The following is a 144179-nucleotide window of genomic DNA, read 5'->3' on the forward strand; positions in this document are numbered from 1 at the left end:
GACAGGGACAGAGACACACAGAAAGAAACAAGAGAGACAGAGGTAGGGATAGAAAGAGACAGAGACAAAAAGAGAGAGACAGAGACAGACAAAGAGACTGAGACAGAGAGAAGTGACAGGGGGTGAGAAGTAGCCTCTTGTAATAGTCCAAGCAAAAAGTGACAAGGGGCTAAAGGAGGCTGCTGATCATGTGAATATAAAGAAGGGAGGGGTGGAAGATATACTGTGAGGTAGAATTTTTAAGACTTGACAATGGATTCAATATGTTAGAGGGGGATGAGGGAAAACGAAGAATCATGTCTGAAACTGGTTGTAAACTTGGATGACTGGAAAGATGGTGAAGCCCTGAAAAAAATAGGACAATTTAGAGGAAGGGATGGTTTAGAGGGGTGTTTTGACAGGATGACCTTGAGGACCTATGGAATATCCAATTGGACTATCCAGTTGTAGGCTATTGAATCAAACATTTAGTGCTGGAAAAGGGACACTAAATGGTTAGCTAGTCCAGTGATGTCACACTCAAACAGAAACAGGGGCCACCATTCTCTATATAGGGATTCCTGTGGACAGCATATTGACTTTATTTCCAAATATAATATTATCTTTGTTTTATTGTATTTTGATTTATTTTGTTTCATATTTCCTAATCACATTTTCTTCTGATTCTGGTTGCACTGAGAAGGGATTCTAGTACATGCTGACTCTTATCTAGTCTCACATCTTCTTTTTAAAGATGAGGAAATGGAGGCTCAGAGACCCTCAGAGAGGTTTAGTAACTTGCCCCACGCTCCCCCCAAAAAGTAAATGCTAAAAGGTCTTCCAACTCCAGCTCAAGCACTCTCTCCATGGCATTTGCTCCCTCTGGTGGACAGATCAGGATGTGATCATGGAGTTCAGGAGAGAGATTAGAGACACACATATTTTATATATTTTATTTTATTTTATATATTAAATGATTTTAAATTTCAGTTTATAATTTTTATTCAGGATTTGGGCTATTATTCAGTGTTGATGCAATATATCCAAAGCCACTGGCAAATAAAATATTCAACAACCATTTTGAGTCAGATCAGTTATTTTGTTTAAGCCATTAAGACATAGATCAAGGATGATCTTATATTTTAAATGTCTTAAATCTATGTCTTAAATTATATAACTTTAGGGATCACAAACCTGGGGTTCATGAACTTGTATTTTAATTTTAAATTTTTTTCTCAATAGTATTTTATTTTTCCAAATACACATAATAATTTATATTAATTTTTGTAAGATTTTGTGTTCTAAATTTTCCTCCCTCTCTCCTTTCCTGCCCCTGCCAAAGATAGCAAGCAATTTTATATAGACTACACATGTGCAATCCTTTTAAACAAATTTCAATATTTTTCATGTTTCATGAAAGAGGAAAAAAAACATGAGAAAGAAAAGGCAAATATATAAACAACAATAAAAGGTGAAAATATTTTGTTTTGATCCACATCCAGTCTCCATAATTCTCTCTTTTTGGATGCAGATGGTATTTGCCATCCTAAGTCTATTGGAATTCTCTTGAATCAGTGCATTGCTAGGAAGAACGGAGTCAATCATAATTGATTATCACATAATCTTGCTATCCCTGTGTACAATGTTCTCTTGTTCTACTCATTTCACTCAGCATCAGATGATTTTTTTTGATAACTGCTTTTCAATATAACTGGTTTCCTTTGTATTCCTAATATTTTGTTTTGTGCACTTAAATGCAGTATCATGAGAAAAGGTCTCAACAGATTTCATTGCATTGACAAAGAGATTCATGGCCGGCATGGGCACCAATCATCCCCAACACACACACACACACAAAATGAAGAACTTCTGAATTGGAGAAGATGTCACTTAAGCAGAGTTCAGAAGGAAACAAGAGAGTCTAAGAGATGGGGTTCAGGAAGAAGAGCATTTCATATATGGGAGATAGCCAGTGCAAAGTCATGGAGATGGAAGATGCAGAATTATGTGTGAAGAACAGCAAGAAGGTCAATTTGGCCAGGTTAGAAAGCGATTAAAAAACAAAGAGGAGATCCGACATGAAAGGCAATTTATTCACAGTAAAATGAAGTTCCAGAGTCACAGTGGAAAAATCAGAACCACAGATGGAAGGGGCCCATGAGTATGGAAGGAGCATGGAGTGATGGTCAGAGAAATAATCCTCAGCCTAACCTGAGTCACAGAATCAAAGATAATGTTGATTTAATGATCAATCCTGAGCATGAATGGTGAATAGGGAAGGGAAAAAGGTATATACAATGGAAGGGTGGGGTGATGTAAAAGGGGAATATGGCATTCTTTTGAAAAGCATAAATATGAGCACAGAGTTTTTTAAGGTAAGTTTGATGTAACCTCAATTGAAATCTGAATCATGGGATTTTCTGAAGAGCTGGCAATCTATTTTGAAAAGACTACCATGATTTGCTTTGACATTTGTGTGTTTAAATTGGAGGAAGAATTATGAATGCTAGAGTTTGACCTATTTCTTGCTTGGATTGCTAGAATTTCATAGCGCAGATCTGACCAACAAAAGAGTATGAACAGCAAAATAGAATTGCAAAAGAATGGGGAATTTAAAATTAGTCACAAAATCCATCCTAACCAAGTGACTTAAACTCGTGGTGCCTCAGTTTCCTCATCTGTAATATAAAGGGGTTGAATTGATGATCTCCAAGTTCACTTTCAGCTCTAAATCCATAATCCTACTGATATTTTGAACAGAAGGTAAGAGACTAATGAAGAAGGATGCCTACTCACCTTAGAAAAGAGATTTAGGAAGAGAAAATCACACACATATTTTGTAATCTATTTCCCATTTGAGAATCCAGTAGCTAAGTTGTTTGGGAAGAGCTTTGAAAGTCTTAAATCACTGTAGAAAAGTGCTTTCTTATATGTCTACTTCTGCTAGATAACAGCACATTTGCTAATATTGATGCAAGCATGGAAATAGTTAACCAGCTCTAGGATATTGCTTCAGAGTTTGTTTCAGATTCTGTTTTCATCTTGGTCCCATAAGGTGGATTGAACACTTCTATTCTGGTGAACTTTTAAAAATTATAATACAAAGCTCTTAAGAAAGTGGTGGGCATGTTGATGAATCAGCAGCTCACAGAAGAGGTGGTTAATGGACTACTGTGAATGAATGGCTTCCATGTAGCATATATAACTGAAGAACTGGTGTACTGTGGTTATGTAGGAGCAGTGAGCTAAATTAGAAAAATGGCCTCCTACAGTTGATGGCTGAACTTTTCTGGAGATTTTTCCATGTTTTCCTTCTTTAGAAGGGGTAATTCCTGCCTGATTGACCAAGTCTGTCTGCTATGCCTAAAAATCCTATGTGTTTTTTTTTCTTTTTGACTTCTTTTGAATTCTTTCCCCAGGCTGTCTCTGCTCTGGAGCTGGCCCTCTATCTTACCTAATACTTGTGCCTCTCTGTCTGAAAACATCCATATTACATAACAGAAATTTCTCTACTAACACAAGGTTTTGCAAAGGTCAATGATGAAAAAATTATTCATGCATATGTTTTGAAAATAAAAAGCTTTAATAAAAAAATAAAAATAAATTCTTAAAAAAAGAAACTTCCCTATTTAGGGCATTCCCATAATATCTACCTAACTCTGACATCAGAAATGAAAAATCTTTCAGATGAATTTGATTAAGAATAGGATGCTGTGATAGAAACAATAATTCTAACCCTTCTTCACTAAACTGAATTGATTCAAGAGTTTTAGATGCCTATTTTTGTTGAATGTCCTTTCCTGTCTTTGGCTAAGTCCATCACTTTTTGTTAACTACTTGACAAAGATCTTCTATTATTCCAACATTGAAGCTAAACAATTAGGAGAATGATTTGAGTCAAGCCCAGCTCCAAACATACCCCCTTCCCATAAAATTCATCTTTTTCACCTGCATCAGCAGATTGACTTGATATGGCAAAAACCAAGGACCTATGTACCTCTTACATCAAGAGGAGATGAGAACTTGGCAGAATCTAGATGTACCATGTCCAATGGCAGCCTCCCACTAGACCATTGCTGACCTCTTCCTGTTCTCCCTACCATAGTCAGAAGATCATCATAATCAAGATTTTATTTTAAATTTTCCTATTATTCTCCTCACTTGTGCTCTCCCTGTCTCCCAGTATCCAGACATTTCATTTTGCTCTCTGGACATTCCTTTATATGAGTTAAATATGTCATCATAAAGGTCTGCTGCTTCACACTTTATGTAAGCCTTTAAATCCCAAAAATGCCATATAATGGACAAGGGCAGATGTCAATATGGAAAACATTTGTGTGGGATGTTGATCAAAATCTTATATATGTGTGTGTGTGTGTGTGTGTGTGTGTGTGAATACACATACATATATAAGACATATATATATAAGATTTAAAATATATATATTATATTCTAGGGCTTTTAGGGAAAAAAAGGAATACTGCTGAGAAATCACTATGTGAATACCAACTTGGATCACATGAAATGAAAAAAAAGAATTCTTTTGCATATTATTTGAGACAATAACATCAGGCTATTTATATAATAGCTCACATTTGTCTAGCTCTTTAGGATTTACAAAGCATTACGGTCCAAAAAATCCTATGAAATATGCCGCACCAAAGACTACACATAATAAATCTATATGTATGGATCATTAGAATGTAATCAAATACAATTTAAAGTAGTTCAGCAGCTAGGTATCTCTGCATGCCAGGCTTTGTGGAACTGAGTACAAGTTCTATTTGAGGACATTATATTCAGCTTCTGATGTGCCTACTGAAAGAACTGCTGCATGACGTTCAGGGAGAAAACCAAAAGAGAAGGAAAAAGGAAGTCGATTGCCAAATTGTTCCAAGTATTCTGTGCTTTAAAATTAAGTTGTTCTAGGTACTCTTCCATAGAGGGCTGAGTGGATCAATGGATCGATCAATCATCTCCACCCAAATTGAACTCACAAGATGCTGTGACCTGATTATTGCTGTTGTTTGTCCTTTGTTTTCCAAGGATCAGTGAGATTGCAGGGTGATATCTTCACGTGAATGGGATTTAAGTGAAGCAGAATTAGGCAGTCTTTAGCCTCACTCTTTCCTCTAGAGTCATCAAATTCCAGTGGCAAGACAAAAATCAAGATAAACTGCCAACAGCCCCGGATGTAGTGGATTACCTTGGCATCTTTCATGTCTCACTGAATTCTAAGTGTTCTACAGTGCCTGTTTCTGCTCCCTTAGTGGCTGCTGGGACAAATTCCCAACAACCCATTCCACTGAGGAAAGTCTTCATGTGCTTGGGTAGACTTTGCCTAAACTTACCAACTGATTTGAGGTCTGTTGGTTACCCTGCGTTGGCCCACCTGCCAACACAGTTTATTGGGCCACTGTACATGCTAGTTTCTTGGGGCAACAGGTGATATTTGAATAAGAAGCACACAGAAAAAGTAAATGAGCAATCCTGAGAAAGGCTCAGCAAACTAGAGAAGCCAGTCCTTCTGGACACCCCATATACCCCTGACACCAGTATCTATCTATATGAACACCTGCCCAATGGCTTAATCAGTCAATGAAGGGAATTCGAATAAATGCAAAGTCTGATCATTTTGGAAAGAGTGAAAGCCATTGGAATGAAATGGCATGGATATGATCTAGATTGGCTAAAGAGACTTGTTATATTCTATGGGTCTTGTAAAAAATGGCAGACCTGAGGAAAAATAACATTTTCTTACCTGGCCAGCCAAAGAGATAAGGTAGTGCAGCCAAGACCCTGAGAAGGAATCATCTGGGGAAGAGAAGTTTTGTCTACTCTTCCCTACTTCTTGACCACAGGATGACTGTGTGAACTTCAAAATGTCAGGAGATTTTGGACTTTTTATTGCTTCTAAGCACTCTGCCACTGTGGCACTAGATGTATTAGACACTAACAATAAATTAAGTTCCTGGAGAAAAGTGGCTTCAGTGTTCTACCAGGCAATGCTGCACCATATCTAGGGAGAACTTGACAAAGCCCTTACAAAGGGAGAAAAAGACTTTCAGGGGCTACGTTACCCCCTTTTGCCACATCATAAGCTTTAATTTTGAACATGCTTTTTTACTGAACTTATTGCATATATATGGAGAGTTTGTCCCGAATTTGGAGGGATATTTTATATCAATTGTTTTTGCCATATAACTGAATAAATACTGACTTTTAAAACCAAACTAAGACTGGGTGAATAAGTGTTATCAATTGAAATCAATGGGAGAAACACAGTAGAGGGAGATCATGAGTTTTTGTACTAAAAACTACACTCCCTTCCCTAGGGTCTTCTAGAACTCAGAGAGTAGAAGTACCAACTAATGTCCCAGGACATAAGGAAAAGAGTACGACTCAAATCTCTAATACGGCAGAATAGAGCTATAAATTTAAAATATAGAAACTAGGAAAAATAGAATGATTCTCTAAAACTTAAGTATGTGGTCATTATGCTAATGGATATGACAAAATATTTTTGGTTTAAAAAATCTTGATATCAATCACAGCTTCTTTGTTCAATGACAGCTGACTAAACATTTCAGAGAACAAACTGCAAGTTGAACTATTGGAAATTAATCTTCAGGTTGTGATTTAAATGCTTTTCTTGTTTTAAGATAAAATACACATAAAATGTATTTTCCAATTTTTTTTATTCTAGGTTATTTTCTGGGGAAAATTTTTTTCCTAAAAAGTTCTTCTAGAGTTTGGTTCATGGAACATCAAGGCCCCCTCGGATGAAATCTCATCATCATATTGTTTGACTCAGTTTTTGGATTCTCAACATCTTCTCACTCCCTCTGGCTTCTCCACTCCCCCTACTTTCTTTTTGGTTTTCTTTTGTGTGTTGTCTTCCCCTACTAAATTATAAGCTCCTTGAGGGCATTCTAATGCTAAGCATAGTGCCCAGCACATTGGTGCTCCATAAATGTTTACAGGATTGAACTATGGAGTTTTTTCCCCTTACAATTTGACCTCAAACATCAAGTAAAATGAGAACTTCCATATACATAAAGAAGGTTGTATATGAAACTGCAAATGTCTATTATGTGCAATGTAGATTTTCTCAGGATGAAAAAAACTGTCTGAAAATCTTTATGTATATGATATGCATATATATGCATATGTATATATATATATATATACATATATATATGTATATATATATAATGTATCTTGTAAACAAGTAACCCAATAACATCACACATTGGGACAGTCATCTGTATAAAACATTAAAAGACAGTTTAATAAGTAAAATGATAGCACCTTTGATCACCAACTTGTTTTAAAAGAGAATAATTGGGAAAAAAAGCTTCTGAAATACCAACATCTCTACTACATTGAAGGATTTTGAAAGACGTTCTATAAAATGAAACAAATAATTCTGGAAAATAAGATTACATCTTTTGATTGTAAATGTAAACAATATAGTATGTTGAAAGCCAAACTTTAATCCATGATTCTAGGATTCCCCCCACCGGAGTCATGATAATCTCTCTAAAGTAGCTCAAACAGTTGACCATTATGAGAAGGGATCCATATCAACCAAAACCTTAGGAGAGTCATCTTAAAAATTAAAATATTTTTCAAAAAAATTTATCTAATATATAAAAATTACAGCTATTGATATGAAGAAGAATTTGAGATAAGATGAGAAAGATCTTTTATTTAGTTAGTTAGTTATTTGTTGCAATTGGGGTTAAGCGACTTGCCCAGGGTCAGTGTTAAGTATCTGAGACCACATTTGAACTCAGGTCCTTCTGATTTCAGGACTGGTGCTCTATTCACTGCGCTACCTAGCTGCCCCAAAAAGCTCTTTTTTAAGAGGATTCAGTCATGAACCTTTGTATGCAAAAGACCTTGTTATAAAATGTTTTTTTCCTTAAAATTTGTATTGTGGGACAGACACTGAAAACAGAATTATAACAAGGTTTTATCATGGAAATATGTACTTACTTTTATTTTTTTTTTCCTAACTCCTTTAACTCCAGAGAAACAGGAGAAAAAACTATTGGACAAATAAGTACAAAGCTTACTTTGGGGGTAAGTGTGGCTATCCAAACAAACAAATATTTTTTTCACAAACTGATACCAACAGCTTAAACACATTATTATGATAGCATTCCCCTAAAACCAGAATTAGGGATATGTACAGGGTCGGCAGCTACCTGGAAAGGCAATATGAGTGGTAAAAAAAAAGGGGGGGGGAGAAACTTATCAATATTGTATTTTAAACCCACATATTTTTCAATTGCAGAGATCTGCAGGTAAGCATTTATTTCATGATCCTTCCAAGTCATATGAATTAAAGCCAATGCCTAAAGCCTCCAGTGAACAGAAATATCCAGTGGGTGCTATTTTCAAATTCAGGTAGTTCAAAGTGTCAAACCTTGCCTAAAGCACACAAATGCCTTATATTCTTCACTATAAGCAATTCAATGACCACTTGTCATTTTTGTTAACTTTATAATTTTATAGGACAGAATCTTCCTTGCAGCCAGGAAGACCTGGATTTTTCAGTTAATTTCTCAGTACCCAGGTACCTCTCTAAGACTAAAAGTGTCAAAGTAGTTGCAAACATTCAATAATAATGGTAATTGATAATCTTCATCAGGAGCTCCCCAGACACACAAAAAAAGTTCTACTGCAGAAAACAGTATATTTCCCGCCTGTGCCACCACGGATCATATACTTTATTTCATAGCTGGACAAATTGAGTTAGAGAAATATCAATACATCATTAAAGAAATTATGATCTTGGATTTACTTTACTTGACAAATGTCATTTGAATGGCACTCATTCCCACTTCTATAATATTAAGTCACTAAACTAATTTATTAACATTGATTTTAAAAGACTAAAGCATTTTTCAAGGCAAACACATTACTAAGATTATTGAAGATTTTTTTTAAAGTAACATTTCTATTTGATGCATATCTAATTAACTCCTAATGACTTCTGATACCTATTAGTATTTAATAATAAAAATCCATTTAACATTTTATGGTTGATATTTGCATAGAACTTATTGCCTCTAAAATAACATGGCATAATTTGAGGTAAAAAAAAAAGATAAATGTGAAATTTCAAGTTAACATTTAGGAAATAATACAATCCAGGTTATTTCAAGATGTTTATTCTTGTTATTAAACTTGTATGATGAGGAGGATCAAGGAGTTTTTGTGAATTCCTCATTCTGAAAAAGCACCTTCCTCACAGGGATACTCAATCATCTTTTTCCACAATCACCTCTCCATGAAGCACCTTTCTCCTTTGCCGCAGCATGTGAAAATATAATTGTGGGAACACTTGATTGAAAAGAAAGAAAACAAGTAAAAATCTGATTGATACTGCTTCAAGTTGATCATACTATAATTATGTAAACAGCAACCTATTGAAAAGAACAAAGACTGAGAGCAAATGAACATTTACATATACATATTTATGTATATATCTCATGTACACACAGAATATGCATACAGATATATATATATATATATTTACACTTAATGTATCATAATTGATATAGCATTTTAAGTTTTGCAAAACACTTTACAGTATTATGTTATCTTAATTTCATAACAATCCTGGAAGGTGAGCTGTTATTATTATTTCTATTTTATAGATGAGGAAACTGAGAGAGACAGAGATGGATATGTTAAACACCTATTATATGTCAGATACTGTGCTTGGTACTAGGAAAAGAAACACAAAGAATATACATATAGAAATAGAGATACACATATATACATATACACAAGTACACATATACATGCATATCAATATAAATATTTGTATATATCAGAATAAAACAGTGAATGTTAATGTGCCTGATTATTTTACAGATGAGGAGATTTAGGTAATTTGTCTAAAGTGGGACAGCTAAGTGTCAGAGCTGAGATTTGAACTCAGATCTACTGTTTCTATATTCAGAACTCAATGCACCACCTTGAAAATGTTAGCTCAAGAGGAACTAAAAGTTTCAAGTTCTTTGAGTACAGAAAAGATGGATAGGTTCTTTTGGTATATATAATATACAGACTTCTATGTAGAAATCTTAATATATACGGTCCATAAACATTTGATGCTAAAAGAGCATCTACTAGGTTTGTGCCCCAAAAAGATCATAAAAAAGGGAAAAAGACCCACATGTACAAAAATGTTTGTGGCAGCCCTGTTTGTAGTGGCAAAGAATTGGAAATTGAGGAGATGCCTATTAATTGGGGAATGGCTGAACAAGTTGTGGTGTATGAATGTAATAGAATATTAGTGTACTCTAAGAAATCATGGGTAAGTAACCAGAAAAAAACTTGGAAAGGCTTACATGAATTGATGCTGAGTGAAGTGAGTAGAACCCAGGAGAATACTGGACATAGTAACAGCAACATTATGTGATAATCAACTATGAGAGACAGTTCTTCTCAGTAATACAGTGGTCTAAGAAAATCCACATCCAGAGAAAGAATTGTGGAGTCTGAATGCAGATCAAAGCATATGATTTTCACTTTTTGCCTTTCTCATGGTTTTTCTCTTTTGTTCTGATTCTTCTTTTACAACAAGACTAATATAGAAATATATTTAATACGGTTGTACATGTATAGCCTGTATCAGATTGCTTGCAGTTTTGAGGAAGAGGGAGGGAAGGAGGAAAAAATTTGGAATTCAAAATCCTACAAAAATGACTCTTTACCTATAATTAGAAAAAATACTATTAAATGGAAAAAATGTATATAAGTACTCCAAGTACTACTTTATACTAAAATGTAGTACTACCCTAGTTAAGTTGATTCTCATTTAACTGAAGATCTTCCATAACAGGTGCCATAGTCATGAAAAAAACTTAAGACTTTCCAGAGTCCCAAAGTTGCCTTCTTTTAGAAAAAATAAAAATATTTCATAAACTACGTAAAATGTTGGAAAAAGTCCCTACTTCTCTCTCTCTGCATTAACATGTAATCTTCTTAAGGATTTTCTTTTCTTGCCTCATTGAAGGTGCCAGGAAAGGATTTGGCACCTTTTTTGAGTTGGGATGTTTGCCTAGCAGCCACTAAGGTAAACCCACTAAAGGGTATCAACAAGTTCTGCTATTTTGTTGATGGAGAAAAAAGATCTTGAATAATTTCACCTTTGTTTCAGTTCTTTCCCATTTTGATATAACTCAACAGTGCCAGGGTATGGTTATAGAAAATAAGGAAGACCCTTTCTAAATACACAATGCCAATTTTGAATAACCTTTGTTATCTGAAAAGTTTTTAATATTTTGGAATTCAAATTCAAAATAGGCCTATGTTACATTTTCATCTTCTGATGAAAAAAACGTAGATGTTACAGTGGATTGGTTATTGATTTTGGAATAGGGAAGACACGAATTGAAATCTTTCCTCAGACTAGCTATGTGAGTCAGGTCAAATTAGATATTGTCTTGATATTTTTTTAAAGGAGAGATGATGGAAACTGTAAATTATAAGCCAAAAAGCTTCAATTTGGTTCCTGGATAAATTCTAAAATTCATTATTAAGGGGATGTTAATGAGCAACAAAAAAGGTAATAGTGATCATAAAAATATAGAATGGCTTCATCAAGAATAGACCATGCACGACTAACTTCATTTTCTCAATGGGGCCAATCTCATTATCTCAGTTCTCCATAGGTCAGTTCTCTATATCACCAGAGTTGATACATCAGAAGAATGTAATTAGACATCATTTCCCTAACAAACAATTTTTAAAGCAAATTTAAAGAAAAGATGACAAAGCTTCTCAGGTTCTTCTTGTGGAAAAAATGGGGAGATGTAGGTTATTTGATAATGTACTAATTTGGAATGAAAGTAGTTACACCCAAATTCTAATTATAAAAGGTTCAATGTTAATTAGAAAAGAGTCTCTAGTGGAATATCCCAAGGATCTATGCTTAGCCCTGTGGTGTTGAATATTTTTATCAATAATGTCTTGACAATAAAAGCTTCCAAGCATGTTTATCAAGATGTTTTTAAAAGGGGAAGAAACAAAGAAGGTTTGCCTGATATTTAAGTCAATGAAAATAATCATATCTAATTAAATACAATAAATATGAGGGACTTTTCTGGGTCACGTAAGCAACAAAATGGCAGATGGGACATTTTCTCTAATCTCCACTACCTCTCAAACCTCTCCAAAGCAGAAATTATTTACATAAAATATATTTATACATAGTGAATATATATATATATATATATATATATATATATATATATATATATAAACCCAAAACAATTTCAATTGTCTTCATGGTTTGGGACAAGGCTTCTTAAACTTTTTCCACTCATGATCCCTTTTTGCTCAAGAAATCTTTACATGAAATTGTTAGCACTAATATCTGTCTGCCCAGGTTACATGTACCTTCGGAATCTAAAGTTTATTGTGCAACAAGAAAATGATATTCACACACATGTATTGTATCTAGACTATATTGTAACACATGTAAAATGTATGGGATTGCCTGTCATCGGGGGGAGGGAATAGAGGGAGGGGGGGATAATTTGGAAAAATGAATACAAGGGATAACATTATAAAAAATAAAAAAAAATAAAAAAAAAGAAATCTTTACATGACCACTTAAGTGTATAGGCTATAAATTAGATATCCAAACCAAATATTTATTGATGGTATATAGATCATAATTTCATGACCCCCATATTCAGTGACAATGTCCCCATATAGGGTCACAAACCTCAAGGACACTAAGAATGTAAGAGAAGGTTAAAAAAACAAACCCCAAACAAATAAAAAGGAAACCACCATCCAAAATTAAATGAATGAAATATTTGGTCTAAATATTGCCTCCATTTCCCCTCCATACCTGGAAAAAAAAATCCTGTTTTTGGACTTTAACTAATGTTCTTTTTTTTGGAGCATAATTTGTATACAGAGTTTGTCCTTTCAAAGAAATCTCATTTCAGACAAATTATTTTCATACACACATATTACAATATATGAAACAGAAAGAGAGAGAAACAGAAAGGGTGAGACAGAGAGATGGAAACTCAGAGACAGAAAGAGATAGAAAGAGACACAAAGACTGAGAAAGAGAGAGAGACAGAGAGAAAGAGAAAGAGACAGAGAGGGAAAGACACAGAGAGAGAGACAGACACAGAGAAAGAGAGAGAGAAGAAAGAGAGAAACAGAGAGGAAGGAACAGAAAGAGAGAGAGAGAGAGAGAGAGAGAGAGAGAGAGAGAGAGAGAGAGAGAGAGAGAGAGAGAGAGAGAGAGAGAGAAATAGAGAGAGAAACAGAGAGACAGAGAGAAACAGAGAGAAAGATAGGTAGAAAGAGAGGAAGAGAGACAGAAAGAGAGAGAAGGAAGGAGGGAGGGAGAGAGGGAGAGAAGGAAGAAAAGGAGGGGGGAGAGGGAAATACTTTTTCTTTTTTTTTTCTTTTTTTTTGCTTGTTTTCTTTTACAGCACAACTAACATGGATATATGTTTTATATGATGACATATGGAGAATATATTAATGTTACTTGTCTTCTCATTGGAAGGGGAAGGAAAAGGGGAGGGAGAGATTTTGGAACTCAAAAAAATTTTTAAACTAATTTTAAAATTGTTTTTGCATGTAATTTCATATTCGGAATGAGAAAGGGAGGATAGGAAGGAGGGAGGGAAAAACAGAGAGAGAGACAGAGACAGAGACACAGGAAAGGGGTAGGAGAAGAGACAGAGAGACAAATACAGAGACAGAGACAGAGACAGACAGAAACAGAGTCAGAGACACGCAGAGAGGGTAGGAGAAGAAACAATGAGAGACAGAGAGACAGAGTAGGGGAAGAGAGACACCTAGAATAAGGAAATGAGAAAAGGGAAAGACGAGTTCAGAAGGACCTAGTTCAATCCTGCCTCTTCGCGCTTGTCCCCTGTGTTGCCCAAATGCACATTTCCTTCTTTATAGAATAATGTAACAGTAAATGTCAGTCTTGCTTAGTCTCTGCTCAGCATCATAAAACCAAGAATTAGTGATTAGTGAAAATCCAGTGGTCAAGTCAATCAGTAAATGTTGTTCCTCCTTAGTTCTCAGAGTGGATGACATTGTGAGGATGGTGTCTTGACTTGCCAGTGAATTGGTTTAAGGGAAGCAGAGCTTTGGAAGGTCATCAGGCTCACCATCTTATCCAGCCAGCTGAACCTAGTGCTAAGACCACTGGTGACGGCCCAGGATGCAGTGAGAGATCCTGAGCTAAGGTCTTTTTCAGACCAAATGCTTCTCAGTTTGTATGAGGTAATAATGCCCATTAGGTGATTAAGGGATAAGTAAGAATTGAGAGAAAAGATGGCCCAATTTTCATCCCCAAAGCATCACTCTGGGAGTGGAAGACCTTCAGAGTTTCTGAGCATAACAGAAACAATTCCTATTGATCCCCACTTGGAGCCATCAGAATCCCAAAGATCAAATGGAACTTGGGCTGGAATCTATTACTGGCCAATCAATGAAAGGCAGAGTGATATGGTTTTTAAAGGCAGAGTCAAGGAGCTTGATTTGAATTACAATGAGCTTTTTCAAAGTCTGTTTTTCCAGAGCTACATTTTAAGAAACCATAAATTAAAGCTACTTGATTCAGTCACTCAATAAACATTTATGAAGTGCCTGTTACATACCAGGCAGGGGCAGCTAGGTGGTGCAGTAAATAGAGCACTGTGCTTGGAATCAAGAAAATCTCTCTTCCTAAGTTCAAATCCAGCTTCACATACACATTAGCTGTGTGACCCTGGTCAAGTCACTTAATCCTGTTTGCCTCAGTTTCCTTACTATAAATTAAGCTGGACAGGAAAATGGCAAATCATTCTAGGAATTTTGGCAAGAAAATCCCAAATGGAAAAACAGTATGTGCCGGTCACTGCGCTAAGCGCTAGGAGTACAAATAAAGACCAAAAAACCACAAAAAACCAAAACTAAACAAACTAGGCTCTGCTCTGGAGGAGCTCATAGTTTAATGAGGGAGACAACATATAAAAACCAAGGTACAAGCATGCCATATTCACAGTTTAAAAAAAGAAAGAAGTTTTTTTAAAAAAATATATTTAGTTGTATCTACTTTATCCCTTTCCCAACTGAACCAGATTATTATAACTGCCCAAAATTAAACCATTATAAAAAAGAATCCCCAATCCTAAATGAAAGTAGAAGTGAATACATACTTACATGGTATGTAGGAGGCCATAGTTATAAGAAGAAAATAATAATAGTCAAAGGAAACATTGTACTTGTTAGGAAGTCTTAGTGAAAACATTCCTGTCTTCTTTACATAGGGTAAGGCTGCATAAATAGTAAGAAGTTCACCAACAACTCCAACAGGATACAAGATGATAAAAAAATTGTACCTGCAGGGGGGAAAAAGACCAGAGAATTATTTTCTAACAAATAACTTAAATCTAATTTCTGTGATTTCTTGTAGATGTGGAACTATTTAAAACATCTCTCCCTCCACCATCTTATCACAAATTACAAATATATCTTAGAACAGATTTCTAGCTAATAAGTCACGGTCTTCTAAAAGGATAATAATACTTCAAATTTACATAGTGCTTTTGGATTTGGGCTCTTTTCTAACAACAGTTTTGTAAGCTAGGTAATTCAAACTTTTCTATCACTATTTTTTAAATGAGGAAACTTTAAGACTTAGAGAATTATGCAATTTAGACTTCCTTACATTATAAACAAGTATGTGTAGAGCAGAAGAAAAGGAGGATTTGATCGGATTCCAAATTTATCCAGTACTTTTTCCTCGGTTTTGGCATAATTAGTACTATTAGTATAATTGATTCTTCCTCATTTACATTATTCAAATGATTTAAAAAACAAAAACTACCCTACCACTGCTACCACAAAGGCCAGTCAGAGTTTCTACATGCAATTTAGTCTTTGAACTTGGTGCTAAGTAGAACATGTCTTACTTATGACCCTAGTAGTATATTTTTGTATTTGTATGCTTATATTAATAATTGTACAATAATAGTAAGGTACATAGGATGTTGTGGAATCATATTTGAATCTTTGTGAGCCCATTTGGGGTTTTCTTGGCAAAGATTCTGGTGTGATTTGACTCTTCCTTCTCTAGCTCATTTTACAGATAAGGAAACTGAGGCATAAATAGGATTCAATGGCTTTCCCAGGGTCAAACAGGTACAAAGTGTCTGAGGCCAGATTTGAATTCAGGAAGATATGTGTTACTGACTCATGCTTGGAATTTTATCCACTGTGCCATCTACCTGCCCACATATAAACCTTGAAATCTCTAAAGTTATAAAAAGTTTTTATTTAAATAGAGAATTTCAAAAAACAACCTTTGTTACTTATGCACTTATTTGCTGACTTGTTTTTTGCAAAAATGGATTTTGCTATTTAAAGGGATAGCAATGGAAATTATTAAATGGAAACCAGAAAATGAATCTATGTGGTATTTCCAGGAATAATACAATAATGGCACAGCCAATCTGACTGCTTAAACTAGGGTAAGGAAAAAGTACTATTTTCTTCCTGATGTCTATTAGGTGTCTCTTCCCTTTCTACCAAAGCCTAGGGAAAAATTTTTAAAATGATCTTTTTCTTTAGCAGGGATATCTTTAAAGGCTGTAAGCTCGAATAAAAATCATTTTTCTATGATTCAATCTCTATTTGTTACTGATAGGAACACAATTAAGTCTAGCATCCTAGCAGAAGAGAGAACAAATAAATCCATCTCTTTTTAGATTCAATTTTATAAAGGAAAACAATGACCAAAATCAGATATTAATTAAGGAAAGTTGAAAAGGTAAAAAAGGATTTCCTGACTTCTGGCAAGTTTCTGACTTAAAAATCCATTTTATTTGAAACTCAAGTAAAATTGTTCCTAAAAAAAGAAAGTGTTAAATATGAAAACACTCCTCCTCTTCACAATTAGCATAGCTGGCTGTCTGGCAAAGTCAAAAAATTATAGAGAAAACAAATTATTAAAAAAACAGAAAGTCTAAATAGAATAAATTTGGAAGCTCAGAAAATATGTGAAGGTCAGATACAAATTGAGAATTAGGTAGACACTTTGAAAGCACATGAAAGAAAGAATATAGATCAATCAGTAGGATTACTTGAGCAAAAGTACACTCAGGTCAAAGATACATAAAAAAGTATATTTTAGGAATTCAAAAAGTATAAAATTAGTATTCAGCAGGAGAGGGGCAAGTGGTAAGGTTGTACAGAAGAGTACATTAAAGTGAATTGATCAGGATAGGATTATGGGGAAAGAGGCCAAGATTGGATGGAAGATTTTGGCCTTGATGTCTATCTCCTCCTTCATTCCTCTGAATTTAAGCCCATAAGTATACAAATGATATTTTCATAGATGACTTTTCCTTTTTTGTCTTAAAAATCTCTTTTTTCTTTAAAATGATATAATGTAGAATGGAAATATACATGTATTGGTATATCCCTAAAATGAGATCTTTTTGAAAGGAATCTATATGTAGGATAATATTAATATACACATATATAATTATTTTTACTTGTATTTATATACAAAGATGATTTTTATATATCACTGATCTTCAGTAGAATAAAAGTTTCCTTCCCTTAGTTGTTGTTCAGTTGATTTAGATACCACTCCATTTGGTGTTTTTTTGGCAAGGATACTGGAGTGCTTTGCCATTTTCTTCTCCAGTGGATCAAGTGGATCCATTCTGTCAGGCAATCAGAGATTAACTGATTGCCCAGAGTCACAGAGCTAGAAAGTACCTAACTCTGGATTCTATCTATTGAGCCATCCAATACTTCCCTACATCCCTTAAGAGTCAGTAAGCATTCCAAATAAGATGAGAATAAACTTGCATTTTTAAAGGAATGTGTAGGATGACTACATTTGATAAACTTCTTATAGGGCCTCAATAGGAAAATTAATTGATCATTGTCCAGACTTGCACTGAAAAAGGCATAATGTTTCCTGACGGTGTGAGAATTCTTAAGTATGATTACTATTATGTGTTGAGATCCAATTTTTTTTTAAGAGGAAACACATATTTGAAAATAAAATGGAAGCCAGAGGGAAAATGTGATTCATTATGCAAACATTTACTCTACTTACTACTTATTCATAACAGTAACTAATAGACAAAATTAAGTTATGTAAATAATATCAAAGCAGTCCTTATGTTTTATGCATAGGAAATATTTATGAACTTAAGAGATTTCAAAGCAAAGTATTGTTAATAGGAAGGTTCAATATTTTGAATAGATATAAACTTAAATATAACTTCAGCTTATTTATAAGAATGACAAATGTATTTAGAAATGACTGCAAATCTTAATGCCCACCAACAATCAATGCATGTAACATCATCTGTGATATTCTCAGGCTTGATTAAACAAACAGACACAAATAACAAGAAGTAGATGAAATGAACACATGTAGTTTGAAAGAGTGTAAACCCAAAACATATCATTTAATATCAAGGCAAACAAGGCAAAATGCTTTTTTTTAAATATCACATCCAACATGCAATTTTTAAAACGAAAATTAAATAACACCACTGTTTTGAAAACATTTTCAGAAACTTAGTCAAGGCATGCAGAAGCAATTAATTACTCATTAAAAAGCACTTTGGCAAAGCAATGAAAACTAGTGCAAAGGCCTAAAAGAAATGTACAATGAACATTCCTTAACCTATCCAGATGATTTGTTCTTTAAGGTAGCATTGAAATGGAAATTTTTTAATGAACAAATAGGTAAATGAAGGTAAAATAGTTTCTCAAACTTGAAAAAGAGTTGATTATATAAATGATATTCATGAATGATGATAATTTTGAAAATAAGATTGATAACATAACTACTAATGAAACCTAATTGCATTTTTAAAAAACAGCCCACTGTAAACAAACAGATTGATCATTTGAAAGACTCAATAGTTGCAAGCAAATGTTAAAAGTGTTTGATAGTGAAATCTTCAAATGAAATAATACCTTTGTATTAAAATCTTGGGATCAAGGTATAAAACTTTAGAAGTGCATTTGTATTCAATCTGTGAATATCTAATTTTTTCCCTACAATTCAACTAGTTGTATTGTTTTCATTGCACACAGTAGGCATTTAATAAACATATGTTCAGATGAATTTATTCCTATCTCAGATAGGCTAATTGATTGTTTAAATCTCAGTATTTTTCAACTATTTAATTACTTAAAAGGATAAGCTCAAAGTACATTTGGCTCTATATATGCCCAATTCAATCAAAGAATGATCCCAAGACCAAAGTTTAGGAATATCATGAGAATGTGAAACATAAGAAGAGATCATAAACATCTTATTTTATTTTGGAAATAATATAAGAACCAGAAATGTATAAAGTAAAAACCCCTCTGAGCTATTTGACTCAATTATTCTTAAGTAATGAGTAAATAATAATAGAAAAATCTTCTCTATATATGATTTAATCTCAAAAGTGCAATAAAACATATAGCTTATTTATCCTTTGTTTTACATAGCAAATTTATGATACATTAAAATAGTAAAATAATTTAGCTATAGGAAGATTGTGAGGACTGAGAAGTGCCCCTGCAATCTAGAAAATCCACATAAAATTTTTTCATCTTCCCTTCATACCAGAAAAGAAATCTGAATTTTTTCCTTTTTTATGGGTATTTACAGTACATTATTATAAAATTTGGGTTGATATTATGTTATGCTATATTTTATGCATTTCTGAGTTTCTAAACTTTTTTCAGCATCATCTGCTGGCCTGCCATCTATAGCTTCCATAAAATTTCCCCAAAAATTTCCATTTAGTTTTTTTTATGCCAATTCACAATATATTGAAATTGTGACAGGAAAAGTCACAATGCAGAACAGATAAATGTATAGCATGACTAAATTTAGTTGAAATGTAAAAATAATTTACACTATTAAATTAAGTTGCGCAGTTTTTAGAATGCAAATTGTAACATTTCCAAAATCCAGAATGACAGTATCCTGACATGTGGCCAACATTCAAAATCTGTTCTTTGATGTTAGCTCAGCATTCATGAAATAAACATGCACAAAACTGCAAGACATCTCCACCTGGCCCATTTAATGAAGTATGGCAAGTGGTTCAGAAGATTGAATGTGTAGAAGGAATATCGAGTAATTTCTGTCACAGTCCACGCCACCAGAAAAAGTACCACACTGTCCTCATTCTGGATCTGCAGAATTATAAAGAATCAATAGCATCTTTTGTGGAAAACTTCATTTTTAGTTTAAAGTTATTAATTCATAGAAATTTTGAAAAGATATGAATTTAATGCCTTCTTGGAAAAAGATGTTCTTCATACAAATAAATACTGGCTAATAAACATGTTACCTACATACTAGCCAATTGCATAGTCTATTCTTTTTGACCCCCGTCTCATCCATCAATTCACCCTAGACAACCACTAAGCTGTCATGGAACAATGGCACCACCTTTTGGTCAGTATAGAAAGATTTAAACTTCTGATACAATGTTTCCCATATTATTTCCTTTCCTTACCCTCAAGCAAACTGTATTTAAGAAAATCAAGTGACAAAAGCTATTAAAAGATTTTCATCTAGGGCAAAATATTCACTGGATTGTTTTTATTTTATTATTGCTCACTATTTTCTCCAAATTTTCTTCTTTCACCACTCATATCTCAGTTAATTTCTTCTCGAAAAAAAAGTCCTTTTTTATATATTCCCTTTAATCATCTTATTCATTCTTCCATTTCTTACCTGGTTCTTTTAGGAAAAATCTCTCTGCTTTTTCTCAAGCTTAATCTATTCTGGGAGTTAAATAATGACCTTAAACATGACTAAGCATAAGAAGAATGTTACTGATAAACCTGAATTAAGGGAAAAGAAACCATAAGTTTTGAATGGAAATGAATACATAATATTAGTACAAAAAAAGGAAAGTACTCAAAAATCCCACTTAAAAATTTTATAAACATCTTTAACTCTTTTTCTCTTCCTCTAATTAAAGCATTGGTCTTGGAGATTTTATTTTCAAAGGAAAAGCACCTGTTTCTAATTTAATGGCAGGGGGTGGGGGAGAGAGAGTGAAGAAGGAAAAAACTAGTTCCTAATAGTAATAAACTATAAATCTTTGACAACAGGCATTTTATTTTTTTATATTTATATTCCAAGTATCTAGCATCTACTGTGCCTGGCATAGTAGCTATGTAATAAAATAAAAACAAATGTTTACTAACTCATTGTTACAACAAATTGTTCTTTTTATTTTTTCAATGCAACATATATCATTTCTAGTATATTGAGTTAAATAGACTTTGTGATTTAATCTAGAAGGCAGATGACTAGCTGTATGTTTTTTTTCTTCTTTATAACAACAAAAAAAGTGATCTGAATGTTAAGCAAACAACCTACATAATAATTTTTGGAAAACAATCCATTCCTAAGTTACCAAGGTTATTTTGAGGAAAAGCATTAGTTGATGAAATTCAAACTGCACTAAAACCTCATTCTAATAACTGAGAATCTGAGATTACTAAATGGGTATAAATTTACTTTCACTTAGAAAACACTTTCTTCATAAATAATGCAAGTAAGCAAGAACTATATAACTTTAAGAGAACAAATTTTTAAATAATTTCAGCACATTATTTCTATAAAAGTTAATGCTAATTACAAATAAGTATCATCTATTCATTTAAAAACTATCCTTTGCCTTATTCCTAGTCTTAGAACTGCTGATGTTCCAAGGATTATTTTTAGTTATTCTAACCAGTGGTCAATTTTCATAGATTCTCATGGCAGATGGCCAAAGTGGCAATAGTCTGAGTCACTTCAAGTGGGTAATAGATGGATTCTTCCTCTCCCTCCAAACTCCCTAAATCTGTTCCTTTAAGAACACTTTTTAAATAGTGTTTAACAACAGCATTAAAAAATGGGGAAATAGGTATTACAAATAAGTAAGGCTTTTTCTTGTCATAAAAGTCAACAAGCATTTATTAAGCAAACACTAAGTGCCAGGCACTATGCAAAGCGCTGGACATACAAAAATATGGTTCTTGTCCTCAAGGAGCTTACATTCTAATCAGGGAAACAATATGCAAACAACTACGTTCATATAAGTTATGGTGGGGTTTCGACTGGTGAAAGGCATACTGTTAGAGTGAAAGGCGTTCTAAGGAGGTGTTAAAGTTTGTTTTGAAACTCTGTGCCTAGCAAATAACTTTGCGCATGTCTGGGAACTTCCTCAAACTGACAAGCACATGACCTTGTGAGATCTCTATTGAGTTGAAAATCATAACAAACATATAATAACCAGATGCAAGTTGTAGAGCAAGACATAACAAGGATACCATGACCTGAATATAATCTTCACTATATCCACCACATTGCCTTGAGTGTCTAGTTTCTCACCTAGGATGCTGGCCTGTTGCCCCGGGCCCTGGGACTTACTACTGCTTGCTAAACACAATGTAGATCTCTAATGACATATAATGATGCATTGCAGTTCTTCTTCCTTTTGTTTGATTTCTATAATTACCATGGAACTTTTGGGGTGTTTTTGTGGGATCCACTGAATAGTCTGGCCACTACCCCAGACTACATGGTAGGGATCTGAGATCCAGTGAATTGTCTGGCAGCCACTATATTAGTAATCCATCATGATTATTAAACTAATCACATAATAGTAAATGGAGCTTTCTGCCTCTTTGGTATATTTAACTTGCCTTTTAGTTAGGGATTGGGAGCAAACTCGGGGTTCCTTTGGTTGGGGAATTCTGGACCCTACAGATATATAAAAATTGAAGGTAATTTCAGAGGGAAGGTTTTCCATTGAGTGGGAGGAGGAAAAGACTTTTGTAGAAAGTGATATTTGAGTGAAGATTTGAAGGAAGTCATTGAAACCAGAGGCAAAGACAAAGAGGGAGAACTTCCAGACGTGGGGACAGTTAGTGAAAATGCAAGGAACAGGGAAGGAGGAGGACAAGGAAGTCGGACCCATGCGGAACTGCTGGACCAAGAAAAGCTGGGAAGGAAGTAAAGGATTTGGCCTCCTTGGTCAGCCTGCAATCTAGTGGGAAAAGTTTGAGATGATGAGAGACTGGGGCACTGAGCTGACTTTGTCTTCCTCTGGCTGTTTCTGTGAGTGAAGAGGAATAAGATCACAGCCTTTGGGAATAAAGTAGTATAAGAATATAGGAAGTCCTTATTAAGGAAGGATCCACAACATTATTGTAATATTCCTCAAGAGGACAAAAGAAGATAATCAGTAGGAGTCAAAGATTTTGCCCCTTTGTCACTAACCAGTCTGCCCGTTTTTTCTCCCCTTAAATGTTTGCCCTACTCACTTTGTTTCTGTTTCTCAGATCTTAGCCACTTTCAGGATCATATTCTTTCTCTTTAATAATAACTCTTCTTTTGATTCTGTTAATGTTTTATACTACTGTTAATGTTTCATACTAGTAATCTCTACCTCTTGATCAGCCCTTGCTCTCTGTGATGTCTCTTATCTTCTAACCTATAATTTGCTCTTCTGTTTTAGGGCCCAGAGTTCCATTTAATGAGGGGACCCAGTCACACTTATTTAGTCCCAGCTCAATGAGCTCTCTGGAATTCATTTGCTTGCCATCATCTCTGATCAATTATGGGTAACTTCTTCTTCCCCTTTTTAGTTTAGTTGTTTTCTCCTATTAGAATGAAAGTTCCCTGTGGGTAGGGATTGTCTTGTTTGCTTGTGTTGTTATACCCAGCTCTTAGCACAGAACCTGTGTAACGAAAGGTTTGCCCCCACACCCAGTGTGCACAAGATGTTATCTAAGTAGTGATGATTGGTCAAAGGACTAAATCAGTCAAGCTGATCAAAGACCACAGGTAGATCAATTAAAGGTATTGATTCATAGAAAGATCTACAAAGAATACAAAGAATCTCTTCTCAAGTAGACAGAAGGTTAGGGGTCTCTTCTAAGAAAGAAAAAACAAGAGTTCATCTTCTGGCAGAGAGCTTGTTAAATATTAAAAGAATGAACAAAAAGCCAGGGAGGTATATCCCCAAGTGGACAGGTGATTAGGGATCTATGTAGAGTGGAAAGAGAACCAGAAAACTGTTCTCAAAAACTTGGGAGGCTTTGAAGTCTTCCCAGAAGGTCAGGAGTGAGCTGTAGCATCAGGGCAGGGTGGGGTGGAGAGAACAAAGATGTTGCTATTCTTGGCCAAAGTAAGCTCTTGGCACAGTAAATCAAGAATTGGCCATAACAATATGCTTAGGCCATCAAGTTCAGTTCTGTGTCCTCAAGTCCATGAATATTTTGTTCTGAGGATATTCTCCTAACTTTTTGTTTTTCAGCTAAGTCAAATTAACAAGCATTTATTACTACCTTCTTTGTGCCAAGCACTGTGCTAATCTCTGGGGAAACAAAGAAAGTCAAAAAGCAGCACTCTACCCTTTCCCCTAAGTGCTCACAGTCTAATAGAATCTCCTCATTTTTCACTTCCTCCTAGTTATTTTTTTTTTGTTTCCTAATTCCAAATCTCTCATTTTTAATTAAATCTCTTCTAACAAACAGCTCCATCCTTTAATTAATGTTATGTCTAAAAATATTCTGTGCTAAATTATTAAAAGTGAAAGTAGTTTAAACTAAGTTACACATACAAGGAAAATGTAATTTTTAACACTTGTTATTAGTCCTGGACATCATATTGTAGAAAGGACTGTTAAATGGGAAAGTTTCTCAGGGAAGAGCAACCCAAATAGAAGAATCCATGCCATATGAGGATCAACTGAAGCAATTGGAAATGTTTAACTCAGAGAAAGAAAGATACCCAAAAGTCTTGATGGCTATTTTCAAGAGCTTGAGAATCTGGCAGAAGTTTTAGACTAGATTCGTGTTTGTTTCAGGAACAAAGATCTAAAAGCAATGAGTAGAAGTAGCAAAGAGGCAGATTTTTGTAGCAACTCCATATTGAGGAATTTTCCTTGGGAAATAGCTATAATTCCTTACAAGAAAGCTTCAAGCAAAGGATGGAGGACTACTTTTAGGATTTATTGTCATATGGATTTGTTTATAGATATGATTTGGAATAAGTAGCTGCTGAGGTCTCTTCCGACTCTGTAACTTGCTGAAACTCCAACTCTAACTTGCTGAAACTTGTTGCTTAATATTAAACGGACATTCAGTTTAGTCTCTAACAGGACCTAAAACCCTGATTCAGCCTGTGTTAAGTAATATTTCAGCTTTTTTGAAATAGACTAACATTTCATATTATAAATTCTCCTCTAGAGTGACATAGAACAAAGTCACTTACTGGTTTTATACTGTGAGTGATGAGCCACACCATAAAGATTCTTGAACTCACTTGGACCCCAGTCACAAGTACAGAAGTAGGTACAATTCCTTCAAGAGAAAAGAGAACGTCAACAATGTCTCTTAATGAAATAGTTAATTAACTACTACTAGATCTGGCAGGAGAGGACCTGAGTTTATCACTTACTGCCTCTCTGATTGTAGGCAAAGCATTTAACCTCTCTAGGCTTCTGTTTTTCCATGGATGGAATAAGGGCATAGGATAAGATGACTTTTAAGATCCCCCTCCAGCTTTCGGTCTAAGAAAGTACAAATAAAAGCAGGAACTCACCAATTATACAGTGGACTATCTGTAAGAAAATAGAGAAAAAATGCAATTACATAATTTGAAATTTGTTTAGAATCTGCAATATTGCACAAGATCTCACAAAGTGAGAAAGCTACACTAAAAAAATAGTAGGCTAGGTTTTAACAACATAATAAGATTTGGTTTTCTAATCAAATAAATTTTCTTATAAATAAAACAAAAGAAATCAAGCAAGATGGAGAAATTAAATGTTTACCTCCAGCAATGCAAATGTCTGGAAAAATTTGAGTGTCTTCTGAATACTTTTGTATAAACCCTTGTGTGTTCCTTTCTCCATATAAAACCGAACCATGGCAACAGCTAGTACCAGCCAACTAGATTAAATAAAATATATTATGAGAAACAGCAAAATTAGCACAACTGAATTTCTCTAGGAATGCAAATATATAAAGATCCAAATGTTTAATGCTTTTATGTAGGCCATATACATGAGACAATCTGATTTGTGTAGTCAAAGGAATATCACATATGGAGTAAGGCAAAGTTTTCCTTTTTGGCACTTAACTTTGAAGGATCTCAGTTTCTTTATCTGTAAAATGGGGATAATAATTGGGACAGTATTTTGGGAAAATCTTAAAAAATCAATAAACTCATTTTTCTTCTCATGTAAAATTGGAGCATTTTGTTCAAATGAAAGGGCAGACAAAATACTTAACACCCTTTTTTATTATTATTTAGAGCTAGAGCATTTTGTTCAAATGAAATAAACCATGAAAAGTACTATATAACCTTGAAGAGTCTATGAATACAAATCACCATTATTGGTTAGTATTGCTCCTCTTGAAGAACTTCTACTAGAACTTTGGATCACTGGTATAGGTCATTGATTTCAGCCCCTCAAAGAGTTGAATAGAATACAAGAACAATGAACAAGATTTATTATGCACACACCACATATATACTAGGTACTGTGCTGGGAATACAAAGGCAGGATAATGACATGTAAGTAATTTATTAAGTAAATGATTTACATAAGATGATACAAGCTATGTACAAAGTAAAAAAAAATAATTGGGCAGAGAGAGATATTGGAAGTTTCAGTGAATAAGAAGAGAGCTTATGGAGAAGTGGTAGTTGAATTAAGCTTTCAGGGGAGATAGAGATTCTACCCAGTTAAGAAAAAGTGGTGTCTAAGCATGAGGTGGGGTGGGAGAGAAAGTGAGGAGAAGAAAATTACAGGAGACAAAAGGCTGCTATAAGAGGAAGAACAAACATAATAGTTTGGTTGGAAAAAAAAAAGTATAGTAAACTCAGAATAAAGTAGTTTGGAGCTAGATTGTGAAGGACTCCAAATGCCAAAAAAACCCAAAAACAAAAACCAAAAAAAAACAAAACAAAACAGAAGAGCTTGCATTTTATCATAGAAGCAAAAGGAAGACGCTGGAGCTTTTGGAACCAGGGACTGACATAGGTTAAGACTAGATGTATAGATCTTAGAGTCATGTACACCTTGAAATGATAACTGAACTTATGGTAACTGATGAGATTTCCAAAAGGAAATATAGTCATTGCTTTCACAAAATAATTTCCCCCATTGAAATTTTGGTGTATCATGGAATTAAAGCATAAGAAATTAAATGAGAATTTTGAGGGGAGAAGTTTTGGGGAAGCCACAGATAACACAAAAAAGTTTAGAAACTGAAAAATGTATAAAATACATGTATAGAACTGTATAATATAGCCTATAACCAAATACTTAACCAAAATTTTACAATGTTACTGTAAACACTCCATAAAAGAAAAAGAAAAAATTTCAGACATTCTCTGGCAAGATAGGTTTTCAATATGATGAAAATCTATAAAGCAGCAAGTTGTTTGTCCTTCCTTCTCAGAGAATCATGATATCACAGAGGTGATCACAGAGGTAACATACAAATGAATTGGATTGAAGAGAGTGAGAGCTGTGTAAGGCCACCTGCCTCACTTTTTCTGAGTCCAGTAGCCAGCCTAGAGACTGCCCTGGATTCAGAGAGAGACCTGGGCCTTTTTATTCTAAAGTCTTTAATGGGCCTGGATTTGATTAAGTGATTAATTCAGTGACTTCATTCAGTGATTAAAGCTAGGTAAGAATGAAATGAGGCAAAAGAAAAATGCCAATGGAACAAGTATTTGGGAGAAGATATTGGTCAACATTGTTAAATATTACAGAGAAGAAAATAATAAGGAAAACAGAAAAGGTAGGTAGATTTGGCAATTGAGTCCACTGGTAATTTCAGAGGAAGCTGTTTCAGTTGAGTAATGAAACTGAAGTCAGAGAGCAGGGAATAAAGAAGTGAATAAGGAGGGGGACAATCTTTCCTTTTTCTTTGTTTTATTTGGCTCTGTTGCTTTAATACTTGAGACCATGGGTAAGCAACCAATCAACAAGCAATTATTGAGTGCCTATTATGTACCAAGTCCTGTGCTGGAGATACAAAGACACAAATTCCTTGCATTCAAAAAGTTTACAGGCAATAAATAAAAGTTATTTTTCATAATCTGGCTATGAAAAGCAAAGGGAGTTTAGGATTATAGCTTGTGGATAGGGGAGATCTAATAAATCATTTTTTGAGAAGAGAGATCAGATTTTTTTTTGGCAGCAGGTAAGGAGAAAGTAGACCAAATATACCAAAATCCAAAATTAGGTTTATTATTTGATAAATTCGGTGAGACAAAAGGACTTTAATACATGAAGGATGATTGTTATGTACAAAACCTATAATGATGAAGAATAAAATGAGACTATACTGGAAAAGTCAGAATATAACAATATAAGGTGTTCAATGAAAAGAACTAATTTATATTTAGTGCTCACTAATATAAATATAAATATAAATATATATATATATATATATATATATATATATATATATATATATATATATATATATATATATACACACACATATATATGTGCTTCAGGAAACCTCAACAATACACCAGGCCTTTGCTTTAATGGACTTTTTATTTTAGAAAAGATTACTTCTTAGAGCAATTTTTGGAGATATTTATATATTTTTTTTAACCATTGAATCAATTTGTTTGATTAACAAAAAAGTAAATTGTCATTGGAATAAAATATCATAAGTATATTGGAAAGAGAGCCTTGAGTCTTAATTCTTGAGCCAAAAAAGATAGACATTCCTTCGATACATACTAGATATACGACTCTTAATAAGTTACTTAAATTGTCTTTCCTAGAATTAATCTATCTGTAAAGGAGGAGCTGATCTGCTTTGATAGGGGAGTTCTCTAGCTAATGAAACTATAGACCCAATTCCTATCTGTCTAAAAAAAATGACATCCTTCCTTCCCTCCTCTTCTGTCATCCTACTAGGTATGTGTTTGAAATAATTAAGCTCTTAAATGTCTGTGAAGACAGAATTGATTCTTTCAAAGGTGATACAAAATTCAAATTGAAATTGTCTTTAATACAATTTCTCTGGTAGCTATAAAGTACTTTCACATTTTTTCCAATTCCATTTGCATCTTCTATTTCTTTTCATCCTCATAACATCCAAATGAAGAAGAGATGAGAAGGGCCAAGGAAGATTGTGATTTTCCCATTGCCTCAGAAAACAGAGCTGAGATTAGGATTCTGCTATCACTTCCAATTCCTATATACCTCTCTAAGAAAACCCATGTACCTTTTGTAAAGTTAGAATTATATTCCAGTAAAATGTAAGTTCCTTGAAGGCAGGGACTGGCTCATTTTTGACTTAATAGTCCTGTACCTAGGACAGTATCTGACACAGAGTAGATGCTTAAATGCTGTTGAATTGACTTAGTAGTTGACTACAATTATAACCAGTTTCTTGTAGGGAGGGTTTTTTAAAAATTGCATTTCAGTTTGATTATCCTATTATGTCTAAGGGATTATGCTACCCTCTGAAATACATTCCTAAAAACCATCATTCTTCACAGAAAATGTATTTTTTAAAAATTAGGCCAAGGATTTCACAAGTTTTAGCTCAAGAATGGGAATGTTTTTACTTAGAACAATAACACCTTCAGGGAGGGTGTTAATTTAACAGGAAATCTGAAATTATATTTGCTGTTGCTTTCAGAAAACCAAAAGTTATAACCAATATTACATTAGGCACAATCCCAGAATCCAAGCTAAATTTGACAAAGGTGTGTTTGGTGTAATGTTCCAATCACTTGCAGAGAATTATTATTTATGACTCTAATGAAAGCTGTTGAGCTAGAGGACTGAGAACTGGATAACTCAGTGGTCCTCCATGTATTAAAATGCAGTACTCCATCTTATCCTGCAACATAGCCATTAATGTTGGATTCTCTTTTTTGGGGGTATAAGGTGCGATTTCTTCATTTGTTTTCTTTTAAAAATCTTCTTTGGCCATGTTGCTTCTCTCCCTAAGTCTCTATGTGCAGATATTGGGTGGAGGCAGTTAAGCAAATTATGACATATGAATATAATATCTTCAAAGGACTGATGAATATGAATTCAGAGAAAATGGGAAAACCCATATAAGTATTACAAGAAGAAACTGGGAAGGAAAAATTAAATACATTGTGTTTATCACAATGTAAATAAAGACAATTAAAGGTAGAAAATTTCTAGTAAGAAACACTGGGAGATGCTGTTACCTCAACAGTTAAAACACACTTCATGCTATTAAAAGATGAACTACAAAAGTAGTAGGGGGTCACATACTGTCATATGGTTTTATTTGTTTGGGCCTGAACTTTATGGTGGTAGTAGTTAGGGTATTTCCTGGATATTTCTGTCAAAACAAAAAAAAAAAAATGTCAACATAAAGAAAGAAAATAAAAGGATTGGGCCAGTGAGCAGTAAATTGTCATAAATATCCAAAGCCGCAGCCCCACAACAGTGAGGAAAAAAATATTATCTTCTTTCTGTCTTCTTTACTAAGAAATCTGATGTCTAACAGATAAAAAATCAAACACTACTTGCATCTTCTCTCTTTTCCCTCCCTTATTGCTTGAGAGTAATGGTGCTTCACAATTAATCTTTCATATCTGGCAGCCTATAATGTTTGTGTAGAAATTCACCCCACCTCTCAGGCATTAATTCAAAGCAGTTATTTATGAAGTCACATCTAAAGCTTCTGAGTCTAAACAGACAAATGACCTTATCTCACATTGTAAGATCTCCATCAGAGATAACTTGAAAGCTCTTGTTCTTGCTTTTCCTGCCTTTTTCTGTCCGGAGGATGGACCATATCTGCACTCAAATCAGTACAAAATTTCATCCTTTAAATAGAAGCTCTCAATTTCCCTGAAAGACAGATAATGGACTAAAGGTACAGAATGAGATAGACATTTCCAGACAGGTCTTTAAGGTTATTTGCTGTGCTTGACTATGCATATCTGTTATGTAATTTCCCTGCCCCAGGTGAGAGGGACAGCTCCATTATCTGTGCTATGCATGTGGAAAGACTTTTGATTGTCCCAGAAAAATGCTATCTAGGTGTTGCCAATTACCCCAGTAAAGGAGATTGCTGGAAGGCTCTTAAGAGTAGGATTTTGATTAGGAACAGTGGATGAAACAAGCCTAAACTTCTGAATAGCCAATGTGCCCATCCTGTCGCTCAGCTTCCAGCTATTGCCATCAAAAAAATTGATGAGAGAGAATACCTACTGGTGAAATCATGGCTAAACTGAGGTATTTTATTTCTCTGGGCTGAAAAATTCCCTTATTATCATATCTTCTCTGATCTATTAGAATTTATAGTTTTTCTGACTTCTATTTATTGTTTCCTTTTGGATAACCTAGTTAGCCTAGATCTTAAGAACCATCAAGGACAGACCCTTTTAAGCTGAACTCTTAATACTCCAAAAGTAGACAGAGTTGATGATTGAGAGAGGAATATTTTTCTAGCCCAATATTTCTCTTAAGAGACTAAAGGTGGGGACAGTTAGTTGGTGTAGTGGATAGAGTACTAGCCCTGAAGTAGGGAGGACCTGAGTTCAAATTTGATCTCAGACACTTAACACTTCCTAGCTGTGTGATCCTGGGCAAGTAGAGAGACAGAGACAGAGAGAGACTGAAGGAGAAAATGTTCAGCTTCAGTTCTAGGACTACCTAGAAGGAGAAATCACCCAGTCTTTCAGCTTACCTACAATGGTTAGCCATATTTCAAATAACATCTATGCATAAGGTCTGCAAGCTGTGTCCATTTATTTAGACAGGCACAGAATGCATATTTTTTTTCCTTTTCTTTTTTTTTTTTTTCAATTGGAAGGTGGTGGGAGGAAGACAGGACTAGGGATGTGTTAACTGAGGAAAAAAGAAAGAAAAAAAACATCACAAAAGCAGCTTTTTAAAAATAGCATAGAAGAGAACCAAAAGAAGGCCAAAGAAAGAACAACAGAGCAGGACATATTTAAAAGTTACATGTTGAATTTATTTAAAAAAAATGCATGCTGTACATGTTGGATCCTCGTTTTCATGGAGAAACCTAACTTTCTGTTCCATAGATGTACATGGAAATGCACATTTTATTTATTAAGCTTGGAATTTTTTCTTAAAAAATTAAAAATAATGAGATTTTTGATAACTAGAATCATATATTATTTGGTGTATCCCACAGTGGAGCAGCTAGGTGATATATACATGAAGTGCCAAGTCTGGAGTCAGAGCCATCTTCCTAAATTCAAATCTAACCTTAAGATTTCCTCCAGGAAATGGCAAATGCTAAAAGTATCTTTGCCCAGAATATCACAATGAGGTCACAAAAAGTCTGACACAATTGAACAACAATAACAAGGGATACAAAGACAAAAATAAATAAATAAATAAAAGGGTAATAGTCCCTGACCTCAAGGAGCTTATAGTCTCTTCAAAAAAACCACAAATACAAATAAGTAAATACAAAGTAACTGAGGTAGGGTAGCGGGGACTCCCATAGCTGGACTATAAGGAAAGACAATGTATAGGAAGACTGCATTTTCATTTTGCTTTTTAGGTTCAGGTTGTATCACTCAATATCTCTATAAGAATCCATTAATGTTTTTTTTTTTACTCTACATATTCTAAATTTTAAAACTTTGTTTTAATGCCCAATGCCAGCAGATTATAAATAGCAAGTTAGAAAGCTTAGCAAAAAGGAAACAGGCATATGATAGTTGCAGAAGATAATAGTTGGCCATTAATCATGAGGAATAGGTAGAAAAAAGAACACAAAGTGTGTGCTCTAGAAGATGCTGATGACCTCATCCAGTTTTTAGATCCTATGCTTATATAAGAAGAAACAAGGTGGGGGGGAGGGAGAGAAAGTAGAAAAAATAAGGAAACATAGGGAAAAGCATAAATACATATTATATTTTTCATAAGATTTTATTTTTCAAATAGTATCTCTTTCAATGAACAAAAAAATAAATTTTCTATTTTTCCCACTTTCCCTTCTTCATGGTGATCAGGAGAGAAACAAGAAAAAAAAACCTCTTGTAACAAATAAACATGATAGAGCAAAACAAAGTATATATGTATATATATCTTATTACATATAATATATAAAATAGGAGGAAAACATACACATATGTTTTTCCTACTTTATATATTAGACATATAAAATAAAAGAATGGAGTATAGAGACAAAGGAATAAAGATTAAAAATAAGATCACTCAGAGAAAAAAAAGCAGCATAAGGATGGAAAATGAATTTAAGAGAAAACAAATCCCCTTTCCACTATCACAAGGCTGCACAAAATGTAGAAAACATTTCTCCAATTGACTAGGGTCTGGTGCCCACACAAACCTCATCACATTTGTTGGCTAATGAAATTTCCCCATGGGGGGGGAGAATTAGGATGATGTATAAGGGCAGTGGATTGGAGAGAATGGAACATTGATTAACATTTTGCACTTAGTTCTTTTTATTATTTTTATTATCAATATTTTATTTTTCCAAACACATTCAAAGATAGTTATCAACATTTATCTTTGAAAAACCTTGTGTTCTAAGTTGTCCTCCCTCTCTTACCCTGACCCTCCCTTCCCAGACAGTCTTTGTAGAGGTTAAACATAATGCACTTAGTTCTGCTCATTTTCCCAAGGGGTAGTGAGAAGGTTGTTTGAATGACTGTGTAGCTAGAAGGAAAGGGAGCAGTTTCAAAAAGGCTTTTAGTGCCACTTCAACTCCCCATTCCCTTCTCTCACTGATTCTTTCACTCACCTCATCTAGTGAGCAACCAAGCTATAGGGAGCTATATTTGTTCTTTTCTGTTCTAAATAAAGGGAATAGTCTTCATCCTTACACGTCTAGAAAGTTTTATAGGGAACCTCAGCATCTCAGCACTAGAGTAATGTTATCCTGATTTTTTTGAAAATATAAGATTAGACTCCAATCTCCTGCCCAAAAAAACAAAAAACAAAAGCAGAGGGCACAGACCAAGGACAAAAAAACCTGTAAGGGGAGAAGGCTATAAGGATTCTTCCCTTCCAGCATGGTCTTTTACCAGATTGATATTTGAGTTAATGAAACAAAGAGGAGTTTGAAGCTGAATCAGGCCTTTTGAAAGATTCTTCTCTCTCTCAATCCCAGTTACACAACCATACACAACCACGCCAAAAAGGTTCCTCACAAATAGGTGCTTAAAAGATTAGAACCAGATATAAAATGTCTATGCATTCCCCATAATCTCTCCAAGGTACTGTACTCACATATCATAACTCTCAAAGATTTCCAAGCAGCATAGGAAATATCCTATCCTGAAGCAGACAAACAGGAAACAAGTTTCTTGGTGGTTATATTTTTCATAGGGAGATTTTATTTTTCAAATGGAATGTCTTTCAATGAACAAAAAAAACAATTTTCTATTCTTCCACTTCCCCCTCTTAATGGTGATCAAGAGAGAAACAAGATAAACAAACCTCTTGTAACAAATAAACATGATAGAGCAAAATAAAATCCTGTTTTGCCACATCTAGGAACGGTGTCTCATTCTGCACTGAATCCATCAATTCTCTTTCCTATATGCTCACTAATATTGTGGCCATTATATTGATCAATCAGAGTTCTTAAGTTCATTTCTAAATGTCATGCTTATCAATCCAAGTTTTAATTTCAAATTTCATCTTTTTTGTCATCAATTAAGTAAAGCAAAAGGTAAGAAGCAGTCTACTATAGTGGATAATGTTGGGTTTAGTAACTTCTTAGATGAGAAAAGTCATTTAACCTTAGCTAACTTCTTCTAGGAATTCTCTACTAAGATATAAATAGATTGTGATCTACATTGGGAAAAGAGTTTTCTCATGGGAAATCAGTTCTCTTGGTTGGAAAGAAAAAATCAAATCCTTCAAGTATTCATGCGCATATAGGGATGACTAATAATTAATAATAAATAATAATGAGAATCCTCTATCCAAATTCTTTCTATTGTATTACTGTGATGTGAAAGTGAGTTGAATGAGTAAAAGCTAGGCTAGCTTAGCACAAGCTTTAATAATACCTACCAATCTAAAAGGAGAGTTTTTCAAGTGTGATAGAAATTTCGAGAACTTTGGTTCTACTGTCACAGCCTTTGAGAATCTAGGGAACCTTGCATAACAATGAGATACCCGTACAGAATGTTATTTTTTCTTTTTTAGGTTTTATCTGTCTAGATTCAACCCATCATCCTGGATGTCAAGATCCATTTAAGATCTTCCTTTTGTCATCACTTCCCTAGAGCCTGAAATCTAATGCAATGATTGCATGAATGAGTGGATTAAAATGCATTTCTGGAGCTCTTCCTATGTGTCAGGCACTGTATCAAGTGCTGGGGATGCAAGAACAAATAAGCAAAGCAATCTCTGCCTTTAAGGAGCTAATGTTCTACCTGGGGGGGAAAGACAACATATAACAAAGATGTAGAGTTGGAAAGGAAGAGGTTAAGATATGTGTGTAGTGGCCTGATTTTAAAATGGCCAGGAAGTGGTTGTGCTGTCCCAGTTCTAGGAAAGATAAGGTTAAAGCTCTCTTATCAAAGCCCATGTTCTAGGGGAAGTTTTCCAAGTTGGTGATGGGAGAAGGAAGAAGGCCAGAGAGTCAGCAGAATACTCTGGAAATGACTTCTGTGTTAAAGTTGAAATCATGCTTGATTTGCAGTGCAAGACCCTGAATTCCATTCCCACTGTGTGTCTTTAAGCTACTCATTTAATTTCTCAAGGGGCTTCATTTTTCCTCATCTATAAAATGAAGGGGTTGGACTAGATGACCTTTTCAAGTCCTTTCTACCTCCAGATGGAATACTCCTATTGTTTCTAGGTGATGCAGTGAATATAGCACTAGACTACAGATGGGAGTCAAAAAGAGTTCAAATTTCGATTCAGATACTTATTAGGTTGTGTGATCCTGGCAAGTCATTTAGCCTGTCTGCCTTAGTTCTTCAACTTCAAAATGAGGATAATAATAACTACCTGGAAGGATTTTTATGAGGATTGAATGAGACAGCATTTGTAAAGAACTTAACACATTACCTGGCATATAATAGATACTATATATACATATATGTATGTATGTATGTGTTATATATGCATATGTGTATATATATATGTGTGTGTGTGTGTGTGTGTGTGTGTGTGTGTGTTCCTCTCTTTATACATTCCTTTCACCCTCCTACAATTGGATTTCTACTACTACTTTACTGAAAACTTTCTCAAAAGTTAAATTAATTCTACATCTTGCCAGATCCAATGTTTTTTTCTTCTTCTTTCTTTTCTACCTCTTTTATATCAATGGTCATCTGTGTCTTCAAACTCTCCTTTTAAAAAAAAATGATATTGTACTTTATGGTTCTTTTGCCAAAGTCCTTTATTTTCTTTACTTTCCATTTATTTTCTCTCTACCTACATTCCCTTACCTGCTTTTATGGTTCTATCACCTGTGTTAGACTTTTAATCATCTGAAGGCACTACTTTGTATATAGAGCAGCAGATTTGACATCAGAAATATGTTATTTACTAGCCGTACACTGGATAGATTACATCACCTCCTAAGGCCTCAGTTTCCTTATTTGGAAAATGAGGGGGGCAGCTAGGTGGTGCAGTGGATAGAGCATCAGCCTTGAATTCAGGAGAACCCTAGTTCAAATCTGGTCTCAGACACTTAACACTTCCTAGCTGTGTGACCCTGGGCAAGTCACTTAACCCCAGCCTCAAAAAAAAAAAAAAAAAAAAAAAAGAAAATGAGAATGTTGGACTACTTCATTTCTAAGATCCCAGGAAGGGAGCTTTAGATCTGAAAGGGATCAATAGTTCAAATTTTCTCAATTAAAAATGAAGAAACTAAGACCTAGAGAGGTTGTAATTATCCAAGGTTACAAAGGTAACCAGCGTTCCAATCCAGGTCCTTTGCTAGTACATTTTCCCATTGTAATTCCCCACAGTCACATAGCTAAGTGTCAGCCCTGGGAACTCAGATTTCTGACTCCAAGTCTCCAAAAGAATTAGAAGATTAAACTAGATGTTCTCTGAGGTGGTCTGAAGGTATAGTTCTATAAGTCTATATTTTTAAAAACTCATATATTGCCTACTTAAACTGTTTCAACAATTTGAAAAAGATTTCTAGAATAATGGTTTGGATTTGCTATTCCAAATATTGACCTTAAATTTTTTCTGGTCTTAACATTCTATGACACTATCGTGCAATGTAATTTTAAACATTCTTGAGTGCCTATATGACACTGTCACTATAACATTCTTCTATCAGCTTGAATTCAATACTTGCATAGTAGAAAGAACACTAGATTAGGAGGCAGTAGTTTTGAGTACTACTCAGCCTCTAACTATTGTCATAACTTTGCACAAGTTATTTTTTTTTTTAAGTATTTTGTATTTCCCCAGTTAGGAGTAAAAACAATTTTTTTTAACATTTGTTTTTAAAACTCTGAGTTCCAAATTCTCTCCCTTAAGTTACTCAAGCACTTTGGGTCTCACTTTCCTTACTTTCAGGTGAAGGAGCTTTTTTTTTTTTTTTAAATAGGTCAAAAGTTTTTTGACTTTGCCTTAAAAATTAAAACTACATTAAGACTGGGGGCAGCTAGGTGGCGCAGTGGATAGAGCACCAGCCCTGAATTCAGGAGGACCCGAATTCAAATATGATCTCAGACACTTAAGACTTCCTAGATCTGTGACCCTGGGCAAGTCACTTAACCCCAGCCTCAAGAAAACAAAACAAAACAAAACAAAACAAAAACTACATTAAGACTTTGGGGCCCCCCTATATAACTTAGATTTTTAAAATCAATTTTTCCTAAGGTAATTTGATTTTATGTGCAAAATTGAACTCCTATTCATGCCACTTGTGTCAATGGTAGCACTATCTGTATAGTCTACTCTCATAAGAATCCTACATTTAAAAATGTTTCCTTTTCTTCTTTCAAAATAATCAACCTGTCAACAAGTCTCATTTTATTTCTCCCTTTAAAAACACCTCTCTGATGTCATTCTTCTCACTTACCACTGCTAACGCCCCAATCCAGGCTCTAATCACTTGACACAAATTGCACCAATCTCTCAGCTGTTTTCCTATTTTGTCCCCTTGCTCTCTTAATACCACTAATCTTTCTAAAATACAGCTTTACTTCTGCTGAAGAACAGAGAATCCTATGGCCTACCACAGTAAATCCAAATTCTTTTTCCTGACCTTCAAGCCATTCTGGAACAAAATCTCCCAACCCCAACCCATTCCAACTTATTTCCCACTATTTTGTGACATCCGCTATCCAGTTTAGGCAAGCTGTTTTTCTCACTGCCCCCTAATACATACGATGCTCATTTCAACTTTTGAGCTACTGAATGTCATCCCATACAACTTAAGTCCTATTTCCACCCCCTCCCCAATCTTTTAGTGCACATTAATGTCTACTTCCTCTAAAATCCTGTTATTCAAGGAGAAAGCATTCAATTTAGCAATTAATTGCTGGAGAACGGTTCCTTTTATTTGTTTTGTTACATTGTAAACTATACCAGGATAGGAGATGGTGATTGACAATAATAAAACAAGACAAAAAGGCAATGTGCTTTGGCAATGGGATGGTATTTCCCTAACAGTCATAGAGAAAGTTCTTTAGCAGGGGAGAATTTAAAATTCTGTGAAGGAGCCCTAGTATATAAACATATAATAAGACCTAATTAACGCCAGAAATAGAAGTGGATATATTGGTTATGAAGGGAGTCATCACAACGCTAGATTAATGAAATGCTCAAAACCCCACCGGTTCTAAGTAATTATGCTTGAATAAAAAGTTTGGGATTGGAAGGATAATTCTGTCTGACACTTGTCAGGTCTTCATTGACTGTTGCCATTTCCAGGTTTTGTGCACTGGATAATAAATCCTTTCTTCTGGTTGCTAGAACGAGAATGGATCAGACCGGCTTGAGAGCCAAACGTGGGAAGGAGGATCTGGAGGTGACCGGGGAGCGGCCAGAGGCTGCAGCATTTCTTCAACAGCGGCAGCAGTAAATTGAGCCTTGAGAAGCAGCCGTCGGCCGGTGCGTGGGGGGGTGGGGGCGAGTGTGAGTGAGAGAGCGTGTGGCTCTCTCCCCCGTCCCCCTAGGTCGTCCCCCGCATTCCTAACTCAGTCTATACTTAACCTCCCGGTCCGCCAGCCTGCCGGGCAGAGCGCACTGACGCGCCGCGCCTCCAGCGCCCGGCACCGTATTAGGCAATGCCCCGCGAGTCAGGGACCTTGTGCCCCCCTCCTCGCTTTCATTCAACCGGTCGGCGGTTCCCTCCGGCTCCCGGCTCCTCTCGGCTTAAGTGCTCCCCTCCAGTGTGTGCCCCCTCCCCCCGGCCCCAGCTGCCTCCCCAGCCGGCTCCCCAGCCGCAGCGGGCTCTCACCCCAGTTGCTCCCTCTGGCCCGCGAGGGCAGCTGCCAGAAGAGGGGCCACCATTCCTCCCCCGTCCCCGCCCCATTCAGCCCCTTCCCCCCCAGCTCACCCCGGGCGGCCCAGCGCCGGAGTCTCACCGGACTCGACCTCACCACCGCCCTCCCCCAGGCTCCAGCAAGGGCTGAGGGGAGCTGTCCCGGGAGAGCGCGCGGAGGATGTCTGTCCGGCGGCCACCACTTACTTACCCGGCGGTCATGGCGATGTTGTAGAACGTGAGCCAGGCAGTGGCCAGGAAACCCAGTCTCCTCTTCTTGACCGTCTCTTTCTCCTCGCCCGCCTCGGAGGAGCCCCCGTTGCCGCCTTCGTCCTCGCTGGACGCCATGGTGGCCGCACACCCCTGCGGGGAAGAGGAGGAGAGGAAGAGGAGGAGGAAGAGGAGTAACGGAGCGGGCGGGAGAGAGCAGACTGGAAGCGTGAGTGACAGCTGGGAAGGCGACCCGGACTCTAGCCCCACGTGTCTGGACTAGGGGGCTCAGCGGCCGGTGGCCAGCGCCTCTCACACGCCGGGGGGAGGAGCGGAGCTGACGCCCCCAGCTCTGTCTCCTCCCCCCTCGGGAATCGGGCTGCTGCAGCTGCTGGGGGCCACTGCTCCTCACACCTCGGGGGCACACCCCCAGTCCAGCCGCGCTAATGGTGGAGCGGTAGGACTTGGGGGGATGCTGCGCCTTTCGTTCTCTATGGACTACGGGGTCTGGTTACAGATCTAAGGAAAAACTTGGCCAGCCGGGGAACAGCTCCCTGGTAATTTACATGAGCACCTTTTGGCCCACGAAAAGATGCTGAGGCTCACCTGTACGGTGCCCTTACTAGGACAACTTAAGTTTTCTTGAGGAAGTGGAGACTAATGGCTTGGAGTCTTCGTGCCCGAAGTCCAGTGGACTCCGTGGGTGGATATCTACTTTAAGTAGACTCGAAGCTCGTTGCGGGCAGGGACTTTTAAAATTTTTGTTTTGAAGTCTATACATGTATATGTTTAATAAATATTTGATGTTTATCATTACTTGATTACCAAATCTGAGACTTCGCAAAAATGGTGTGAAACTGCTGTGATATCCATCGCCACTCTTTTGTCCATTTTCTTTCCTTCGGTCGTCTGACAGAATTTTTAACAGATGTATTAAAGTCTGAAGTTGTAGAAGAGAAGGTGGAAAAGAAAGATTGAGAAACCTAGTTTCAAAGAGAGAAGGTGACATAGAGATCACCTAATCAAGAGACAGAATGATTAGTATATAGACTGGCAACCTACAAAATTGTTGTAAATACTGGGAACAAAAAAGGCTCAAAGTACACTGGACATTTTGAAGGAGAGATTATTGTTAATAGGATTTCAACTAGATGATCTTTGAGATACTGAAAACGCTGAGATTCTGTGAAATATTTGAGTGGCAAAGGGGCAAATAGCTGTCATGAGTTAGGATTTAGGAGTGTCTACTGCTGGACATTTCTCCTGCAGTAAGGCTCATTTTGCTTGGACTTCTGCTTTGCAAAATTTCATTTTGTGAAATCAGGTGACAGAGAGGTCACTCAAATTAGTCTATAATTGAGGCCAGTCCAGTAAATATTCCTTCCTTGGCTGACTCAGCTCTCTCAGTATCACTCACAAATCAGGCAGACAGTGACATTGCAGGGAAACCTGGAGAAAGAGTAAGGTTTCTTCCTACATTTAATTGTTCCTTACAACTGGGAATATAAATTTTTGCAAAAGGCCTCATGTGCTGGTTTACAATGACATGCCACTGTTCACCACATACAATCTTTTGATTTCTCTTATAATTCCTATTCCATTTCTACGCTAGTTTATGTCCCTTTCATTTCCCTACTCGCCTCTCTCCTCATCCTTCCTCCAGTGTTTTCCTATGCCAGTGGCAATTTTATGCATTTTTTGCATCCACTATTGGCACTCAGGGCTAAATATGTCTGGGTTAGCAAAAAGCCAGTCTAGTCTTCTTTGAGACAGGTTTTTTACAACATAAGGTCTTTAAAAAAGAGTAACAAGTGCAGAAATGATTTTTCCACAGTAGTACAATAATGTAAAAGTTTCAGAGCAAACTTTCGAAGACACATAGCATTTTCTAACTTATTATCTGGCTATTTAAAAACTATTTTCATCATCTCTTACCCTACTACAATAACTTTTCTAACTAATCTTAAGTTTTTCCTTACTAAAATCCATTATACATTCAGTTGACAATTTGATTTTTTTTTTATTCATAGGTTTGTCCAAGTCATCTTTCCCTACTCATTGAGCATAAGGGTTCCCTCAGACACTTACTTTAAACTCTTTGGGATTTAAATCTCTTGATAGACTGACTTTTTCCTAACCTTTCTATCCTTCTTATATACTTTATTATCCTCTGTGCATTCTATAATCCATCTAACAGGGGATATTTAATGTTCCTTGCAATAGGACGTTATCTCTTCTGTTTCTGTACTAGATGTCTCTATGCTTAGAATGTTCTGCCCTTTTGCCTTGTCTTAGTCACCCTGGCTTCTTTCAAGAAAAGCTCACATCTTACCTTCTATACCTTTCTATCTTCTCTGCTAGTGACTTTCCCTCTGGCTATATATATACATATATATATATATATATATATATATATATATACATACATATATATATTTTTTTCTGTAAATACATAATTTCTTTTTCAGTCATGTCTGACTCTTTGTGACCTTATTGGAGATGTTCTTGGTAAAGATATTAGTGTGGTTTACCACTTCCTTCTGCAGCTCTTTTTACAAGTGAGGCAAACAGGGTTGTGACTTGTTCAGGGTCACATAGCTTGTAAATGTCTGAGGCCATATTTTAACTCAGGAAGGTAAGTCTTCCTGGCTCCAGGCCCAGCATTCTAACCAATTGCCACCTAGTCTGCCCTTCTATCTTATTGCTTACATTAGAATGTAAACTTATTGAGAGCAGGGCCTTTGTTTTTCCCCTTTCCTTATATCCCTAGTGCTTAGCAAACACAAATCTAAGAGTACCTGTCTGAGTACTATTATTCCTTTTGCTCCATCAATTATCTTCCACTTCCTTTGTATTTCCCTAATATCCATACTTTGATTCATATTTTCTCTTTTGCTTTGCCTATGTCTTTCCTATCCATCAAGTAAGCAAGGTAATCTCCTTAGTTACCCTATTACTATTTCAAAAGCTCATTATTTCTATGGCAAGCCCTCCGTTAATGCAACTGATGAGGTTTGTGTCTCCTCAATTCCCAATGGTGATGAGGTTAGTGGCATTAAGAGAGTTGTTGAGAGTTGTCCACTGAAGGTTTAACTGAAAGAATTCACTTACCCTAAACTATTAATTGCAATTGCAAAAATGAAAGTTTATTGTTAGATAGAAACCAGTTTGCTAAGAGACTGACTTCTATCAGGGAAGTCCTAATCAGAGAAATGGATTCTGGCACTGAGAAGAGAATGCTTTCTCAGTGGGCAGAGGGTCCTAGCAGCTGAGCAAGCTACTTTAGTCCTTCTGCAAAGAGTGAGTCCAGAAACTGCCCTTTAAAAGGAGTCTTGAGACTTCAGGACTCAGGTTCCCAGATTTAGATGCTTATCAGTATCCAGCCTACATCTCCTATTGGAATTAACACTTCAAAGGGATGCTTTTAGACCTGGATTTCTAGTTGAATCAAAGGGTCTAGCATCCCCAAAAGATAACTTATCTGGGGGTATATGCCTTCCCCAGGAGGGGCTGAGACTCCAAAAGGGATCACAGATTAAAAGGAAATAGTTTCAGAGTGATAATCTTAGAGGAAACACAGTTTCAATAAAGGGAACAGTTTCAGAGTGATCATCTTAAAGGGAATACAGCTTTAGTAAAGGGAACAGTTTCCCACCTACCTCATAACCACTGTCCATTTTAAGCACATACTCAAAACTTTATGAGATGTGTTAGAGTTTAGGTTGTATCTAAGTTTATCTTCAAACCCACTCTTCTTCCTAATTCCTTTGTTTTGTAGAGTTCTATCATCTGTTCAATAACCCAGGTTTGAAGCCTTAGTCTTTCTTTACTCTTCATTTCTTAACTCAAATTGGCTGCCAAATATCATCCCCTCTAGGGGGGCCTATTTCTTTCCACTCATAGGTCCACTAAATCACATAAGACTATCACTTATATTTGCTTGAAATTAGTAGAATAGAATTTAAGCTTTTTGAGGGCAGGAATGGTCTTTTGGATTTGAATCCCCATTATCATAGTAACTACAGAATAGATCCTTAATTCTTATTGGCACTTTAAGTTCTTCACAATTTGATTCCAATTCAACTTTCCTGGATTATTACATATTTTCCTCTTGGAATACTACTAAACTTTTTAACAGGATAGACTGTCATGATTGAAATACAATTCTGCTTCTTATCCCTTTCAAGCTCAATTCAAGTATCTCCTCTTTGAAGCATTTTCTAATCCCCTCAGCTACTGTTAAAAATACATACACACATTTACCATTAAAAATACATACACACATATATGTATAAATACACTTTATATTCACATTTGATACATAAGTACAAACATATTTTGTTATCTATGTGTATGTACTGCATCATCTGAGAGAATCTACTTCCTTCAAAGTGTGGAAGTTTTAATTTTGCCTTCACAGTTTAGAGTTTAGTACAATGAATGACACACAATACATATGTACAAAGTACTTATTTGTTGTCAAAATCTTTGAAAATCCACTATACAATGTGATAAAACAATGGAATATAATGATAATGGAGAAAAAAGAGGTTATAGGCCAGTAATATGATGGAATTTAAAAATGCTATTATTGTAAAATCAACACATAAAAACATCCTGAGTTCACTCTGAAATTTTAGCATTTATTTTTATGATTTTGTTCATATTGAAATGAGCCATAGGGTACCTTATATAAAGGTATAAACATTTATTCAAATGTAACATGGAAAGATCCATGTTTCATATATTTAGTTGTTTATTGAGTACTTACTGTGTACATAATACTGCATTAAACACAAAGGGAATGCTATAAATGAGTATGTCAAGATACTTTTTCATTATGAATTTACATTCCTGTGAAGAGTTAAATATTGAAACAAAACAAACATATAATTAAGTGCTGAAATGAAAGTATGGAGTTAATCAGTGCCATAATTTAAAAAAAGATAGACATCTATTATAGTAGGAAAAATACTTTTGAAAGAAATAGAACTTTCATGAGGCAATAATTAGTAAGCTTGGATGCTTAGAAGAGAGGGTAAGGTATTCTAAGTCAAATGGAAAAAAAATGAACAAAAGCTTGGAATCAAGATTGAGTATGTGGCATTTAGGGTCAATGAGGACTGTCCTTGATGGTTTGGGACAGAAGGTGAGATAAAGTGAGGGAATAGTGAGGTAAAATTGGAATGGTAAATTAGGGCCAGAGCATGGAGAATATTTCATACCAGACTGAGAAAATGAAGCTTTATTTTATCCTGTTTTTTGAGCAAGAAAATCTATATTTTCCGGGAAAAATTAATCTAGCAGTGTAAAGGATATATTTGTTCCCTTTTTAAAAAAATAGGATACATCATAGTATTTTAAATAGTACATTCTCTCAATGCATTTAAAAGTTTCACTCATTTAAAAATAATTTTTACAAATTTTTAAGAGTACCTCATATAAAATGAGGACTACTTATATTTTGTAACATAAGGGAAACTTAGGTTATGTTTCACTGTAGTAATTTGCATTTTATCTTAAATCCATTTTATGTTCATTATGCATTTCACACTTGCAAATTTTCATACTTACAACTTACATTTTATATAGCACCTTAATATTTACAAGGCAATTTCCTCCCAACAATCCTATGAAATAGGAAGAGTAAGAAAATTTCTAGTTATATCATTCATTGTGTCTTATTCTCTCCTGACCCCATTTGGGTTTTTCTCAACAAGGATGGTTAGCTATTTCCTTCTGCAGCTCCTTTTATAGATGAGGAACTGAGGTGAACTTGACTAGCGTCACTCAGTAAGTATGAAACCAGCTTTGAACTCAGGAAAATGAGTCTTTGACTCCAGACCTGGTTCTCTACCCATTAAATCACCTAGCTTCACAAATAAACATTTTCCAGATGAGGACACTAAGGCCCTGAGAAGCCCAGTGATTTGGATCATTAGCATAATAAGCACCTTTACTCCATTTCTCCCCAGGATGTATGGAGTGTTCAGCACCCTTGATTGGAGGCCTAGCCAGCCCTTATCAGGGCTGCTCATGCACCTTTTGTCCACTTGTTAATCAGCTGAGCAGATGGGCTAATCCATGGACCTGGAATCTACTAGTGAATTAAGAAGGGTGTCTACTCTTTGAAAGGACTTCCCCCTGGAGAATGGGCAGATAAGAACAAGCCAATGAAGGGGTGTGGCGAAGCAGGTGCTGTGGAGCGCATTGAGAATGTCAGAGTCATAGACTACATCCTGGGCCCTTGCCACTTGTCTTGCCATTGGATTCCACTGATTTTGGAAGAAAGAGTGAAGCTGACTGAGGACTCTGTCAAACTCTGACTCATTTAAATTCAATGCAGGAGCAAGTGATGTTATTGGTCCTCTTCCTAACAATAGCATTTCTCCTCTGAAAGGGCAATTAACATTCTTATCTAAAAGAAATAATAATAAACTAATAAGCTTAAGGTTTATCTATGTTGATGTTTCTAAATCTTAAAATAACAAAGTATTCTAATACAAATCTATTTATTTGCTTGATTCTGATTTTCTTAAGAATAGATAACTTTTTTATTCAGATGCAATAGTGATATCACATTTTAAAAGCATTTAATATGTATGTATAAGCAAGCACTGAATGAAATAATTTGTATACTATATCTATTTATAGGCACTGCTGGGAACCTACAGGTTCAAAGGATTCCATAGTTGGAAGGCTCATCCAATGCAATCCTTTATTTTATAGATGAGGATACTGAGCCCAAAATGGGGATCTGCCCAAAGTTATACCAGTCATTAAGGGACAGTTGAAATATCCAATATTAGAAAATGGTTTAAGCAGTAGGATGAATATTTATGACAGTTATTATGCATTTTCAGTTTTTGACATCATTAATATTTTAACCAAGAACACCTAGTCCATTTACTGCTTTTTTTTCTCCCCCTGTGGTAGGGATTATTTTATTTTGTACTATTTGTAAGCAAAATCTCTTAGCTAGTATTTTGAGAATCTGGATTTTCTGGTTCCTACAATCAAGTATATGCCTACTCACACAAATTTGAAATTGATTCAATATTCCTATCCCTATATTCACATACTCACATATATTCCATGTAGTATTAAAAGGCAACATATTTTGACTATTGAGAGAGAAGTTAATATGTGAACTCAGCTATAAAATGCCACACAGATTTTTGTCAAATTACTTTTTAGAAATTTTGGATACAAGAATGTTATAATTTTTCTGAATTCTCTAGACTTTTATTTAAATACTTCTGAACTTTCTTATGTGTAGTCCAAAGTTCTTAATAATATATGGCATATTAACTTTTATAAATTAATTTTCTTGGAAATAGATAATGGTTAACAAAATGAATATTCTTTACTGTTTTGATTTACAAAGCTCCCATGTCATACTTAACATATACCCATGATGATCAAGGCTTAAACAATTTGGTCACCAGATCCCTGTTGGCAACTGAAGAGTTGTATCTCATTATTTTGGTATGAAACAAGACCAGATGCTTTTTCCTAAGTACTTGGCTCTTTCATAAGGCCATTTTGATAGTATGCCTCAGGCGTTGCCCATGAGCTGGTGCTGGATATATAGTAATTAACCTGAGCAATTAAAAGTGGGTTCCTTTGAAAAGAACTCTATTCAGTTTCAAACCCATCAACTGTAACACTTAAGTAGAATTTTGTGGTTTAGATAACATGTATAAGACCATGGGAGGTAGGTCAGTCATGGTAGTGAGAAGCCAAACATTTGTGCTGGATAACCTACATTTTTTCAAGCACTGATAACAGCTGGCTGTTTCTTTTGCTAAGTTTTGCAATGTTTGTGAGCAAAAGGTAAAACATTAATCTATGTTAAATACCTATGAAGTTGGACAAACAGAATCTGAAATACTTGGGAGAGGTTGGAGACAGGGTTTAATTAATACAGCTACAGAATGTAAATTTCTTGAGTAGTCCAGGGACTGTTTCATGTTTGTGTTAAGACCCCTATTATCTAGCACAATACCTAAGAAGTAGTAAATACTTAATAAATGTTGGTTGATTAATATTGGTCCTTCACTTTGGAGAATTTACAGTAAAGGGATTTATTCTTTTACATATCCTTTGTATTCCTTCAAAGGAATGTAAGTTTCACGAGGGCAGAAAATTTCACTTTTCATTTTCTATCCCCAAAGCTTAAAACAGTGTTTTGACTAAGTTTTTTAACTAAAATTAATTAAATAACCAAATCAATGTAAAGCACAATATTACATGTATTCAAGAATCCTGAGTTCAAAATTTCAGTCTCTGACACTAACAAAGCATTGTGATCAATTTATCTATTAGAATGATTTCCTTTATTTTAAATGAACAAATTTTAAAATAAATTATGGTATTTGAATGTCATGTATACCATTGGGTTGGAAGAAATAAAGAGATAGTTTTAAGGAGATTGAGGAAGACTTATATAAACTGATGCAGTAAAATAAGCAGAACCAGAAAAGTTTTCCTATAACATCAACATTTAAAAAACAACAAAAAAAAAACTCTCTTTCTGATCAATGCAATAACCAACCATTATTCCAGAGTAATAATGGATATTGACCACCTTGAAGAAGAAACCCTAAAACTCTGAAAAATATTTAAAGGAGAACCCTTCTTCGACTCTGCCTCAGTGAGGGGACTCCATCCCAAGCACAAAGTTTCTCTTTGTTATCTGGGTACGGGACAGCTTAGTCCCAAAACCCACTGAATTCAATTCAGATTCTAACCCTGGCTGGAATCCATCCAGGAGCCAACTTGCAACTCCACGCACAAGCCCCCTTCAGCTTGTAGCTAAAGCCCCGTATTATAAGAGTCAGACTTGGAGCCCTCTCTTTAGAGGTTCCAAACATGGCAACCTTATACCTGGCATGCCAAGGATCTCTGCCCACTGGAACACTGTTTCTGGTGCCCTCTTATCTCTACCTTCAATTTTAATAACTAGACTTTAACTTTACTTCCAAACCCCATAATAAACCTCTTTTATTAATCTAGGCTTTCAGGTCTGTAAATTCCTTTACAGGCTGCCACTAGACCTCATTTAACTCTGTATCCTTGCGCTAAATCCAAAGGGGTTGCAGAGAAGCTCTATTTGACTCCCGATACCTTGAACCTGCCACTAGACCTCAATTAAACCCTAATTTCTTTTAGGCACCCCAATTCTAGACCTTCATCAACCTCACAACAGTGAAATGAATTAACAGGCAAAATGAGAAACATTTTAAAACCTGGCCAAGAGAGTCACTGGTTTAACTTACCTGATAACAAGAATTCTAGGTTGTTTTTTCCCCTCCAAGGTGTGAGGGTGAGAACAAAAATATAACTTATTTTAAAAATGAGATAAGGTTGGAGTAGATTATTTGAGCTAACTTCCAATTCTAAATCTACGATCTTGTAAATCAACATCACAAAACATGTATGTGAACTAAGAAAAGAATGTTTTTCTTATTGACTGATTTCTAGTATTCTTTTAAAAAGCAAAACCCCTCTAATTTACTTAAGTAAGGAATGGAGCTTTTTTCTAGAAATATGTGAAACTGCATTTTACACTGCTTTTTTCTTGCTCAAGAACTTCAATGGCTCAATACTAGTTTAATGATGTGCTGGTACATTCTTCTGAGGATGACTTTGTTAACTGCCCTGGGGGGAAAGCCCTTATGTTCCCTTCATGGTAAGAATATTTCCGTGACTTTCCTAGCCCTCCAGATAGGAGAGAACATGTCAAGAAATAATTTTTCTGAAAGTCATGCCCCTGAGAAGGGTCTTGTCTGAGATGTGGAGGTGAGGTTTTTCAAAAGCATAGCAACAATGAGGTAACGTCTCTGATTCATATTTTAATCCAACAATAATCCTGGCCGCTGTGATGCGTAGTTTTAATAATAAACTTTTCCTTTGCTGACGTCATTGGGATTAAGTGATTTGCCCAGGGTCACACAGTTAGGAAGTGTTAAGTGTTTGCGGCCAAATTTGAACTCAGGTCCTCCTGACTTCGGGCCTGGTGCTCTACTTACTACACCAACTAGCTTCCCCATGACTTTTTATTTTCAAAGCTCCCCCAGAACTCCGTTTCTTTGACTCAATTATTTTTTTTTCCTCATTGACTCAACTATTAATTCTCCGTGTGATGTTTTAGTCTCCTTCCAGAAGGAGGATTCTTAATCTTTTTGAGGCCGTAATTGTGAGTGTTTTGGCAGTTTGGTGGAGTCAATGAAACCTTTTGGAGAAGGAATAAAATGCAAATAAAATGCTGATAAAAGTCGGGAAGGCCTACCAAAGGCCCGATTTTGCCTCAGGGACATTTTGAGTCCGTCTGGCTAAATCAGTCCATCTCAGCCTCACTCTGCTAAAATGGGAATAAAACGGAGAGGATAAACTAAACATAAAATAGTTTTGTAGGCACTAAAGACCTATGTAAAGATAATACCTAGATAACAATACGTTAGTGATAATATCATTCACTTAGAGTTTCGCAAACACAAGTTCGTTTGACCCTCCAAGCGAAGCCGGGAGGGAGGCGCAGTCAGGAGTCCCGTTTTTCAGAGAAGGAAACTGAGGCAGGCGGCGGCCGCGTGACTCGTCAGGACCCCGCGTCCGAAGCCGGATCTGAACAGTTTTCAGTCGGACACGCACCGCTACTTCTTACACCCGAGCGAGGCGGCTGCTCCGCGCCGTTCCAAGCGCACCTCTGCGCGCTGTCCGGGCCCCGCAGGGTCCGCCCTTGGGGTCCGGGATCTCCGGTGGGACAGCGGCCGGGAATCGGGCTTCCACCTCCCGCCTCAGAGGAGTGAGGCCGCAAGAAACGGCCGTCCGTGCGGGCAGGTGGGAGACTCTGAAGCCCGAAGCAGCCCGGTAGCCGCTGCTCTCATCCTCCCTCCGCGGGACTGGGAGCGCACCCGCGTGGGGCGGCTGTCCGCGACGCGCCTGCAGGACCTCGCTCTCCTGGGAGCCGGCTCGAACGCCAAAGGAGAAAACGCAGGTCACGCTCGCGGCCAAGCACGGTTGTTTAAAAACAAGCTGAGAGAGTCGGTCAGCGGGAATTTTTTTCCCGGCTGAGGTTGGGAGCCGGCAGCGCGTGGGCACCCCCGCCTCCCGGCATGCCTCGCAGCCGAGGCCCCTGCCTCCCTGCTCCCCTCGTTGCTCCTCCCCGTTCGCGCCTCCCCTCTGGGCCGTTGCTACCTCCGCGGCGGTCGCCTTCGCCGGGGAGAGCCGAGGAGGCAGAGGAGGCGCTCACCGTGTCCGGGCGTCTCCGGGGAGGCGCCGGCGCCGCGGAGATGCCTCTCTTTGCCACCAACCCCTTCGACCAGGATGTGGGTAAGAGTCTCCAGGGCCGCCCTCGGACCCCGGCCTCCGGCCCCCGCAGCTGTCACCGGGCCCCGGGCGGGGCGGGGGGCGGCGGCCTATCCCCAGCGCCCGAGCCTGGCGCGCACCCCGGAGCTGCTCCGGCCTGGGGAGGAACCGCTTTTTGGGCGTGAGTGTAGACGGCCCCGGGGGCTCCAAAGTTGCTGCTCTAGTCTCGGGAAGGGCTTTCTTTTGTCGATTACACCCTGTTTACCTTTGTCTCCCTCATCTCCTTCCCTCTGGGAGCTCCTGGAGGTCTGGGACCTGTCCTTGTTTCTCCGGATTCCACCCGCCTGGGACAATGACTCGCATATCCTAGGCGCCTAATCAGTGCTTACTGACTACACGGGCTGGGCTCCTGGCGTCTCAGGCTTGAGAAATCGCGTTGGGAAAGGGGCTGGAGGATCTGACACTATCTCGTGGAACCTTCGGTCTTACTTTCTTTGTTTGTGATTTATTAAGCGCCTGCTGTGTGCAGGATGTTGTGCTTAGCTCCGGGGGCAAAAGACAGCCTCGGACACTGTTCGCGCCGATGACATGCGAACACGTAGGAAACAAGATAAATCAGTCTAGGACCATTTCTGTAACAGGTGTTTCAGGTTCTTCCTTAATCGGCGGGGTACAGAAAGAGGCAAAAGTGGGCCCTGCATTAGTTTGCAATCTAATAGCATGCCTGGGAATATATGCACAGTTAACTGTATGCAGGATAATGGGAAATAGTTAAAAGAGGGAAGGCGCTAGAATTTACGGGAGTGGGTTAAGGCTTCCTGTTAAGGTGAGGTTTTGGTTAGGATTTAATTTAAAAAAAGCCTGGGAAGTAAGTAGTCAGCGGAGAAAGGGCAGCATTCCAGACCTGGGGACAGCCCCAGGAAATAGAAAGCATGAGGAAAGAGTAGAGCTAGCAAGACTGGACTTGGGAGTTAGGAATTCGATTGAAAGCTGCTGCCGCTTTTTGTATACCCAATGCCTGACACATAGTGGCTGATAAATAAATGTTGAATGATAGATTGTAACCAGTCTCAATCACTATGTGTTTGACCATGGTTAATTACTTAACCTTAGTCTATTACTTAGGGGGATACTCTTACTGGGAAAGAATTCATATTAAGGAAAAGCTTCTGGCAGAAAGTGGAATTTTATCTGGAGCTCCAGGGAAGCCAGAAGGCTAAGAAGAGGACTAGAGCATTCCTTGGCATGGGGAGCCAGCGTGTGACAATGCAGGCGTTCTGGAGATAATATCATGTAGCGTTTATGGGACTTTGTTTTTTTTTTATTTTTATAATTATAATTTTTTTTTGACAGTAAATATGCATGAGTAATTTTTTTTTTTTAATGGGACTTTCTAAAGCAGTGGTCTTCAAACTTTTTAAATAGGGGGCTAGTTCACTATCACTAAAAACAGAAACTCACACTCTGTCTCAGCCCCTAAGCCCATTTGCCATAGGCTGAATAAACATCCTCAGCGGCTGCATCTGGCCCTTGGTCCATAGTTTGAGAACCCCTGGTCTTAAGTGTACAAACTCTATTAAAGACCTTATTTCATTTTGTCCTCTGACAATCCTAAGCAAGGTAGGGACTATTACTACCTCCATTCCACAGATGGCAAAACTGAGGCACAGAGACATACTTGTCAGTGGTCACTTAGCTAAGGAATGTCTAAAGAAAGATTCAAACTCAGCATTGTTTTAGGAACAGCCAGGAAGCCTGAGTCACTGGATTGTAGAAGATGTGGATAGGAATAAGGTATAAGAAGACTGGGAAGGTAGGAGGAGCTGAGTTTATGAAGAGCTTTAAAAGCCAATGGAGGATTTTTATATGCCATCTTTTAGTGTAACAAGAAGGCCACTGGAGTTTTATGGAACATCAGTGACATTGTCAGACCAAATAAGCGTGAATAAATGCTTTCTAAATGTCAGTTAATTTGTTGCTTTTTTACCACTTATGAGCCCACATTTGATAGAGGACTTTGGAACAGATGATAGCAGAAACAAGGGCAGATGGGTAGTAGTTTGGGGATAGAAGCTCAGACCTTAGAAGTTTTGTACCTTTGATAGGAAATCATTTGAAAAGATCTTTCTGTTGGGGAGTCTGAAAGGTGCTCATTTTTGTTGTAATTGGGTGGGTGGGGTTTCATTGATGGTTCCTGGAAGAGCGTTTAGTCTGATTTGGAAATGCCTTTGATAACTACACTTCACATAATTTCTCTGTGAGCGAACAGAAACAATGACGGCAATCCTATAAGGTAGAGTTGAATATTGTAATACAAAAAGTTAGACGTGAGGAAGAGGTTTGTGGTTCTTTGAAACTATAAAATAGTTATTTTCTGAAGGACTTTGATAATAATTATACCTCTGTAGCTTCTAGGTGTTGACTTTTGTCATTTTAAATTCCTTATAGCTGTTCATGTAAGAGTGTTCAATTTTAAATTTTGAACTAATTTTCTACTCATCTTGATTTTTAAAGCAGCTACTTGGGACTCTGAGAGTTATAGGTATGAAAAAGTTACATGACTGAAGACCTACATTATTAGCTGCAGGCTTAATTTTTCAGTTATCAGTAGTGACCTTTGGTGAAAAGTGCCTTTGTAGAGGTTATCCAGTTTGTCAAGTGACATTTATTTTGGTCTTGGCACTGTGCTAAACCCTGGGGAAATAAAGGAATAAAAACACCAGTCCCTTCTCTCTAACCAGTAAAGACAACACCCAAAAAGAAACTGAAAAACAAAGAAGTGGGGGGAAGGGGGAATGTCTGTCCCTGCTTATCTCCAAGATTTGAGGGAAGCTCACCATTGTCCACATCTGAAGGAGAAGGATGTGTGCTGAAAATTCATTGAGTAGTGGAAGTGTCACCATCAGGTTTGTTCTTAGGAACAAGCAGTATAACAGGTGAATGGAGGATTGCCTTAGGAGAGACTTTTGTCCAGGACACCAGCCAGTAGGCTGTTGCGGTAGTCCTGTGGGAAGTACTGAAAGCCTACTCCAGGGTGGTAGCAGTATTGGAGGAGAGAAGGGGACCTGTTGGAAAGATCATTGGAAGGCAAAACTTTGGCCATGAATTGGATTGGATTGGGGGAGGGGAAGTATAGATAAGAAATGAAAGACAGTTAAAGAGTCAGGAATGATACCTAGGTGTCTCTTGCAGACCTAGAAGAATGAAAGGATGTTCTTTTCAGTAATAATAGGGAAGTTAGAAAGAGGGGGTGGTGAGGTTGAAGGAAAAGATAAGAGGGTCAGTTTTGAACATGTTGAATTTAACATGTCCACTGAACAATCCAGTTGGAAATGTCTAACAAAACAGTTGGAAAGGTGAGACTGGAGGTCAGCAGGGAGATTAGGGCTAGATAAGTAGATTTAAAATCATCAGCATGGAGATAATAAGTGAATCCATGGGAGCTGATAAGATGATCAAGTGAAATAGAATAGAGGAAGAAGAGAAGAGAACCTGTTGAAAATCCAGACTTAGCCGGCAGGATATGAATGAATGATGATCCAGGAGAGAATGAAGAGGAGCTTTCAGATAGGAGGAGGAAAACCAGGAAGGAGTAGTGTTTTAAAAAACCTAGAGAGAAGAGAAGATCAAAGGGAGAGATTGATCAACAGAAATTAAGTAATCCAAAAAAGATCCTAAAGGCAGAAAGCCTGTCTAAGTAGAGAATCAGGTTATTTGACTCAGAATTAGTAAATAATTCTCTTACACCACAAACTTGTCAGTTAAGAGTATTATTTTAATATTTCTTCTTTGTATAGTACTATTCTAGGCAATATAAGTGTGAAATACGGTTCTGTCTTATAAAGATTTTATAATAAAAGTTTGTCAGGTAAGTGCTAGGTCATTATTACAATATAACCTAGTAGATAATAAAGCCTTCTGTTCATAACTGTCAAGAGTCCAGCATTTCTTTTTTTCTTATTCATTTGTGTAGGGATTTAGTAAAACTAAACGTCCTTCAGTGGGACAACTCATGGAGAACTGAGATATTTGGTGACTTGATCTTGGTCACACACATAACTTATATGTGTTAGAAGCATTTGACAGTCTCCCTGACTCTATGGATTTATATGTTAGAATTGATATCCACAGATTTAAATGCTGGAAGAAATCCTGAGATCAGAGATCATGCAGAAGTTGGAACCATGGCACCCTGTCAGCACCTAAGTTGGTTTTTTTACATATTTAAATAAAGCCTTGTTTAAATGGGTTTTTAAAAAAATAATTTGGCTGTCCTCAGGTTGTTTTTTGACCCCTGCATCCAATTTATTTGTTCTGCCAATAGGTACCTAAGATCTAGGGAAATAAAGAGTCTTTCCAAAGTTGTACAAATAGAAAGTGGCAAAGTGGGTAATAGAAAGTGGCAAAGTGGGTCTCAGAGCCCTGGTCTTCTCACTCCATATTCAACACTTTTTACTATAATATGCTGTGTATGCTTTGAGATTTTTTCACAAATTGAAAATACTTTTAAAAAATTTTGGAATGCATTTTGTGAAATTTACTTTCAAGGAGCAATCATTTTAGCTTTAGCTTTTGAGAAAAAGTAACATTTTCTGAGAAATGATTTAAAATATGTGTTGAAATAGGACTTATTTCAAAGAAGAGGCTTATTTACTTGTTAATTGAGCACTAAATTTAGAGCTTTATAAAATATATTTAAAGTTCTTGCTCCCCAAGTTGCTGTTTGCCTCTTCCTTTTCGAAAAGGACCATAACATCAAGAGGGTGGTATCATGACTTGCAAATAAATTGAAGTGAGGGAGGGCCGGGCAAAGTCACCAGCCTCACATTTCCCTCCTGAATCTTTTGAGTCCAATGACAAGAAAAAGATCAGGATAACTAGAGATGACCTTAGATGAAGTGAGAGACCTGAACCTTTTTCAGCTAAGTCAATGATTAAGACTAGGTAAGAACTGAGACAGAGAATGGTCTCTTTGCTACATGAAGGTTTATATTCTAAAACTACATTGGCATTTTATTATACTTTCCCTAGAATTCACAAAGTATAAGAATAGAAAATAGGGAAGATGGTGAGATCATCCCATTATAAAGGTGGACTCAAGTGTTATATTACAAAATACTATGGTTTGTAATAAGAGTATTTTAGGGGATTTACTAAGAAATCAGTATTTTGTTTTCTACCTTGGTAAAGAAATTAAACCAGAAATAGTATATATATTCCAAGGAGTCAGTTTAGAATAGTATTTAGAGGACCAGCCTAAAGGACAGAGAATTGGGTTCAGGTACTGCCTCTTGGCACATAGTAGCTGAGTGATCAGCAGCAAGTCACTTGATCTTTACTTGTAACCATGCCACTCTTTTAAAACTCTAGATTGTGAAACAGTTGTCTTTGTTTTTCTAGATTCCTAGTGGGGATTTTCTGAGAGCTTCTTGTACTGATGAAATCAAGAAAGAATTTTGTTTTTGGTCACAAGACTGCCTCCTTACCCCTTTCTCTTCCAAGAAAGAAAATTGTATTCAATTTAACAAATGTTTATTGAATGCCTACCATGTCAGAGGCACTGGGGATTAAAAAAAAATTGAACAATCCTTCCCTTTAGGGAACTTATTGGGGAGAAACAATAGGCATTTGGAAAACTGAAAACATGTGTCTATGACTTTTGGGGAGAGGACAATAACAACCGTAGAAATGGTTTTGGACTTATGTATTATTTGAGCTGAGCTTTGAAGGAAAATACAAATTTTCTGAGATTTGAGGAGAAAGCAGAGATGATATATCATGTGAATAGCAAGCAAGCTAGTGTGGTTGTATTTTGGAATGCATGTAAAACAGAAATGTGGAACCAGGTTAGTTACTACCAAGGTAGTTAAATATGATAGTTTGGGAGTTCAGGGATCAGGCAAGACTTCATGTTGAAGATGGTGCTTGACCTATGTCTTAGGAATGAGGAGGACTCAAAGGCGGAGATGAGAAGGGAATATATAGGTTTGTGGACAGCCAGATCAAAGATATGGAGAGAGAGGATGGAGTTTTGGATGTGAGGCCAGTTTGGCTGGATTGTAATTTTAGAGAGGAAGTAGAGAAGCTGGGAAGATAGTTGGGGAAAGCAAAACAGAGGAGTTTATATTTTATTACATAGAGAATTGAAAAGCCATTGTTGGTGATGAGTAGGGTAATCACATGGTCAGGTCTGCATTTAAAAAATCTTTGACAGCTGTACTTAGGATGGGTTGAAGTGAAGAGATTTTATTCAGTAGGCCTAAATTAAGGTGGTGGCTTTAGGACTAGAGAGAAGGATTTGCATTGGAGAGATGTGATAAAAGTAGAAAAGGAAAGATTTGGCAATTGATTGAATATGTAGAGTGAGTAAGAGTTACAAGTTGAAGATAATGCTGAGTTTGCAAACATGGGATATGATGATGCTTTTGAAAGAAATATACAGTAGGCAGAGTTTGGGGGAAAGATGAATTTAGCTTTTTATGTGATCAGTTTAAGGTGTCTTCATGAAATATAGTTTGAAATGTTTGTCCAGTTGATGATCTGGAAGTGAAGCTTAGAGGAGAGACTGGGGCCAAAAAAAAAAAAAAAAGTACATTATTATGTTACTGATTGCTATATATCTTTTTTTATTTTTTAAATCTATAGAAAGTGAGACAGGAGGAGGAGGTAGGAAGACAGGGAGAGGGAAAAGGGAGGAAAGGAATAACTTAGGGAGCAAATTCCTTGCTCAAGGGGGTTGAAAAACATGAATTTGTAATGTAACCAGTAAATATGGTTGTGAGTTAGAGCTGAGGAAGGCAGAGGGTGGGAATAAACCAGTTCTCTGGGGTTTAGCAAAAGAAGAGGATTATTAGGACTAGAAAGTGAGAGATTTGAGAGCACAGGATAGTATAGAGTTACATGGCTAACTAATATTGAGATTGAAGGAGGAACTAAAATGAAGTCCGGTCTTGTGTTCTGGATAAATGATGGGGATAGAGGGGTAGAATGAAGGTATAAAGCATAAGATTTAATACATTTTATTTGGTGTATTATTTATAGGCATTTATACACATACACACATTATATGGAAGTACTTAGGAGTGCTTCCTATAAGCTTTGTGATGTACAGGCTAATATGTTCAAGTGAAAGAAGTTTGCTGTGATCTAGTTGAGGAGATAAGGCTAACAAGAAAAATTTTGTTATTTATAAGTTGTAAAGTGTTAGTAAAGAAAGACTTAAAGTGCTCATTTGAACTGTGCTTAAAAAGTTACCAAATTGTGCATATACCCTTTGATCCAGCAGTATTTCTACTGGGATTATATCCCAAGGAAATCTTAAAGGAGGGAAAGGGAGACCCACATGTGCAAAAATGTTTGTGTCCCTCTTTGTGTAGTGGCAAGAAACTGGAAACTGATTGGATACCCATCAATTGGAGAATGGCTGAATAAATTATGGTACATGAATGTTAGGGAATATTATTGTTCTGTAAGAAAGGACCAGCAGGAGGATTTCAGAAAGGCCTGGGGAGACTTAAACAAATGGATGCTAAGTGAAATGAGCAGAACCAGGAGATCATCATACACGGCAACAAGAAGATTATAAGATGGATATGGTTCTCTTCAATAATGAGATGATTCAAACCAGTTCCAATTGTTCAGTGGTGAAGAGAACCATCTACACCCAGAGAGAGGACTGGTCTCTGTTGTTGTTTGATTGCATTTTGTTTTCTTTCTCAGTTGTTTTTTTTTTTTTTTTTTTTTTTTTCCTTGATCCAATTTTTCTTGTGCAGCAATACAACTATAACTACCTATACATACATTAGATTTAACATATATTGTAACATATTTAACATGTATTGGACTACTTGCCATCTAGGGGAGGGGAGAGGGGAAGGAGGGAAAAATTTGTTACAGAAGGATCAATGTTAAAAAATCACCCATCCATGTTTTGTAAATAAAAAGCTTTAATAAAAAAAAAAAATTAAAAAAAAGACAACGTGCTCTAAGAATTTTGAGAAGTGAGAAGTTATAGGTTGGAATAATGAGGATGCTTTTGACTTATTCTTAAATGATAGGCAGGTTCTATTGAGGGGGAATGGAGTATGAAGAAGGAAGTATCTAACAATAGGATATGATTATTCTGAATGTAAATTTATAGTATATCATCTTCTAGGAAAAGCTAGGTTAAAGCCTTTTCTGGTCCTGTCAACTATTAGTACTTTCTATTTCCTCAGATAATCTGAATTCTCATTTGTTTGGTTCACTGCACACTTTGTATTGTATCTATCACTGTATTATTCCTCTAGTAGAATGTGAGTTTCATGAAATCAGTGATTATTTCATTTTTATCTTTGTATCCCCAAGGTCAAGTATGGTGCATTTACATAGTAAATGCTTAATATTTGTCAAATTGACTCAAAAAATGAAGAAGTCAGAAGTGTCAAATACAAGAGAAACTTAAGGAGCATAGGAACTGAAGGCATTGATTTGACAGTCAAATCATCATTATTTTATTCTAGGCATCTTAACAAATTTAAACTTTATTTTTCATTTTCATTGAGCTATTTTTTGGTATCTCTTTTATATGTGTAACTTCCCTATCTAGATAACTAGCCACCTCAAATATTTTAAAAGCCTTTTCTCAGTCCTCATTAGTGCTTCTAATTTAGGCTTTACAGTAAAGCTAGATTAGAAATGGTTTTGAATTGTACAAGTCAGTTTGCTTGGGTAAATTATTTAATTTCAAAAGAATCTTGACTGTAAAATGAATAATTGTGAAGCATTTTAAATTCTTTTGAAAAAGTATTTAATATTATTCCAACGTTATTTTTTGTCTTTTGTCTTTTCTATAAGGCTTGTTTATTAGAAATAATTATCTAGCAGTTTGTGTTCTAATTTTTAAAAAGTTGTTAAATTTATTTTTGATGTCTGAAAAAAATCTGTTTATTGCCACCACCTATTTTATTTTCCTTGATTGATATTGATTTCCTTGATATTATTGATAATAAGTTATTAAATAGCTACTTAATGATATAAATCTAGAATTAGAATCAAGACGTACTTTCTATTTCTGCCTAATTTCCCATTTTGGTTAAATGCTTTCTTCACTTAATGCATAGACCAAAGGAAAGTATCACCGAAGTCCTTGTTGCTATCAAATGGTTTAACAGCAGAAACCACTATGGATTTACTAATGGAAATGAAATTAAGAAGTATTACCATCTAGTATTACCATTTGAGTTCCAAACCAGAGGAAAAGACTTAGTCCTTATTGTACTACAGGTCCTCTACTCTCGTTTGGAATTCAAGTTTTTTGTATTCCTATGTGTGTTTTCTGCCTATAGTAGAAAGATTAAGACTACCTTGCATATGATTTCAGGATGCCAGGACTGATTGTACAGATGTGAGTCATTTACAAAGAAGTGAAAATTGAGCCAATGGGAGCTGGTGAAGTCATTAAGAAAGAATAAAGGAAAAGAAGACAACCCAAGAGAAAGTGGGTAAACAGTGTTGTTGGGTTATGGGCTATATATAGTAAGTGAGACTGAGAGGAATGGCCAAATGAGTAGGAAAAGAAACAATAAGGCAAGGTCCCAAAAAGGAGAAAGTAATCAGGAAGAAAGGGAAGGTCAATAACATCAAATACTGAGAGGAAGAGGAGGATTGAGAAGAAACCATTAGATTTGGTCATTTGAAAATCAGGAATAACTTTGGAGAGAGCAATGCTAGTTTAGTGATGAGATTTGGAAGAGGTTGAGAATTAAGAGGAAAGGAAGTAGAAGCCAATGACTATATTCAGCATTTTTGTAGACGTTTGTGAAAGGGAGAAGACAAGCAGGAGAGTGTGTGTGTGTGTGTGTGTGTGTGTGTGTACATGCACTCATGTTTTAAACACACAAATACATATTTTTAAAAATTTAAATAGTTTTTAATTATCAGATATATGCATAGGTAATTTTACAACATTGGCAATTGCCAAACCTTTTGTGCTAATTTTTCCCCTCCTTCCCCTTCCCCCACCATGGCAGGTTAACCATTACATGTTAAATATGTTAGAGTATAAATTAAATACAATATATGTATACATGTCCAAACAGTTGTTTTGCTGTACAAAAAGAATCAGACTTCAAAATAGTGTACAATTAGCCTGTGAAGGAAATCCAAAATGCAGGTGGACAAAATTAGAGGAATCGGGAATGCTATGTAGTGGTTCATAGTCATCTCCCAGAGTTCTTTTGCTGGGTTCAGTTCATTACTGCTCTATTGGAACTGATTTGGTTCATCTCATTGTTGAAAATGGCCATGTCCATCAGAATTGATCATCATATAATATTGTTGTTGAAGTATACAACAATCTCCTGGTCCTGCTCATTTCACTCAGTATCAGTTCATGTAAGTATCTCATGGCCTTTTTGAAATCATCCTGTTGGGTCATTTCTTACAGAACAATAATATTCCATAATATTCATATACCACAATTTATTCAGCCAATCTCCAATGACGGGCATCCACATAGTTTCCAGTTTCTAGCCACTACAAAGAGGGCTGCCACAAATATTCTTGCACATACAGGTCCCTTTCCCTTCTTTAAGACCTCTTTGGGATACAAACCCAGTAGCAACACTGCTAGGTCAAAGGGTATGCACAGTTTGATAACTTTTTGAGTATAGTTCCAAATCATTCTCCAGAATGGCTGGATGTATTCACAGTTCCACCAACATTGTATCAGTGTCCTTTGTTTTCCCACATCCCCTCCAACATTCTGCTTTACCTTTCCCAGTCATTCTAGCCAATCTGACAGGACAATTACATATTTTAAAAATATTTTTCCCTATTGCTCAGCTGTGTATAAATAGAAAACTAAAAAAGTGCCTTCAACAGTTCAAACTACCTTGTTTTTCAGCTGTGGAAATTAAAAGCCCCAAGAAGTGAAATTAGTTTCCCAAGCTGGCTTAGACCTCATGTCCTCTTAGCTATCAACTCATCACTCTTTACCATTACCATCACTTATTACCATTAAATTCTTTATTTGTGACTTTGAAAACACAACTGGAGTCTTATTATTGGTAGCAGTCATGCTAGCCATATCTGTACCATTTATCTTTTTTCACAGCCAGACCCTAATGAAACCTTACATGGAATATTGAAGTAGACTATTGACTGGTTTATCTGCTTCCATTTCTTAGTTTTTTTTGTTTTTTTTTTCCCTAACCCTGTCCTTCTACATCTTTTTCACTCACTGCAAACAAATTACTATTCCTAATATGCTGTTTTAATCATGTCATTCTCTTGCTCAGAAAACTTGAAGTATTTTCTATTGTCTACCAAATAAAGTCCAGACTTCTTAATCTATGATTGTATTGTATTCCTTTTACAAAGGAATAAGTAAAATTATTATGACATTAAATATTTTGAAAATGTTCTATCTCCTCACTTTCTGAACTTTCAATGCATTTTATATCACTGTGATGTATCACAGTGCCTTTTCTTATGCTGCTATCATACTTATTAAATTAAATTTTAAAAGAGAAAGAAGAGAAACAGCAAACAGATCGGTAAATTGAAAAAAAAATCTGGAAATATGTATACAATATTCCACATTTAAGAACTTTTGACTTCTGTAAAATAGTTAGGAAACTGAGGGAGGTGTCTTGTATACTTTTTGTAAAACCATGTTTCTTATTTGTGATTTTGCAGCATTTATTTTCATTTGCTGATTTTAGTAGTCATTGTCTATATTGTTTTCCTGGCTCTGCTTGCTTTACTTTACATTAATTCATATAAGAACTAATGCTTTTCTGTATTGATCATTTTTTCTTGTGACAGTATTATGTCCTGTTACATACATGTACCACAATTTGTTTAGTCATTCCACAATGGATAAGCATCTACTTTGTTTCCAATTCTTTGCTACCACAAAAAAGTACTACTATAAGTGTGGTATATGTGAGGACTTAGAAAAAATGACCTCACAGAATATTGGTAGTAGTAGAATATTAAGAATTGGTAGTAATAGAGTCAAAAGATATGGTCATTTTACTTACATGATTTTCATAATTCCAATTTGATTTCCAGAATGGTTGTGATATAAAATTCCACCAAAAATTCACTAGTGGGCCTCTCATTTTGCAACCCCTCAGACATTGACACTTTCTTTCATTTGTCATATGTACCAGTTCGGTAGATAAGAGATGAAATTTCAGCATTGTTTTAATTTGGTTACATTAGATTCGTAAGCTCCTTGAAGGCAGGGGAATGTCTTTTGCTTATTTTTGTATCTCCAGTATTTAACAGAATGTCTGGAATATAGTAGATTTTAAATAAATATTTATTTTATTTTCCTCTTATTGATTTGGAGCATTTTTTCATATGGTTGACAGGAATGTGTAATTGTTCTTTTGAAAACTCTTTGTTGGGGCAGCCAGATGGCACAGTGGATAGAGCACCAGCCTTGAATTCAGGAGGACTGGAGTTCAAATCTGGTGTCAGACACTTAACACTTCCTAGCTGTGTGACCCTGGGCAAGTCACTTAGCCCCAGCCTTGGGGGGGGGGGGGGAACACTTTGTCCTATCTTTTGAAAAAAATGCCCTTTCTCATATTTATTATTATTTATGCCTTCTACCCCTATGTTCAATAAATGTTTCTGTTGCATTGATTGAGGAAGTGTAATATGGTCGATTTGATAAAAAGAGTTCAGTTCAAACTCAGGCTCTGCTACTTACTAATTGCTGATGTTCTTCAACCTTTCTTACCATTCAGTTTCTTCTGCAATTGAGAAGATATTTTAATTTATTTTGAGAAAAATTCAGCATTCCAAGGTACAATACAAGGAAGGGTTGGAGTATCATCAGACATAACAGCACAAGACAGAAGCTAGTAGAGAAAAAGTAAAGTAAAGCAAGCAAGCTTTATTGAAAGGAAATACAATACAATGGAGAGGAAGGGCCATTAGGGATGATGGAAACAGGTATGATCTGCTGGGGAGTCATTGCAAGGTATCACCAAAGCCAGCAAATCCTGATGAGTTTTTATAGGATTCAAATACAACCAGACTTTGGATAGCAAAGATGAAGGGCCTGGCATGTACGTCAAAGATCTGAGACTAGTGCTGATTCATGTTAATTCACATAAGGAGGGGAAGGCGGGAAGGCAGGGGAGAATCTGGGGAATTGACTGTTGATTTTTAGATTCCCTGAAATGGAGCTTTCAATCCTTACAATATATCTTATTCTGGTAAGATAACTTGGGAAATTTGATTCCGGGCTTTAATGCTACTGAAGTCTTTCCACTAGCGTTTAGGTGAAATAAGCTCCAAGTCAGTAGCTATCTCTAAATCTATGACCTTATGATTCTCTAAGCTAGGTTTTCCAAATATGTTATATGCATATATCTGGGGTATGAGAAGCTTATCAAAGAGGATACAGGAAATATTTGGTAAATAATTTGTTAATCTGTTGAAATGTTTCACTGAAGTGCTTATTGTGTGCCAGATACTATGTTAAGCACTTAGTTCACAAAAATAGTAATATTAGAGAAAGCAAATAGCTTCTCTGTGAATTAGGATTTGCTGATACTATACAAAGAATTAAATTTATTGAATTGACAATAAATAGAATCAAGGATCTCATCCATTAATTTATTTAACTTTGCTTTAAAAAACATTTAATAACTATATGGTACTAAAATATGTGTTGAAGTTTTTAAATTAAAAATTAATACTTTAATTTTGTTTCTTGTGTGCACGTGCATGGTAAATTCTAGAATTTCCTTTCATTTTTGAATAGGGGATACAGAAAAGGCATACCAAAAATCAAGTCAGAAAAAAGTTGGGATGAACGCTGTCAATGGAATATTTATAAGTGCTTTTTCTGTATAAGACACTGTTACATTTTGTGATTAAGGAATAAATTCAGTTATGTGGAGTTTTTTTTTTTCCCTCCATATAGACTGAAATATGTCTGAAATAGTATCATAACTTAATGGGAAAATATCATTTTACATATAGATTTTCATTTACACAACATCTAAAACTAGGTATGTTGTTTATAATTTTATGTAGTTAAAGTACTTGGGGAAATAAAAAAAATGAATTACAAAGATATTTAGAATAATTGAAACTATTTTGATTTACCTTTAACATCTTCATTCCGTTAAATCTTCAATCTCTGTCTGTTGGCTACTTTCCTACTGCCTTCATACCTATGTATGTATATATGTATGTATGTATACTCAAAAAACCCTCACTTGACTCATCCATCTATACTAGTAGCACTTAGACCCATCTAACTATCCTTGCCTCAGAATCTTTTCCTTTCACTCTCTCACAGTCTGTCTTCCAGCCACAACATTCAATCAAGACTATTCTCTTCAAAGTTACTAACAATCTCTCAATTGCCAAATTTAATGGCCTTTTCTCAATTCTCATCCATCTTATATCTCTATAGCTTTGGTGTTCATAGTCCTTTTTTTTTTTTTTTTTTTTTTTCTTCTTTTTTCTCTTCTCTCTAAGTTTTTGTGATACTGCCTTCATCTCCTATATATATCTAAATCTCTCCTTTGAGCTATATCTTTATCCAGTGAAATCTGATCAGCTTAGATTTTTCACACGGGGCTCTTCCTGGATCCTCTTTTCTTCATCTATAATATTTCAATTGGTGATCCCATCATCTCCCATGGATTTAATTATTATCACTATCCTGATGATTCTCCAATCTACCCCTAATTTCTGCTGATCTCCAGTTTCACATTTCCTACTGTTTATTACACATTTCAAAGTGGACTATCCTGTAGTTATCTTAAAATCAGTTTATCTAAAACTAAATGTATTACTTTTCTTCCAAGTCCTCCCTTCTTCCTAATAAGATATATATAATCCTATATAGGATTGTAGAATCCTATATAATATATATGTGTGTGTAGAATCCTATATAGGATTTTAGAATCCTATATATAATATATACATTATATATATTAGATATATGTTATATATCTAATATATGTAAATTCCCTATTACAGCTGAGAGGACCACCATCCTTTTATGGGGCAACCTTGATGTTATTCTTTACTCTCTTTCACCCAGTTTCAACCCATCTGGACTATTGAAATTTGTTGGTTTCCCTGCCACAAGTCTTTCCCCATTGCAGTCCATCTTCCATTAAGCATCAAAGTGATCTTCCCAAAGCATAGCCTGACCATGGTGTTCATTATTGTTTTTGTTATGTTCATCTTGGCATAAGATACTGGGATACTTGCCCATTTTTTTCTTCATTGCTTGACCATGATAACTTGTCCTCAATAAAACCAAGTGACTGTCACTAATTGGATTTATTTAAAACCTTCAATTTGATATTCAGAGTCCTTTATAACTCCCTCTGCCTTAACTTTATTTCTTATAAGTAATTATGTGATTCTGCCACTCATGATGCTTCTGTTCCTCCAGCAAAATACTTGATCTTCTGATTCTTGGCTTTTCTATTACCTGTACTGTTTACTTGGAATGCTCTCATATACAACTCTTAGCTTCCTTGAAGTCACAGCTAAAATTCCACTTTTTATGAGAAGTCTTTTTTGATCCATAATACCGCTAAAGCCTTTTCACCGTTGATTTTCTCTAGTTTATTGTCTATGTAGTTTATTTATATAGTTGTATTTATGTTATCTCATTAAATTGTGAGCTCCTTTAGAAGGTAAACTATCTTTAGCCTTTCTGTGTATCCTCAATCATTTAGCACATAGTAGAAAGTTAATAAATATTTATTGATTTAACTTTTTATTTATTGCTGTTATTAACCATATTTGAAACTTGAAAGGAGTTAAAGAACTATAATCGACCATAAATTGTGAGCTTTACTATTTCAGTAGGTAAAAATCTCTAGTCAGTTCTTAATAATGAAATATAAGTAAACTATTGTTGATTATTCCATTTTGGTTGTAACATTTTTACAACATACTTTATGTATCTAACAAAATATATTCTAACAACTTGATTACAAAACATTAATTATTAATACATTTATTCTATTCTGTTTTTAAACTAACAGAGAAAGCAACCAGTGAGATGAATACTGCTGAAGACTGGGGCCTTATCTTGGATATTTGTGATAAAGTAGGACAGTCTCGAACTGGGTAAGTATAGACTTCCTGGGGATTTCCATTCATTTTCTCTCATATTTAAGGTACTACAGTAACAGTAGTGATTAATGTAGATAGATTAGACACTGTAATATAATTTGATTTCTAAGAAATTTCTAGGAATTTTTTAAATGTCTATTAGAACACTGAAGGATTTTGATTTTAGTCTAAATAAGGACTTTCTTTGCATGGCACTATGCTTGTTTTAGTGAATAATAGTTGTTTAAAAGTAACACTGGACTGAATGTACAAAGAAACAAGCATTGCGTTCTGGGTTTGCCAATTAATGTAATCATTAGTTCCCCTTTCCCTCCCCCCAATAATACTGTCACCATTTGTTAGGATTACTAAGTGAGAACTGAGGTTGTCTGGATAGTTACAAGGTGAGAACTCAGGTTGACTTGATAGAGGGGGCAAGCTCATTGGCTGGGGTGGTTCTTCCCAGAAGCCCTTGCATTATCCCACGCCCATTCTCTGGGAGAATAAAAGAGAGGACTCTCAGAGAAAGAAGAGGACTCTGAATTGCATCAGGCCTGACGGTGCTCTCTGCAGGAAGGGAAGTCACTTCTTTGGACAAGAGTTAACAGCAACTGCCTGGAGACAACGGTTCGTTACAGGAAGAAGAATCTGTCGGAGAGATTTGAGTAGACACAGCAGATCTCTTCCCAGAGAGTGATCCAGCAGCTTCTAGAGACGACAGCTCGCTACAACCATTTACTAATTGAATTTATCTATCATATTTGTCTCAAATAAATTATTAGTCTTATCTTGATTTTGTAGAATCATGAGACAAGAGAAAAAAATTGTTAGAATTTGGATTCATAGGGTGACTTTATCCTTTCTGAATTAAAGGACTGCCTTTAGTAGTAATAGAGTTTACCATTCTAATCTCTGTTCTTCATCATAATCAACAATTTTTATATACCTTTTTAATGTATTGTTCATCATTTTACTCTGCTACGCCTAAAGACTGTGCAAAGATAAAATTTAATAGTGTTAATAGTTTGAAGAAGTTTTTCTGACTGTCATGACAGATCATAGGTCATAGAAATTACTGAAATTGCGTTTTTATTTTGGATGTATATGTGATTGTATCTTTCAACAACACATTGCAGTTTAGTTCAATTTGAAAAATAATTTTCAATACCTATGAAGTATCAGGTACTGTGCACTGCGGATACTTTTAAAAACAAAAAATGAAACAGTCCCTGTGATCCAGGATCTTTTTATAGTCTACTGGTGACAGGGGGAACCACAGAAGCTCATATAAGAAACATGAGTACTAATAACTGGGGGAATTGAGATGAGTTTATTGGTGATAGTGCTTGAGCTTAGACTTAAAGGTATCTAGAGATGTCAAAAAGCAGAAGTGAATGAGGAAAAGCCCTTGCAAGAGAGATGAATGATCATAAAGTAGACCAGTTTGACCGAGAGTGTGCTTGAGGGAAATAAGATAAAAATCAGCTTTAAAAGTTAGATTTGAGTTAGATATTAGGGATTTTAATTGTCAAATAGGGAGATTTATATAGGCAATGTCACTGAATCACTGTGGTAGAGTAGTCACTGAATATTCTTTGCTGAAAGGGTGAGAGGATCAGATTTTTCTTTAAGAATATTTATTTTGCCAGCTTTTTAGAAGATAGTTTGGAGAGGAAATAAATTTGAGGCAGGTTATATCAAGTAGGAGGCCAGAATATTAATTTAAATGAGAAGTGATGAGGACCTAAACTAGTCTGGTAGATAAGTGAATGGAGAGAAGAGGATAGATGAAAGAATTTATGGAAGTAGAGTTGACAACTCTTGCCATGTTAGATGGAAATGTGAAGGTCTTATCCTGAAGGACATTTGGTCCATGTCTTTTCCTAAGGAAGTCTACAGAAAGTCCAATTAGTATTGTGAGAGACTTTCTCTAGATAAAAAATTTTTAGCTTTTTTCCCCCTCTATCTTAGACTTCTTTAGCAGTCTAGATAAAGCCTATGAATTCCTTCCCAGAATAATGTTTTTAATGTTTAGGGAAATGCCAGATTTCACTTAGAAGTTAGTGAAAATAAAGATCTAATTTTTTCCCCATCAAACTTCCTCTATATCCTGAAATCTATCCATGGCAATCTAAGGATCCTATTCCATATTAGTAATCCCTGATTGTATCTTTTTATATTTTATAAAAATACCAATGGAGAAAACAGGGTTATCCGTTAATTATCTTCCCTCATATTACATGACCAGTCCACATCGATTTCCATTCATACAGCTTTGATAAATCTCATTTGTACCTCTCCATTGCCCTTTTGGTGACCTTTGATTTTTAGTTCTTGGGAGACTGTTACTAGTAGAATATTAGCAAAATAATACTAACATTTTAAAAAACATGGGCTTTTGTCTGAAAGTAAACCTTGGGATTCTTAAAAGTACCATATAGGTCTTCAAATGAAAATAAGTCCCCCTTGCCTTTTCTGTCTTCCCTATTTTATTTATTATCTATGTAAAGTGGATATCTAGTTCACTGGACTGGACAGTATATTTGTCCAGATTTCAGGTTTCTGGGTTGTCCTTTCCACCATATATTATAATCAAGAAAATAAGCATTCTTTGTTCCTTTGGTGTTCCTTGTATGAACTCATTTGTCAGATTCTGGCTCTTATTGAGAAGATCTGCAGGGTTTTGGAATTTGATGCAATTAACAGAGTGATATCCATAAATAGGAGCATCTTAAGGACTTCTCACCTTGTATATGGAATCTCTCTTTCTTTTGGACTCTATACTTGGATATATTCCATTCCAGCAGTGAACACTTTGTGATGAGCATATATGTCTTTCTGCTTAATTTGATGTAAATAATCTGAGTATTGTTGAACAATATGCTCTCTGATGGAATATCATTTGAAAAATGATGGAAAGGGGGATACCTTTTTATTTGTTTTTTAACTTTTTAGTAGTATTTTATTTTTTTCAGTTACATGTAAATGCAGTTTTCAGTTTTCATTTTTATATCACCCTTTGGGGCTTCCTCTGGAGATGATCTGCTTTTAGTGACCTCAGGGTTTGAAATCTATTCTTCTCTTTCACCATAAAAAGTATCTATGGTCAGAGTTCTTTTTGCTTTTTTGCTCTTTTCTTTCTTTCTTTTTTAAGTTGAGGTCTGCTTTTAGGGAAAGGGATTGTCCAAGTTTCCTGTATAAGCTGCAGTGGCTACGCTAGGTTAGTACTGACTGACTTCCCGTGCTGGGTGGACATGGTCAGGTCTTGTGAAATTCTGGCATTTAGGAGCTCACTATTTGCTTTTTCTGTTTGTTTTCTTATATTTCTTATAATTATTCTTCTGGTCTACTAACTTGCAACCAGGACAGAGTAGCCAACACTGCTGGAGATTCCTTCTGGTAGATTCTCTGGCGGGTGGAGTCCACACCACTCTGGGACTGTACTCAGCCTGCTTGTGCTTGTCCCATCTCCCTCTGTGCCCAATTGAAACAAACCTTTTCTGCAAATTTTCAAAATTATCTTCTGCTGAAAATTTGTTACACTCCTAATATTTGTGGGTTCTGTCACTCCAAAACCAGTTCAAAGGCTGGATTTGCTGTTAGTGTGAGGGTAGGGAGAAGAGCCGTCTCATCTCTCAGCATTCTTTTTATATGTTTTTTTAGTTTCAAATTTTTTCTTCCTTCTTCCTAAAGCAACAAGCAATTTGATATAGGTCATACATGTACAATTATTTTAAATATATTTCTGTATTAGTCATCATGTTGTGAAAGAAAAATCAGAACAAAAGGGAAAAACCATTAGAAAAAATAAACAAAAAACCTAAAAACAGTGCATTCAGTTTCCATTGTTCTCTCTCTTTGGACATAGATGACATTTTTCATCTCAAGATTATTGGAGTTTTCTTAGATCACCATATTGCTGAGAAGAGCTAATTTTATCATAGTCGATCTTCACATAATCTTGCTATTACTGTGTACAGTGTTCTCTTGGTTCTGCTCACTTTACTTAGCATCAGTTCATGTAAATCTTTATAGGCTTTTCTGAAATCATCCCGCTTATTATTTCTTATCTCCATTACATTCATATACCACAACTTATATCCCCAACTGAGGGGCATTCTTTTAATTTCCAGTTCCCTGCCACCACACAAAGGCTGCTACAAACATTTCTGTGCATATGGGTCCTTTTCCTTTTATGATCTCTTTAGAATACAGATCCAGTAGTGGTATTGTTGGATTAAAGGACATGCACACGTGTAATTTGTCTTAATTTAACTTTTAAAACTTTTTAATATTTGAAGTTAATAGGTTTTGAATGATTGTTGTTGGGTTTTATCTCCTGGGAGGGGAGGCTTAAAATACTTGTGTGATTTTTTTTGTAATTATGTAATTACAGCATGAGAAAAGTTCTCAAAACTGCAGTCAGTTAAGTCACATGATAGCTTAAAAATTATAATTTGTTAAATTGAATTGTAGAACTCAAGAAAACTTTAAAGTGACAGTAACTAATTTAATGTGTGCTAATATACTTTAATGATTGAATGAATCTGTGATCTCATTGAAACAGATATTTTCCTACCAGGACAGGTAAGCTGGTTTAGTTGAAATGTCATGATACCCTGAGGGAGCTAGTCACATCTCAATAGAGACCATACACTGAAGAATCTTGGGAATAGCAATGCCTTCTGAACTACCAAAATAGCTTCTGGACTGGGCTTTATCATTATGGGGTGTGCAGGAGGGATAGTTACTTTGGAGAAGAGGTGCATCATCTTCTTTCTTACCACAAATCTCAATTACTGACCATTTGCATAGGCAGGTAAACCTGAGTCCTAGAAGCAACAGCATCTCCAGATTACTGTTTCCAACACAGGCCTTGTAAAGGTACCAAACCGTAGAAATGTTTTCTGGAAACTTTTTGCAGATGCTACAACTAATAACTATTGACCATTTAGAAAAGAAAGTTCTTGACATAAAAGCCCAATAGTTTTTCAGATGTTTTAGTATCAGAAGGTGCCATGATTTTATTGTTGAAAATGACATTAAACAAGATGCATTTCTTACTTTTGTTTTGCCTATGTGCCATAAGAAACATGGAACTTTTCATTTGACTTACAATCCAACTCTCCTATATGGTTTTTCTCTTATATCAGAATATGATCTCTTTGAGGGCAGAGAGTAAGTCTCCTTTCTATTTGTGTCCCTAGGGCTTTGTACATGTATTTGCTTGATCTCTGTCTTATGTTTCTTGCTTCATTCTTTCCCTCCTCTTCCTCTTCCTCCTCCTCTTTTCCACTTTTGTAGATGATAACTCATACTGTGTGACTTTTGTCTCTGTTTTTATAAATCCTATACATAGGATCTATCCAGATGACTAAAGGCCCTTCTTTTAGTTTATTATTTTGTATATATTCATACAACACATGGACTATCCATGCCTCTTGTATATCTAGCTCCCATCCCCTTTTATTCTCATTCCATTTATACTGTATTTAGTAGGATGTGATCTTTAGTAAGACATGGCTTAAATACATCAGATTACTATATGTCATGGGTTGAGAAATGGACCGCCATATTTACAAATCCAGATTCCAAAATAATATAAGAACTGATGTTGTCTTACTGACCTCTCATGATCTTCAAGCTATGTTGATTGGAAAACTATTTAAATTATACATATGTAGTGGAACACATGGGTACCTACTTTTTTTTTTTTTTTTTTTTTTTTTTTTTTTTTAAGATTATGGGGCCTGGAGACAGGAATAGTCATCTTCCCGAGTTCAGATCTTGTTTCAGACATTTATTAGTTGTGTGATCTAAGCAAGTTACTTAACTCTATTTGCCTCAGGCTTCTCATCTGTAAGATGAGCTGGAAAAGTAAAAGGCAAGCTTCTCTAGTGTCTCTGTCAAGGAAATTACAAATTGGGTCGTGAAGATTTGGACACAATTGAAAAGACTGAATTTTTTCTAACAATACCTAATATTTATATTGGCTTTTTTTTTTTTTTTTTTTTTTTTTTTTTTTTTTTTTGGTATGTTTTTTGTTTTACAAACTCTATATCTTGTGTAGTCCTCACAAACACCCTGTTAATCAGCCAAAATATAATGTTCTGTTTCTCTATATTGTAATCCTTCTCTGGGAGGAGGTTTGGGTAGCTTCTGGGGAGGCAGTCTTGGCTATAGTTCCAGTTCAATAATCCCAAAATGCAGCCAGGAGTTAAAGTTGAGATCTTATATTGTATCCTTCAAAGTCTTGAATATTTTCCTGTCAGTTGAATATTTTCCTGTCAGAATGTCTCCAGCCAGCTTCAGTCTCTAGCTCCCTCTGAATCCAAAGCCTCCAGCCAGCGCAAAGGTAGACGTGGAAATGAAATCTTACTCCTGCCTCCAAGAGTGTGGGATTGTAGGTTTCCCAGAATTCAGTCCTAGATGTGAATCTCCCAGAAGCCCATGAGCAGGCTTTTCCTTTAGACTTGTGAATCTGCTGGACTTGTGAATCCACTGAATCCTTGCTCTGAATCTTCTTCAGCTTCCCTGAAGTTCTCCTGAGAAGTCTTCTTGACCCAATCCAGACTTTATCTCCTTACAGTTTAGGAAACTGCCACTTAAAGAAGTTAAATGATTTGCATGAAATAGCAAATGGTCTAAGATGGAATACCAAAACAGTTCTTATTTTAAGTCCAGAAACTTGGCCACTATACCAAATTGCTTTTAAAAAAATCTAGAATTCTTAAGTGTTCTTTCCATTATGTCAATCTACCTTCTAAAATACAAGTTTGTTTGAACAGTGATTGAAAATTTGATATGGCATAAAATTGAGATTTCTGTCTCCCATTATCAGGGCTTATGGTGCTTTCTCACAATTAATTAGATTGTAATATGTTTTCCATGATTAAAAAATATGTTAATACTTCTTTGGTCAAGGAACTTAAATTTAAGGATCCAAGGGCCATTATTAGCTATCTTGTCTATTAAATACTTACATTTCTTTCTTTTTCTTTTTAGCTAAGAAATAAATTTTGTCAATTCCTTCTTCCAATGAATTCTCTCTGGATCATGAACTTGTCCTCTATATTTTGCTGTGTGTTTGCCTAAATTTATTCATAGTTTATGGATTTCTTGAGTATAAAAGTTCAACATTAAATAGTACATTAGCATTGAACTTCATTGACAACAACTTAAAATATTTCATGTCTTTTTATTTCAGATACTGAATATAGCATATGGCATATGTTCAGTTATATTTGCATTTAGAATGTTGGTGTAAATCAGGATTTCATTACAGAATTTCTTTCCTGTGTTTTATTGTTGCTGCTTGAAGCTCTAGTCAATGGACCTGAACATTTGAATCATTTATAATTTACTTAAAATAAGTTCTCAATATTCTTGGAGCATTTATATCAATAACCAATTTTTAAAAGTTCTATTCTCTCCCACCTCCCTCCATTTTAAAACCCATGTTAATTATTAATTTGAAACATACATCTTTAAAATGTGTGTCTTAAAAATGTATATTTTTAGAATAATATTTGAATATAATTTTGAGAATACATAAGTTCTTTTTCTTTTTAGCACCTTGCAGCACAGTTTGGCAAGTTATTGTTTGTAAAATACTATATTGTATGCCTTTTAGACTTTTTCATTTCAACTTCATATCTAAAGTTGACTTATTCAGGAATACTTTATTTCCTATTATATGTATTCATTTTTCCCAAAATATAATGATTTATTTATGTTTTTATTAACTGAGATTAATTGCTAATTGTTATAATTTTCAACCTATTATTATGAGGAAAGAAATAGTTATCCTCATTTTGGAGGACTTGTTTTACTGAAGTAATAGATACAAATAGTAATAGGACCATAAATTGAATTGGAATGGTTTAACATGGAATTTACAGTTTATATTCCATAAGAAGTACTCCTTTGAAATTTAAAAATAAAATTAAAAGCAGTCCTTTTTGTAAGATGATGTCTGAGTCAAGAAGAGATTTTTAATAGCTTTATAAAATTATGCATGAAATAGCAATTTCATTATAATGTTATTACAGCTGGGCCCTGATTAATATTATTGTTAGGTTTTCTAAAGTGGTCACATGCATTCAATTTTGCTTTACTTGAAATTATACTTATATGAAATATGGTAGATAATTGATTCTAGCCCAGTGGAAGCATGCCATGCAAATGTGAATAATTTTAGGGGATCCATTATTCCTACTAATCTGAACCTTGCTCTATATCTGGGCCTTTTAATACAATCAAATAATTCTTCTTTGATACTTTCAGTAATAACATCCTTCTCATTGACTCATAGATCTTGAATCCCAAACAGAAAAGTGTTGCACATGGTTATGTGAAGTTTCCTCTGCTTTGTAGATAAGTATTTCTTTGTTTAGAAGATAAACTCTGGTCATTTTATAGAATCAAGTTTAGTACCAGTGAAATAAAATTAAAGTTTTAAGAAGTTTGAGTCAATCAAGAACTATTAATTAAGTGCCTCCTATGTGCCAGCACTATGCTAAGTGTTAGGGATGTACAGATACAAATGAAATTCCCTTTTCCAAAGAAGCATACATTCTTATCAGAAGGGAATAAACACTTATCAGAATTTGATAAAAAACACAAGAATCAGAACAGTGAAACCATTGGAAAGTCCTCATGAGCTATATACTATTTGAGAACTTCTTTTTGAAAATATTGATTAAAATGAGATCTTTTTGAAGTTTTGTAAAGATTAAAGCACTATATAATACTAGCTCTTATTTTGTTCCTTAAGGAATTCTTTGACAAACTGACAGCTCGTGACACATTGGGCAGCTCGCTGGGCCTGCAGTCATGGGCCGTTTGAGTTCCTATCTGGGCTCAGATACTCCTGGGCAAGTCATTACACCTCTGCTGCCTCAGTTTCTTCAGCTATAAAATGGTGATAATAATGGTATTCAGAGGATAGTTCAATAAGATAGTATTTGTAAAATATTTTGTTAACTTTAAAAATTGCTATGTGTGGGCCACAGAATTCCAATCTGTGACAAGTCACTTAGAATTGAGTATATTCAGTTTATTAGGGATACCCTAATTAATTGCATCTAAGAACTTACTCATTTTGAGGGACCCCTGCACTTAAGTGCTAGCAACTTTTGTACATTTGGGAGAACTTTTTATTTTTAGTATAAAAGGAGGTATTATATAGTTCACTGATTAGTTGATTAGAAATGGGGAAATCTTATGGTCAACTAAGGGAAATGTCCATCAATTATAACCATTTGGTCAACAGACCTTTCACAAGTCACCTTCCACCCATCATCAACTCCAGGTCATCTCAGCAAAGGCTTTCCAAAGGTTAAAGAATCCTTTCAACAAAATCTTAAGGCCTTTTTCACAAGTCCTGGAAATCAGGATTTCATTACAGAATTTCTTTCATGTAATAATGTGCAAGAATCCAAGTTGTAGGTTTAAAGCATAAGGAGTAGATGGTAGTGATTCATGAGGGTGAGGGCTATTACAACAACAAATGAACCTTATTATAGCACAATCCAGAGAGTTGACTAATATAAATCTAGCTGATAAATCACACATGGTGGATTAATCATTCATACCTTTTATAACATTAGCTAACATAACTAATCAAAAATTAATTTTCTTCTGCTTAATTCATTTATAAATTACTGATACCCATCAAATGATAATCAATATTTATAATGATTAACATACATAGATAGGGATATCAATTATCATTATCTATATAAATGATATAATTATTATATACAAAGTGATGCGAAAACTAACATTAATATCTAAATACATTTTAACTGAGATTTGCACTATTTTGTTTTTAGTAAATGCTTACAAAATATGACTAGTTACTCATAAGTATAAGTAAAATTCTTAAGTTTCGTGGAGTTGCTGCTAGGTAAAATGAAAGCACAATGTTTTTTAAATAATAATAGAAACAGCTCATCTTTTATGCAGCTAAATTTTGCAGAATATTTTTCATTTTATCTTCAAAATTTATGAGGAAGATGCAGTTATTTATCACCCTTCTTGGGAGGCAGTTGCAATTTCTAACTCCTCACCAAGGTCTGCAGGAGCTGTCAGAATTAGAACCCAGGGCCCTCTGACTTCAAATTCCAGTACTTTACTTCAGTATACATATAGAGCAAACCGAATTACAGATGCAAAAGTGTTATTCTGAAATTTTTTAACATATTAATATTATTGTATTTTTTAAAAATACCAATACATGATATAAAATGTCATGATCGTTTTAAAAATTGCTGTTAATTTTTTTTATCAGCACTATAATTTTTAGAAAATATTAAGTGCCCCACATTGCTTAGACTTTGAGTTGTGCTATTGTTATACATGTTTATTTATACTAGGCAATATGGAAGTTTATACTGGCAAGCAGTTTTGACTGGTTGATTTCCATTTCTAACACTCCATTTGGTGTACTTCTTTCTGGATGCCATTGAGAAGAAACTTAGTGAACAATTGATTTTTTTCAATAAACTGTGGTCTTTCAAGGGAAAGCTGCCATTAATTCTGCCAAATGTTGTTTTCTTTTGCTGCTTTTCCTTTTTTTTTTTTTTTTTTTTTTTTTTTTTTTAATAGTGTTAATTTGTTAGGGCTAGAAAATTAGTGATATGTCTCTATTTTTGCTTTTTATCCCAGGATCAAAGGTGACTAAAGGCAAATTTTCACTACCTTTCAAGTAAGAATTAGAGAGAGATTTAACTCATCACCACCATGGTTTGAAAGATAGGATTGTAGGGAAGAGGGTTGGACCAGGATAGAGAAGTAGGAAGAGAAGAGGCCTTCTTTAAAGCTTTGCATCTTTGAAGCTGATGGCACACACTATAGGAGTAAGGTAAGGTAAAGAGATTAGTTAGTAGCTGAGGAAATTGAGCTGAAGTTTTAATTCAGGATACAGTCATAGTTGATTTATGAAATCAGCACTAAAAGTTTTTGAAAATTGTGTCCACTGATTATTCTTTTTAAGACTACCAAAGTTAAAAGTAGTCTTTTGAACAACTTAATGTTCATTAAATAGAATTTAATAAATTGAAAACATATAGATTAAATGTAGGAGGTATGAGAAATGGATAATGCTTCCCTTAATTTCTTCCTTTCTGTATGAATATTAACTTGCTTATATAATTCTGTAAGATTTACAAAGCACTTTCCTTACAAATAATCCTGTGAGATAAGTAAAGCATCCCAGATTTAGATTTGATAGGGAATTTAAAGAGGCCATTTTGTTTATTCACTTATTTTGGAGATGAAGATTCTCAGGGTCATGGAGGTAAATTATTGCTCAGTGTCCCAAGATAGTAAGACATTTAAGTGAAATTCTGTGATTCCAGACCCAGTATTCTTTCCTGTGCATCAAACTGATAAGTAGTAAAGTTTTATTCCCATTTTTTTTATAAATGAGGTGACTCAACAATAGGGAGGTTAGGTGACTTTCCCTGGAAGCTAGTGAGTGTTAGGGTAAAGAGGTTATTTAGGTTTTATCTTAATCTTGGAGCCAACATTCTCTCCATTATGACATGCTCATTGGTGCAGCAGTTTTGAATATAGCAAATTCTTAGATATCCTTGAATCATTAGAGATAATATTACTAACTCAAATTCATTAAATACCTACTAATTTAATTTTAATCAAATCAGATTTGTGAGCTCTAATGGGGTCTTTTGGAAAAATAACTGATTTGGCATTAAAAGACTTGTATTCAAATACCAAATGTATTGCTTACTATTAGAGTTATTCAGGGCAAATTGCTTAACCTGTCAACCTTTCAGTTTCTTCATCTGTTAAATGAAAGGTTTGGACTTTCTTTTGGAGAGGGAACCCCTATCAATGAGATATCTATTGAAGTATAATCAAACTTTAATTTTTTTCTCATTTGTAATATTGACTCTCCATATAATTAAATGCTTTCCCCAAATCAGCTTATGAAATTAGGTTGACTTTACCCAACTTCAAGTTCAATTAATCTTCTAAACTGTTAACTTTCTTGTAAAGAATAAATAAGAAAAACCATGGAATAGCAAAAATGCATGCCTTAGAGAAGAAATATGCTGAGGTTCTGGGATAAATCAAATAATCCATTTCTGCATAATTGAGAATTGGTGTTTTGGTAAATAAAAACACTGATAGTTTTTATACAACTATTTAAAAAGAATATTTAAACTGTATGCGAGTCTATGTATATACACACATATATGTACACATACATACATATCCTTAAAAATTAAATTTAGATTTTTCAGTATTCTATGCTGAGAAATAGAATGTTTCCATTCTTATATTTTGGAGCATTCTAATTTGATAAGTACCTGTGACTATTAGGAAGAAAATCAATGGGTTCTAATGTCAAAGGCAAATTTATTTTTATGCAATCACTTTGATAAACCAAAGTTAAATCATTGACTAATAAATTGACTAAGACATAAATTAATAAGTAGTAACCACAAGGTATTAGTTTTTAAGAAATTTTTCTGTTGATTTGGGCCAATTCAAATTTATTCTTTTTCTTTATTCATAATTTAATATCTAAATCTGTATAAATCTATCTTTGAAATGAATGTTTTAAAATTTTATAATTTGTAAGCATACAATTAATTTTGTTAATAAATTTTTACTTAATTCATTTTTGAATATTTCCCCCAAAGAAAAATAATTCAATAAATTCTACTGAGAGCTGTAATCTGAAAGGGTATGCAACATTTCCAATGCATAGGCTTTTTTTATTTCTTTACATAGAGGAAGGAAGAGTTTTATTTTCTGTCCTTCTGAAGCAAGATAATAAAAATGATTTTAATAGTTATAGAAATTCAGATGAGATCACAAATTCTGCATCTTAAAAAAATTATTTTTCCATGTGGAAAATAGATAATTTAAATGAAAAATTAAAAATCAGTAATTGTTACAAAGTTACTCAAGTTTTTAATAATTATAGACTTCAGTCACATCTCTATTGCAACATAAGTGTGATGTACACAGTAAAATACTTTTTACATACTAATTTTAAACCAGGTTAATCTTGCAGATAGTTTCAAAGTTGACTTTCTTAATAATTTTCAGTAAGGTCATTGACTTTTTTTAAGGAGATGGAAACAATATTTGTTTTTTTGTTTCCTCTTCTACCTCCTTCAATTAGATTTGCTTATGCAGTGCTATGATATTTTAGCAGTCTCTCTGGATTGAAAGTAATTATATAATAATTGTAAGAGACTTGCCCAAGATCACACAGTTAGATAGTGTCTGAGATTGGATTTGAACTCAGGTCCTCCTATCTCCCAAGGCCAAAGTTCTATCCCCTATGCCACCTAATTGTCCCTTTCTTTTAAGTTTTACCACTTACCACTCTTCTCCCTCCTTTCTTTTTTTTTTTTTTTTTCATATTTTTCCAATTTTTTCTTTTCTAGGACCAGTACAATCAATACACTTTTCTATTGATTATTTATCTCATTTGATTCATGCAGCAGCCATTTCAGAGTTTTATTCGAGTCTTTAAGGTTTTAAAATTGTGTTTTAGGCTCACAGATTTAGAACTGGAAGAGACTTTGGAGATCATCCATTCCAATTTCTTTATTGGTGTCTTTTAAAAAATTATATATATATATATATATAATTGCTGAGTTTATATAATATCAAACATTTTAATGATACTGACTCTAATACAGGGATTCTTAAACTTGTTTTGTGTGTTATGGGCCATGTTGACAGTTTTATAAAGTTGGTTCCCAGAATGATTATAAATGTAGTTATCAATATGCTGTTTAAAAACAAATTTACAAATACCTCTTTAAGAATACCTGCCTCGGTAGAACCTCACATTATTTATAAATAGAGTGATCTAAAGTGAAGTGTTGACAGGGAGACTAGTGATGCTGTTTCAATAACTTTGATGAAAAGTTATAAAGAAGTGAAATTAAGGTAGAAGGAGAAAAGGTTGAATGCAAGAGAAATTTTGAAAGATTTAACAAACTGGTGTACATATATGCGATGAGGGAAGAGTTGAAGATGTTGCAGAGATTCTGAATTTGAACCCCCTGAAGAATGTTGGTTGGTTTTAAGAGAAAGGGAAGCTTAGAAGAGAAGAGAGTTCAGGGGGAAGCTAAAAATATAGATCTGGAAGTCATCTATTTTTAAATGCATAGAAACTGAAAAGAGCAAAGAAAGAGATAGGAGAAGAAACAGGGGATGGAAAGAAAAGGAAGAGAAAGGTTGGTTAGATTTAGGGAGTTGAATAGAAGACGTTAGAATCATAAAAATCCAGAGGGGAAAGAGTACCCTGGAGGAGAAAATGTGGTCAGCAGTGCCAAATGGAGCAGCATGGGTCAAGAAGAATTAATACTGAGAAAAGATCATCACTTTTGCCATTAAAAGATAATTTCTAACTTCAGAAAACAGGAGTTAAGGGTTGAAAAGTAAGTGACAGGAGAGAAAGTAGAGGGAGGAAGTGACGAAAGGAATTTATCTCAGAAAGAGAGAAGATACTGAATGAAGATATTGAATTTTGAGGAGGGTTGTAGGGATGTAGTAAATTTTTTTTTTTTTTTTTTTAAGGATGAAAGATACTTGGATATGCTTGAAAGGCAGTTGGAAAGAACCAGTTTGTTCAGGAGAGGTTGAAGATTTGCGGAGAGAAGATTAAGGAAACAATCTGCTGAAGATAACAGATTATTGCTCACCTTAAGATTTAGAGGAGAATTAAATTGACTTTAGGATCTTATTGGGATTTAGGTCTTCTAAGAAGAAAAGGTGCTAATAATGAAGGGAGTACAAAGGATTACCAATGGGCAATTCATGTTTTACATTGATAAAATGGAAAAATAAATTTGAGAAAGGCCCCTAGAATATTTCATGGACTCCCTTCATTGAACTTACTGGACAGATATGAGGGGTTGGTTTGCAATCAGCAGAATTAGAAGGGAGTGCTTACTTCAATGATGTCCATTGGCATTTTGGAGATTGTGATATATACTATGTTTTTAAGCCATAGGGTTTTTTTGTTTTGTTTGTTTCTGTTTGGTTTTGGCAAGGCAATTGGGGTTATGTGATTTGCCCATAATCACACAGCTAGTAAATATTAAGTGTCTGAGGCCAAATTTGAACTCAGGTTCTCTTGGCTCGTGTTCGATCCACTGTGCCATCTATCTGTCCCGATATTATAATACTGAAAGAATAAATTAGTGTTAAAAAGGGGGGGGGGGAGGCATTGAGGTTTGATCTAAGAATTACATAATTTGTAAACATTTTATAAACTATTGGCAATTTAAATGTGAAAGTCTTGTCAAGTGAACAGTGTGTACTAATGTACTGCTGGAGAGAACATGAATCTTCTATATATTGACATTCTTACTTTAAATGAAACCAGATGATAAACAATAACTAAATGGAAGGATAGTTCACAGTTTCTCTTCAAAATAATGGGATATACTCTACAAAGTTCAAAGCTGAATTGATTGCTTGATTAATCATGTCATATATTAAGGTGATATCTATTAAGTAATAATTTGTCATAAAGCCTGAAAATTTTCAACTTATCTCTCTTGTTAGTTAAGTGATCCTGATGGTTTTGTTAAAATATTTTAAAGGGATTTTTTTTTAGAAAAGAGGTTTATAATTAAGTATCTTGGTTATATCAAATACTAGCTTTTTGTATGACATGTTATTGTGTCTTTTTATATTTTAAATAAGAAAGAAAAGGCAAAGGAGGGTGACTGAGTGCCCCTTTTCTCAATTTTTAGGCCTAAAGACTGTCTTCGGTCTATTATGAAGAGAGTGAATCATAAAGATCCTCATGTAGCAATGCAAGCACTGACTGTAAGTATTTTCTTTCAAAGCTATATTACAGATTTGCATAGTAAAATTAAGCCTCTTTAAGCTTATTAATTTTTTCTGAATTAGCTTCTAGGAGCATGTGTATCGAATTGTGGCAAAATTTTTCATTTAGAAGTATGTTCAAGAGATTTTGCTAGTGAAGTCAGCAACGTATTAAATAAGGTAAGAACTTATTTCGGTAAAGAAAGTTCTTTTCTCTCCTTATTTTTCATGTGTGTGTGATGTAAAGGGCTGAAACTCTTGAGTTAATGCACTGAGGTTCACTAAAGGCTAATTACCAGTTGGACAGTACTCTATAAGAATATGCTTGGAAAATGGCCTTTCCCACTATCCTGTGCTGGCCCAATCATTTGGTGTGTACAGAGAATTGTAGGAGGGACTTGAAGGTGGAATGAGACTAGCCAGGGACACTTCTGGGTGGGAGACGAAGAGGTGAGGTCATGAAGATCCTGCGACCATCCCCTTGACTTCTACTGCTGAAGACCAAGAATAAAGGCTTTTGCTTATCCTGACTCTGGCTGATTCTAAGATATCCAGGGATGCTAACGCAGTCATCACAGTGTTTTATTTATGCTCAGTTTAAAAAAAAATTACAGCACTTTTAGATTACTTATCTTTTCAACAAAAAAGTAGTTATTTCATTTTGCTGAAGTAGAGTATTATAAATCTTAGCCCTGAACTTGTTGTTTTTTTAACTATGTTATGGTCTTTCTAACTAACTCTTTTGTTTCCATTGGGCTTCTAACTTAGTACGAAAGCATGGAGAATTATTATCATTATTATTATTTTTTTTGTATAATCAAATAATATTAAATTTATACAATTCTCATAACAAAGACATTTTCATCTTAAACACTGTATATCCATGTTCCAAGTAGTTAGCAAATGTTTACCTTACTTTTTATATTATAGAATGTGAATCTGATGAGATTAGTGGCAGTGCAGAGTATTGTGGAAATCCCCTTTTGGCCAACTTAGGTTCTTTGTGAAAGAATTCACAAATCCAAAAAATTTTAGATGGCAAAAATGGAAGTTTATTGTTGGATAGGAAGCCAGTTTTGCTGAGACTGACTTCTTTACTGGAAAAGTTCTATTAGGGAAATGGAGGCTGGCTCTGAGAAAAGAATGTCTTCTCAGTGGGCAGGGTCTTACTTTGGATATTCTGCAAAAACCTAATTTATGAGCAGCTCTTGGCAGGGGACTGGGGCAGCCTGAGCTGATCAGACCAGGATCTTTCAATTGAATGTGAAGTCTTTTCTGACACTGTGACATCTGGAAAGATCAATAAGATTTGATTTGCCCTTGAATGGTATTGCTTATCTTCCTCTTGAGAGAATGTGAAACTATTTGGAGTCTGAGTTTTTGCAGATTAAAGGGGACATACATGGTTTTTGTGATTTTTACAAGATTTTTACAGAGTTCACTCAGATCATACACAGTTCACTCACATCAAATTCTCACAGTACAGGACACATTTTTTCTAATACAGTAACTGTAAGTAAAAAAGCTGAGTAATATTTATCATCTCATTACATAAAACTTTGGATGATGGGGTTTTTGTGCATTAGTTTTTATTTATTTTTTTTATTTATAAGATATATGCATGGGTAATTTTTCAGCATTGACAGCTGCAGAACCTTTTGTCCAATTTTTCCCCTCTTTCCCCCCCACTCCTTCCCTCAGATGGCAGGTTGACCAATACATGTTAAATATGTTAAAGTATATGTTAAATACAATGTAAGTATACATGTCCAAACAGTTGTTTTGCTGTACAAAAAGAAACTGACTTTGAAATAGTGTACAATTAACCTGTGAAGGAAATCAAAAATGTAGGCGGACAAAGATAGAGGGATTAGAAATGCTATGTAGTGGTTCACACCAATCTCCTAGAATTCTTTCCCTGGGTGTAGCTGGTTCAGTTCATTACTATCTATTGGAACTGATTTGGTTCATCTCATTGTTGGAGAGGGCCACGTCCACCAGAAATGATCATCATATAGTATTGTTGTTGAAATATATAACAATTTCCTGGTTCTGCTCATTTCACTCAGCATCAGTTTATGTAAGTCTCTCCAAGCCTCTCTGTATTCATCCTGTTGGTCATTTCTTACAGAACAATAATATTCCATAACCTTCATATACCATAATTTATTCTGCCAATCTCCAATTGATGGACATCCACTCAGTTTCCAGTTTCTGGTCACTACAAAGAGGGCTTGTGCATTAGGTTTTTTTTTTTTGACATTACATATGCATGGGTAATTTTTTTTACAGCATTATCCCTTGTACACACTTCTTTTCTGAATTTTCCTTTCCTTCCCTCTAACCCCTCCCCTAGATGACAGGTAATCCCATACATGTTACATGTGTTACAGTAAATCCTAGATACAATATATGTGTTTAAAACCGAGTTTCTTGTTGTACTGTAAGAATTGGATTCAGAAGGTAAAAGTAACCTGGGTAGAAAGACAATAGATGCATTATTTTTTAAAGGGATCCTGAATTAACATTTTGGATGCGATTAATGAATGATAATATGGTGGTGATGTGAGGAATACTGAAACTGTCTCTTTCTCTCTGACTTTGGGGGGAATGCTTAAGAAAACTCCTTGAACCCTGGGAGAAGCTCTCCCCTGAGGGACACGCCCCAGGGAATCAAAATAAAGTAGTTTCATTCTGTTATCTGGATGGTACTAGTTGAGTCCAGGTCCATAGCCTGAGTTGGAGATCTAGATTTTTATAGACCTCTATTGAGTTGAAAATTAGCCATGGGATACTCATTCAAATGGAAAATTTCTGTTCAATTCAAAGATTTTGGTCTGATTTCAATTCAAACTGCATCCATCCCCTAGCTAAAGTTTCAAATTCTAAAAAGGGGCAACTTGAGGCTCATTCCTTGCAGAGGGCCAAAAGCAGGACATGCCATGCCAAGGAACCTCTCTCTCTCTCCTTGGTATAGCTGTCTTCCAGGACCCTCTGCCCATTGAGGATATTGTGTTTTCAGCTTTAATCCCGCTTTATCTCTCTAACCTATTTCCCTAACAGGACCACACCCCTCTTTACCCCTCTGGATTTCTCTGCTAGGAACTTTACCTTGCCTCTGAGGAAGTCAGCCTTCCTAGCAAAGGCTGGCTTCTCCGTTCCAACAATAAACTTCTTTTGCCAGTCTAACTTTTCTGGTTCATTTACAAAGTAACCTGCGGGCCAACCAGAGAGGGTTCCCACAACTCTTCTGCCCTGAGCCAAACCTTATCAGTGCTTATCAGTGCAGATATCAATAGGTTCTGTAAGATGAAGTTTGTTAGAAATTATAAATGTGATATTTTATCTTTATTGGCAAGAACGACATAAAAGAGTTGATGCATATAACAAAAATTAAGGATGCTAGGCTGTTGCTGATGTGTGTGGTGGGGGGTGGGGGGGTAACAAAAAAGAGACTGACCGACTGACAGATATACACAGCCAGAGGGAGACAGAAAGGGAAAGGGAGAGTTGGGAGACTCTTATTGGAGAATCATGAGGGAAAATTGGAACTAATTAATATATAGTCTTTAAAAAAAAGTGAAGAATTTGGCGGTAATGTAATAAACAATAGGAAGTAGGTGGGTGCAGTGCATAGAGTTCTGGGCCTGGAGTCAGGAAAAAATATCTTCTCAATTTCTAATCTAGCTTCAGACACTTCTTAGGTATGTAATCCTGGGCAAGTCAATTCATCCTATTTTGCCTCGGTTTTCTCATCTGCAAAATGAAATGGAAAAGTACATCTTTGCCAAGAAAAGGGGATCTCAAAGAGGAGGACATAACTGAAATGCCCGAACAGTGACAACACGGTATAATCTTAAAAGTTTTTAAATAGTGTAGAGTCTTGAAAATTACATTTTAAGAAGAATGATGAAGCAGGATATCTTAAATTGCAGAGATTATAAAGGCAGAGACACTACCCAATGGGCTGTTAAAGTAATTTAGTTCAGAGACAGTGAAAGGTTGTCTATGGAAACAAGATGAAAGTTGTTTAAAAAATTGCTGGGGAGAATCTGCAGGAAAAAAAAAAAAGATGTAGAAAGAAAGGGAAGTATCAGCACCAAAATTTATACCTGTTTGCCTCAGTTGATAGTCATAGAGAAGATTCAAAAGGATACAATTTTGGGGGGGTGGGTAAGGAAGGAAACTTCAAAAATTTTATTTAAATTGAGTTTTAAGTGATGGGACATCTTTGTGTACCTATTCTTTAAGTTACTAGAGATGCAAATTTGGTTATTATCATCATAGAAGACTATATTGAAAGGTAGTTTCTTTTATACATAATACCCCCCACTTTTGCTCTAAAGATCTAGAAAAAAACTTTTTCTTTTTTTTAAAATTTTGGTAATTATTAAGAAGAATGACAAAGGAAGACTAGCCTAGAGCCTCTGAGAGAAGAATCATCAAAGGAGACCCCTAGAGGTCCCAGAGGTAAAGTGGTAGAATAAAGTCTGAGGAGCTGAGAGGTAGTTTAGGGGGAAGGCGAAGGAATGTTAGTAATAGCTGTTTCACTAGGAAGACTGGAGAAGATTAAATCTGAGTTGAAGAGTTCTCTTCAATTTTAGTTTTAAAGTTTAAATCCATTTCATCATATAACTACTGAAAATGTTTGGTTGCAATTCCAGTTCCCCCCCCCCCCCCATAATATGTCATCTGTTGTTTCTGTAATAGACATAATAATAATAATTATTATTTATTATTAGTTGCTATTATTGTTATTAATAATAGCAGCTAACATTTATATAATTTTTTAGGTTTTACAAAGGGCTTTACAAATATTATTTCAGTTTCATAATCCTGGGAGTTAGATACTCTTTTCTCTCTGTTTTACTGATGAGGAAATTTAGGTAAACAAGTGTTAAATGACTTGCCTAGGATCACACTGATATTAACTAAGATTAGATTTGAATTTTGGTTTTGATGCCCAGTCTGCTTTGTTGATCAAAAGATGCTATAGCATTCTTTATTGCCTTTATGATGAAAAGCATTTGTTTTTTCATTAAAATGTCTTTTCTTTCTTAGGGTCATCCAAAAGTTTGTGAAAAGTTAAAAGCTCTTATGGTGGAATGGACAGATGAATTCAAGAATGATCCACAACTTAGTCTAATATCTGCAATGATAAAAAACCTTAAGGAGCAAGGAGTTACATTTCCAGCTATTGGCTCACAGGTATATGAAAAACCATTATTTCATGTACTGTTCTTGAATATAAGAAGTAACCTTTATTTGGAAGCTTCTTTTTAATTATGTAGTTTTTAAAAAAACACAGTTTATAGTAATGTTAAACAACTTAACATGTGAAAGTAAGTTAAAAGGTAATTTGTGTGAGAATATCAATCTACAGGAATCCCTATTTCCCATAATTTGCCTCCTTCAAAAAATAAGTGTTACTCTAGACATCTATTCAGTGCTAAATAAATGTCAAAATCCTGAAAAGTCTTAGTTTTATTGTAATTTCTATATATTAATCCATATAGCATTTAAAAACATGCTATAGTTTTAATTGAAATAACATACTAGGTATGGGCTTATTACTATACGGCACTGGTTTCCATGATTCATAAATTCCTTGGAGTTCTCAATAATGCTTTGAGCTAAAAATTCTCTTATGGTGCTTTTGGTAATAAATAGTCAATCCTCAATATTCTCATGTTTAATTTCACAACTTTAGTCATTCACATGGTTTTATCAATAATTTCATTTTCACTTTGAAATTGGCAACCATGTATATTTGCAACTATATATGTAGCAGAGAAAAATGAGAAAGTGGGATGTGTTCAAGTTTGTGGAGTGGCTGTCCTACCCCTGCCTGCTTCCCTGGTCTTGTTTACTATTGTAATGTCAGTCTCAATATCTTCCAACAACAGTGACTAAAATCTTAAGAAACCTTAGTTTTCAAAAGGTAGCCACAATAGAGAAATTTCCTACCAGTATAGTATTGTCTGAAATATTTCTTTAATTGATATTAGCACAAAAGGACACAGAATTCTAGAGAATTACTAATAAGAAAAAAATGTTTGCCTATTGCCAATTTTATTTTGTGTACTGTATTTTTTTCAGTTATTTCATGGTAACTGCATCAGACAAAATGTATGTTGTTAGAATTCAATGTTCTAAAGAGTTGTCTGCAGAAAAGTGTATTCTCAGCAATCTCTAGCAAATGCTTAAGCTTTTGGTAGTTGTGGTAATCTAACTCCCTATTTCCCAAAGGTTCAAAATATCAGCATTTGTGTTTTTAACTTTTACTCTGTTTTTTAGAAACTTTTCTCCTATGAAAGTTGAGTATTGACAGCAACTACAAAATATTATGACTAGTATGGTAAATTATCACCAGGGTTTCACAACACAGTTTTTCTTGGTTGTAAGGTATTTGTGGAATAAAAACTTTGGAAATCATCGTTTATAAAGTAAAAGTGGGGAAGCTCTTCATTTGTTCTCATAAGGCTTTCTAGGTTTTCTGGAATCTTTATTAGATGCCTATGACTCCCATTTACTGAGCTTGAAGTTGTCTGATGTGAACTTATTTGTTCTTTGGTCTCTATAAAACTCCTTATTGATACTCTTCTCTTTATCTTTCATTAGAATTTTTTTTTTTTTTGCACAAACTTGATCGTTTTTGTATACATAAGCAGAATACAAAGAGAAGATTGTATATGAGTTTTCATTTCATTTCTCATATTTCACTTTGCATATTTTTCTGTATCACTATTGCTAAGTCTTCCTTTTCTCCTTCAAAACATTAAAAACAGGGGAAAATCCCTGTGATAGAAAAAATAAAGAAAAAACTTAAATAAAATGTGCACATGGTACATGCCCCAAAAGGTATGTCTTCTAACTCTGAGATACCACCACACACCTGTCAGATTGGCTAAGATGACAGGAAAAGATAATGATCAATATTGGAGGGGATGTGGGAAAACTGGGACACTGATACATTGTTGGTGGAGTTGTGAACAGATCGAACCATTTTGGAGAGCGGTCTGGAACTATGCTCAAAAAGCTATCAAACTGTGCATACTCTTTGACCAAGCAGTGTTACTACTGGGCTTATGTCCCAAAGAGATCTTAAAGAAGGGAAAGGGACCTGTTTGTGCCAAAATGTTTGTGGCAGCTCTTTTCGTAGTGGCCAGAAACTGGAAACTGAGTAGATGCCCATCAATTGGGGAATGGCTGAATAAATTATGGTATATGAATATTATGGAACGTTATTGTTCTGTAAGAAATGACCAGCAGGATGATTTCAGAAAGGCCTGGAGAGACTTACATGAACTGATGCTGAGTGAAATGAGCAGAACAGGAGATCATTGTACATGGCAACAAGAAGACTATATGATGATCAATTCTGATGGTTGTAGCTCTCTTCAACAATGAATTCCAGTGACCTGAGGAAGAGAGCCATCTACACCCAGAGAGAGGACTGTGGGAATTGAGTGTGGACCACAACGTAGCATTTCACTCTTTTTGTTGTTGCTTGCATTTTCTTTTCTTTTCTTTTTTTTTTTTTTTCTGTTTGATTTGATTTTTCTTGTGCAGCAAGATAATTACATAAATATGCATGCATATATTGGATTTAAAAAATAAGAAAATAAAAATTATACAATAATATATTCCCAGGCCATAGTTTGTTCGACCATTCTGTAGTTGATCGTGGCTCACTTTGTTTATAGTTCTTCGTTATGACAAAAAGTACAAATTTATTTATTTGTCTCCTTATGGGGCTTTTCCTTCTTTGGTCTCTTTAGGGGCTAGGTCAAAGAGTTCTATGATTTTTATGTATTTAGTATATCAGAATGACTTTAGATTTGTAAGGGCCCAAAAAATTCTTTTAAGTCTAAAATTTCTTTCAGTTTTGTAATGTGTGAAAAGTAGGCTACAAAGCTCTTTTCCATCTGAAATGTACAAAAGCCAATTGTAATTGGCTCCTTTCATTCAAAATTTTCTCATTTGTGAAGTGTTGGGTTTCTTCCATTCTGAGAGTTGTTTCTAATTTGTTTTCTCCAAGCTTGATCTCCATTTTCTTGCAATGTGGATATCAATTATCCTTGGTTTGCTTTTTTTTTTTTTTTTGGGTTGCATTTTGTTAAACATAAATAGGAAAATTCTGTCATTAGAGCAGTTGGTATATAAAATAATGTTTTAGGACAATTATGAAGCATTTTGTTTGTTTCTTTGGATCAGGCTGCAGAACAAGCAAAAGCAAGTCCAGCTCTTGTTGCCAAGGATCCTGGTACTGTGGCTACCAAAAAGGAAGAAGAAGATCTAGCAAAAGGTGAGTGCACTAAGTGACTGCTAGCAGAGAGAATGTCATTATTTCAAATGAGATCTAGCATGTTTTTGTTTATAATTAATTCATGTGAAACTTCAGGATCAGTGATTACAACTTAATTTTAAAATCATTAATTTTAAAATCAGAAAGGTTGTTTTTTTTTGTGTTTAGAATTAATGAATACTTTTTTTCTTTCTTTCTTTCTTTTTTTTTTTTTTCCTGAGGCAATTGGGATTAAGTGACTTTTCCCAGGGCCACAAAGTTGTTATGGTTCTGAGGTCAGATTTGAACTCAGGTTCTCCTGACTTCAGGGCTGGTGCTCTTTCAGGGCTGGTGCTCTATCCACTGTACCACCTAGCTGCCTCCTAAAAACATTTTTCTCAAAAATAAACACCAGTCATAGAAATACAGTGTAATTTATCTTTTATGACTTCTACTATATGTGTTATTTAGAGAGCAGAAAGAGGAAAAAACAGATGAAAGAATTAAGAAACGTAGACAGCTTTCAATCTTTCCACTGATGAGAATGCCCTGGAGTGAGCTCAAAATGTGATAGGTAAATCTACCTTTCTGTCAGTTTGCCTTAATCACATGCCTCTTTGAAGTTTGAAGATCTCACTTAAATGAGTGGGATTCTTGAATCATTTATCCACAGAGTCTATTTATTGACTCTAAGCTGGTAGAGCTAATGACAGCTTTAGTTGACCTTTCTAGCATTCTTGGTCATCTAGAAGACCCCTTCCATGTTCCCTCTAACTCCTTTTATCTGTCTCATGGCAAAGCTGGAGGAAGAAACAATTATGTGTGATCTCCTACTATGATCAGGGTAGAATGTGAAGCATTTAAGACCATATTTTTCCCTGATCTTTTTTTTTTTTTTTCTTTCTGCCTGAATAGAAACCTCCTTATAATCAATAGCTTAACTGGGTATTGCCCAAAATAAAAAAGATTTGCAAGCATTCCTTTCCATGGCAACAATCCCAGATCCATCTTTTCTTGACTAATAGCTACTTTTTAAAAAATAAACCCTTTGAGTATATCTCTTTTTAGAAATAATTATTTTATCATAGGTGTTTTAAAGAATTTTAAAGTATGATTATAGCAATACTAATTTTATTTTTATTAGGCTGATTTTAGAACCTAACTTCAATCCAGCATGGCTTGGGAGGTGGAGTTGGGGGGGGGAGGGGAAGGGGAGATGGGGAAAGAGGGGAAGAGGAAGGGAGGGGGAAAGAAGGGGGAGGAAAGAGTGAGTACATAATACACATATGCATATATATGTAATTCTTTGATCTTTATTATTTAGTTAAGCTCAGTACTGTGATGCTGATTATATGCTGTGGCCTCAGTGCATGAATATGATATTAGAATTCTAAGTTGGGAACAACTGTTCTTTAGGAAATTACTGAATAATATTTCCTCTTATGAAATTGTAGAGGTTTAGAAACGTATCTTTTTGATTACCACTTGACCATCTACTTCCTATAAGGTCAGGGGAAGAAGAAGTGTATTCTTGAGTTACTGAATTAGAAGTCATAATATATTTTCCCTATAAAAATAGCATTTTAGCTAGTTGTTAAAAAGAGCTAAACAACATTGTTAACTGTGCTTTAGGTACATTACGAATTAAATAGGAGGCAGTGGCTGATCTGAGAAGTTGCCACTGAAACATGTTTCCAGGGTCTGTAAGAACTTACTTAGGATCATTTTTGTAATGGTGACTTTCCTGTATAGTCTAAAATTTGAGAGTGTGTATCTGTAGTTTTATTTCTCTGAAGAGTATTGTAGAGGACTATTAAGGAAATGGCTTTCCACCTTTCTTCATTTTAATTTCCAATTAGAAGATACCATTTTTAAAAATATAATATGCAAGTAAGAACTTTGGTTAACTAATAAGAACTTACTACCCCATCCATCAGGAAATGGGCCAAATCATTCCTCTGGTACTTCATGAAGGTTATTTAACCTTTTCATCTTTCCTTATCTTTGAAATGTGTATTATAATATTTTTGAAAATTGTTACAAATTCTATTGTTGAATAAATGAGAAAACATATTGTAGAAATCAAATTGTAGAAAATTTTTTTCTACAATTTGATTGCTTTTCTGCATTGAGGTTTAAGGCACTGAATTAATTTCAGAAATGAGGGTACTTACTGTTTATCATATTAGCAAAGACCCCAAATTTCTTTTCTTTTTCTATTTAAACTTTCATCTGCGATAAATGTGTAAGTCACCAGTGGGCTTCAAAGACATAATGTACAGGTTTTGGTGAAGGAGCAACTCCTGCCCCAGACATGTGTGGGGAGCAGCTCAGATTCTTGCTATATACTCCTCCTCCCCCCCCCCCCCCAGCTGCTCTTCATCTTTGAGGCTAGAAATGCTTCTGAGAAGACCTCCCCAGGTCACTGATGGTGACTGTCTTTGCTTTTGAGAATCTTATGAGGATTATCATAAAATCAGGATCAGCCCCAAGCCAGAAGTGGCAAAGGAAATGATTTCTTGTTCTCCCTTTGGACAGACAGACAGAAAAGGTTTACTCTCTTTCCAGCTTTACTTTTGTACTTTATACTCTTCACAGGTTTCCTCCATTTAGTGCCACTATACACAGTTGAGGAACTATGATTGATCACATTTTATGGAAAAGTTCAGTAATTGCTAATAGTTTAAAGAACTAAAGAAAACCATGTAAGGAATTAATTGCAATTCCAGGTACAGAGAAAGAGCAAAGGTTCAGCCTTTTTCTATTCTTAAAACTGAGTTCATCATAGGTAACTTTTAATATTTCTCTCCCCTTGCTAACTATCTTGCTAATACAACTGCAAAACGAGGCAGCATGGTACAGATAATAGAGTGCTGGACACTTCATCTCATTAAATGAATTGATTTCAGATCCCATCTTGGACACTTGCTAGGTGAAAATGGGCAGACACTTAACTTCTTAGGTCTTTCAGTTTAGTCATCTGTAATTTGGAGATCATTAATAATTTTACTGTCATAAGGAAAGTGTTTTCTAATCTTTTGTGTAGTCAGAATTACTCTTCAGGATTCCTTAAATTGACTGGCTTTGAATTCCTTTTCAGCAGAAGGCTGTTCCTTTTCATTGAAAGATTGTATTTCATTGCAGAAGCTAAGCAGTTTTTCTTGCAAAGTTTATAGTTCATGTCTTCCTGCCAAATTATGGCAAAACAATTCAGCTCTACTATAAATGTGAATGTTATAGCAAGGGTTGGGTAACTCTTCATTATCTGTCTAGAAAAAATATAAGAAAGAGATTGTTTTCAAATTAAATAATGAGATCAAAAAGGTTTGATATGAGAGTATTATTTTTGATTTTTATTAATTTATACTCTTGTAAGCATGCCTTTTGTGGATGGTGTGTTTTTTTTTTTTTTTTTCAATTAAAGTAAAATGATGTAATATTGCAAGGACTGATCATGAGATAATTTAAGCATTGTAATTGGCTAAGCTATTTGCTTTTCTGAAAGGGTACAGTCATATATTGCAAAATTTCTTATTTTTCTCTTGCTTATCATCTGTGTGACCTTGAGCAAGTCAGCTAACTCCTCTGTATCTTAGTTTACTCTTTGAATGGAGAAGATTGGAATAAGATGATTTACAAGAGTCCTTCAAACTCTGGATCCCATGTTACTATCAAATTCAAATGACCTCCTGATATGTTTAGGAGTATATAAGCCAAATATTTTTAAAAATTTAATTGTTTTTCAGCCATTGAGTTGTCATTGAAAGAACAAAGGCAACAGCCAACTACACTTTCCAATTTGTATCCAAGTACATCAAGTCTCTTAACTAACCACCAACACGAGGGTAGGAAAGTTCGTGCTATCTATGATTTTGAAGCTGCTGAAGATAATGAACTAACGTTTAAAGCTGGAGAAATCATTACAGTTCTTGATGACAGGTAATTCAGTTAAGTTTTTATATATACAATAGAGTGTTTTGGATTTAAGTGTTATGTCTATGTCTATAAATTCTTCTCTCTCAATCCCTTACCTTCCATTTTCTTACTTTACTCCTTTTTCCCATGCTGGAACTGTTCAGAATCATTGAGTAGCCTACTTGAATGCTCACATGGCTTGGGGAGAGATGGAAATCACCAATTTATGCATGAAATGGAGGATTCTCAAGCACATCTACCATGTTTCTTTCATTCAAGCTTCTTCAGACCTCACCATCTGTTCTACCTCTATGATCTGCAGAATTCCTCGTTCTCTGCACTGTCATTTAAATACTATTAAAACCTAAGGACTTGCTTCTTGCACCCTTGAAATTTAACTAGATTTCCTATACACCCTGCAATTGAATTTCCTTCTAATTATTGTCTGCCCCAATTAGAATGTGAACTTCTTGAGAACAGGGACTGCATAGTATTTTCTATTTCATCACTAATGCTTGGCACTTAATAAGTATTTTTTATTTGTTTTCATTCATTCATTTATATCTTTTTGAGTGAAATCATAGGTCTTGACAGATATACCTCTGTGTACATTTTGTGTGTTTGTGTGTGTGTGTGTTTCGTTCTGCATAATCTAATTGAATGTAATTGTCAAACATTACATTTAACCATTTTCATTTTTAACTAAATCATTTGACTACAAGTTTTGTCTTAACAGCATCTCACACATATCTTTGTTTCTGCTTCTACTAATGGTACATGTTGACCTTTATAGAAAATCTTTTGTCTGTTGTATATTTTATTTTTTGTTATACTTTTATTTTCTGTTTCTTTATATTTGTAATTTCTTTATTTCAAGCACATTTATTTCTCACAGAACTGCCAATTATTATGTCACAATGTTTAATGTTTTTATATGTGCTTAAAAGGATCTTTTTTAAATTTTAGTGATCCCAACTGGTGGAAAGGTGAAACTCATCAAGGTATTGGATTGTTTCCCTCTAATTTTGTGACAGCTGACCTTAGTGCTGAACCAGAAATGAGTGAGTATTACATAAAATACATATTAAGGATGCTGTTGTGCATAGAATAATCTTGTATATAATAAGGAACTTGTCAATTATTTCTTTAAATATTAGAACTTTTCTCTTTAAAGAAAATTCTAAGTATCTAGTAACCAATCAGAAGTAGATCTATACTGTTTGAATTTACAGGGGTAGAAACTTGTGCTAGATCAGCTAATACCGCATAAAACCCTAATGATTCTTTATTTTAGGCAAACATCCAGTGCATTGCTTTCCAATTATATGCTTATTAATATCCCATAAATATTTTCCAATACTTTTTTCAGGTAATATTTCCTTTAAAATTTCTTTGTATTTAAAAATTTTTCATTAGACAGGTGTTTTAGTGATATTGGGATCACATAGTCATTACAAACAAATACAGGTTAGAACAAATACATACTTTTCCAATATCCAGGTTAATTAATATATTTTTTCCTTAGGGGGTGGTAGAGTGGATTCATCATTGTTTTTTCTAGAAATTTTTGAATTCTCATAATCTTCCACCTTTGCCAGGAAGAAAAGGGACTTCATTCTCTTGCTTTCTTTTTTGGGTTAAGTTTGGTTATTATAATTATAGAACATCCCGTGAATTTTTCTTTCCAGTTACCTTGTTTATACACAGAGATTGTACTGGGCTGGATATCACAGCCCTGACCTGATTAAATAGGTTATTCTGTGGTCAGGAACTCCAGAAAATATTTCTCACTTTCCATTTGCTTAACAGTATAAGCAGAGAGCCACATATTCGTGACATGTCTGTTTTTCCAGTGGTCATTTTAGTGAAAGAACATCCCTGTGGCTGCCTAAAATTCAGCTTGTGTTTGAAAAAGAGCCAACTGCAATATATAATAGAGGATATAGAATTTTACATTATAATCAATATAGCTTGAGAGGGTGGGATAGGGGTGGAGCAGGGAAGAAGAAATAAGGATTTATTAAACACCTACTGTATGCCTGAATTGCACTGTTTTTGTTTCCCCTGTTTTACAAATAAGAAAAACTAAACTAAGAAGGATTATGTGACTGTGGCAGGGGAAAAAATAACTGGCAAAAATTCTCTTGATAATTTTCTTTTGAAAATCATTCACTTTATAGCACTTTAGTACTGTGAATAAAAATTCTGTTGGTCAAGGCTTTGTTGATTCCCTGGTCTGTGTAAAACAGTGGGATAAGGGGTGTGGGTTGGCAGGGAATGTCTAAGCCAGCAGGCAGATGTCATTTGTTGAGGAGGCCACAGGAGGTGGTGAGCTGAAAGTTAGGTGCAGCAACCTGCCACTGCTTGGCTTCTATGAGTTGGTAATTTTGTATAGCCCAAGAATGGTGCTATAGGTCCAAAGGGCCCTTGGTAGAATAAAGTTCTCCCGTCTGGGTATAAGGCATTGGGATCCTAGGGAATAATTCCAGGAGTTATCTCTTCTGGAGGATAGCTGTAGCACATGGGCATACACACACACAGAGGTGTGTTTACAAATGTATGTGTGGGTGGGTGCTTATGTATGCATAAATATCTCTGTATATGTGTGTGTATGTATGTAATATATATATATATATATATACACACACACACATATGAGAAGTGGGGGGAGGGGCGGGGAGAGAGAGAGAAGGAGAGGGAGAGGGAGAGAAAACTAACAGAAGAGAACAGAAATAGCTTCACTGAGGAGATAGCAAGTGATGGGATTCTCTAGACCAGTTAGGGAGCTTTTACACTAATCCAAGTAAGGACATATGTTCTGATAACTGCATTTTCAGTACTTTATGTACCATATATGGGAAGTAACCTAATATGTATCATTTATCAGTGAATGTAATAGTTGTTTTAGACAGAAGATTAGAGTGGTAGGAAAGAGCAAGATGAACTTTTTGCTTCCAGCAAGTACTAAATGGCTTTTAGGTAATTTAACTGAGTTACTTTTTCATAGCAAAATGTGGTTTGAAAAATATAAGCAGATAGATTAGCACAGTTACCATATCCTACCAAAAGAATTCATTCTTTAGATGGAATTTTCATGTACTCTTCCTCCATTTTGGTAGCTACATAGGGGTTTTATTTGGTTGTTTTTCTTCCTGTCAGGGCTCATGCATTTACTTAGTATCCTATGTTGTAAGAGTATATTACAAAAAATTTTGGTTCCTTAAATACCATTTTTTTCAGTTTAACTGTTAATGATATATTTCCATGAACTAATGAGCATATCAAAGATCATTATGATTTGAAATTGCTTTTTCTTAGTATCTTATAAATTCTTTAGTTTCAAGATTAAAAAAACAAAACAAAACATGGGAAAACAGACATTTACAAAATAAAATAAAAAAAGTTAGACAAAGATATCACTTTTAGTTTGAATTTATCATTTTACCTGGCTACTTGATACAAATTAGAAATTTATGATGCCTCTTCAAGGACTGTAAGAAAAATTGTAGCTATTTTTAAAGTTAAATGCTTCTGAAAATGGAATTTTAAGATTGTAAGAAATAGTGAATTGTCATAATTGATCATATTATACTCTAAAAAATTAGAGGCTCTCCTCAACCTTGTTGCGTTTTGTGGTAGAGTTTCAATTTGGACAGCTAATACTTTTGGTATAACTGAAAATATTTTCTAATTCATATGTTAAGAAAAATGTTTATATATTACAGTTAAAACAGAGAAGAAGACGGTACAATTCAGTGATGATGTTCAGGTGGAAACAATAGAGCCTGAGCCTGAACCAGTATATATTGATGAAGTAAGTCATGTCATCTTCATAACTTTGTTCCTTTTAAAATAAAATTAATCAATAAGGTGATTATGTATAACTAAAACTTGTTTTAAAAAATAGCATCTATTTGCTGAATATCATTGAAGAGAATCTATTTCTGCCTTAGGAAGTTAACAACATCTGCCAATTGATTATTATAAAAAAAATAATAAAAATTAATACATTTTTTAAAGGACAACTTTAAAAAATTAAGAAAATGGAGAATTTATGGAGAAAATATTTTGTTATATCTCTCTCCACACACACACACACACACACACACACACACACACAATTTTATCCTTCAAATGATAAAATATGCTTTTCTTGAAAATACTGTAATTTGTGACATCCTCCAACATTTATACAAACACACACACCCCAACCCCTTGGTATGTGTTTTGTACACAAAAAACAATGTATACTTTGAAATGCCATTTGAAAGCATGTCTGTTATAATGGAATTCAAATTTTAATTAGCTAGAATCAAAAGCTTAATTTTTCTATACTTCAGGCATTCTTGAAATGCCTTTTAGTAATTTCTTGTTATAATTTTAAAAATTAGCATTCTAATAGTTTTTTCATATAATACTTTCCCAGTGATTTGTCCTTCTTAACTACTTCATAAATTTCAGTTTTTTTTATTTTCATAATAAGTGTAGTATGCATCTACCTTGGATTTAGGGAATTCAGAGACTTAGAGATTTTGTGGACTAAACCAAAGTCAATATGGGAATAGTTCTAGATGACATTATTTATTTACATATACAAAATAATTTACATATGTTATCAAATTTGATTGTCATGACCCTCTGGATGAGTGATTGTGATAATCCTCTATCTTACAAATAATAAAATTAATGTTTAGAGAAATTAAACAATTTTTCTGAGAGTATTAACGCTGCTTTTTTAGCTTAATAAGTTCTACTCTTGATCTTGTATGTTTGTGTGTAGTTTATTTCCTTTACCTCCTTTACCTCCTCTGCTTTATTATGTTGCCCTCATATTACTTAAATTTCCTGTTCCTTCTTTTTCTCCAGTCCCTTCCTTATCCTCTCCTCCCATCCTTTCACTTTGCCCTCCTGGTCCTATCTTAATTTAAAAGAATTTTATAGCCTTTCAAATATATATGTTGCTTCCTCTTTATCCTATTCCCATTGATCTACATATCCTTCTGTACTACTGTACCACCCTCATTCTATACCCTTACCCTCTTTATTTCTTTATAAATTTAGAAGATTTTTATTCCTTTTTGAATGTATATGTTCTCTCTTTAATCCAGATCTGATGTGAATAAGGGTCCCTCCCTTATCCTCTCCCCTGTTCCCATTCTCTTTTCCTTTTATTTCTTTCAAAATTTAGAAAACTTACATTCCTTTCTAGATGGATATGTATTCTTTCGTCTTTAACCCATTCCTCTTTAACCCTCTATAACCCATTCCTGAAGGCAATAGGGTTCCAGAACTACTTGCTGCCTTCCTCCCCCATGTAATTCTTGTGTCAAGATAATTACTTTTTTTTTTTTTATCTTTCCTGTACGGATTTTATTTTTTTAGAATAACATCATACTCAGCTCTACTCCATTCTTTCTTTTGAACCTCCCAATTACTAATGACAATCTTACATACATGCTTACATTTCCATATATTAAAAAAGGAAGTTTGTCCTCATTGGGTCCCCTGTAATTAGTCTTTGATATTTACTTTATATTCTCTTGGATCCTGTATGTCAAATTTTCTATTAAGTTCAGATTTGTTTTTTTTTTTTTTAATAAGAAAATCTTGGAAATCTGGCAATTTATTGAATGCTTCCATTCCCTCCCCTTCCCCCCCTCTTTTTTCATTCCGGATTTTGTTTAACTTTGCTGGATATGTATTTTCAGCCACAACCCCAATTCTTTTACTCTTTGGCACAGCATTCCAAGATCTGTGGTTTTTTAATGTAGCCACTGCCAGGTCTTGTTTGGTTTTAATTGTGGTTCCACCATATTTGAATTACTTTCTTCTTGTTGATCATAGTATTTTCTCTTTGATCTAGGGATTTAGTAATATGGTTCTGATATTCTGGTATATTTTCTTCACACGTTTTCTGTCAGGTGGTGATTGGTGTTTTTGTGTTTTTGTTGTTGTTTTGTTTTTCTTCTCACTTTTCTCTCTTTTAACACTTTGGGACGATTTAAAAAATATATGATTTCTTGTATTATTGCATTAAGATTCTCTTATTGTAGTTTTCAGGTAGTCCTATTATTCTTACATTTTCTCTTTTTGATCTGTTCTCCAGATCAGTTGTTTTTCTTATGAGATATTTTACATTCTCTTTTATTTTTGCCCTCTTTGTATTTTATTATTTCTTTATCCTATAACTTCTCTGACCTTCCCTTGTCCAATTCTAGGACAAGGAGTCATTTTCTTCCTTAAAATTTTAGATCTCTTTATCCAGTTGGTTGACTTTAATCTTGTTTTCTATGGATTATTTTAATTTTAAAAAAATAAAATTTCTCCTCAATCTCATTTGGATGTCTTTGTTTAGTTTTATGTATTCTTTTTGGACGGGTGACCATTTGACATTACTCCTTGAGGTAGGAGAGGCTTTTTTTTTTTTTTGGCTTCAGTATCCTCTGAAGATGCATCCTGATCTTTATTCCTATAGTAACTTTCTGTGGTTGGATTCTTCCTCTTTTGCTTGCTCATTTAAAAAAATTATAGCAGCTGTTATTGTAATCACTTCTAGTTAGTTACACATTGTGGGGGATGGTGCTTCTGGTCTTAGTTTCTTCACTTTTCCCCTCGGACCTAGAACCCAAATCTAACAACTCCTCCAAGTACCTGCCATTAGTAGAGTCCCTGTCCCCGTGCTTCGGCATTCACCAGGTATGTGCTGGTTCCTTTTTGTCCAGGGTATAGTTGGGCCTGGCTTCTTTTATCAGCATAAGTCCCTTAAGTCTTCCCCACCTAAGAGGCCTGATTTCCCTGTACTCTCTACTTCCCAACCCAGCTGTTCCCAGGGCTTGCTATTTCAGCAGAACTAGCCTGGAAGCTGTTTACATTTTAACCACCTCCTCTCTTCCCAGCCCTCCCTTCCCCCCCAAAAAAACCTCAACCTCTCCAATCTGGTATCTTTTTTGAGATCTTATTTGGTTGTTCCAGGAGGACTACTATTCTGCCCCAGCTATTGTTTATTTAAATTGTCTACATCATTCTGAGGCACTGTTTTGTCTTGTTTGTGGCAGAAAGAGTGTGGATTCTGACCTACTGTCCCATCTTCCCAGAATTCTCTCATTTTTTTGACTTTCTAAGAATGTAGCCATAATGAGAGGTCACTAAAATTTGAGGATACGTGTGCACTGTCCCTAAGAACTATTTTTGATGCTGCCACTAACTAGGTGGATATCTTAAACTTCTTTGTTACTTTTTTTTGTTGTTGCTGAGGCAGTTGGGGTTAAGTGACTTGCCCAGGGTCTCATAGCTAGGAAGTGTTAAGTGTCTGAGGTCAGATTTGAACTCAGGTCCTCCTGACTTCAAGGCTGGTGCTCTATCCACTGTGCCACCTAGCTGCCCCAACTTCTTTGTTACTTAATTTCTTTGGGCTGATTTTGCCTTTGACAGAAGAAATGGGTTGGATTAGATGATCTTTAATATTTCTTTTGCTGTAACCTTCTGTGGTCTTTTTATAAGAAATTTTTATTTTCATTTTTTGGAGGCAATTGTGGTTAAGTGATTTGCTCAGGGTCCAACAGCTGGTAACTATGTCTGCCCAGATTTGAACTCAGGTACTCCTGACTCTAGAACTGGTGCTTTATCCATCATCCCACCTAGCTGCCCTTTTAAATAATTTTTTGCTTAGAATTTGATGATTCATTTAAATATTTTTATGGTGCAAAAAGATTCAGGAATTCTTTTAAAAATGCACAGGGGAAGAACAGTATTCTATTTATAAAATAAAGTATTCTTCATAAAAAGGCAGCCTTTCTAGCAACTTTTAAAATATAGGATAGTGTGGCAGAGGTAGTTTTGATGATAGAAAGAAAGTGATTCTATGATAACCCATTTCAACCTGCTGAGTTTAAACCTTTAAAACTAGGCTGAGACACAGTGAAGATACTCAGAACCATCAAAGACATTTAAAATAAGAAAATAGCTGAAAATATCTGGGCCAGTACTTGCTGGAACAGATGCCAAAACTTGCCTTACTCCTAGGCACAGTGGAAAATGAACTGATGATCAAGACATTGATCGACAGAATTGCTGTCTTTAGTTAGAAATGTGCTTACTAATGTTAGTTCAGCTGTTCTCACACTAAAAAGCTGCACAAAACCTCACTATCTTTATAGAGGATATAGACATTATACATTTCCATTTATTTATACTTACAAGGAATTGCATTTTTAGTGTTAAAAATAAGTGAAAATTTTAAATGACTTAGTAATCACATAATAATACATTGGGTGATTCTTGGGCATTATAAAGTTATATTGAAAATATTACTTACACTGGCAAGAAACTAAAAACTGAGTGGATGCCCATCAGTTGGAGAATGGCTGAATAAGTTAGGAACACAAGATTTTTCAAGAGTTAATGTTGAAAAATAATCCATGCATATGTTTTGAAAATAAAAAGCCTTAATAAAAAAATAAGAATTTAAGTACATGAATGCTAGAAATATTATTATTTTGTGAGAAATGATCAGCAGGATGATTTCAGAGGCCTGGGTAGACTTATGTGAACTGATGCTGAGTGAAATGAGCAGAACTAGGAGATAATGGGACGTGGTATTAACAAGATTATGTGATGATCAGTTCTTATGGACGTGGCTCTATTCAACAATAAGATGATTCAGACCAATCCCAATGATCTTGTGATGAAGAGAGCCTTCTACACCCAGAGAAAAAACTGTGGGGACTGAGTGTGGACCATACATAACGTAGCATTTTCACTCTTTTTGTTGTTGCTTGTTTGCATTTTATTTTCATTCTCTTTTAATTTGATTTTTCTTGTGCAGCAAGATAATTATATAAGTATGTATGTGTATATTGCATTTAATATATATTTTTACCATGTTTAACATATATTGGATTACTTGCTTGCCATCTAGGGAAAGGGGTGGGGGAAGAGGAGAGGAATTGGAACACAAGATTTTGCAAGGGTTAATGTTGAAAAACTATCTATCCATGGATATGTTTTGAAAATAAAAAGCTTTAATTAAAAAAAAAAAGAAAGAAAAAGAAAATATTACTTACCACTTACCTCAGATAAGGAGAACTCATTGTTAACTATCTTCTAATTAATTTATTACTAAAGGATAAAATGGATCAGCTTCTGCAGATGTTACAAAGTGCAGATCCAAATGATGACCAGCCAGATTTACCCGAATTGCTTCATTTGGAAGGTAAATATTCTTTTTTTCATTAGAGCAATTGTTTTTCATGAATGGAATTTGGGGGCATCATTATGATTGGTCAATATTGCCCTGTTTCACTATATCACATATTAAAATAAAATGGAAGGTAATTAAAAAAAAAAAAAAGATCAAAGTGTTTGGTAAGAGACTAATTTGTCTTTATCTTGAGAGCATCCTGTCAGTCTCTTTATGGTGTAATTTGGCCCATTATATTGTTATTCTTTTTTTTTTTTTTTTTTTTAATTTAAGGAAAATAAATTATTCTAGGTCTCAAGCTATTTCATACACAAATCAAAGAATCATCATTATTTTCTGTTTTGCCATTTTCTAGGTCTCACTTGACTTCTATGATTAAAATCTCATCCAAACTATTTTTAGTCTTTCTATCAGACAATTTTAGTCAAAATTTTTGGGGATTAATTATTCAACAAGCATTTATTTACCACATTCTATGTGTTGCCCAACATGCAGAACACTGGAGATGGATGAAAAGATGAAAAATAAGTTGTTCCTTGGGAGGGGAAAAGGAGTGTGGTAAAATGTGGCTGTGTGATGTGTGATCATATCTTTAATGAATCTTTTATTCTCAGCAATCTGTCACCAAATGGGACCACTTATTGATGAAAAACTGGAAGATATTGACAGGTAAAGAACAAGTTCTTTTATATTTGCACTATGTTTTTATGCTCTACCAAAATTAGGTAGCATCATATCTGTTTACGTTGTAAAATATGAAATAATCATATTCTTTTCCAGAATCTACCAAAAATAATAGCTGATGTCATATAGGATTTTTAAGATTTGGAAGGAATATTCCTCAGTCAAATTCTGTAGGAATTATCCCCATCTTTCAGATGAGAAAATTACGATTCAGAAATAGTAAAAGATTTAACCTATTTTCATATTCCTATTACATAATATAGTAAGAATTTGAATCTAATCCTCTGCTGATTCCAAGTCTGACACTGCCACATTGCTTAATATACTTGGGACTTAAGAAAGAAAGTTCACCAACCTCTTTTTCTTATTTAAGTGAGAATTTAGTTGATTTTCTTCTTAGCTCTTTAGAAATCACTTAAGAATACTGTTCTTGCTAATAAAAGATCATTTTACTCTGGTCATTTCTTTCACAAGTAATTAGAGAAATTCTCAGCTGTGATTGCATAAGCCTATAAACTACAACAAACTCCCAATTAGGTTTCCATAGCTTTGAAGTTTACTTGCCATAGTGTCGGTCTATGACCAGAAATGAGAACAGAGCTGTTTTGCCACTTTGGAAGAACCACAGGCTAACTTTCATAATACAGTACCCTATTGCATTTTATTATTGCATATTATTATTTATAAAGGTTATCATTTAAACAGCTTAGTTTGTAAGTAACACTTTGGTTTATAATTTATGTGTAATATTTCAGGAAACATTCAGAACTTTCAGAACTTAATGTTAAAGTGATGGAGGCTCTTTCATTATATAACAAATTGATGAATGAAGACCCAATGTATTCCATGTATGCAAAATTACAGAACCAGCAGTATTATATGCAGTCACCTGGTGTTTCTGGTTCTCAGGTATGGTTGGATTTTTAAAAATAGCTTTCTGGGTTTTGCATGATTTAAAAATTGATTAATGAAATTACTAAAGAGTTGTTTTCATTGCTATTGTTAGTTTTTTTTTTTAAAATCGGATTCTCACCTTTTAATGCCTGTAGTGTAAAAATATAAGATGCAAGTTAACATCGTTAGGATAAACTTGAGTACTTAGTAGCATACACCGTTGCTTTTGAGTATTATTGTAGAAAATGTCTTATTAAGCTTTTTAAAAACAGGCATTTTGATTGCCTAGAATATTCTTGTTCTGGTCTGCATTCTGTGGCCTTGTAATTTTTGGTCTGAGATGGGTCAGTAGATAACTAGCTGCATTATTCTGAATTTACTTAGTTCCTGTGCATTTAAAATAAAAATATTGCTGTTAAATTTGTAAGATAAGTAAAATTTCTGCAAAATTAAACACTTCCTGTGCTGTTACAGATTTGACTAAAGCTATCCTTACTAGTGCAAATAATAAAACAGACTGAGAATCATAGCTGTAGAACTTAGAAATGGCGTCCCCTCAGACGTGCCCTGGGCCTACTGCTTTTATAGATGATGAAACTCAATTGCAGAGAGGGTAGGCTGTGTGCCTGATGAGCTCATGCTGGTGACTCTAGCTGTAGGTGGGGCTTTGGGCTTCACTCAAGATCTAGTGTCCTTCTCCCTAGTTCCCCACAGTCAGAGTAGGAGAGAGAGGTCTGTGTCTCCTTGTCACATAGTTAATCGTGAATGTAGGTAAGAGACCTCGGGCTTTGGCAGTTAGAAGTCCATCTCACTGCCATGTGTTAGATCTTTGCCAGCTGGAACTCGGATTCATTCATGTGTCACAGACACGTTGACTCCTTTTGAAACAGTTTCTCTCTTGAAAATATTTTTAGTTTTTCCTAATATTTTAAAGATAGTGATGATTAAGTTATGGTTAAAATGAACCTTTTGGATGTCTGATATTTTTATTATGTATATTTTTTCCTAGGTATATCCAGGGCAGCCTCAAAGTGGTGCTTATTTGGTGTCAGGGGGTGCTCCAATGGGCCATCTTCAGAGCTACAGTCTTCCCCCAGAGCAAATATCTTCTCTCAGCCAGGGAGCAGTTCCTCCTTCAGCAAACCCAGCACTTCCTAGTCAACAAGCTCAGACTTCTTACCCTAAGTAATTGGAATTTTTTGTTTTGAATGAATTCTAGGAAGAATTTTACTTAAATTTTCTGTTTGCCATCCAAATAAGTATATTTAAATGATTAGATTTAGCTTTTTGGATTAAAATTTCTCTGAAAAGTAGTTGGTTGCTTCCTTTGAAAATGTTGTTCTGCTAGTATTTATGGTTTAGATTATATTGTTCACTTAAAACTTCAAGTTGACTGGAATTTTTTTTTTTTTTTAACATAAGAGTTAAGATTTATGGATTGTATATCAAGAAGCATGGTCAGAAATCAAAGTGGACGAATTATTTTCTTATTTCTTGGAAATCATGTCATTATAACAGGGAGATTAAGTACCTCTGGGTAAAAGTTGGAAATGGAGTTCCATTTAACAAATTCCATTGACATAGATAATGAAACTAGTGGAGCTTTTTACCTAGATGTTTTTATAGTGCTAATACCTTTTTAGCGTCCTGGACACAAGACAGGTTAAATAAATGTTTTTACCTAGCTGCCTTTTCAAGATCTTGTGAGAAAGTCATTCAATTCAGTATGCATTAATCACACACTTTCTATGTATAGAACATTGTGCCTTGTACAAAGACATAGCAAGCCTCTTTCTTCCTGAAGCTTACACTTTACTAAAGTCTATACCATGTAAATAAGTAAATAAAAGATAAGTGGAGGGAGAAGACACTGATGACCTGAGGCTGATCAGGAGAGAACTCCCTTAGAAGAAAGCTTGAACTGAGCTTTGAAGGAGAAGAAGGATTCTGAGGAACTTGAATAAAGAGGGAATTTATCTCAGGCCTTTCTGTGCAGTCAATTAGGAGGGCTTTGGAGGGCTACCAGAGGTCCTTTCATTGGCACTCTGGTGTATATTACATCTGGACACTCATACCATGTGAAAACATTCTTGTTGCATTTGCTCTGGGAATAGCCACACATACTCTCTTCTATTAAGGTCATAGAGAACTTGGTCCTTGAGATACTGAGTAATGGCAAGTTGTTTTCTCTACAAGTTCTTTTGAAATGACTTTTTGTGTTCCCAATTTTAAAACTTCAGAGGGTTACTGTAATAGCTGGGATTTAAAGCACTGTGTCAGACAGGTGGGAAGGTATTTTATTGTAAGCTAACTTTAGCTCACATTAAAGTGAAATATAAAACTGGTCCTACAATCCACAGCACACAAATATGCTTTCAAACTGACTTTAATCTAAATTTTTATCATCTTAAGTTAAAGTGTTTTAGTCCTTGCTAAGAGTACTGAGAAAATGACCATGGATTGAGATTTCATTTTCTGACCTTTGATCCTTAGGGTATAGAGAATAAATTTGTTCTTCCATTATCAAGTAGAAATCAAATACTGAGACCCAGATGATGAGGTGCCCCTTAAATATTTTGCCTTAATAATTTGAAACTGTAAATCTGTAAATGGCTGAAAATATACTTTGTGGGTTTTTTTGTTTTTTTTTCCCCCCCTCTCCTTTACATGATTTTTACTTATATTTTTTCTTTGAAATAAACAAGTACAGCAATTTCTCTCTAAAAGGTTTTATTTAAAGCCAGTTGATATATACTATAATGGTTTCCCAACCCTACAATTAACATACACTAACAACTTTGTATTTTTTCTGAAATGGATCTATTATAGACTACTAATTGAAAATTAGTTGATCAAATTGATATCAAGGTAAAAACTTGGCCCTATTTTTAATAATAATTATCTTGGAAAAGATCCCATAATTTTATGTATAGCATTTTAGCATTTAGTGTTTATTATCTATATCTAAATGATATATAAATTAATATTTATGTAATTTAGATTTTTTTTTTTTCTTTTTCAGCACAATGGTCAGTTCTGTACAAGGAAATACATACCCCAACCAGGCTTCAGTATATAGTCCTCCTCCTGCTGCTGCTACTGCTGATGTCACAGTATACCAGAATGCTGGAACTAGTCTGTCCCAGGTGCCAAATTATAACTTAGCATCTTCTTCACTGCCTCAGCCACCCGCTAATCAACAACCACCTCAACCACAACAAACATATACCCAGAAGGCTCTTCTATAGGACCTGAAGTTGAGATTCCTAATCGTGGCTAACCTCTGCTAAGTCCAGCTGACTACATTAAGAGTTTCTTCCTTTAAAATCTTAAGATTTGTTTATTCTCCACTTATAGGAATCTATCTTGAGAAACAAATGCAGTGCTTGAAGAAGATAGAACTATGTTCAATTTGCACTGACTTTTTAGGGAATTTTCATTTTTTTGCAGAGGAATGAAACTATTTAGAACATTTAATTCCTTTCAAAATGCCTGAAAATTGGTACAAGATTATTTATATCTGGTAAAATTGGCTGGTCTGTGAGAAACCCAAACTTGCAAAACTTGTGGCATATAGGTTATGTACATAGTAATGTGTGTGACTTCATTAGTGACCATTTTGAACTGCAATGGTGATCATGTGAATATATTTAACACTTAAATTAATTTTACTTCACTATTTTATTTTAGTCATAAGCAAACTACCATGTTTCATAGAGTTTTATGTGGACTTACTGAGATTGCAATATCTTTTTAAAAGGCAAGAGAATGAAATGTAACATTAATATTTGAGAGTTTTATGTTGTCTGTATTTTGTTTCACACTAATTGAATCTACATTTTGCTAATTGTAAACAGAACATAAATGTATCATGGCTTTTTACAGCCTTTGATTACTATTAACTGTCATATCAAGATGAATTAGCCAAATTTTCAATGACGTCGTAGAACATGATAACCCTCTTTTAAACAAGCTGTTAAATTTAATTTTGATATTTTGAAGATACTCAGCATATCATGGGACCATGAGATAAGTTAAATAGAATCTCATACCTTACATCTTATTGTTTGAAATATATGTTGTGGGGCTTTTTCTTAGTGAAAATATGTAATTAGATTTCTCAATTGTTTTCTGTGTTTATTGGTGGCAATGACACCAAAGATGAAGGGGAATGAATGGAAATTTTTAAACTGGAAAGAAAACATAAAATACACTACATTTTCCATGTGTCGTGTAATTATTTAGAGGTTAACGAACCTTGAAAGTTGAGAAATTATAAACGCCTTTGCAAATTAAGCATTTGATTTATCTCTTTTATCCTTTTTGACTATTTAAAAATCTATTTCTTTCCTCTAACAGCGTTTTCTTTCATTCATTGAAGAGAGAAGAAAATATAATTCAAAGTAATTTCTATTCATAATTCCTTAGTATCTTATGTATTTACAACTATAACCTTTGGACTTAAATTTTTTTTTTTTAGTTCTTTATCTGGATTCTTTTTGATTCTGTTTTGCTTCTTAATTGTAAATAATGCCATTTTATTTATTTCATAATTTTGTGATTTTGAATATTAGATTGAAAAACTTTGGCATTGATAACATGCCAGCTCTATTTGTGGTTATTCTGGTTGTATTATGTTATATTACTAGGCACTAATACATCACTGGTATTATTCAAACTCATAGATTGTTAAATGAGTTGAATTAGCAAATTTTCACGTCTATATGAATATTATTATATTTTATTTGTATTCTTCATAGCATCTTTTCACTCCTTGACATGGCTTACTAAAATTTCAACAGATTTATTTTATCATTCTTGGAATGCTGGAAATCTTGATGGTCTTAAATTTAAATATTTTGTTGCAGTGGTATGCTTTTGCTACATTTGACATTCTGTTGGCCTCATGAAAAATTTATTTTTAAATTTATTCACTGTTTATTCTTGACATATGTTATCATTGTCTTTCTTGATAAACCTTGATACTAAGAGATGGTTTTTCTTTCCTACTTAAATAGTTTAATTCTATTGACAAACCATGCCCTAAGCTAGAAATTCTTATTTTACCTAGTATGTATCTGGTTATCACAGTTAGTTCTCTGTGAATATTGTCTTCCTTACTGATTTTGTCTTTCACGTTTTTTGTAGCCAGCCTTTATATCTTGTAATGCTCAATCTCTCTGTGGTAATATTCATACTTGTTATAGACTCATACAGATCATACTCTTCATTGGAGTACTAGGTTCATGAATTCAGCAATGATCGTATATCATAGGACAGAAACATTTTAAATAGTAAGTAGTTAAAACTAAAAATATTAATTTTTTTCTTATGTATTACATTTATTAAGAATCTAAGTATGAAATCTATTTAATAAGCAAAATTTAGCTTTTCCTTCCTCAGTTTAGTGTTTCATGACTTCTCTTTGATTTCCTTCTTGCTATTAAATTTCAAATATCAATTTCCAAAGAATTTGAATAAATTGTTCAAGTAATTTAGTTTTTCAATTAACGTTATACATATTGCTCTTGCTTTTGCTTCAGAAACGTTTGTGTATCAAGCTTGGCTGTAAAACTATTTAGAAATTCTTAATTTAGGATATCCCCTATCTGATAGATTAGTTTCTTTAAAAAAGTGTAAGTTGAATTGTTTATTAAGCAGATTTCTTTAAAACAAATTCCATATTTATAAGATTTGAGAGAGATTCCTGAGGAAATAGCCTCTTCTAATTAAAACCTGTGGAGGAAGGTTACTGGACAGCTTGGTATGCAAATTTAATAGAACTATTTTCAGATAGGAGCATGTATTTGGTAGCTAGCAGACATCTTTGCATGAGTTTCTAGTCCCTTTCACTGTTCTAATCCTATTTATCTTGACAAAAATATTATTATCACGTCTATTGTTCTTCTTTTCCATATAGCAACTTGCAAATTTTTATTTTCTTCATTAGTATTTAAAATACTGATAGTGCTTGGTTATGATACTTGACATAAGTACCAGGTGCCATGTTTTATATCTGGCCTCTATCAGCCTGAAAATAACTCTTTAAGTTTTAGATTTTGTCTTCCATAATATTTAGGTAAATCCAAAACTTTAAAAATCAAGTTTACTTAAAAAACTGGGTCATTTATGGAAATTTTAAACATTGTTTTAATTAGTGTTAATCAAATAGGTGGAAAAGTCTGTTTTTTTTTCTTATTAATTTACTTTAAAAATCCTACCTAACACAAATTTCTGATTATATTATCTTTATTTTTGATAAAAAGTAACTGTTTTTGCAAAATTTTCATTATTGAGGCCTCTTTTTTTTTTTTTTTTGTAATCCTCTTTATTGAACTAATGTGTTATAGTCTTTAGTATGAAGATTCTTTTACTTTAGTACAAAACTTTGCTTAAGTATCCCCCGCAAGTAAGTAAAGAAACTTAAGATCCTCCATTTTAATATTGTGATCCACTTGATTATAAGTTGTTTTTTGATTGGTATTTTTCTTCCATATATTATATAAGTGAAATATTACGTCTTAGATTTAGGTGCCTTATTTTTTCTTTAGCATATTCATCTTTTAAAATAATGACAGGCTTCAGCAATGCTCCACTTAACTCCTATCTCATTTTCCAGACTTCCTTTTTCCCCCCCTGGACAGCTACCTTGCCACTCTGGAGAATCCTGTTCTCTTGATTGCAGACTGCTTTCTTAGGTCCTAGCTCATTATCTGACACATATTAAATGCTTTATTTATTTTTCTCTACATATTCCCCAGATACATAAATAGTAAACATAGGTAGCCTCTTGTTCATTTTAAACATGATACTTTATTAGTAATACATATATTAATATCTTATTTAGATGAGGTATTGAAATCACTTGAACTGCATCATTAAATTCTGTAATTTGTAAATTTGTAAATAACTGAAATGTGTCCTGTTTTTGCTTTAGCCAATCTTGATAAGCAAGCTTCTTAAGCTATATTTTATTCTTCCTTAGAGGATTCTAATCATAATTTAATCTAATCTTTTCTTGATGATTTCCAGTGATCAATATAAACAGCCATTCTTTTTATCTTTGCATAAAAGTAGCATAATTGATCTATTTTTGAAATTTTATGTCTTTTTTTCTTTTTACTCAATGTTATTTATAGGTTTCTGTTAATTTTGTTGCTTTTGTTAAGCAGTCTATTGAGAAACCAGATAATTAAGCTTGTGTATTTTCAAGTGAAAGCCTTGTCCTGAGTGAGAGTTTGAGGGTGTTAATGGCTACTTAGGGGCCTAGAAAACTTTTTTTCACTGCTGGAGTTATATCTGGGAGGATTCTGGCTTTGAGTTTGATCCAGTTATTATTTATTAGACCTTTTTTTACATATTAAATTTTGTGACAAAAATCTAAAATTTAAAATAAATTCTTCAGATTTAAATAGCTGTCATCCTACATAAGCAGCATGCAGTGAATAAGAGTTGTGGCTTGGAAATCAGAAAGGATGCAGTTCTGTCTCTTATACATCCCAGCTCTTTGATCTAACATCAGTTACCTCATTCCTCAGGGCCAGTAGCACTTTTGCAGTTCAAGTTACAGGGGAAGTATTGATCTACTTTCCCCTATCTTGATAAAAATGACAAACTTCCACAAATATTTGGATAAAACTTCTCTTTACATCATCTTTAAGTCCATCGTATTCTTCTTTAAGATAAATAGGATCTTGGATTTGGAGCTGGAAGAAAACTTAGAGACCATCAAGTCCAACACTTTCATTTAATATGTGAAGAAACTGTGGGACAGAGAAATGAAGTGAATTGCCTTGAGTCCAATTCCACATCTTCCACGCCAGGATTTATTAAACTTTGTCCTCTCATGACTGTCTGGAATCTGAGCCAAGGTGTTTTTTGCAGTGTTTGGGTATGTGCAGTGCAGAGTGAATCTATGTTCAGAACCAAGGCTGTAGTGAAATCATATGATAGAGGCAATACTGCCAGAAACAGCTAGGATTCTTTATGCATTTATTCTAATTTTTGGTCATTTTGTTCAGAAACCTTTTACAATCCACATTCATTTGGGGTCAAGACCCACAGGTTAAGAAGCTTTGTGTGGGACCACACTGCCCCACTGTTTAAAAGCTAATTTTGGTTTGTTAATGCTTACATTGAAAGGTAAAGATCCTGGATATTTTCACTTTAGATGAGTTTACTCCCATGGATAGTAGCAGCATTTCTAAATTTTATTTTATTTTTTTTTGAATAGGTATATGCATATTTAAAAAATATAATTTGTTTTTGCTACTTTTCATTTATCAAGCTTATTTCCTAATCTCTTGATGACTGTACCTTAATTGCCCTAGGCCTTTACAGTTATTCCTTTGAGATCCTTGGGTGGCTATATTCTATAAGGCCCTGTAACAGCATTAATAGTTTTCTGTTCTTTGTCCTGTGTAGTACAATGACCTTTATTAATAGGCTTTGCTGACCTTTTCCCCATCTTAATTCCCTAATACAAGCTTATTGCAATATATTGTCCTTGAAGTGATTTGACTTGCTCTTCCAGATAATGTTGTAAATATCCTCACTTGTCTTGGATGGATTGAGAATCAGCAACTTATATAAATTATGACTAAAGTCATGTGACAGGATTTTAAAATTTTCCCTTATATGCCACAGAATTTAAGAATTAGAATGGTCCTCAGAAACTATACAGAGCAGACTTATATAATATATAAATGTATCTTGTGTCCTTTAAAATAACCAAGCCTGTGGAGTCTAATACACCTTTCAGTTATTCTGTGACTTTTGACAATTTCAAGAAACCCACTGGCCATTTCCATTGTGAAGAATGTTAGCAGAATATTCTTGAAGGCAGTTTCAAAAGCAGTTTCTTAAAAATGTTTTGAGCAGTGACAGTTTAGTTTAGGGTAAGTAGATAAACTGTTTACTTGGAAGGGAGAAAACACATTTGCATATATGTTCTGTGTTTAAAATAATTTTTGTTTCTTTATAATCACACATTATATTCCTATGCTCTTCAGATAAGTCTGAGAAAGGGAAAAGAGTAAAAATACTGGACTTTACTTGCTAATAATTTTGAATGTGTATGAATTAAAACATATAGTCATCACACCTGATAAGTATCATTAGCACAGATATTGCCAAGTTATCTGTGAAGTTTATTTAGGTAACTATGTTATTTTCTTTGACATCTTGAAAAGTTTATAATTCTTCTATGCTGTTACAGCAGAGAATTAATAGATTTTCCATATGAGTGCCTAATAGCCAGTTTGTTAAAATGTATTTGAAGTATTGAGTCTATAACTCTTAAATCTTGAACTAGACCTGTTTAAAATATTTCCAGGCAAACTAATGCTTTTTCTCTTTATAGAAAGGAGATTACATAGGTAAATTTTATCCAAATAATCCAAAATATGTTGTGTTATTCTGATTCATCTCCAATACCAAGTATAATGATAAAGGAAAACTGCATTTATTAGGAATTTTTCATACTTTTGTCAATTTATATCAGTTATGTAAGTTATATATTCTCTTACATAAAAGATTAACTGCCTACTTGCCTCTTCCAGACATTAACATTATTATGGAGGTCTGCTTATTGTGATATATTTTGATATTAGTGTCAAATTTGAATGAAGATAGTCATTTATTAATAGTCTATATAATTTTACAATTCTGCAAGGATACGATAAGACAAAGCAATTTCTATTTCACTCTTTTTTTTTGGTTTATTACATTTTTTTAAAAAATAAAAATTGTATTATTATTTTTTAACATCAACTAATGTTCCTCTATATCCCTGCTCATTACCTCTCAGAGAGCTATCCTTTGTAGCAAAACATTTTTGTTTTGTTTTATTTCATTTTGGATGTCTTTGTTATTCTAGAAAACTTGTAATACTTCAAACAAAAGAATGAACTTTGTAATGAACTGTCTTTGAAAAACCTAGAAAGTTCTTCAATTTTGGCTTCCTTTACTAATTCTTCATAAGACCCTTTCATCATTCTCTTTTTATGCTGAAAAGAGCATACTGATTCATAAAAAATTGAAAACCTAGATGCATTTATTTTGCTACTTTCATTACTGGGAGAAAGGAATTTGCATTTTTTCACTTAAAAGATCCTCAGTCCTGCAGGTTGAATATTAAAATGAAAAGAGTATCAAAAATCCTCAGTATCTAATGCTCCTGGAAGAAGGCATTCTGTATAACAATTGTTTTCATGTAGTATTTATTAATTTGTTATATGTAATATGCATGCATGTATTTTTTAGAACTTTTTTTCATCTATAATAAGATAATCTAATTATCTTGTTTGTGTTTTAAAGGAATGGGAAGGGGTGGTAGTGATAGTGGAAAGAGCTAGCAACTGAATTTTTACCAGATAATATTGTTCCTTAAGAATCTAATCTGTTATCATAGCTTAGTCAGTGTTAAGCACAGTGCTTGAAAATAATCAAGTCTTATTGATATGTAACAATTATTCTTAACTGGAATATGGAACAGAAGACAAGGATCATAATCAGGATGTGAGGGAGCAAGCTCTCAGAGCTATTGTTAAATTTTAATGGAGAAGTCCTGGAATGTGATTCTTAGCAAAATTGTATTTTTGGAGGCACTTTTTCCTCAATAAGCTCTCGTCTTGATCCCTTAGTTTTTGTTTCAATAACCTTGGTAAATATGAACCTCCTGGGAAGAGATACTTTAATATCTGTAAGGCTTAATATCTCACTATTGGTGCTGATTTTTTAAACTATAGTTTCACATGGGTGCTTTTGTTCTTTGTTGTGCACATGGCTTTAAACAAAAGGTTATAAGTTTTCATCAAGTGTGATTAGCTTCACCAGAGTTAAAATATACTCTGGGCAACACACCACCTTAATCTTCCTATTTATTCTGAGCTTTTTACATTTCTGAGGCAATAGTTAGTCTCCTATTAATCATTAAGTGTCCAAAATGCCTCTGACACCAGAGTACTTTGGATTCTAGCTATTAGTTTTTTCTTTAGTTACTAATTGGTAGAATGAACTTAACATTTTTACATCAATGAAATCCTAAAACTTGATCAAAAAGAAATAAATAAATGAGTACTAATTAAGTGTGAAAATGCTAGGAAAATATATTTTACTCATGGTATGTGCTTCCAGAATTGCATCTAGATTATATTTTTAAAAACAATACAGTGTCCTTTTTCTTCCCAATAAAACTTGTGAATTCAGTTTGGAGATTCTAGGAGCTAGATGAGGGTAATTTTAGGATACTAATGAGGTGATAATTTTCTCGTTTCCCTGTTGAAGGAACTGAAGAAAAATAAGTTGCAATAGAATTTTTCTTGAGATTTGCAGCAACTTAGTGAAGTTTTAAAATTTCATATTTTATACATACTTCATTACAGTATTTTTTAAAAAGAAGTCACTTATTTGATCAAATATTTATTTATAAAAACAAATTTTAGCTATTTTTTCTTTGAATTCAAAAATATTAAAAATGAATAAGAATTTGATTTGTGCTATGTTTATTTGATACATTTCTTTTTTTAAAATTTTATTTATAATTTTTTTGACAGTATATATGCATGAGTACTTTTTTTTAAACATTATCCCTTGTATTCATTTTTCCAAATTATCCCCTCCCTCCCTCTACTCTCTCCCCTTGATGACAGGCAATCCCATACATTTTACATATGTTACAGTATAACCTAAATACAATATATGTGTGTAAATCCAATTTTCTTGTTGCACATTAAGTATTAGATTCCGAAGGTATAAGTAACCTGGGTAGATTAGGCAGTGCTAACAGCTTACATTCACTTCCCAGTGTTCCTTCTCTGGGTGTAGTTGTTTCTGTCCATCATTGATCAACTGGAAGTGAGTTGGATCTTCTTTATGTTGAAGATATCCACTTCCATCAGAATACATCTTCATACAGCATTGAAGTGTACAGCGATCTTCTGGTTCTATTCATTTCACTCAGCATCAGTTGATGTAAGTCTCTCCAAGCCTCTCTGTATTCCTCCTGCTGGTCATTTCTTATAGAACAATAATATTCCATAACCTTCATATACCACAATTTATTCAGCCATTCTCCCACTGATGGGCATCCATTCATCTTCCAGTTTCTAGCCACTAAAAAAAGAGCTGCCACAAACATTTTGGCACATACAGGTCCCTTTCCCCTCCTCAGTATTTCTTTGGGATATAAGCTCAATAGCAGCAATACTGGATCAAAGGATATGCACATTTTGATAACTTTTTGGGCATAGTTCCAAATTGCTCTCCAGAATGGCTGGATTCTTTCACAACTCCACCAACAATGTATTTGTGTCCCAGTTTTCCCATCTCCCCTCCAACATTCATCATTATTTGTTCCTGTCATCTTAGCCAATCTGACAGGTGTGTAGTGGTATCTCAGAGTGGTCTTAATTTGCATTTCTTTGATCAGTAGTGATTTAGAACACTCTTTCATATGAGTGGATGTAATTTCAATTTCATATTTGATGCATTTCTTAAACCAAATGTTCATGTTCAATTTGAATAGTGTTTCTAAATTTATATCAAGGATGGTCAATGATATTTAAGAGTTAAAGGAATGTAGCAATCTGCTTTTGCATAGAATATAAGTACATAAAAAAATCATCGGGCATGAACTTTGAAAATATATTCTCTACATCTCTTGTGAATTATATTTACATCTTGTAAGAAATGCTATTTCCTCCCCAAGGGATGAAAGTAAAATGGACATGAAATATTTCTGTACATTCTGTGCATTCATAAAAAGTGAATAATTGTATATCACATGTAATTTGGTGATTTATCCTTAGTTCAACAAAATCTGTTTTTAGGAACAGTATTTAAATTTTACTTATGAGTCTTCAAGGGGTGGCATGTTTGTGTTTCACAGAGTAGATGAAAATATGTTTTTACATATACATATATATATATATATAAATATATATATATATAATAGAGAGAGAGAGAGAGAGAGAGAGAGAGAGAGAGAGAATTTTATACATGTTCCCTTTCCCATGCCAATCCATCACAGTTTGATATTAAGGAATCTAGATTTCTCAGATAACCCAATTTTTGCTTCATACTCTTTGCTTAGATACGGCCTAAAAAGAGTGGTGAAATCAATTATATTTTATTTTATTAGTTCTTATAATTTATTTCCTCAGAACTTTGAAATTCATTCCATTCATTCAAAGATGTGACCCACAGAAGTGATTTTTGGCCCAGCAGTCTACCATCAGCATAGATACTTAGTTATAGAAGCTATCTGATCGGGCTAGCCAGAACACTTTTTTCATTGTCTTTTCTAAAGGATCTTTGTATACATGCATGATAGGAAAAAAACATAAGCTATCATAAATAAGTTAATGTACATTGAAGTATGACATTCCTTTCAAATTTAGAAGATAAAGTTGTTGAAGGTGAACAATAAGTAGACATAGTGAATGGTGCATTATAGTGACTAAAATGTAATTATATGCCTATAATTTCAAATTAATGACAGACTTTTACAAATCATCAGCCAGATATGTAGTAAGCATTTACTATGTGCCAGGTACTAGGTGTATTAAGTCTAGAAGGGATTTCAGGGGTAATTTGAGTTAACTTCATTTGCTATATAAGGAAACAGGTTCAAAGATTTAATGCTAACATTTGAACCTAATTCTTTTTACTCCAAATCCTATATTATATTCCTTGCATTATATTAAATGCAAATTTCTGCAGTCTTGTTCATTAGATTGCAGATGAAATAGTCCTAGCTCAATGTAACCCGCACATACCAACTCAGCAGCATTTTTTTCAATTCTGAAATTAAGACAAGTACTTCAGATGATAAAAAAAAATGTAGCAAGATGTAATAGAATCTCCAAGATTCAAAGTAAAAATATTAGTAAGAAATACTATCTCTGGTCTCAGACATTCAATACTTCTTAGCTGTGTGACCCTGGGCAAGTCACTTAAGCCCAATTGCCTCAGCAAAAAAAAAAAAGGTATATCTCCTTGACAATCATCCTTTTCTCCTTTGTCACTGCTGGGGAAAATTCTACCATATATTAATACTGGCACAAGGTAAGAATCAGATGCAACTTGGAATGTGTCTTCCTCCAGTATAAACTGAGAAGAAAAATCTAAATTCCAGCAGCTGAAAAATCTTGAAGGTTGCTTATAGCTGAGGCAATTTTGTAACATGGTGGTTATTCAGTAACTGCCTATATTAATGATTCAGTGACTACCTGTATTAATGATTATGCATCTTTCTCAAATTTCATTTTCTTCTCAGATTCTCATGTGCTCCCCTCATCTACCTCTTTTGTGGAATACCAGTCATTAGTAAATGTCTAGAAAAACTCATGTTAAACTTAATTATAATGATTTGTTTCTCTTAAATGATGTCATTTTAATTAATTTGTGCCTGAGTTTTCCCTTACATATGAAAAGTTACGTTAGAAATCAAGGATGAACAGCGTTTGACAACAGATGGACAACCTGAATGTTGCACTGGACAACCTGAATGTTGCACTGGACCTCCAGAATATTAAATGAGAAAAAAAAAAAAAAGAGAGATTGAATGGATCTGCTATGAAGAATTAACTGGAAAAATACTAACGGGAGTTACTTAGAATGAAGAAAAAGTAAACAGGGTTACTTGTCTGCACAAATGGTGGGAAAACAGGAGATTGGATTTGTAGAAACATATTTAGGGGAAATAAAACAGAGAAAGTCTGTTTTGAAAACTGAAAATACCTTTGAGGTTTTAAGGTTTTATATAGTTAACACTTCACAATTAATGCTGTTATTCTTGTAGAATTATTAATTATAAAAGGTTTCCCAAAAGTCAATTCCTTACTATTGAAATGTCCTGTATTTGAGCTTCAGTAGCCAGAGCAGAACAATGAAAATATCTTGAGTTCCTTCATTTGCAAAAATGGGAAACTTTTCCCATATCCTTATTCTTTGACCAATCACTTGATAAGTTTGGAAGCTGAAATTAGGTATAAAATGCAATTATTGGAAGCATGAGAATTTTGGTAATTGTCTTTTAAATTGCAACATTTTGAAAGAATTAATTTCTAATTTGTTTGGTGACCTTCATTCCTCATTACTTTTCTATGGCAGTTTTGCTTCAGAAGATGAGTACAGGTTTTGAAAGCATACTCATTTTCTTCATTCTGTTATGTTAGCATCTACTCTATTAGGTGGGTCCACACATTTAATGTAAAAGCGTTAACTAAGGTGCTTATCTGCTGAAAGATCATAGATCTATGGATGAAAGGAACTTTGGAAACGTTCAAGTCCGAACTCATGCCAGTGAGTAAAAATGGGGACATGGGAAGAGAGTGGAAACCCAACTGCATAAGGGAGGGTTTTTTATGCCTCAGTTCCTTTGATCCTGGGCATCTGCTCTCTCTGCTTGTTTCCCTTTCCTCACTGCACTTCCCAGACAGGTGAGACTTAAAGAGAGGAGGAGACTGGCTCAAAACAGCTTAATGGTCCTATGTGAAGGGGATCTTTTGGAGACAAGACAAAAGATAGAGGGGAGTGTTTGTAGGTATGATACCATGACTGTAAAATCAGAAGAACCTGCCAATGATGGTATTAGGGTGGGGAGAATCAAAATATAGACAAATATGGGAAGATCTACAGGTTGCTCAATGGAAAAATCAGTTCCAGATAAAGGCCTCAAAAGTAGGATGGAGTTGTCATGGGAAATCTGGAGATTATTATATCACATCTGCTCCACTCTAAGCAGGTGATACCATAATAATATAGAGGTTTCCTAGCTAGGAAAAATTCAAATTGTACATATCACAATAGCTGTGTGATCATAAATAAATCCTTTAATTCTTTAGGTCTTAAATTTCCTGTGATGATATTTATTCATAACATGTTGCAGCTTTCCCCTTCTGTGTGGTTCTCCGTTGATCTTTTAAATGACCTGTAACATTAATTCTTTGGAGACGTAATATGCCATGATTTGCAACCATGTAACATCACTGGAAAAATATTGATGTTAAAAAGAGGGACCTTTATTTCAGGAAGAAATCTAGGATGACTAAAATGTTAGACCTAAGAGAAAACAATGAAATTCGTAATTAAATATTTCCTTTATTTCTATGAGAAGTATTACAAATTTTTTTCAGGACTCTATTGAAACGTGGTATATCTTTCATCTAGAATGGATGTCTATGAATGATAAAGTATTGAAGCTTAGGAAGTTTAAATTGTATCCATTTTCATAAATCAATAATAAATGGTTTCAGTTGTGTCCCATGTGGGAACGAGTTATGTATGTGTGTGAAAGAGAGAGGGAGGGAAGGAGATTTAAGTAAAGCTGTCAGATTAATGAACTAAGAAATGAGTTCTATTCTCATTAAATTGAAAATCTAAGTTTTCTGTGAACAATGAAGTTGGCCAATGCTGCCTAAATAATTTATCCCTGAGAGAGTTTTAAAATGTAGGATTGCATAGTAATAGTTTTCAAAAATAATTTTAAACACACCATCTCATTTGATTTAACAAATCTTGGGAAATCAGCTTTTTGAAGTTGGAAGTGATAAAGGAGATTAGCCTGTTTTGGGATTGGTATTATACTCATTTTATAGCCAAGGAAATTTTAAGTGTGGAAAGAAGAAACTTGAGTAGAATCAAGACAGACAGCTTAAGCCATGAGTGGAACCTGAGTCGTCTTGTTTTCTCCTTAGCTACTCTTTTTCCTTATCATTTTGTTTATCTTGTGGGGGGGGAAGCATAAATGATATCCTTAGAGAGATGTATGACTAGAAAGGGGGGTAAGGTGGTTGTATTTTGAGAGTACTGTTCTAGTCAACAGGCTGGATTTCTTACCCAGTATTTTGGTGGACTCTCCTAAGAATGATTTAGGGAAAGAGAAAAAAATCATACAGAATGAGAATGGGTAATTAGGCTGTGGTCTGCACCGTTGCCTTGGAGGGGAGAATATATTTATCAATAACCTTATTGAAACATCACAGTCAATATTTTTTATGCATAGAAAACAGGCTCCTGATCTGACCTTTAAATTGTATTGCTAGTAATATTAATAACTTTGTTTTAACAATTCCACACACTCCCTTGTGATCAATGATACTCATTTATACTAATGATGTCATGTGACCTCATGCTGCCTGAAATATGCTGGTGACAGTTTCCTTATCTAAAATGCTGTCCACCTCTAATGACTCCATGATTCTGAATGGTCACTTCTAAGTTTTATAGCATTTCCAAAATAACCTCGATAATGAAATTCTACATATTTTTCATAGAAAATACATCATGGTACAAGCAGATGAAATAGCGTTGCTTAATGACTGTCAGAGTTAAGAAATGCATTATGTACAAAAGACTCCTATCAGTAGATGGTGCAGTAGAGATGGGATCTTGAAAAGACTAAACTGGAAATATAATCAAAAGAGAGCCATTCATTAGGCAGTCTGCTTGAGAGATGGCTTGTTTTCAAAACAGTTCCAAATCATTGCCTACATTGCCTACAACCTACAGTATTAAAAACTTTTTGGGATTTTTACTTAAGATTTTAAATATGAAGAATTTCAGCCTGGAATAGTGAGGGGGGAAAAAAAAAAAGCCCTGGATTCACAGTTATAAGATGTGGGTTCTAGGCTAAGCTCTTGTTACTCTGTTACCTGGAACAAGTCATTTTAATTAGGACAAATCATTTTAACTTATTTGTGCCTCAGTTTTCCCATTAAAATTGAGAGTGTTAGACTCACTGGCATCTAAGATCCCTTCCAGATTTAAATCAATGATTGCTCTGTTTAGGACATAAAGTCTTGTTTAGATTTATGCTGACACAGACTGTTTTGAAAGCTGACCTCTAACTGCTGCTTAAGAGGGGATATCCGTATCACCAAAGCCATATGGATGGTACAGTCTGAACCTTCTGAGGAAGGAAAGCACAGAACTGCACATCGCCCTGTCACCTTCCAGGCAGCCTTCAGGACTGAAGGGGCTGTAGCATCCTTATTGGAATGGACAGTTATAATAAAGGAGAATGTGGACTATATCTAATATTTTAAAAAAGAACATACATAAAAACTATGGATTAGTTACTCAACATCCAGATCTTATTTACTCCCAGTTTATATTATAAACATGTTAATATATAATGGATTTTAATGTTAATATATAATAGTAAATATTAATATATAAATAAAATTAAACCTTTTTAAACAAACATTTGGCACCTATTATATAATTCAGAGAAAGATGGGGAGGAGACTAGATCAGAGAGAAATAAAATATACTTAAGTTTTAGGGAAAGGATTTTGGCAGCTAAGTGGAGGATGGACTTAAGGTAAGTCCAAGCAGATGGCATTTGCAGAAGTCCAGGTGAGAATTAATGAAATTCTGTAAAAGTAGTGGCTGTAAGTGGAGAGAAGAGATTATTTGTGAGATGTAGCAAAAGAAGAAAGGACAGGAATTGGCAACATTGTATATATGGGTGTGTAAGGAATTGACCTTGACTTTGAGTTCAAGAGCCTGGATAACATAGTCCATTAGACTGTGAGGTCCTTGAGGATTAGTTATCTTTTGCCTTTCTTTGGCAAAGCAAGCACTTAAAATTGCTCTAAGATTTTTGGGGTACAGGCAGCTAAGGGACACAGTGAATAGAGCACCAGACTTGAAGTCAGGAGGATCTGAGTTCAAATGTGGCTTCAGACACTTAACACTCCCTAGCTGTGTGATAAGCCCAGTTGCCTCAGGAAAAAACAAAACAAAACTTTTGGGATACATTATAAATGTGAGTTGTTTCTATTGTCCCTAGAACTAGGGGGGAAATATGATATAGAGTATTTAATTAGAAATTTTTTTTCATCGTACCCAATATCCTAGAATCAGCCTCACATTCTCAATTTTTGGAATTCGTTTGGATTCCAAATTCAAATTCAAAGCTTGGAATTCAAGGCCTTTTGGAGTCTGGTGCCATTTTACCCATTCAACTTTGTGTAATGTTACTGTCTGATGCTAATACTTTAACATAAATCTTCCATTCCCCCTTTAAGAATCATTGCATCCCCTGTACTTAGCTTCAAGTCTTCTCAATATCCAGAAGATTTGGTTTGAGGTCAGATGAGTTTGAGATTGAATTCTGGTTCTGTCATCTTCCTTTTTATTTTTTACTTCATTTTTATGGACCTCAGTTTTCTAATCTGGAAAATATAAGATGATTGGGTGAGATCATCACTGAGACTCCTTTCCTCTTGAGTGCCTTATGTCCTTCCTGCTTTTGGTCCAAGTTCTGACACTTAGTTAATTTGGAGCAAGACTCAACTCCTTGGAGCTTCAGTTTTCTCCACAAAATGGCAATAATTGTACTTTAGAGATAAGGGAAATGATATTGCTTTCTCTGAAGGAGGGAACAGCATCTAGTATTCATTCTGGATGAAGATTTAGTCATGTTTTGTGAATTTAATATTTCATAATAGCTATTTAACAAGTATGTACTCATTAAATTGCTAAATTGCCAATTAAATAGCTAATTAGTTTTATATATATGTATATTTAAAGCTATTGTGACTAATAACATAGCAGTTGAAAGTTCAAAATAAGGACAGAAAAATATCCTCTGGGTTTCAGAGTATAGAGTACAGAGAATCTTCAAATATTCCAATATATATGTATGTGTGTGTGTGTGTGTGTGTGTGTGTGTGTGTGTGTGTGTGTATGAAAGAGAATTTCCCGTCCCTCATACAATATTGTAAGCATCAAGGATGTTGTTGTATATTTTTATAATGTATTTTTGTGTCCCTGAAAGTGCCAGATTTAGTGTTGACTTAGTGTTGTTTAATAGATGTTATTGATTTTTAAAAATATGCCTTTGGAATTTGTTCTGTTTCATGGTTCAAACTAAGTTTGTGGGTCATCCAAAGCAGTGGAAAGGAACATGGTTTGTATGAACAGGTTGTAATACCTCTCATATGAGAGATTATGAAGAAGAAACTGTGTAAAGGATCTCATTGATAAAACTTGGAACCCAAGAAAATAGTTTGATCATGTAATGGGAATGAGGGTAAGTGATCAGCGCATGACCTCTGTTGACAACCATGTGATGTCAGGGGAACTCAACAACAGCTCCGGGCTATTGAGTAGATTCCCTGTGATGAACTTAAAAGACTTGGAAAGGCAAAGACTTGGAAAATGGGGCAGACATGGAGAGATTGTCATGTGTAACACTGGAGAATGTCCATGGAGCCCAGGTAAATTTTGCCTTTATTTTGTGGCTTTTGAAAAGATCCCGGGATCCCAGGAGGATTCATCTGAGATCGAAACCCTTGTAGCAACAACCATGTTGCAGTGAGCATGATGAGGCTAAATAGGACACTCTGCTTTGCAGTCTCTTTTCTATTAAAGTTAAGGAGTACTGAGCTTTGAAATACTGTGGCAGAGATAAGAAACTTGGGGGATTCAGATGTCATCTTTACCCAAAGTTCACTGAGTTACTCCAAGGAGCGATAGATAAATCACACTGGAAAACCTAAGGGCTTTTGTCTGTCTGTGTATTTCTCTTCTCCCTTTCTTTTCCCCTCTCTATACTGTGTATCTAAATCTATAAGTACCAAGCAAAGAGAATCAAAAGATTGAACTTTTTCAAAGAGGGCCAGGAAGCAACATTTCATTTCCTGGAATAGGATGCAGGAACAAGGGGAAAAATGATACTTGGTGAGATGCCAAGGTGGTAACTGGGAAAACAGCTCAGTTTTTCTTGGGCTGTGAAGATAATCTAGGCTTCGAGTTCCCTCTAGGAGTCACTGGGTATATTGCAGCCTGTTAACATGTGAGGTCCCACAAGTGAGGAATAGCTGGAGTTCATCACTTCCTGATGGCTTACTCAGAATTGCACTCTGAGTTAATCCAAACGTGACTGAATTTTTGTCTAAGTGATCACTGAAATGAGGCTTCTGTACTCCACTTGAATCCCACAGGCAGATGAGTTCCATAGGTGTATGGTTAGAATGTGAGACCTGGAAATAAGAAGACCTGAAATACTAATTTCAGGATCCTGGCAAGTCTATATCTTTCAGCCTCTTTCTTCCCTTGTCTGTAACATGGATATAATAATGGCACATACTTCCAAAGAGGTGTTGGAGAGAATCAGTTGAACATTGAAAGTTCTTTGGAAACCTTAAAACATTTTATAGCTGCTGGTTATTATCACAGTTCCATTTGAAAATGAGTCCTTCAATTGCTACTAACAAAGTTCTTTAATTCTGCATAATATATGTTTCTAACTAATCTTTATATTGTGGCCACATCTCTGAAGATATGATAGGTCTTATTTTTTTTAAAGCTATTGTGACTCATACCAGTTGAAAGTTCAAAATAGGGAGGGGAAAAATAACCTCAGGGACTCTTTCAGAATATAGAGTACAGAAAATTTCCAAATATTCTAAAATGTGATAATGCTACAATCATCTCTTCAATAAAAGAGGAGGAAGACAGATCAGTAGCTATCAAAGGTTGTCACTGCCACTGCCTTCTGTTCTCTTCAGTTGGTTACTTCACTGCAGAATGTGCAACTCAAGCCATGATAGATATGATATTTAGAGTGTTAGACATAAAGCATACACAGACAGTGATGAGTGGTGAATTGAAAACCAGCTTTGAAGCTAGAAGAGGCAGATTCAAATCCTATTTCTGACAGATACAAGTTGTTTAGCCACAAGCATGTTAATATTTCAATGCCTCATATGACTCTATGTGATTAAAAGTCATAAATGGGTTGATTGTCTATATCTTCAGAGGGAAATTTATAATAGGATCATAATTTTAGAGTTGGGAAAGATTTTAAAGATCATCAATCCAACCCCTTTATTTTAAAGTTGATGCCCCCCAGGGTTCTTCAGCTGGTAACTGCATGTGGCAAAATTTGAATTCACATCTTGATTCCAAATCCAGCTTAATATCCACTGTGCTATCCAATTACCTCCAATTCTTACAATGGAATCAAGGTTCCTTTCTCAACCCACCCCTCAATAAACCATACAAAAAGCCTTCTTAGTATGTCTGTTTAGGTTTTCAATGTCAACAGTAAGCCTAGACTATATTAGCTACTAAATTTGTAATTCCCCCAAAGTTTCTCTGAATCCAGAAGTTTCAACATGGTGGTTCAATATTCAACATTCACCCATTAATTGATTGCACCAAATGATGCCATTTTTAGTCACTGAAGAGTGAAACATGATAGAAACAGGTATTTTATAGAGATGTACTTGGAAGAAACCTAGCATTCACACACAGGTTTTCTACACATTAAAATCATTTTAAATAGTTATAGACTAACTATTTAAGTGTTTGAGTACACTTAAGATCTGTTAGAACCAACTAGTAAACTGACAAAGTGGCAAAAACTACCCTGTGATATGGGAACATAGAATTTTTATTGCAGGAAGATAAACATATATAAATTAAGTATCTAAGGTCAGTCAATGATCTAAAAATAGAAACAGTATCTACCTATTATCCCTTCACGTGATGCTCTTACCAGCAGACTTTGTTCATTCTGGTTTATTGGCATGATTACTCTGTGCACTTCTAATTAGTCTGCCTAGGTTTGTGTGACTTAGAAGAACTAACTATGGTACATTTTAACTAAGATCTCAAAGTCAGCAGGGAGCACATTAATATCAGTTTTCTTTAATATAAACAATATGATGTTGCATGGGTGTGACACTTTCCAAGAGTTAGTTCCTATTTCTTTTCACTTTGTCACTTTAGCTTTACTGCAATTAAAAATGCTCTCCCTCTTAAAAATGGCACTTTTTTCTTGTATTGGTGGTTTCTCTTCTGTAACTTTCTTTGCCCCTAACACACAATATATATGTATGTGAGTGTGTGTGTGTAATAGTAGGGCTGGTCAGATGTGATCAAAGTGTGCTGGTAAATATTTAACAATCAGCTCTCCAAAAACTTCAAACCATATACAGGAAACACTTTTAAGTTCCATCCACATTATTATTTTCTTCACATTAAGTCCAAACAGAGGAAGCCTGATTTTATAGTGTTTGTAGATTTCTAAGATATCAATTCTTACAAGGAAAACTTAACAATCAGCTCTAGGTGAACTTGAAGGGTACTGGTACTAGCATATAGTGGACTATAATTCTTTTTTTTTTTTTTTTTAACTCAATAGAATCTTATTTTTCCAACTACAGGTGAAAATGGTTTTCAATACTCAGTTTTGTAAGATTTTGAGTTCTACATTTTCTTTCTCCCTCCTTTAACCTCCCCTTCACTAAGATAGCAAGCAATACAATTCTGTTTTTAAAGCAAAATAGAAGCAATAATAGAAGAATTTGTTTTAAAGGAGATGCAATGTTTACCAAGTGCCTGTTACATAGGAAGAACTATAGAGTTAGTACATAATTGATACTGAGGGTGAATACAAAAATGAGCAAGACTTCTGTCTTGGGGGAATAATTAAATTATACATAAGAAATGATAATTCAAATTGAGCCTTCATTATTCTTGTTCTTCAATTACATTTCACAAAGGGATCATACAATGAACAGAAAACAGATATTTTCCATGTGGATATTGAATTGGATTTGGTGGGATTATTTGGCATTACGTAACCACAAATGTGGAAAAACTGCCGCTGGAAGAAGATAAAATAGGCCTTTGCATAAATCTACCCTCTTAAATTTCCCCCTCAGTTTTGTAGGGATTTTAGCTGTAATTCTTTGGCCCATCAACAATTATCACAGGAAATAAAGTACAGATGCACCAGGACATTCCTGGCTGTTTGTACATTTCTTTTTCAAAGGACTTGCTGAAAACAATGAACAAATTTAGGAACATAGATGATTTGACTAACCATATAAGAGACTTTCAATTTCCTAGCTCCTGTATGCAGGAAGGAAATAGAAGTTGGAAATGTGAAAAAACAGGTATCCCCCTTGTGTTATACATATTGGGGGAAATGATGATATCATGAACAATCTTAGTATATAAGCAAATTCTGATCAGATCTGTCAGATTTTTTCACCACAAATTAAATCTCCAAGAATGGAATCCGGATGTTAAACTTTGAGTTTGTGGAGTCTCATAGAACAAATTTCCTTTTTTTTCTGGAAATATGTTGCTAAAATTTGAAAGGGATTTTTTTATCTCTTCAGCCACAGTATGACAGTGTGCTGGAGTTGACATCAGGAAGAACTCAAATCCTGGTTCAGTACCATTATCAAGATTTTTTCATCATTTAGCATCATGAATAGTCATTATATGGATCATAGTCCTTAGAGTTTTTAAGTGTTTGTTTTAATAATGTTACTGTATAAATTGTTTTCTCCTCTTCATTTCATTCTCTATCATTTTATAAAAGTCCCCCAAATTACTTGTTTTTATAATATTGATACATAATATAAATTGTTCCTCTGGTTCTGGTTATTTCATTCTGCGTCAATTCCTATGAGTCTTTTTATATTTTTTGGTAATAACCTATTGCTTATTTCTTATTCCATAACAGTATTCCATCACCTTCAGACACCACAACTTATTCAATCCTTCCTCAATTCATGGGCATTCCCTTAGTTTCCAGGAAGAGAGTATTAGAGAATGTATAAAGTATTTAGGCACTTACTCTCCAAGATGCACCAAAGAAATGTATAAATGGTTTAACAAACAATTGTTTGCAGAAATAAAGACAAAGTAATATTAAAAAGATAAGACTACTTAAATCAATAAAGTAATTTAATGTCATACCAATTGAAGTAGTATAGGATTATTTTATAGAACTATAAAAGTGGCTGCTAAGTGGTACAGTAGATAGAGCACCAGCCCTAGATTCAAGAAGACCTGAGTTCAAATTCTTCCTCAGACACTTAACACTCTCCAATTGTGTGACCCTAGACAAGATACTTAATCCTAATTGCCTTGCAAAATTAAAAAAAAAAAGATATTAAAAAAAGAAGTAGAAAATGAAATTTATAAGGAGTAGAGAAAAGGTCAAAATTCTAAAGGGAAATAATGAAAAGAAATGAAAATGAAGAGGGCCTAGCAGTGCCACAGCTTAAATGGTATTACAAAGTAATAATTATTTAAAACAATTTGATATTCATGAAAAAGTATTGAAATCAATGCAAGAGATGAGGTCCACAAAATTCAGAAGAAATTGTATCTAATAGCAATAGTCAATAGATACTAGACCCCCTCCCTCCCCAGATAATAGGAAAAGGACTCATCATTTGACAAGAACTACTGGGAAAATTAAACAGCAATAAGGGAGAAGTTAGGTTTAGACCAAAATCTTATAACTTAAGAGATATTGGGCCACTTTAAAATACTGAAATTTGTTTACTTTTTGTCCTAGACAAGGTATGATTATTCCATCAAAGTTGACTGTTGAACCATTGTTAAAATATGTCTGTATCCCAGTTTCTTGATGGGTAAAATGGGAATAACAGAATTTATTTGTGTCAAGAGGAACTTATGTGTGGGATAGCTGTATTGCCCTGAGAACTTTGTAAATATAAGGTGGTATGTAAATATTAATAGATATCATAGAGTTTAACAGTAATAATAAATATTTTTGACCAAAACAAAGAAATGAGGTGTAAAACTCATGACTCGTGATCCATATGCAGCTAATCTAGGAAATCACTTTCCCAGATATGTTGTGGTTATTAGGCAGTGAGATTATTGAACTCTGTAAGAGTCCATAAAAGAATAAAAAAATCAGTGGTTAATGTGTGCATGTGTGTGTACTCCTAAGAGCTTGAACATAGTTCAGAACAGTATCCTTGTATTTATTACTGATTATCGAGAGGGAAAGCTTTTTCTCCCAAGAGGTGGCTGTTTCAGAATGATCTCCAGAAAATTAATCAAAATCCTGGTTTATGAGCTCCTAGAATTTGCTGCTTTTTTTATCCCAACGCTTGTGATGGCAGAACAGTTTGCCTCAGCATACAATGAGACGAAGAACAGCTCTGAGAAGACATCTTATTGGCTTGTTGTGTCTGTTTCCATTGCTTATGTGGCCTTGGTGGCATTGATAGTTTGGGTTCCTGTAAAAGTTCTCTTATACAAAAAGCATCGTCTCTGCTCCAAAATAAAACAATGGTAAGTGAATTCTGGTAAGACATCTAGCCAGGGAACTGGAGGTTGGGTGAAAAACTTTGATGCTACTCTAAGTTGTGAGCTGAGACTGATTATGTTTGGTGTTTCTCTGGTTCTTTTCCCTTTCATCATTTGGGCTTTTCTCAAAGTTTGGTATGTAGTAAGTGCTTAATGTTGACTTGACTACTAAGTGGTAAATAAAACATTCTACTGAAATTTTAGAAAAGCTTTTCTGTGTTGGAAAAATAGCAAGTTGTTTCTATTACTTTTTAATATTAAACATCAACAAATATGGACATTTTGATATAAAAAGAACACGCAAAAAGATTATATGTGAAACTGAACTTTTCTTAATGTACATTTTAAAGGTATTTATTAAAGTTAAAATGATAGCAGTAATACTTTCTATCAGTCTCTTATAAATTTCCTTTTGTTCTTTCTGTGGGTTTTTAAATGTTTCAGTGATGCTCTTTCCTTTTTAAATTTTGCATCATTTGCATTACCCAGATACATTGATACCTAAGAAATGGTATGCAGTATGAGAGTATAATTTTCCTGCGATTGTGTCTGACTCCCCATGACCTCATTTAGAGTTGTCTTGGCAAGGATACTACAGTGATTTGCTAGTTCCTTCTCCAATTCATCTTACACATGAGGAAACTGAGGCAAACAGCGTTAAGTGATTTTCCTGAGATCACATAACTAGTATGTGTCTGAGGCTAGATTTGAACTCATGAGGATGAATAAATATATTATTCATATAAGATTACCATGAATTCACAATTCTCTCAATTGTTATTGGACTTGAGAATTGAATAGATTATAGTAACCAATAGTTTTTAAATAATGAATAGTACATAGAAAGGAGATTTTGGATTCAGGAAGATCCAGCTTCCTCTCACATATTTTGGCTCTGGAACACAGACAAACTGCTTTACCTCAGTAGCCCAATTGACTCTTTGATCCTAGAAGTTTCTGATGAGATATCAATATAGATTGGGTAAGGAGCTTATTCACCAGGCTTTCTCTAAACTGAAGACACTACAGGTCTTAGATGTTAACAAAATGTAACTGCTTTATTAAGAGTTAAACATTAGCCCTACTTCTTGTGCCTACAAAATCTTAGATACAAGAAACTACAAGTTGAATTTTATTCTTATATAACAGTAAAACTAACTTTGTTATGTGACTTTGTGTTCTCAAATTCTATCTTGAATTTTGAGTCTATCTGTATGTGATGTTTAATTGTCCAGTTCTCATAAATTCTTACTCATAACTACTTTGATATATTGATAAAGTCTATCACTTGAAACTGATTGCTTTATTATAGGCACATCCTGGACAATCTTTAACTCCTTTGTTAAATTTTATAATTTTCAATAAATAAACATTTTTTTTTCTTTCCATCCCATCTCTTCCCCTCTCCCCCAGTCTTTATACCAGAAAAAAAAAAAAAAAAAAAAAAAAACAAATCAGTATAATCAAGCAAAACATTCCTACACTGACCATGGCCAAAAATGTGCTTCATTTTGAATCTTTAGTTGGAAAACATTTAAAAATAAAATGGCAAGATTTTGATGTAATTAAAGATAAGTTACAGTTATACTTGTAGAAAGGTCACATTTAAATACCTATAAGCACACCTGAGGGAAGGGAGAAAGCATATAGGAACAAGTTCCCCTGTTCTAAATATAGTTACATACTTAAATGAATGATCGGATCTTTTCTAATGCATTATTTATGTCCTTTGGGGAAAATGAATATTTTCCATTGTGATTGTCATTTTAATTTTGAAATTGAACTATACCGAATGTGTAAGAGATTATATATATTCAGAAATTAAATATATATATGGATTTAAATATAAAATAAAAAATGATTTAAAATGGGGGGGAAGTTTTTCTTACTGGAGAGAGAGAAAGAGACAGAGTGACAGAGACAGAGAGAGGGATACAAGGACTAAAGTAAAAGGTGAAGTGCTCTCCAAATTATCACTAGATAATGAATGTAATTTCACTAGGCATACTTGGCTCCCAATATATTGTTGTTGCTCAGTATTTTTCAGAAGCAAACCCCACAAATCTTGGAGTTATTCTGTCACTGGATATTCAGACTTTGGGGTAGTTTGGCTTATACCCATAGGTTCCCAAGAATATCTATTGATATTTAGGGACTCACATTTTCATTATCCTAAGAATTCTCTGATCAGAAGGGGACACAGATAAACAAGGTCATTTTGTTGCTGCCATATTATATTTAATGTAAAATTTTAAAAATATATGTGATAAGAGTTCACAGTTTCACATGCAATTCTCTCTTTGTTAAATTCATGACAAAAAAAAGAGAAAAATTTTTCTTTGAACTATGGAGGTAGGCCCCCCAAATCCAGAGAGGCTGTATTTAAATAAGGAGGTTTTGAGATCCCAGATATAGAAATGGTTACCAATTTAAAAGTTCTCTTGGCAGAGGAAGGATCTGGTAAGGAAACTCCTAGGATTTAACCTCAGCTTCACTCAAATTCTTGGAAAAAACTCAGAATCACAGTAGTTTTTGAGTCCACCATTCCCTTTTAGCAGAGAATCAGGAAGCAACAAGTTAGATTCTAGAGATCCTGTAACTTTTGGTTTTTTCTTTCTTCTTTTTTTTTTTTTCATTTCTGATCAAGGGCCTCTTTTGGATGTTATGAGCCAACATTATAAATAAAGCCTTTATTTCCCCAGATCATTTCAGGAAGTACACTTATAATTTTCAAGTTTCAAATTGTTCTTGCTAGGTATGATTGTTTGGATACTTTCTACCTGAAAAGAAAATTTCATATTTATAAGCTCAGTAAAGCACCAAAGCTAGTTTCTTTTAACTTTTGACTATCACTGCCATTCTATAACCTTCTGGACTCTCACCTTCTATGACCAGAAAAGCCAGATATATATCAAGAAAAGGATTGCTCTTGCACAATGACTTTAGTTAAAATTGCCTTGAATCGTTTGAGTACTTTTATATATGATCATGATCTTGGAGCAATAAACAGGAAGCCAGATGTCTGAGAATTGACACCCTGTTGTATAAATGAGAGTGATATAGAAATAACAGCTGCCAAGGGAGATGAGCCATGTTGAAAATAAAAATTACTTTGATAGTGCTTTAACTATCCTCATTCTATTGAGGATTCTGACTCCCATTTGTAGACTGAAAGTGCTAATTCACAGGTAAGTAATGCCTACATTTGAGCCCTACATTTGTGAGTCAGGAAAACTCAGTTAGTCCTAGCTCAGACACTTATTGTTTGTGTATTTCTCTTGGCCAGAATTTCCTTGATTGTAAAATGGCGTTAATAATAGCATCTATCTTTCATGGTGGTTGTGAAGATCAAATGAGAAACGAAATGTAAAGAGCTTTACAAGAAAAAAAAAGTACTATGAAATATTATATTCAATTTAAGAAGCATTTATCCAACACCCACTATAAGCAAGGTAAGGAGTTTATATCCCATAGACAAGTGAAGTAAGGCATTTATACAGATAAATAAGAATGAAATAATTTGATGAAACACTAACAATTAGGGACATGGAGAAAGAAGGTGATTCCTGTATCGAATCTTGTAGGAAGTGAAAAATTCTTGATGTAGGAGTGAGGAGGGAATGCATTCCAGATATATGGAATAGCTTGTGCAAACTTGAAGAGGTCAGAGATAGACTGCCAAATTTTGGGAACTGAAAATCATGATCAAATCAACCACTTTGGTTTCCAATGTAAAGGGGAAGACTGACAAAACTAAAGGATCCAATATTCCAATAGTTACTCAATAAATTAATATTGATTGTTTTTTGTGCCCTATTTAAGAAAATATTCTTGTCTAAAATTTAAACAAGGCTTTGTTGCAAAAACAAGCAAGGACATTAATGAGAACTCATTTGCATAGTGTTTTATAAGTTGAGGATTTGAGAACAAGCCTAATTAGAAATACAAAGAATCAGAAGTTTCCAATTCTACACTGCTTTGGACCTTTAGTCTTTACTATCTATGGGCTGCTTCCATACTGACCACATTTCCTCCCATCCTCAAACACTCACATGATCGTCTGTGCCCTCTAGTTGTCCTCCACACCACTTTTTCCTTTTGTGGCTAAACTTCTTGGAAAAGCATATGCAATAAATACCTCTATTTCTTCTTCTTCTTCTTCAGTAATAGTGAAATTCAGAAAGGGTAAAGGTTGGGGTAGGAAGTGTGGAGGGGGAAAATAGTGATCTCCTTTGCTTTGTAATCTCATAAACTCTCTTAGGTTCAATTATCTTCTCTATGTCGCTCCTAACCTCCCTGGACCTCCATTTTCACATTTCCAACTGTCTATTGGACATTTCAAATTGGATTTCTTGTAGAGATATTAAACTTGACATGTCCAAAACTGAACTCATTATTTTTCCCACCCCTAGTCCCAGCCTTTGTCCTTTCTGAATTTTCCTATTATTGTAGGGTCTATGAACATCGTCTCAGTCACCCAGGCTTGAAAGCTAGATGTCATCCTTATTGCTTTATTTTCTTTCACCTCCACATATCTATTGCCAATATCTATCAACTTTACTTTCATAACATCTCTTACATGTGCCTTCTCTCTGTGACAATCTTTCTTCCAAAGCTCTGATACAGGGCTTCATCTTTTTATGCTTTGCAGTAGACTACTGTTTGATCTCCCTGACACAAATCTCTCCCCATTCCTGTATTGAATCTTATAGGAAGTGAGGAATTCTTGATGTAGAAGTGAGGAGGGAATGCATTCCGGATACCATGGAATAGCTTGTGCAAACTTGAAGAGATTAACGATAGACTGCCAAATTTGGGGAACTGAAAATCATGATCAAATCAACCACTTTGGTTTCCAATGTAAAGGGGAAGACTGATAAAACTAGAGGACCCAATTCCATTCCAGTCCATCCTCCACCCATTTGTCAAAGTGATCTTCAGAAAGCGATCCATGTCATCCCCTTCTCCTCACTCAGTAAGCTCCAGTGATCCTCTATCACTTCCAGAATACTTTGTCATTCAAATCCTTTCATAACTTGTTCCTCTTCCCCACTACACTTTCAGATGTCTCACATATTACACTCCTCCACAAAGTATTTTGTGATTGAGTGACACTGGTCTTCTTCATTGAATAAGGCAATTCATCTTTTAGGTTCAGGCATTTTTCCCGGTTGTCTCCCATATCTGAAATGTTCTGTTTTCGCCTTTCAGCCTCCTGGATTCCTTCAAGTCTTATCTAAAATTCCACTTTCTACAGGAAGCTTTTCTCTATTTTCCCTTAATTCTGATGTTTTCCCTCTGTTGATTATCTTCAGTTTTATCCCATATATAGCTTATTTTATCTATTTTAACTTATTTATAATATTATTTTATCTTTTATTTATGCTGTATATGACTTATTTAGACATAGTTCATTACATAATGTCTTCCCCATAAGATTGTGAGCTCCTTGAGGTTAGGGACTTTTTTTTAAACCTTTATTTGTATTCCTGCTTAATAGATGATAATAGTTGACCTGACTTGTTGACTGTATACTACTTGAATGATCTTGGTATAAAACCACTTCCTTTCTCTGGGTTTCTTTAATGTCTGATTTATAAAACACAGGGTTTTAGACTAAATGATTTTTCTAACTGTAAATCTGATAATTTATGTTCATTTTCATAAATTCAGGACTAGCACAATGTCTGACACAGAGTAGGTTCTTTAATAAATATTTGTTCATTGATTGATTAACAAAGGTTTGTTGATTTATACTTTCCAAATTTTTTCTCCTCATGAAAATTCTATAAAATAAGCAGTGTAATTATCATTAAGTTCATTTTCCAAATGAAGGATCTAGGATTAGAGGAATAGATGATTTTTTTTCAAGGTAATCTACTAAAGGAAACAAATCCATGTTGATCGCAAATCCAATGTGTTTTTCCCCCACATCATTTAAAAAATTAGTTCCTAACACGTATACATATATGTATTTAATTTATACTTTAGCATATGTAACATGTATTGGTCAACCTGCCATGTGGGGGAGGGGAATGGGGGGAAGGAGGGGAAAAATTGGAACAAATGGCTTGGCAATTGTCAATGCTGTAAAATTACCCATGCATGTATCTTGTAAATAAAAAGCTATAATAAATTAAAAAAAAATAGTTCCTGAGCTGCTAGAGGCAGTTAGGTGGCCCATTGAAGAGGAGTGTTAGACATCTTCTTGAGTTCAGATCTGGCCTTAGACACTAACCAGCTGTGTGACTCTGGGCAAGTTACTTAACCCTGATTGCCTAAGTTTCCTTCATCTAAGGAAATCTGTAAAATGGGATGGAAGTTGAAATGGCAAACCACTACAGTGTACTCTAAATGGAGGCAGTTAGGTGATGCAGTGGATAGAGCACCAGCTCTGAAGTCAGGAGGACCCAAGTTCAAATTTGGTCTCAGACACTTAACACTTCCTAGCTGTGTGACCCTGGGCAAGTCACTTAACTCCAACTGTCTCGGCAAAAAAAGAAAAAGAAAAAGAAAACCCCAAATGGTGTCCCAAAGACTTAGACATAATTGAAAAAAACTGAACAATGACAAAAGTCTGCTATTTTATTATTGACACATATTTTCTCCAAAGATTAGTTTTTGATCCAGATGCAAATCCTGTGAGCTTACCAGAATCTTCTTTATTTTCACTGGTCTCAGATTCTGAAATCTTGCCCAAGATTCTTGTCAATTAAACATGACAATAGCAAATGTCATTTTACATTCTACTGTAAGCTAAAAGTTCCAATGGCTAATATGCATATATTTTCTTTTGCGCATTATTTCAAAATCTCTTACTCTTTTAGGTGAATAATTTGAGGTGTGTGTTTGTGTGTGTTAGTGTGTGTGCATGCATTCGTGTTCCCACTTTGAATCATTTCGGAAATGGAAATAGGGAAGAAGGAACTTCTTAGAAAAAAACTGTCCTTGTATTTGCAAAATATAACAGGAAGTGGTAATCCTGTACATTATTGCTTTTGTTTACTTGCTTATTTTTTTCTTTGCTAGGAGACCTCCTTTGATGATATGTATGATATTCACAACACTTCCATCCTTTGGGTTTTCTATAGCAGCCGCAGAGGTAAGTAAAAATGATTTTCTAGACTAGATTAACTTTGAGAATACTGGGGGATGCTCTAAGGCTCTGACTGCCCCCTAACATCTTTGTCACTTATTATCTTTTCTTATCTGACCTCAAATCCATTGAATTATGTTTAAAACTGGACCTTAGAAGTCATTTAGTCCAATGGTGTCAAACTCAGAAACAAAAGGATCAGATTTTGATCTAGAAATTCTCATTATCTTCTTGTAGTTTTGTTTTGTAAATTTCCCAATTATATTTTAATCTTATTGACCTGCATTGGGGAATTTTGTAGAGCTGTTTCCTGAATCTAACCCAGTTAACTGGTCCTTTACAGAAGAAAAAACTCATGGTAGAGATTGGGTGATTTGCCAGGACTTGCCAACCCATGAAGTTGAACCCAGATTCTTCAACTCCAGATTCAGTGCTCTTTCTCACCTCTTTCACATTGCTTTTTTTTTCTCCTGATTTTATTAATTATGCTAGTGGATAATTAGTATAAGGGCTCAGTGGCATTCTTGAATGGTAAAGACTCCTCTTGGAACCCACTCAATACTTATTTGTCTTCAGAAGAGTGGTGCTCCTGAGACTGGCAATCAACTCTGATTGGGTAACAGTGATAAGAACAACTATTATAATGTAAGTTGGATCCATTTTTTTTTTTTTTTTTTTTTAGTTTTCAACATTCATTTTTGCAAAACTTTGTGTCCTCAAATTTTTCTCCCTTCCCTCCTTATCTTCTCTCTCCTTCAGACAGCAAGCAGTCTGGTATATGTTAAATATGTGTCTCATTTCTTTAAGATTCCTGTCAAAATTCCTACCAATAGAATCAAATAGATGGTAAAGCACTAATCCTGGAGTCAGGATGATCTGAATTCAAATGTGGACCCTGGGCAAGTCATTTAACTTCTATTGCCTCACCAAACAAACAAACAAACAAAAAAAAAAAACAGTAATAATCCTACCTATAGGATTATTCTTATAGGACAATATGACAAGATCATAAAATCTGGATTTGGAAATGACATCAGAGTTCATCTTGTCCAAGAGCTCTTAACTTTTATGTGTCACAAATCACTATGGTTATTTGGTGAAGAGCTCTGGGCTTCTCAGAATAATATTTTTACACAAAGTGTCTTAAAAGTCTTCATTCAATTTTAAGCTAATAAAGTTATACATATAGGTATATATAAAATAAAAAATTCAGAATTTCAAAGAAGCAGCTAGGTGGCTTAGTGTAGAGAGCCAAATCTAGAGTCAAGAAAGCTCAAGGTCAAATTTGGCTGTATGTCCTGGCTGTACAACTCTGGGCACAACTCTATTTGCTTCAGTTTCCTCGTTTGTCAAATAAGCTGAAGAAGGAAATAGCAAAAGACTCCAGTATCTTTGCCAAGAAAACTCCAAATGGGATCATGAAGAGTTGGATGTAATTGAAATGAACAAAAAACTCTGTCTCTCTCTCTCACACACATATATATGTATGTAATTTTAAAGTTGATGAATTCCAGATTATGAATCTCTTCATTTTTTTAATGAATATCAGAGAGATCAATTGTTATACTTAAAGCTGCACAATAGAAAATAGAGCCAATGCGCAAGAGCAGATCCTGATTTTGAATCCAGATCTCTTCATGCTGCAAGATTACCAGCAGAAAGTCAGAGTTATGTTACTGAGGAAAGGAAGGAAGAGCTTTGGGGACTGTTTAATCCGCACACTGTCCTTGTTGACAGTAGATGTCAGACCCTGAGATGACAAAATAAAGACTACTCTTTCTCCTTTTACAGTGAAGTTGGAGATAGGGGATGAGAACATAAAAATAATAAGTTCTGATTGGCAGAGGAGTTGGGGACACTGATGGGAAAGTGCAGTGTTTCTATGGAGTATTTCAATGTGGGATTCAGAGAAATGAGTAATTAAAGAAGATACTGTGACATACGGCTTGAAGAGTAACACCAAAAATAAGGGAGAAACCAGAAAGGAAAAAAGATCCTTCGTCAGATTTTGTCTTCTTGAATAATTTTCTAAAGACCAAACTTCCTAATTGGAGTTGTAATAGGAATAATTCACTGCATAACTTTTACTTCTACGTTAGAAGAATATGCTATATGAAGGTATATAAAACCTTTACTCATTAGCATTTATTTCTAAAACTCTTAATATTTAAGATAACTCAGGCCGTAAAACAAACATTCTAAGTCAGGAGACCACAACATTTTTTGTGTCATGAAACCCTTTAAAAGTCTTTTGAGGGCCCTTTTCTAAAATAACATTTTGAAATACTTGAAATACAGTACATACAATTACAAAGAAAATAAATTATAATAAAATACAATTATCAAAATTCTTTCTAAGTTCATGTACTACAGGTTAGGAACCCCTTTCCCAAGAGTTTTGTTGATACATTTTGGGGAGTCTGTGAACTTATTTGGAAAAAAAAATGACATCTTTATTTGCATTGATGTCTAACTGTCTACTAAGTCTGCTAAGTCATATGAGTTGAAATCTGCATTGGTGGAAGTTTCTTGCATTGATGAAGTAACAGAACCATAGTATTCTTGTCTATTTGGACACATATGAACAAAGATGTAACTAAATCAGCAACAAATGGGAAAGATTTCCTTTCCAAAATGTCAACCAGGCAAATTCACAAGATTACTGGATAGATATTCTCTGGAAAACTAAGAGCACTTTCTCTGAACCATGCATAAAAATCAACTTTAATTTATTGAGTGTTTACCATGGGGAATTCTTATAGTTATCAGAAATCATCAACATTGAAACTGAAAAACGTATGTTGACAATCATTATATAGTGTGTGAATTGTCAGAATTGTCAAAAATGTCATTCAACATATGATTATTAAGCACCTGCTGAGGATTGAAGATGTAAGATGAATAAAACTGCTGCAATCTTTTGAAGAACTTAGATAGTGATGAAAAGTTGTGGAGTTGACGTAGGGTAGAACTAATGAAGTATCACCACAATGGGAAAGGGGAGATAAAGGGATTGCTTTTGGTTATAAAAGAAGGTAGATCATTGAAAGCTTCTTGGGAAAGTTGGCATCTGATTTAGGCCTTGAAGGAAGAAAAGTATTTCAATTATTCATTATTTCATATGAAATTATTTCAATATGAAATTCATAATTTCAGTATGGAAGGAGCATATTAAAGACATGAGTAATGGACTCATGTTCATATATTTCTTTATATTTTCATTGCTACCATATAGAAACAGAGGGCTGGAGAGGGAGTTTATAGCAAGGACGATGGCAGTTGTTCCCTGTGATTAGAGAGCCATTGGTCTAAAGCTGGAAGGGAATTATTATAGGAAGTTCTCTAGTTGAATTCTTCATTTTTTTTAGTTGAGGAAATTGAAGTCATAGGCAGTTAAGGAATGTGCTGAAAACCACACAGGAAGTTAAGTGTTAGGAATGAAATTTGAAATGGATTTTTTTCCTCAGCCTTTTAAATTTATTTATTTATTTTTAGAGTAATAACTTTTTATTTTCAAAATATAGTTTTCAATATTCATCCTTGACAAACCTTGTTTTTCCAGATTTTTCTTCCTCCCTTACCCCCACTCCTTCCCCCAGGCAGCAAGTAATCCATTATATGTTAAATATGTGAAATTCTTCTATACATATTTCAACAATTATCACATTGCACAAGAAAGACCAGATCAAAAAATGGAAAAAATGAGAAAGAAAACAAAAAGCAAGCAAACGACAACACAGAATGTGAAAATACTATTTACCTTTACTTTTTATGTATCATTCTGCTTTAAATGTGTTTCTTGTAAACATTCTATTGTAGGATTCTGGCTTTTAATCAGTCTGTTATCCTCTTCTATTTTATGGTAGAATTCATCCCATTCACATTTACAGTTAAAATTATTAGCTCACCCCACCATCTTATACTTTTCTCTTTCCTTTCTCCCTTTCCCTCCTCTCCAGTGTTTTGCTTCTGACCACCACTTCCCTCAAATAGCCCTCTTCTTTTACAATTCCTTCCCTTTTCCTATTTCTTTCCCCTTCTACTTCTCTTCTCTTTTCTATTAGCCTCCCTCTTTTCTTTCCCCTTTCCTCTCCTACTTCCCTATAGGGTGAGACAAGTTTTTCTTTGAAGTTAAATATGTCTGACATTCTCTCTTTGAGCCAAATCCAATGAGATGAAGGTTCACACAATGCTCATTCTCCTCCCTTCATTCCCTCAACTATAATAGGTCTTTTTTTTTTTGCCTCTTCATGTGATGTGATTTATATTCCATTTTATATTCCCTTTCATCTTCTTCCAGTAACAATCTCTTTTCCATCACTATTTTTATATCATCATGATAAAGTCAAATTATACCCATATTCTCTAGCTATATATTTAATAGAGATATAGTTCTCAAGAGTTAAACATATCATTTTCCCATATAGGGATGTAAACTTTTTAACTTTTAAAAGAAACAAAGTTTTTTCTCCCCATTTTTACCTTTTTTGCTTCTCTTGAGTTTTGTTTTTGAAAATAAAAATTTCAGTTCATCTCTGGTCTTTTCATAAAAAATAAATGAAAATTCCTATTTCATTGAATGCCTACCTTTTCCCTGAAAGATAATGCTTAATTTTTATGCATATCAGATTCTTGGCTGCAATCCAAGCTCCTTTGTCCCTCAGAATATCATCTTCCATTCCCTTGGATCCTTTTAAGTGGAAATTGCTAAGGCTTGGGTAATCCTGATTGTGGCTCCTCAATATTTGAATTATTTCTTTCTGGTTGCTCGCAATATTTTCTCCTTAATCTGATAATTCTGAAATTTAGCTACAATATTCCTTGGAGTTTTCATTTGGGGGTCTCTTTCAGGAGGTGATCAGTAAATTCTTTCAATGCCTATTGATATAGCCTGATATCAGGGCTGTTTTCCTTAACGTTTCCTTAATGTTGTCTTAAAGATGTTTTCTAGACTTTCTTTTAATCATAGTTTTCAGTTAGTCCAATAATTCTTAGATTATCTCTCCTGGATCTATTTTCCAGGTCAGTTGTTTTCCTAGTGAGGCATTTTACATTTTCTTCTATTTTTTCTTTTTCTTTTT

The 144179-nt window shown here is 34.6% G+C and overlaps 3 protein-coding genes across 6 annotated transcripts in view; 2 read left to right on the forward strand and 1 right to left on the reverse strand.

Moving 5' to 3' along the window:
• Window positions 1–8681: 8681 nt before the first annotated feature.
• Window positions 8682–40101, reverse strand: HACD1 (3-hydroxyacyl-CoA dehydratase 1). The gene is made up of 7 exons (XM_074266725.1): window positions 39680–40101; window positions 25851–25968; window positions 25619–25637; window positions 25289–25377; window positions 20078–20199; window positions 15196–15374; window positions 8682–9333 (listed from the first exon to the last, which is right to left on the reverse strand). The coding sequence occupies exons 1-7, from the start codon at window positions 39814–39816 to the stop codon at window positions 9251–9253; spliced, it is 747 nt and encodes a 248-aa protein (XP_074122826.1). The 5' UTR covers window positions 39817–40101; the 3' UTR covers window positions 8682–9250.
• A 10693-nt stretch (window positions 40102–50794) lies between these two features.
• Window positions 50795–110119, forward strand: STAM (signal transducing adaptor molecule). Of its 4 annotated transcripts, none has more exons than XM_074266727.1 (15): window positions 50891–51012; window positions 67014–67098; window positions 77755–77950; window positions 82842–82917; window positions 83002–83097; window positions 87979–88125; window positions 91135–91225; window positions 94951–95143; window positions 96086–96180; window positions 98845–98933; window positions 104243–104330; window positions 104933–104987; window positions 105758–105911; window positions 106906–107081; window positions 108919–110119. In XM_074266727.1, the coding sequence occupies exons 3-15, from the start codon at window positions 77928–77930 to the stop codon at window positions 109142–109144; spliced, it is 1509 nt and encodes a 502-aa protein (XP_074122828.1). In that variant the 5' UTR covers window positions 50891–51012; window positions 67014–67098; window positions 77755–77927; the 3' UTR covers window positions 109145–110119. The 4 variants fall into 4 exon arrangements, with proteins under 4 accessions (XP_074122827.1, XP_074122828.1, XP_074122829.1 ...); XM_074266728.1 differs by lacking the exon at window positions 50891–51012 and adding an exon at window positions 75860–76006 and having other exon boundaries at window positions 67019–67098; XM_074266726.1 differs by lacking the exon at window positions 77755–77950 and having other exon boundaries at window positions 50795–51012.
• A 21568-nt stretch (window positions 110120–131687) lies between these two features.
• Window positions 131688–144179, forward strand: part of TMEM236 (transmembrane protein 236) — a 44203-nt gene continuing 31711 nt past the window's right edge. Inside the window, exons 1-2 of the mRNA XM_074269018.1 lie at window positions 131688–131987; window positions 139032–139104. Of these exons, the coding sequence (XP_074125119.1) occupies window positions 131731–131987; window positions 139032–139104 (330 nt within the window). The 5' untranslated portion in view covers window positions 131688–131730. The remainder of the gene's footprint in view (window positions 131988–139031; window positions 139105–144179) is intronic.

Source organism: Sminthopsis crassicaudata, chromosome 5 (assembly GCF_048593235.1).
Source record: "Sminthopsis crassicaudata isolate SCR6 chromosome 5, ASM4859323v1, whole genome shotgun sequence".
Taxonomy (NCBI): domain Eukaryota; kingdom Metazoa; phylum Chordata; class Mammalia; order Dasyuromorphia; family Dasyuridae; genus Sminthopsis; species Sminthopsis crassicaudata.

What these genes read in the sequence shown, in the direction of transcription:
- HACD1 (XM_074266725.1), bottom strand. Translation starts at nt 39,816, where the DNA reads ATGGCGTCCAGCGAGGACGAAGGCGGCAACGGGGGCTCCTCCGAGGCG. An exon ending in AACATCGCCATGACCGCCGG is followed by an intron (nt 25,969 to 39,679) that starts GTAAGTAAGTGG and finishes TATTTAATCTAG; the next exon opens with TTGGCTGGTACTAGCTGTTG. An exon ending in TACTTCATTAAATGGGCCAG is followed by an intron (nt 15,375 to 20,077) that starts GTGGAGATGTCT and finishes TCCCCCCTGCAG; the next exon opens with GTACAATTTTTTTATCATCT.
- STAM (XM_074266726.1), top strand. Translation starts at nt 50,796, where the DNA reads ATGCCTCGCAGCCGAGGCCCCTGCCTCCCTGCTCCCCTCGTTGCTCCT. An exon ending in TAGCAATGCAAGCACTGACT is followed by an intron (nt 82,918 to 83,001) that starts GTAAGTATTTTC and finishes TTTCTGAATTAG; the next exon opens with CTTCTAGGAGCATGTGTATC. An exon ending in TTCCAGCTATTGGCTCACAG is followed by an intron (nt 88,126 to 91,134) that starts GTATATGAAAAA and finishes TCTTTGGATCAG; the next exon opens with GCTGCAGAACAAGCAAAAGC.